The 144,179-nt window shown below is 38.9% G+C and overlaps 7 protein-coding genes across 11 annotated transcripts in view; 3 read left to right on the top strand and 4 right to left on the bottom strand.

Annotated features, from left to right (window-relative positions):
* The window catches only part of fam219ab (family with sequence similarity 219 member Ab), a 6,395-nt gene extending 5,415 nt beyond the window's left edge, over positions 1-980 (top strand). The window contains exon 6 of the mRNA XM_033972160.2: positions 1-980. This exon is cut by the window's left edge and continues 842 nt beyond it. The gene's annotated coding sequence lies outside the window, so the exon portion shown is untranslated.
* On the bottom strand, positions 974-4,453 carry klf9 (Kruppel-like factor 9). Its single transcript, XM_033972159.2, has 2 exons — positions 3,615-4,453; positions 974-2,706 (listed from the first exon to the last, which is right to left on the bottom strand). Exons 1-2 carry the CDS (start codon positions 3,955-3,957, stop codon positions 2,423-2,425), a joined length of 627 nt encoding a protein of 208 aa, XP_033828050.1. The 5' UTR covers positions 3,958-4,453; the 3' UTR covers positions 974-2,422.
* Positions 4,454-9,377: 4,924 nt separating this feature from the next.
* On the bottom strand, positions 9,378-88,627 carry trpm3 (transient receptor potential cation channel, subfamily M, member 3). Of its 4 annotated transcripts, XM_055224201.1 has the most exons (27): positions 88,424-88,627; positions 48,425-48,504; positions 47,069-47,270; positions 46,397-46,610; positions 45,298-45,422; positions 43,996-44,167; positions 38,472-38,646; positions 38,015-38,138; positions 32,203-32,275; positions 29,316-29,416; positions 28,803-28,937; positions 28,381-28,431; positions 26,300-26,335; positions 25,999-26,139; positions 25,287-25,316; positions 23,870-24,162; positions 22,538-22,766; positions 20,519-20,722; positions 18,535-18,675; positions 16,556-16,684; positions 15,852-16,103; positions 14,668-14,842; positions 13,546-13,680; positions 12,184-12,334; positions 11,905-12,098; positions 11,667-11,799; positions 9,378-11,587 (listed from the first exon to the last, which is right to left on the bottom strand). In XM_055224201.1, exons 1-27 carry the CDS (start codon positions 88,625-88,627, stop codon positions 9,961-9,963), a joined length of 5,526 nt encoding a protein of 1,841 aa, XP_055080176.1. In that variant the 3' UTR covers positions 9,378-9,960. The 4 variants fall into 4 exon arrangements, with proteins under 4 accessions (XP_055080176.1, XP_055080178.1, XP_055080177.1 ...); XM_055224203.1 differs by lacking the exons at positions 13,546-13,680; positions 88,424-88,627 and adding an exon at positions 78,016-78,105 and having other exon boundaries at positions 20,555-20,722; XM_055224202.1 differs by lacking the exons at positions 13,546-13,680; positions 26,300-26,335; positions 88,424-88,627 and adding an exon at positions 78,016-78,105 and having other exon boundaries at positions 20,555-20,722.
* A 12,195-nt stretch (positions 88,628-100,822) lies between these two features.
* Positions 100,823-119,748, bottom strand: cemip2 (cell migration inducing hyaluronidase 2). 2 transcript variants are annotated; one of them, XM_033973266.2, is made up of 24 exons: positions 119,645-119,748; positions 113,748-114,084; positions 112,779-112,919; positions 111,938-112,505; positions 110,022-110,191; positions 109,753-109,944; positions 109,129-109,298; positions 108,313-108,525; positions 107,352-107,557; positions 106,855-106,924; positions 106,354-106,482; positions 105,702-105,790; positions 105,041-105,172; positions 104,878-104,913; positions 104,644-104,799; positions 103,906-104,104; positions 103,328-103,543; positions 103,039-103,250; positions 102,632-102,814; positions 102,333-102,552; positions 102,161-102,262; positions 101,904-102,049; positions 101,730-101,836; positions 100,823-101,663 (listed from the first exon to the last, which is right to left on the bottom strand). In XM_033973266.2, the coding sequence occupies exons 2-24, from the start codon at positions 114,064-114,066 to the stop codon at positions 101,464-101,466; spliced, it is 4,176 nt and encodes a 1,391-aa protein (XP_033829157.1). In that variant the 5' UTR covers positions 114,067-114,084; positions 119,645-119,748; the 3' UTR covers positions 100,823-101,463. The 2 variants fall into 2 exon arrangements, with proteins under 2 accessions (XP_033829157.1, XP_033829156.1); XM_033973265.2 differs by lacking the exon at positions 119,645-119,748 and adding an exon at positions 115,765-115,952.
* abhd17b (abhydrolase domain containing 17B, depalmitoylase) lies at positions 117,904-130,982 on the bottom strand. Its single transcript, XM_033973268.2, has 4 exons — positions 130,542-130,982; positions 129,567-130,042; positions 119,645-119,824; positions 117,904-119,105 (listed from the first exon to the last, which is right to left on the bottom strand). The coding sequence occupies exons 2-4, from the start codon at positions 130,031-130,033 to the stop codon at positions 118,886-118,888; spliced, it is 867 nt and encodes a 288-aa protein (XP_033829159.1). The 5' UTR covers positions 130,034-130,042; positions 130,542-130,982; the 3' UTR covers positions 117,904-118,885.
* A 275-nt stretch (positions 130,983-131,257) lies between these two features.
* On the top strand, positions 131,258-132,846 carry c9h9orf85 (chromosome 9 C9orf85 homolog). The gene is made up of 4 exons (XM_033972967.2): positions 131,258-131,411; positions 131,525-131,631; positions 131,731-131,844; positions 132,609-132,846. Exons 1-4 carry the CDS (start codon positions 131,310-131,312, stop codon positions 132,844-132,846), a joined length of 561 nt encoding a protein of 186 aa, XP_033828858.2. The 5' UTR covers positions 131,258-131,309.
* A 3,557-nt stretch (positions 132,847-136,403) lies between these two features.
* gda (guanine deaminase) overlaps positions 136,404-144,179 on the top strand; it is a 13,441-nt gene continuing 5,665 nt past the window's right edge. Inside the window, exons 1-11 of the mRNA XM_033971934.2 lie at positions 136,404-136,568; positions 136,995-137,077; positions 137,336-137,507; positions 137,680-137,767; positions 138,515-138,620; positions 138,686-138,713; positions 138,791-138,898; positions 139,209-139,316; positions 139,386-139,483; positions 139,560-139,627; positions 139,763-139,909. Coding sequence (XP_033827825.1) covers positions 136,440-136,568; positions 136,995-137,077; positions 137,336-137,507; positions 137,680-137,767; positions 138,515-138,620; positions 138,686-138,713; positions 138,791-138,898; positions 139,209-139,316; positions 139,386-139,483; positions 139,560-139,627; positions 139,763-139,909 — 1,135 coding nt within the window. The 5' untranslated portion in view covers positions 136,404-136,439. The remainder of the gene's footprint in view (positions 136,569-136,994; positions 137,078-137,335; positions 137,508-137,679; positions 137,768-138,514; positions 138,621-138,685; positions 138,714-138,790; positions 138,899-139,208; positions 139,317-139,385; positions 139,484-139,559; positions 139,628-139,762; positions 139,910-144,179) is intronic.

The following is a 144,179-nucleotide window of genomic DNA, read 5'->3' on the forward strand; positions in this document are numbered from 1 at the left end:
ACTGCTGTTATGTGTGAATAGTAATGTAACTGAGGCTGAAGTGAAAACATAGCTCATCTACACTAACTTAACTTGACTTAGCTTGTCTTAATGTACTTTTATTATTTCAGTATTTATTTAACTCATTATGTCATGAATTGGGACTGGTTTGAGTGTATGTGTTGACCTTTGAGGAATTTCGGATACGCTGAAATGAACAGTATCTAATCTGCTGTTCCATATCAGGATGTAATGTAGCATTAGCTGGACCATTACACACTTTTTATGTTTTGCTTCTTTTCACCTGATGCCTCCAGTTGTTGTGAAGGTGAGGGGCGGGTATAGGTTTGTGTGGCTAAAGAAGAAATGGCATGACTAAGAGAAGAGAGAATACTTGAATAGCACTTTGTTAGTCGGAAGTCCATGTTTTGGTTTGATTTTGCACATTATTTTTCATATTTTTGCACAATTTCCGGCAAAACAATGACAGTACCTTATCTGATCTATACTGTGTCAAAAGGAAAAGTGAATTGTTGCACAAACTATGTCACCTATATGGTAAATTATAATAACAAGGCCAAAGTCTACTGTTGTGTTTGCAATGTTTCCCTTCCCCCCAGGTTTACCTCTTTAACAATGATTATCGTGGAAGTATGGTCTCACATAAAAAAACAAAACAAAACATGTATGCACATGCATGCACAAAGTGATGCAATTTCCACATGGAGATTCATTTTGTTTCAGCTATTAAACAAACATTAAACATTCTTTTTTAATCCCCCATGAATCTATGAATTAATTGCATTTGAAGTATGCCTTAAACTATTGAGATGTTGTTACTACAAATGTACCTGTTTAGAAATGAGACATTTTTGATTATTTTATTTTAATATTGTTATTGATTTCATTGTGTTGTAACCTCTTCCACTATTATAGTATTTAACAGTTATTGTTAAAAAGTGGAGTGTATTATGATAAACAAAAATAAATAAATGCATTGCAAAAAATAATCATTTTTATTTTTTGTTGCGATTTGTTTAATTTCATCTTTATTACACAATGTCCCACTGTCCACACGGTAAGACTGGATGCAAACCACTAATCTTATAGTTATAAAGCATTACTGTGTCAGACATTCAGTCAGTGAATAAATATTAATCTGAGTATAGTTACTCATTTAGTAAACAGAAGAGTAATAATACAATTTATATAACATATGAAAAAGAAAATACGCTTTATTATTGAGACATTTGCATCAAAAAACATCAATCTGATATCATATAATATATTGCAATAATATGGACTCTGCTGGCAGCCACTTGTAACAGTTCAGTAGAATAAGAACGTTCACCTGAAAGGCACCAGCAAAATATGTATCACAGTTTGACAATGTTCAAAAGTCAGATTAACTGTACAAATGTAGATGACTCTAAGAGACCACATTTGTGAATGTTAAATATTTGGTTAACACACAAGATTCCCATAACAAAAAGAGACACACTTTACAGTTAAAACAGAAAGAATGTTCCAAAGATAAAATGGTTACATACAGAAACTAACTATGGGGCAAAAAAAACAGCTACAACGATCAGGTGAATACATTCTCTGCTTTAATGTATTGGAAGTCAGCTTCATAAGTGGCACAATTGGTGTTTAAGACCAGTCTTAATGTGTAACAACTGTCTGCATAAGGTTTAATAAGGTAGATTTCCAGGTCCCATAGAAAGGCACAGAATGTTTTGCCCTGGTTTACACTCCTTGAGTAAATGTGTCTGAACTAAAACTGAGAATCATGAAATGTGTTCTTAACCCTGGGTTGTTACTCAAACTTCCACACTCAAACACACTGTAAAAATTAGCATAGATCATTGCATTACATATTATAATGCTATAATTTACCATTATTATGAAAAAGTCACCACATTTTCATTGCACAAATGGTCGTCAACATGCTTTACTTAATTATAAAGTTCCTAGCCAAATATATAAATAAAAATTAACAAAATTCATCTAGACTACATTTGCACATTTTAGTGCATTAAGTTTTCTGGTAATATGACATTTACATAACACTGTTGTACATAAACCTAGACAGGACTATGTCTGCACTGAGTGACACTCTGAAATTGAATCCAGCCCATCAGCTTATTCATCGTGTTCCTCAACTCTTAAGAAGTTAATGCTTTATCGAGTTATTTATCTATTAATACCATCCTGATGGCACATGTAATTCATGAACAAGAAGAAGTGTTTTAAATAAATACACAAACTGTGTAGAGGAAGCTGAGGAGGAAAGTTTGCTGCGCTCTGTTACATGCATACAAATTCCTAGTGGTCAGACTGGTCTGGAAGTGGGTCAAGTGCACACACCACAGTTGGTGTGTCTTGTGTAAACCTGTCTCTTCATGTGCCTGTAGTTTTAAATGTAAGTGTATGATGTGCTTCACTCAGAGCCAATGGGGCTGCGGTCTCCAGACTCAGACGAGGACACGGACACAGAGCAGCGGCGCCTCTTTGCCCCCCCAGAGCCCTGGAGCATGCTGGGATGGAAACCTGCATGTCTACGGGCGTGCTTGGTCAGGTGGTCACTCCTCATGAAGCACTTGTCACACAGGGGACAATGGAAGCGCTTCTCTCCTGTGTGGGTGCGATAGTGACGCGTCAGCTCATCTGAGCGGGAGAACTTCTTACCACAGCTGGGCCAAGTGCATTCAAATGGACGTTCACCTATAAACAAAAAGGCATTTTTCATTAAGTTTTTGAAACACACCTGCTTTGGCCATTAAAGCCACATTATAACTCTTTCACAGTTTCACTCTTTCACAATACATGGACATGGCAACATATGTGTCAGCTCTTTCATCATCACAAACATCTTTTTGTAAATGACTTATGAATTTATTCGAACTTTAAAACATAAACTATTAGACTGATGTGAAGAAGTGAAGAGGATGATAAGAGGCCTCCTTCCACCCCTCCACGTGCGCCTCTGGACCACATGTCTGCTCTTGTTTACAACCGTTGCGAGGGGGCGTGGAAGTAGTGACGTGTGAGGAAATAGTGGCGCTCGAAGGTTATGTCCGGACAGGAACGTGCGGGAACAATGTCGCAGTGACCCATGTGAATCATAAGCCAACATGTCATATCGACACACCGGGCCTGATACACAGAGTACAACAGCGCGTGACGAGGATCTTATCAGTCTAACGCGGCAATTGGCTGGAATCTGTAACATAATATCCCTCTACAAAACTGGAGCTGATCAGATGGGCGGTGGTGTCAGGCAAGCGCAATACTCCCAACGAAACGCAGCGTAGTGGAGTGGGCGTCAGGGCAAACAACCCCCGCCCTAGAGCTTCGCACGCTATAGGCCGGTCACACCCCCACCAGGCCAAATCTTTGGGCTACTGTTCCAATAATCTGCTATAGAGCATGTGTTTTTTCGCTTACCCCACCCACCCACCGCACCAAGCAGCGTGGCCTAGCGCAGACAACATTATGACACTGGCAATAAAGAGATGATCGGGATAAATGAATGTAACAATAGTACAGACTCACCTCAGAGCTCTGCACACACTGCTCTTATGTGTGTGTATGTGTGTGTGTGTGGGTGTGTGTGTGGTGCTGTGTCTTACCGGTGTGGACCCTTAAGTGGGCTTTGAGGTGGGACGATTTGCCATACATTTTGTCACACCCGGGAAAGGGACAGCTGTGCTTCTTCTCCAGAGTTTCTTGTCGGGGCTCTCTCCTCTTTGCCTGGGACAGTTTAGGTGCCTTTACCCGGCATTCTCTCCTCTCTGTTAGGTCGAGTGAAGAAACCTCACCGGGCGCGCCCATTACGCCAGGGTTACACTTTTTCAAGTCCAGTAAAATCATTGCTACCATCAACAAAGTCCGGTTCTCTTGGGTTTCGTTGAGCGCGTCCTCTGCGCAGCTCATTGGTCTGAAAGGAGCGCAGTCTGTGGACAACTCGGACATGATGCCGCAGGAGCAGAGACGGAAAAGCAGCAGTTATTGTCCAAAGTAATGACCAGGATACACAAGGACCAGAGGCTCCTCAGTAAGCATGCGGTTAACACTCCACACGTGTCGTCTTCAATGTGACTATTCCGCTAAGGCTGCGTTTCTCAAAGAGGTGTGGGCTGGGTAAATAAACACCGCTCCGCTCAAATAGCCTTTCGACCTAAGCCACCGCCTAATTTCTTGTCTTTTAAGCTTTTTTGTCGTTGTGAGTGAGTAAATATCGTAACCTTACTCCGCAGAGTGTCTTGTGTCTCCTGGGCTCTGGCTCACGCGTCAAATACTCCTAATTTATGTGAGCGCCACTTCTTCCAAATCCCAAGAAACAATTTCGCGGAATCCCACGTTGTCATCATAAAGCTGCCCTGTAATTGGCCAGGATAAAACGTGAACAACTTCTTTTCCCTTTTTTTCTCCCTTTGCCTGGGTGAAAGATAGAAGGCTCATCCAATGACAGAATACACTGGGAAAACTGGGGGCTGGTCTGGTGTGTGGCGCCTTCACAGGCTCAGGAGAGATGGGAAAACACATGTGTCTCAATGGCTTTCTCCTTCTGTTCAAATAAAGCCGACTGCTCACCAAGTGTAACTAAACTGAACTATTTCCACATTGGCCACTTCCTCCAGGTGCCTGACACTGTTTTGTGGATCAGCACGTGATGGATCGACCCTGTGGCCATCACGTCCTGTCACAAAACAGAGTGGACATATGCGTCACACATATGTGCGCCAGTTTCACAAGTGTCTGCGGCCTTATCCCAAATGAGGGCAGCCTCGACTGTCCTCAGGGTTATACTTGAACTGCACTTGACACCGCGCTGACTGCTTCAGTTAACACTCAGTTTTCCTGCTCAGTACAATCTCTGAGTGAATAGCCTAAAGCAGCTTAAAAACCGCTGACTAGGCACTTAAGTGCAGTAAAAGCGTGAGCCTGTAACATAATCTAAACACATAACAGTGTAATAATACACTGGTGGGAATGTTCCAACAAATCTACTTCTGTGGACGAAGTGCACTGCATGCACATTAAACTATTAATCATAGTTGGTGAGACTCAAAGAATGAAATACTATTGTACAGAGTGTCCTTAAATATAACACGACAGTGGGTGGTTCATTCATGGCTGAAGTTCCTAGAAAAGCACACTCTGACTCTGGGGGCGGAGCAGGGCAGTCCTCTCGGCAGAAAACAACTGTGCAGTTGTTTATTACAGTCCCAGTTCAAGACGGGGCGCACACATGAGGTAATGTAAGGACTGTGCGTGTGTAAATACTCCAGGTGAGCTCGGTCCAGTCCACATGTGTGTTTTAAAGCGCTCTACTGAATACTAAACCCTCCTCGCCTCAAATGCCCTCACGTGAACTCCCTGCTCTGCCTCATTGTCCCTCCTGGAAACCCTCTCAGTTCAGCAGCAGACCCCCACATTTCTTGGAAAAAAAATCCAGTGAAAACTAGGTTAGCCCCTCCTTCAGAACGGAAATGTTTCAGGGGAGCGTTTGTACCGTTATGTCCTCAACCATCGTTCTGTACAGTCACAGTTTAGTTCTCGCGATGCGTATGCGAGCTGTTTTTGAGCGCGTGAGAGCGCGATACGCAGGAGGTGATACTAAAGCAGACCGACTCTGAGGACTGAATGTTCCCCTTCATGAGCCGAGCCTGCTCTGATGATGCACCAGTGCAGTCCTACGGCCTTATATGAAACACCTCACTGCTGCTGTGGACACACACAGTGGACACACACTGGACACACAGCCGAGACAGAGTGGAGTCCTGCGTAAACAATACCAAGGACCCCCCAAAACAACAATTCAGAACCACGTGGCGTGTCTGTCATAAATAATACAGCCCTTGTGATCTTGATTTGTCATGGAAAACGTTTGAAAAATCAGTGGAAAACAATTGGGTACTGATTGTGTCCTAACTAAAAGTCCATTGGTGCGGTGTATTTAAAGCGTCAGTGTATCACTTGCACCTGCGCCCTGAGATCACAGCCACAGAGGCGGGTCAGCCTGGACTTTCCAACAGCTTCTGTGCTCTGCCCGCCTCATTACTCCTCACACCGAGTGCGTTTGAAGTTCTGGACGTGCTGCTGGGAGTTTTACGGCTTTGCGCTGCCACGATTATCAAGGCGCATATGCAGATGTTCCTGATGTTGCACTAATTTAAAATATGAAGGTTCAGGGAGGAGTTCTGCTTTGATGTCGGAGATACTCCCACAAATCATGCTATATTTGAAGATATACGTTTCTCACCGTGAAACTTTGTAACCTGGATTGGTCCAAATCACTTTCCACTTTGTTACTAAATATATATTTGATAAAATATTAACAATTAGCCATGATTAAATTAGACCAATGGGAGCTCTACAAAGAAGGATGGTTTATTTCACTGAATCAGTTGTATCCATATATCCATAGCTCTGTGAAGGAAATTGTAACTTCAGAGACAGATTTCTCAAAATGCATTTTTCTCACATCAAAAGATCATCCCTTAAAGTAGCTCCTTTGACACCACTTTTTCTGCACTACACTTAGTATAGTTCCAGAGAAGGGTTTAGTCATATTTAAATAGTAGCTTAAGTTTTATCTTAAAAGTGGACACATCCGTCTGTAGATATCCAGCATCTCTTCTGTGTTTATGTAATGGCCGAATCCATCATATCAAGGATATGATATGAACCAAACATTTTAAAACTGGCTTAATCAATTTTTAACATTTAATGATTCAACATAAAAAGTTTTTTTTTTTTTTTTTTTTACTTGGGCTGGAGGAGACAGAGAAAACTGTACTGTGGAACAGTCTAATGGAAAAGAGCAGGTTGGAGACCCTCACCCGAAAAGTTACATAGTGCAACGTTTTAAAAATATATATATTTTGTACATTTGCATTTTTATAGACCTGACAATACAAGAGTAAGTAAAGCAGGCATGAGTCATGGTTTACCAATCTATGGACTTGTTTATTTAACAATGCATGCCAGACATGATCCTATACACACTGAACAATACAGGTTTTGTATTTGCATCCAAATACTCACTACTCTGATTTCATATGATACGCACTCTAAATCAATCTCTCTCTCAGTCTTGTCTTCACATGTCACCTCTGTACACGCTGAGTGGAAGAACCACATGCATTTAAGTAACATTAACAAAAGTAAGATCTGTCAAAGGGGTTAGCTTCCCTTTTAGTTGTAAAAAGCACTTCATCAGCCATTATTGCAGAAAAGACGTGTGCGTGAAGTTTATGAGCCCCAGGTCAGTATAGGAGGGAGGGAAATCTGCTGATTTTCCATTGCAAAAGTGTACTCATGCAGCCAATCCTCATTGATAATGTTTGTCATGGTATTGAAAAATAAAGTAGTAAATGATTACTGTTATATGTAAAAAAAAAAAAAATACAAAAAAAATTGTAACAAAAAATCTGTATGTTTTGCCAGTCTATGGATAAATGGGGTTTTGTGATGTACATATCTGCACATTGACTGACAGATGGTGAGCATTGAATCATTTGAGTAAAACAAACTGCCAGTGTGATTAGTTAAATGATGTTGTTGGACAGAATCTCATAGGGCCATCTGTTTGTCCAATCAGTTTCTTCATATAGTTGTGTAGATATCACACAAAAAAAGGATCTTTTACTTTGTTTGGGCTGTTTTGGTTTTGGGGACAGGTTTTCTCTCTTTTGAATGGGCAAAGGTTCTCGGCATGTTACTGAGAACCTGGAAGCTGAAACCCATGAGTAAAGTTGTTTTGTGTAGAGTTTTGTCTTTTATTCACAAACAACTGAACTTGTAAATATGATATTGCCATAAAACCAAATATACACAGGAGATTTCCCGCAATCCCACAAACATGGTTGTTAGACTCTTAAAGCACAGTGATATAATAGGTAACCTGCTGTTCCCTTTTCTGTTCCCTCGTGCATCACTAGGTTATGTTGTCCCTGAGTATCAACTTGGGTCAACCTCTCCACAAACACTGTGCCCCTTTACATTTCATCAAAGGAAAGTCGCATTTAAATTGTCAACCTTATTTTTATATTCTTAAGCTTTTGGATTGTCAGAATAAACTTGGGACTATCATTAGTGAGTAAAAATGCAGATGGTCTACTGCAGTTTTACCATGAGGTTGATGCTAAACTCTCCAAACCATGTGCAAAAATGAAGGCAAAATTTGAATGTGTCAATTATTTTAGAATTTTTGGTAAATTTATATAATTATACAGGCATTATTTTACAATTCAGTAATTGCACTATGTTCAAAAAGAGAAATATGCATACGCTCATACAAAGTATGTAATATGAGTGAATGAGTGTAAAATACTTCACATAATTGGGCTCTATAATCAGGGAGAAAGGGAAAAAATTAGACATTTCAAAGAGCTTCATAACTACATACACCATCCATGCCCAGAAGGCACCCTTAGTTTGGTATACTGGCAACGTATTGCCGTGTCAACCATACATTAGAAAAATCTCAGATAAAACATACAATAAAAAGTACTTTAATAAAAAGTACTTTAGATATGATTAAAATGTACAATATATTCAACAATATTAAATGTAATAAATAATATAATACATCAGTATTTAGTGCATGTATATGATGATCATCTTTTATTAAATCTAAAAGAGTAATTAGAAAATACTTATTATTATTGACAAAAATATTACTGAGAAGATATACATATCCATTTCATAAATGGAACAGGCATTATTTATAATAAAAGAAACGTCGTAATCGATCTGAAAATAAAAGCAACATGAGTCAACCATCTGATCGATGTGTTAAACAAAGGTAATAGCAATAAAGGTAACAGTAATAGTTTTCAAGGTTTGTAAATATGTTTTGACACAACTGGCAAAGGGCATTGCTTCCACTGTTGTTTACCTACATTTTATATACCACTCTTCTATGTTTCCATATTTCTTGTTCTCTATTGATTTGTGCATCATGTGTTAAACATAAGTGGCTTCTATAATGAACTGCCTTTGTTAAGATTTAAAAATCTTTCTAGTGTCTGATTACTTCAAATCATAACCATGAATGCTCAAAGGATCTGTAGGACGGATGCTTGATGTGTAGGTGTTAAATAAATTACTGTAAAGACGTGGGAGACTGAACTACACGACTGGAAGCGAATGTTTTTGGTGTCTAGAGCAGAATAAGGTTCACATTGAGTTCACCAGTGATACTTGTGTTACGACTACGACGCCCTCTGGTGTTCAATTTCAACAATTGCACTTATTAAGGCCTGGCATCATATATGTCAATCCCAGCGCACTGCTATATATATATAGATATATACTGTAAGATGCATGGATAAGTGAATTAGTAGACAAAGTACATGCTTGCAACTAGACTTTTTCAGGTGCTTACAAACATGATAAAGCAGTGTAGCTTTCTCACTGGACCTCAATTACGCAACACCCTCAAATAAGTTGATCAAAACAGAATAAGCAAGACAAGTGTCGAAAACATACAATATGATTTTTTAAAAGGTGTATATATGTCCCGAGGTAAGTTGTTGTAAGTTTGTGATTAGAGATGTTTACCAAACCAGACAGTGCTGGGATCAATACTTTTGTCCTGTTCATCTTTACCATACAGAATATTGCAGCAAGCAAGACGTAACACATGTGTATGAAGCAATAAACAAAAAGGTGACTTAAAAGGGACCAATGCCTTCTTGAAGTAAAAGTTGTGAAAGGAAGACACAGTACAGGTAAACCTTCCATTGCCATGATACCACGGAGAGTGCTTTAGCTACAAGAGGAGGTACAGACTAGTCTAGATTCATAGCTCTTTGTTTTTGAGAACAGTAGGACCTTCCATTAACAGCTCTTGGTGCAGGGTTTAACTCTAGACCTCTTTCAGAACAGATGAGTAGTTTACAGGTAACTTCCCCCTGTGTTAACTTGTACTTACGGACTTGTCCTCCGCGGTCCCCTCACATCGTGTCATGTGTAGTTCTGTCTATCAAAGCTGCGGAAGGCTGAGGGATGGGCCAGCTTCCTCATTGAGAGGCTGTCAGTCTTAGCTGCTTCGGGCCTAGAGCCAGGCTTGCTCCTGAGGAAAGGGTTTCTGGGTCCTGCCAGACCCCGGCCCACAGGCACAGGCCCGACCACAGCCCCCCTGTCTGCCCCCAGAGCCGGGCCCCTCTCCATCCGTTCACTCACTGACAGGCTCTTCCTGTGCGGAGGAGCCAGTGTGAGCGAAGGATGGGAGTCATCTGAGGAGCAGCTATTGGCCCGCTCTAGCCTGGAGTAGGGGGTGCAGAGGGGGGCCCCACTCGGCCCACCAAAGCCCACACGAGCAGCGTCTGGGGCCGGGATCAGCTCATCAGGATCCTCAGGGTCTGACTCTGTGTGGCTGAGTTCGGCCTCTCTCTCTGGATGGGACGCAACAATCTCTGGTGGCTTATCAAAAGGGAAAGAGGTGGAGGCTCCAGGGGAGTTGGAGCGCTCAACTGGAGTGTATGGGGTTGACACACAACGTGTGTCAATACAGTCAGTGATGCTGGTGTACTCTGCAGCTTTGACCTGAATGCCCGGCCCCAGCCCACCATAGCAGCCTCGTGGTGTGAACATGAGGCTGTGGGACTTGACCAGAGGGGGTTCCTCCAGGAAAGATGTGCCGACAGTGGAGAGGTAGCGGCTGCTCTTAGAACGCTCCAGCAGCCCAGCTGAGGGCGGGGGTGACGGCTCTGTGTCCCAGGGAGGTAAGCTTGTGTCTGGTAAGAGGTGTGCAGAGCACAGGGACAGATCTGCTGCTGCACTGTCATCATACATTATCCCAGTCCCAGTGCAGCCAGTGCCGCCCTCCGAAGGCCTGTCGCCCAATCCGCTGGTCGTAGCGCTGCTGAAGTCCCGGCCTCCCGGCAGCACCATCTCCACTGTATCCGACTGCAGTGACAAGCCCCGGTAGAGTGGTGGGACAACACGGAGAGGGTCCAGAAAGACCTCTGCAGGTCCCACCTCCTCAGACGTGGACACGTAGATGTCTATGCACGAAGATGGACGGTGCTGCTGGGAGACTGCCAGCGTGGCCAGCGGGAGGGGCTTAGACTCCTTGGGGGCGGCGGCTGAAGACACCGACTGTGAGCTGTTGGCACGATGCAGACTGAGGGACCGCTCTTTGAAGAAGCTCTCGGCCCGCTCTGCTCCACTAGGGCGCTCCCCTCCACGGGATCCTCCCACATAAAAGGAGTGGCTTCTGACACGACTGGCGATGGTGGTGGGAGAGGGCGGGGACATGGAGCCCAATGCTGCTCCTTCTAACTCCTCTGGGAGGCGATATGCATTTCCCTCTGTACTGTTGAAGCTGCTTTGACGGAGAATGTATGAGGGGTCAGGGCACTCCCCCTGGCGTAGCATGTATGCAGAGTCAGTGCAGTCAGAGGAAGTCCGGGACCGAGCTTTGTTCACCTCTCCACGCTCGACACCTGTCACTCTCTCTAGAGCTACAGTGATACGTCCAATCAGCTCCTCCATCTGAGCAAGACGGATGTCCACAGTCTGCAGCGAGGCTTTCATGAAGTGTTCTCTTTCATTGACTTCCTCCAGACGCATGGCCATATTCTCCACTCTAACAAGGCAAAAGAACAGAATCAAACAAAGAATACCATTACAAAAAAAAAAAGAAATTAAAAGTTTAAAAAATGCACCTTTCGGAGGTGACTCTGATGCGTTCATCATTTGAGGAGTGAAAGTGGTCATCTTTCTCTCTGAAATACTCCTCGATGCACTGCTCTTCAAAATCATGTACTTTCTTCAACTCGTCCTCAGTGATGAAAAGCTCTGAAGGTAAATAAGAAAATGTCACACATTTTATGAATTTTACAAACTAACATGGATTGCCTAATCACTGTTGGTAGAATCTACAGAAATCAAAAGAAGACACACTCAGTCCATAGTCCCTCTCATCATCGTCGTGCTTGCGCCAGCGACAGCACAGGTGCTTGAGGACCATGGTGATGTGGCTGAAGATGATGAGGGGTGGAGGAAGCACTGGACGTTCATGGAAGGTCATGATGAGCTGGTATCTCTGGAACTTCCACACCTGATTAGAGATGGACTTCACCTCAAAGAATGTGTTACTACAACAACATCAATCAGATTAATGTATCTGTTAAATTACAAAGCAATAACTACAATACTACTCAGAGGAAAGAAGTTACATACTTGAACACTGCTATGAGAAGGTTGACCAGTAGTATGTTGGCTACCAAGAGATAGCAAGCCATAATAGCTGGGACAATCCAGGCACCTGTCTTACAAGGAGGCAGGGTCACCACCGCCCCGTCCCCAGTAGTAACATTCTGTCCACAGGGTGCTGTTTTTTACCACACACAAAAAAATCCAGAGGTTACAAGCAGGTACAAGGCAAAAACAATAATGTCCCTATAAAATAAATAATAAAATACTGCACAACAATGAGTGATATGCACAATAAAATAAATAATGACAATATGTCACTCAAAAATGTCAACAGACAAACAAAAGAAAAGGTAAGAAAAATATTTAATTCAGCAAACAAACAAGAAGCATTTGTTTTATGCTTCTTTAAAAAAATTGCTATTTTTAGCCACTTTCATGATGAGAAAGTATAGTTTACAACAAAAACACACTCATCCATAGTTGTTTCCAATATATTTAAACACATCTCTGTTGTTTTAAATATATTGAATCTGTACCAAAGCCAAGTTCAGCCGTGGTTGAGTCATGTGAAATGTCATTAGCATATGTTGTATGTTTTTTCCATCTGTGATGGTTCAGTTGCTGAAGCTTAGTGGAGATCATTTGATATTCATATTGGTTTGTTTGCAAACGCAAATGCAAATGCAATCTTTTCATGCACATTTTAAAAATTTTCACACAATGCAGCCCAAGGAAAGAGAACTGAAATAATTTTGCTGTTAACATTAGTTTTAATAAATAGAACTCTGACAACTGAACCACATGAAAAAACAGATTTCACCTGATGAATGTGGCAGTACAGTATGTTTTTGCATGTTCATGTCTAGATATTTTGTGCATACCATGAGTCTGACCAGTATCAAGGGAATGGTGATAGATTTATGATACATTGTCCACATGGCAGAGCCATTTCTCCAAATTAAGTTTGTCTTTGTTTGAGGTACAAAATGAGGAATCAACATCGCATACCACATATTGCATTTGAAAAATGCTGCTGCCATGTTAACAGTGCCATTTACCAAACAATGTCAAAACTGACGAGGGTAAAGTTGCTTATTGGTATGACCTTCAGTCAGGCTACTGATATTTTCAAACAAATATGTGAAATAGAATACACCTACTATCTTATATTTTGGGAAAGTTTGAACAGAAAATACAGCAGCTGACCCAAGATACCAAACGAGGGAGAGCAACTTTATCCTTAGATTTTTAGTAAGATGAAGCCGCATGCACACTTGGGTCTCAAGTAGCCTCTGTGTTAACAGTGGGCATGACAAGATCATGAGGGAGGAGAGATGGGGGTCGTGGATGCAGTTCATCTCAGCTCTAACATAGTTAATGATTTACTGGGGGTATGACTGCTCTGGGGAAAGTGGGATGGGCCACTACTACGCCAGCCTCCATGAGTTCGTATGTTATTTATGGCCAGACCAGACCAGAGTTTTTCATTGTGCCTTTGCTGAAACTTCCTACTATGCATATCTGAAACAAAGAATGAAAACATTATTTCAGATCTCTTCTCTTTGGGCCACTCCTTGCACCGTGAACACTAAGATAAAGTTTCTACTGCTGTACATAATAACAACAGACCCTTGATTTGAACAAATACATATAAAACAAAAAATAATGACTTAATATGCATACAACAGAACTGCATGTGGATCTGTTTACTTATGTTAAAATATTCAAACAGTATTCAGTTGTCATGAAGCATGTATCTCTGCTCCTGTTCTGCCTCCCTGTGTGCTCTCCCCCCTCCCTCACCTGCCTGAACCTGGAGCTGGGCGGAACTCTCGGCTCCTCCCGTGCGCACCTGTGTCCCATCAGGGTAATCATTACCACCAGCCATGGATAAGAGGAGCGGGGAGAAGCCACTTGGTGCCAGATTGTCTGTGTGTCAATGTGATGCTCCAGCTTAGTTTTTGCAATTTTGTTACCTGTCTGCCTGTTACTCATTGGATTTTTGCCACCTTCCAGATTCCTGCTCTCGCTCGTTCCTGCTCTTGCCTCTGCGCTCCAGCTCCGGTACAGTCCATCCCTCTGCCTTGCCTACTGTCCCGTCTTGGTCTCCGGCTTGCTTCCCGTCTCCTGCCCTGTCTCCCGCTCTCTGGATTACTCTGGTGGGTCTTCCCTGCTGGGTCTTCCCTGGCCCTGTCCCTGGTCCCGTCGTGCTCTGACCCTGGCTGTCTCCGTGCCCGCTCTGGACATCCCTGCTTGGCTTGCCCTGGTCTCGTGCTGATCCTGTCCTGGTTTCCCATCCCTGCTCTGCACTACTCCTGCCTGGTCTGCCTCCCGCTCCCTGCTCCCCGTGTGTGTTAAATGAACTATTAAAGACTGAATTTCACCATTTTGTAAATCTGCCCTGAGTCTGTACGTCTCTGGTCCTCCCAACCCCACCCGTTACGACATCAGTATAACAATGATTGTCTTTCAGTATAATTAGCTTTAAGAATTCTTGGTCAAACTTACGGTCGATCTCATCAGCAAACACTTCTCCGTAGATCATCCAGTAAGGCATAAAGAAGATGTTCCTAGCCAGCATCCACGATGCATCTTCATTTGGGTTGAGGATGGCTTGTCGCGCCACACCAAAGCTCATGAGCACCACCAGCATAATGATCACGAAGTACATCATGTCAATCATCTGAGAGAATAGCGCACGTGAGCAAGAAAATGAGGCAAGAAATCAAACAACTGGTCAAACTTTGCTAATTCTCTACTACTTTAAAAGGCAAGACCGCAGGTGTAAGTGCGCACTTTGCCAACACTGTAAATGAAAATTGGTTCTCAGTAATGTACCTGTTTGGTTCAAGTTTAAATAAATATTCACAAATAAAAATATTTTGAAAGTCCAGCGAGTCAGCCCTACCCACTTTTATTTGAACTTGCGGAAACAGGATTTGATCCCTGATGATACGTCTTAACTGGCCAGGTAATTTTGAGTGTCCACCATGCACAAAATATGCATAAAATATAAATGACCTACAAGTATTGGTGTTTTTTTTCGTGTCTGCTAGCACTAATTAACAGCTGATTTACATATCAAAGTAGGCTGATTGATTATACACAAACTATCTCAAACACAGGCAACAGACACTGAGTTCAGCTTTTGATCCATGATGTGCCCTTCATGTTTTGCAGATATGATGCACTTTAACGTCGATTTAACTGAGCAAAAATAACTTTGTAGGGCAGGTGAGTAAGGCTGAACAATATGGGAAAATCTCTTAATTGCATTTTTCTGACAAGCATTGCCATTACAGTTAAATTTGTAATATATGTTTTAATGATAGGATTCTGTTGAAAGTTGATATTTAAAACATGCCCAGAAGAATCTAACAAACTAATACAAGAATTACATTTCTGAACATGTTTGTGCAGATCAAAACTACAGGTTTAGCAGTAAGACATAGATACAGCAGATATAGCAATAAGATACTGTGTTGTTTATGGATAAAATGATGGTACTTTAAAAAATTGCAGCCTTTGCAATTTGCTAATTGCATTCATTCAAATTAAGATTTCATTTTGATTGTGATTAAGCCTCCAATATTTTAAAGGAGGAAAGAAAAAAAAACAATACAATATTAATACAAAAAAATCAAGCTCCCTCATGCTTAAAAAACATAACAAAAAACAAAACTGTTTCTCACCATTTTTCCAATCATCATGACGTAAGGACCCAGGTATTTGTTGACCCCAAAGATGTCGAGCAGGCGGATGTACCAGTAAATGATGTTGACACAGTAGATGACGCGGCCGTAGCTCATGAGTGGGGGCTCTTGGAGTCTTAGGACCATCCCCACAGAGAATATGAGGATGGCCATAAGGTCTGTGATATTCCAGTACTCCTGTAACCACACTTTCACTTTCTGTAACAACTTCCCAGGCTCGGACATTAGAATCTGTAATAAGATTGGGAATGACAGAAGGGAGATATCATATACAGTATACATGGTAAGAGTAACAATATTTTAAGTCTACCATTAGAGGGCAGTATGAGTTCACCTACAATGGTTTGTAGAGGATTTAGAGACGGCATTGTTGCAGCTGGAAATGTCCCTGACACTATGATTAATGGCTTTGATACACATATATTACAAAAATACCAGTTTCCCTGTTTATACTTTTGGAACAGATTTTTGTATTTCTTGCCTCAATCCTACAGCCAAATGTAATTTCTTTGGCTTCCATATATCGTATTAACGTACCCAATTTATTCAGCTGTTTCCCAACATACACATTATGGTCTATCTTTGATTTGCACAGGGCGCAGCCTAGTCGTGGTATTATATATATTAATATTGATTATTATATATATATATATATATATATATTGAACTTGTTTTTACTGTACCTCTCTCATTTTCTCAATGCCATTGGTGAAGATGTAAGCAATGACAATCCACTCTTGAGGTGACGGCCACAGATCCATTTTAACCAGGACAATATAGTTGAACAGCATCAGGTAGCCCACATACGCCAACTGCAGTGGACAAAGAGGAAAGTATGTTAACCTTTAGCTTACATAGTGTAGAGTAGCTGTTTACTGTGCCACCACATTGAATGATACAATTTCCTCAAACGAAAATTACATGTGATTAATTCTATAATGGCGAGCTATCTTTAGTTTCCTTCCAGGGAACTGCAAAAACATCTGTCCCCAAGTGTGTAGCAAAATTGTATTTGATCATTGGATCTGACATATTTTTATGATTTTTTTTGTCATAAACTGTAACATCTGAGATACACATCTTGATGGACCACAGTCCCTAGTTTTTACCTTGTCTACAGAGGTGTTTTTACCATATCATGCAATCAGTCAAATGATTTATATTAGACTCTAATATAAACAATTTTAGCAGACTTATATGTATGTTTCTACAATAGATTTACTAGATCATTTCTTTATTAATTCAAACTGACAAGCTAATAGCAGGACTTTATATTTAATCAAATCAAAGAGCTATCTTTGAGCAAGTATTTAAATCTGAAGCGTAGCTTCATTTTAACATACATGTCAGCAGTCCTCTGCACATTTCACCTCAGCACAAATCTAATTAATTATAACCATTATGAGATTAAATAAAGGAATAAGTAAGGCTGAACGATCTATGCATCAAATTAATGTCCAGGTGTATCAAGCGTGATATTAGGGAGAGTAAATCTCTGACATTTTACCTGCTCTGAATGGTTGTCATTTTTATATTGAGTATTGCCTATTGTGTTTTGATTTTATTTATGGTTATGCATAACCATAAAGGTTCAAAATTACATTTCATATTTGTCTTATTAGAAGAACACAGAAAATAGTATAACAGAAGACATCGTAATCTACCAAATATACCAAGTCATGATATGCACAATACAAAAGGGGCAGGATGCCACACACATATCTAATACTACATCAACAGTGCCACTGATCTATAACAGTGTGTGGCAAATAATGCTAATCTGCTAATGAGGTAAATCACATGTTTTGACCCAGAGAAAATCCCCAGTGTATTCAGGAAGCTCCATAATGAAATTCACCACTGAATATTTTCCTTCAACCTTCAGGGCTCAAAGAAGAAGGAGCAGGAGGGGAGCAGTAAATAGCCAGAGAAGTAGTGAAACAAACGCAGAGAAAATATTTTCTCAGCATAAACAAACTGAAAAATCCCTGCCGGTGATCAAACATGATGTTTCTCTAAGCAAGCAAAACGAGGCTGCCCGATACAAGGCAGGGGAACAAAAGATCAGTTTATATCAAATATTCCACAGGTTTAGAGTACACACAAGAGATGGATCTAGATTTGTACTAAAAGATGTAAAGGGCCATGTGATCTCTCAGTGTAAACACTCCAGATAGGAAAGGAGTGAATTTGCTCAAAGCTTCAGGTGATACTCCCAACCTGTCCAGGGACTGCAGATGGAAACTAGCATTTTGACTAAAACCTGGCATAGTCTCATTTTAAAAGGTTAATGTTTTTTGTACATTGTCTCTGATCAAATAAATAAATTCAAACCAGATGCTTGAACAACGTTTCAGAGAATAGGAAATAACTCTTTGTGACAATAAGAAAGACAATAGATATATGAGACATTACTGAGCAAAGCAGCATGTGGTATAAGTTCTGATAATACAACTACAGCTATCATTTATGTAATTCCTTTCTTTCTCTTTTATGTAATTTTTCAATGTACTGGTATATTAATTACTGGGCTCGCAAAGATTAGTTAAATACATTACTTTTGTTAAAATCAATCAAACTTTATTTCAGACTGCACGGGGGCAATTCATTTTTTGCCTGTAAACAGAATACAGTAGCTAATGTTTCAGGTGATGGCACTGACCGTATGAAACCAGAACTTGACTATGGGAGCGTTGTAGAACTCGTAGATCTTTCGTCCCATAGGGATGAGGCGATGACGGCTCTGCACCTCCTCTACGTCCTTCTTCCTGGCTGTTTCTGTGGACACTTTACCCAACATGGCCTGGGGCAGACCGGGCACCCCGCAGGAACAAAGCAGAAGCCAATGATAAGATGTGGAGAGACGTGAATAGGCCGCATCAACAGTGCAGCAGTGGGTGATTTGCAGAGGTAGAAATGCAGAGAGAGGGAGAGCAGGGAACAGGAGAAGTGAAAAGTGGTGATTATTAAATTGCAGGGTAAAGTATGGTTCTACTTTCATAATAAGAAGCAAGCACAGGCATCATTCCAAAATGTCAAAATGTGTGTGTAAGGTGAAGGTTGTAACACAGATGACGTGGACGCAGACGCTCATGGATTGTGTCTCAGACAACAGTTTAGAGGCAGAGCAGACAGACTGACAGAAGGCGGGGAAGGAAAGAGAGACACATATATTTGGATTCTATCTGGGACACGTGTTTATCCATGAGAGAGGGTTTGGAAAAGCCCATTGTATGATCATGGTTTTATGTCAAAGCCACCATACTTTAGAGGGAGATCCTTTCTGTTCTATTGTGTTTCCTAAAATATAAGAAATGTGGCTGTAGTATATACAATAATGCATAACATATGCCGTTCATTTTTACGCTGTGTAATCGGAAAGTCACTACGGAGACATCTGAGTTGGGGCTGTGTTGTAATTGGTAAATCGTATAGCCTATAACAAATGGCTGGGATTAAAAGACATGGACAGGACTGTGCAAACAAAACTGTTACTGCACTTCACATGCATTATCCAGTGGACACAGTCTAAACTGCAGTATTTGCAGTACCGTACTTTTATCCAAATCATCAACGTAAAGGCAGGTCAGCCTCCCTCTGTGGTGTAGCAGACTGTGTGTCTTATATGATTTTGGTGAGAGTTATTTCTGCGGGTGCATTTGTACAGTTGCAAGCCAGTATATGATAAGGCTCATTTCAAATGTGTCCTCAGGCTGCAGCCAACAGTGCACCTTAAGGACTACATGTGTAAAATGGCCCATTTTGTGAGTCTTTGCACTGGCTTGCTGGCTGTACTCAATGCGGATGAAAAGTATGTACACTGGTGCTGAAGGGCATTCAATCTCAATTCAATCAATAAAAGGGACAACCTTGGATCCTGTTTGTTTGTAGAAATTGCATTTAAACTATCACTCAGTTATAGTACACTATCTGGATCCAGGTGTCTTCTTCAAAATTGATTGGATTGAAATGGAACGTGTCCTAATCCTGCTATACTTGTATGCAGATGGACTAGTCCCAACTCACGGGGTGAGCTGGAGGAAGGTGCTCTGACTCTGCATGATTTAAGCTCTGTAGCAGGCGGACATGGTTATATAATGCACAAGCCTAAGCGTCCCATGCTCATGGCCTTCATGCTGAGTGGTACGCTGCAGCAAGCCATCACTGATTGGAGAGTGTATAGGGCAGCAGTCGGCTGGGCATTCAGTACTGTACCTCAATCAGTAGTGAGCTCAGAGACAGAGAGAGAGAGCGGGGAAAGAGGCTTTGAGGGAAGTCTGAGGGGTAGTTTGAAAGCAAAAGAAATGGAGGAGGAACAGGCAGGAATTGGGTACAGAACAAAAGGGACAAAAGCCAAAGAGGGAAGAGAGACGGACAAGGGAAACCCACAGGCGGCGACAGACTACGAGACGCTACAACTCCACACCAATGTCTCTGCTACGATGACAGGGAACAGGAAAGGCCTAATGTCTGGAGATGTCCAGATGGCCAAAGTGAACAAGTGTGTGTATTAACTATGTCAGTGTGTGTGTTCTACTGTCTCATTGTGGACACAAACAACATAAAACATTTGGCCCACAAAGTGTTAGTTAAATCTGCAAATGTGTTTGAAGTGACTTCTGCGATAGGAGGGTGGGTTCTCTCACCACGGAGTTGTACTGCGTCTCACAGTAAGATCTTACTGTGAACTCCATGTCCTCCTCCTCCTTCTCCTTTACAGGCTTCTCAGGCTCCTCCTCTTCTTTCTCCTGCAGATAGGCTTCCTGTTCCTGAGGCATGTATGACATCTCATCCTTGTTCTTGAACTCCAGGCTCAGGATGGATGGTGGCAGAAGCAGTCCCAGTATGACCTATTTTAAATACAGAAGAAAGCGTTGGTAGTGACACATAAAGTACTGAGATATTTTAACAAATTATAATTATTCAGTACACCAATCAGTAATATTAACACTGTGACAATTCATTCCCTTCTTAAACAGTAATATACCCTATCAGTGCATCTTTAACACAACACTTACAGTTAACTTCTTATCATGCATTGGTATCTAGGTATCAAAAGAAAGGGACAGAGCCTAACAGGTCAGGCTGAAGAGGATTGAAATCTGTATTATTTGGTCCAATATAAAGGTGTAGACTTCTGCATCTCATTCATTATATGCTCATCATAGTATCATTCCTAATTGGTCACAATTTTATAATGATGGTCATTACTGTTTGGCTTGTGCAGGCAGATTAACTCTAATTGTGGTCCTTGTGCGAACTCAGAAAGATAATTTCAGGAAAAGTCCATTATAAAAGCATTAGTTTGAATGGGGAGTAAGTGTAGTGAGCTGCCACAAAGGATGAGAGGAGCACACAGCTGCAGCAGATAAAGGGGACAAGTGTGAAGTAAACACTTCAAATACATAATAGTTAAACAGACCCAAACGTTACCTCGGTGAGCCACAAGGAAGACAAGAATGAAGAGCTGTGTTCCTAAGTGTCGCCTTATCTCAACAAGCAGCTGTTCTCCCTTTCTGACAACTAGGTTATAGAGGACATCCTTTATACTATGTATTAATTTATGACTAAATGAACCATGAAAAAGATGTGACTTGATGTGTAAGAATTAATACTATGCATAAAAAAGTATGCATAGAATAAGTAACATTTACTGAGAGAAAAGAATAGAGAAAAGTCAACTTAAGAAAAATGTTCAATGTAGCGTGACTGTTCTTGTGGGATGGACTGTGGTGGTGCAAGTTGGCAGCTGTAGTAACTTCTGTGAAAACATATTATTCTAACAATGTTATTTGGTGTACATCATCACCCCTCAGGGAACAGAATCTTGTTTGTTACACTTTTGGGTTCAGTCTCTTATTTCTGCTCCAGAGAATTTCACTTGCATTTCCTGCGTATGCCCTCTCACTCTCATCCTGCAGAGGCCAGACCTTCCCTAAAGCCCAGTCCACCTTCAGAGACTTGTGTATGTGTTAGTGTGTGATTGTAAATGACTGGCTTTTCGGACATCCTCTAAGCAATTCTCGTGAATGTGTTTGTTTGCACATTTACAATACTATTATCTTTAATCATTAAAAATAAGCAATATACAAGATGCTATATAAGGCTAAATCTCTACTTGTTAAGTCCTATTCTTTCTGTAGGGTTAACATAGGTCATAACTGAAGGCTAACAAGATGCCTCTGCATATGAAACTTTCACCATTCACCCAGTCTAAGAACTAGCACAGAGAGTGCTCTCACTATATTTAATCATAATAGTGAAGTATGACATTTCTGTAGTAAAACTGAAGAGAGATATATCTGAGATAATGCTTCCTAAGAGCAGCACATCGATCATACAGCCAGACCCCCTCTGTGTATTGAGTGTAACAGTGTCTACTGACTAAAGGTTAACCACAGTCCCTCCCACTCGACCGTCTGCGTATAATTGTCCAGGTACAACCAGTCAATTCTAGTATTTACTCAGCAAATATCCAGAGGTGCTTTCTGTCCTTAGAGAAGGGTTAGATGTTTCTTATTTCATTTTACACTCTAGTATCCAAGGACATCTTAAGGCACAAAGTGCTTTAAAACCATTCATTTCAGAAGCCATAAGTGCCACAAAATACTCCTTTTATGTGTTTGGTTAATGAGCCACTAAAAACACCCGACTAACGTCCTTACCTTCAAGCCTGAATTCTTGCGCATACGAAGGCGTCCCATCCACATGTCCGTGAGCAGCATCTGACTGCAGGTGTGAGCAATGAAGTCCCGGTGTTTGGCAGCCACTGCCAGCTGCAGACAGGTGGCATTGCTCCAGTTCTTCAGCTCATAAGTCAACAGCTTCATGGCCATCTGCTCGTCCTGCTTATAGGACTGGTCAAGAAGCTCTACTGCCAGCTGACCGAACTCTCTGTCAAAGGAGACGCAGGACATATGCAGGGACACACACAACACCACAATGTGCCATTATAAATACATGTATCAACATTATGATAATTATCCATGGATACACTTAAGGCATTACTGACCATCTGGTGAGGAGATAAGGACAGTATATGCACACATCAGAAACATGATACTACTGTAAACAAATCTTTGTACAGCTTGAATCACTATTAAAAACTGCCTGACAAGTACAATTAACTACGTCCACTGCTTTTACACCATATTAATGCAAATAAACAATAGTTATTGTTACAATCTGGTGCAACTACTGTGTTGAAAATGTTTCCAAGTCACAAGCTATTTATACAGCGTTGGTTGTATATGAATAATAAACTCCTTATTAACATTTCAGTTGCCAGCCCTCTCATCTCTAGGCAACAGCATTATTTCTATGGATGAAACGATGTAGTTCTAGGGTACAACATAACCAGTGTATTCACCTCACAGGACAATATTTATTGTGGAGAGATGGAAATGTTGAAATGGTACTTTAGTTGTTTAAAATTATTTGACAAGCCTTTGGTAATATTATTCCTGTCATATTACAAATAACTTAAAATGTTTTATTAACAGTAAGTTTTTTAGGTTGACTGCACTGGAACTGAGAAAAGGATCATGGTCAGTGTAGTTACCTCTACTTTTTTGCTGTGCAACAAAATTATGCATTTAAGCAAATAAACTTGTGACTCAAAATATTGTGACAGCACAAGATATTAGTGTGTGACTTTTTGATACAAAAGCACAACTTTTGTGGTAAGTTTACAAAAGGTTATTTGTGGAGAAAATGATGCTCTATATGATGCTCCATAACTTGGTCTGGAAAATTGCACATTGCTGTTAAAGCAACACCTTGTAATGTTTTTGGTGGCAACAAGTAGGTGAAAGCTCTCCTCCAATCCAAGCTTGAGTCAGGTTTGTGGAAAGGAAGCTCACTCACAGTAAGGATGCATGTTTTTCAAGGTTTTTAGTGCAAGCCAAATCTATGGTTTATCTTAGTATATCTTTTGGATTAAAAGTTATACGGTGAGGCATTATATTTCACTGGGTAGGATCAGCTGGATGTCTCACCTGGAGTTGTGGTTCAGTTCTTGGGAGATGTCATCCACCATGTCGTTCTCCGACGCCTCGTGTGCCATGGCTTTGCACAGCTTACATGCCACTAGAGCCTTGGCCATTGCCTCTTCACCATGCTGCCAAAAGAACAGCGCCATCTTCTGTCTCTTCATGAGCACTGCCCACACCATGAGCTCATGAAAAGGGAAAGGGAAGTGGTTGATTTCAGGGTCATCCAAATCAATGTCCACCTCTTCCTCGCGCTTTCGTGTTGTTTTCTGGCGGCCTCTACGAATGGGCATGTCATCCTGATAAACACACAGTGTATATGAGTAAAAATCTGTACACTTATATAAAAGTAAATGAGATATAATAACAATGCATTGGTCTTATAAAGTGTTTTTTCCAGATGCTCAAGTCTCTTTGCAGTTTTGTGCATTATCCATTCACTCCACACTCTGTGGTTGTAAACTACAATTGTAGATTCAACTGTCCTGAGGCAGACTGACAGAAGCAAAGCTGACAATCTGCACCATTGACTATTTGTGCCCACCGCTAATCAGTCCCACACCATATAGTAAGTGCCTTGCCCAAGGACACAACAATAGTTTGCACTGGAGTCACTGCCATCCCAATACTAACATCTGACATCAGTCCTGACATCAGAGATCGAGCATTGATAAGGTGGTATGATATAACAGCTGCTAAATCCTTTCAATTGCTTTATACAACATATATTTGGATAGATTAATTTATAACAATTATATATATATATATATATATATATATATATATATATATATATATATATATATATATATATATATATATATATATATATATATATATATATATATATATATATACACACACACACGGTACCAAGAAAAACACAGCACAGACTTGCTCACAAAGGGACTGATATTGTTGCATGTTTGATATAAATACCTTGGTGGACTGAGGAGCCACACTGTGATAAAAGCTTTATGATGTGGATGCTTCAAGGAGAGTACACAAAGCATCTATTATGTAGTCTCTTTAGGTCAGTCATTACCTATTCACTCAACTAGAACTGAGCTACTTTGGCATGTAGCCTAGCATCAGTGTCTGAAGCCATTAGACATTCATGAAGATATATGTTTTCCATCTGAAATAAATCTGTAGCAAATATCATTTAGGGCCACACAGGGAATGATGGTGCTGAATATATAAAAGCCTTCAAATATTGATTTATTTTTGGACAATAGCAAGAGTTTGAAAATATAAAGAATGTTAATACATATGTCATCTTAAGGAATTAACAATGTATGGATAATTCTTAACCACAGGTGTTTTTATTTCTACAAATTTTTTGAAGTACACAGTTTAGTTCTACTTTCAAGGATCTCAAAGCCCTTAGAGTTACTAAGCACGACAAAGAAAAACAACTTACCTCCATTCCTAGCAGCTTTAGGGCTTTGGGCTGAAAAGACAGAAGAATACAGATAACTTGTAGAGTAATGTAAATTGAATACTGTGATGTTGACAATCATATGGGAATATATAGCATTTTAGAGTTGTGTTTTAAGCATTTTGTGTGTGTATCCTATTGATGCATGTTTGTATGTGTGTAAGTATTAAGGAAAAGCACATTTGTGCAACTGGTACTGTACTGCGTATCTATATTAAAGCAGGCCATGTATGAATTATGCATTCATGAGCCATCATCTGAGCTGGTAAAAATAGCCCAGGCCTCCTGTGGGGATTTGGATTTCTGCATCTATTTCAAGGCTTTGTTCTTAGTTAACGTGTGTGTGTGTGTGTGTGTGTGTGTGTGTGTGTGTGTGTGTGTGTGTGTGTGTGTGTGTGTGTGTGCATACATGGTGCATACATGCACACAGCTGAAATGGCATATTCATATACACATCAGAGCTGACTTACACACACACATTATTCAGGTCTCTGTGTATGATCTGTTGCTGCCATGAGTTGGCTTTATCAAGGTATTTTCAGCTGACAATTCTAAAGCAGGGATATATTTACAGTGTGATGAAAAGGCTCGTAAACATACAATTTGTATGGAGCATAAACATGAGGCTATAAGGTGTAATAATCCCCAAAATGTCAGATAGAGATTATCTGATCATTATTATCCTTCCACTTACTCTCTTGGGGCCAAACAGGTTGTGATATAAAGTCCGGAACCTCTTTCTTGTGTAATTACAACGATAAGCCCCACCCATCAGATATTCAATGACCAATCCAATGTCGATGAGGCTGATGCGGTAGTCCGGAGGCAGGTTTCCCTAGAAAAAAAAGAAATAATAAGGAACAAGTTATTCGCAGCAGCCTTTGCCAGGAGATTAAAATCAGGAAAGCCAAAGAGGAAAGAACAGTCATACACACGTCACTAATCCATATCTAACTGTTCTTGGCTATGAAAGAAAACATGATTATCACATTCACCTTGAAGTAGATCCAACTGAACCCTGGATATTCCCGCTTGAAAAAAACACACAGTGAGTCAGTGAGTACACGACACAGTATAAGGAAGATAGTAAGGGAGATGGACCACACCAAGTTTGGACCAAGTTCACTCTTTTCCAGACTCAAATTAGTTCATAACTTTCAAATGCACAAATTACTGAACAATGAGCAGAAAGTCTCACAAAAAAGTCAGAAGTTTGTTTTTGAGTGAAGAAGCTGAAAAGAAAGAAGTTACATTTTTAATTGAAAGTTAAAACATACAGTAAGTAGCCTGGAAGAGAGGACCACCAGTATGGAGAGACCGACAGCCAGTGACCACTGCTGGAGGGGAGTATCATTAAACTAGTCTTTTCATGTGTGGCGGCTATTTTATACACTACAAAGCTTATCCGTGCAAGAATCATATTATCATCACTGTAACGTCTACGCATCCCTCAATTACTTCATGAAATATATATCTGTTTTTAGCACTTTGATCTGTTCGCAAACAGCTATAAGGTTCTATGACATTTTAAGAACTGATCAAACATACTAATAATTATAGCACTTATACAATTACTTACACATAACACATCCTACTGGTAAAGGAACAGTTTGAGGTACTGCATCTGTGAACAGTAACGCACAGTTTTAAAGCTAAGTAAGGGCTGAGCTTCTAGTCAAACCAAGCTGTGCATCATAAAAAACACAAACCTAAACATTTTTAATTGCCCTAAACGAAAAGTTCAAAGACAATGCTTTGTGGTCTGCACAGTCTTTATAAACTCCCTTTGGAGGCAAAAAGAAGCTAATACATGTGAACAACTTTAAGGGAAAAAACTTTATATTAGCTGACTCATTATTTTAGAAATAAAAAAACAAAACAAAAAAACTTTAGTGTCTCTACAATAACCAATTATAATAACCTAATATGACACTGTGAAGAGTGCAGTGTCTGGTGTATCACGTTAAAAAAACTAAATAAAGTTGCAACCAATTGTGGATAACAAAGCTGCATCTTACTTTTTCAGGAAGAAAAGCAATTGGGGTTTTAGCAGCTGTTTACAATCCAATCTGCGAGTCTCAGTGTTTGTACTCAGGATCTGATTAGACTTGAATGTTACTCTCACAACCCCTTACAGTGAACATCTTTGTGAGTTTGAATCACACCAACTACAACTCAAAGATCTAAGAGGAAATGTACGACGGCATGGACATGAATGACACACTAAAGATCCAAGCAGAATATCTAATTAGCAATCTACACAACACAATCAGCTATAGACTTACTATAGCAAGTACACAAAGCTCTGAGGATGGTGCTGCTAGGCCATGCATTACAAAGTGTTTCTAGTGTGCCAAAATTACTTTCATAACTATTACTTTTCTCTCACTTGTTGTGACTAACACCTTAAAAGAAGTCGCACAAAGAAATTTCCCAAATGGCTCAAAATGATGCCTTTTGTGAGGTCCACATCAACCTCACAAGAGATTCATTACAGTTCACTCAATATTGTACTCAGTGAAAAACAGTGTAATAAAAACAGTGTAGTTGTATGTGTGAATGTTTGTATGTTATTCATCGGCTAAAATCTGTATCATTCTATTCATGAGGACCTGCCTCTGTTCTGGAGACAAAAATCTGGTTCCCATGACGTACATCCCTCATCATTAGATCAACAACATGGCTTAAAATTAAGTTATGGATTAAAAAGGTGACAGTTAGGATTTAGGTTAAGCTTACACAAGTAGTAACTATGGTTCGGGTTAAGATGAGTCTCCAGGGAATAAATGCAAGTCAATGCAATGTCCCTGAAAAGGATGAAACCCCAATGTATGTGTGTATGTATATGAAAGAGACAGGGGTAATTTGCAGCAGAGAGCTACGGATGAGGGTCGTGCACAGCTTTACACAGCCACTGCAGCCTGCAACTCCAGCTGAAAAAGAAAAGCCAGCCTCTATTGCTAACACCAACACAATAAAATCAACAGCGACAAAGCAACATAAACTCTACTGGGTTATGTCACTGTACCACACATTGAAGTTACCATTCCCAAACCGACAACACTAATGCACATACCTTTTTGACATCCCTGACGAGGTGGTACAGCGTGTTGGATGGTCCGTGTCTCTGGTGACATAAAAAAACAATACAACACAAATGGTTAGTCGTTAGCATATATCATCACCACAAGATCTGTACATGTATTTGAGTAAGATTTATTTCATTTCTGTATTTCACGCCACAGAGCTATCCACTTTTGGTTGTGTGAAATTTTCATCATTTTTTCACCTCACAATTCCCTCAGGGCCATGGGTGGTGAGAAGCCATTCGCCATTCATCCCACAAAGGGAGGCAGTAACAGTAACAAGTGTGACACGAAAAACAACCTCATGCTGTGGCAAACTAGATAGCACTGTCAATTGGCACACTGTCTACTATTACATATCTTAATTGGATGCTGTTTAGTTTAAGGGAATAATCTGTTGTTACGTTATTACCGTGTTGTAAAGCTCTTCCAGTCTGGAAAGGGTTAGGAAACGATGCATACTGACTCCATTTTCAATTAAAAGTTTGACAAAGTCCACTCTGTCAAGAACTAAGGCATCCAGCATCGCCTGCTCCAGAGATCCAACCTGAATGAATACAATCAAAAATACTGTAAATAATGTAACTTCTGTATAGCACTGTACAGAAATCGTAAGTCAAACACAGTGAACACAGTCTGAACAAGTCTCTGCAGAGGTCTTAATAATTCATTTAGTCGAGAGGCTGTGGGAGTAGGATCTTTTGTCAGAAACCAATGCATTTTGATTTTCTTTATTTGTTAATATTACAAAGCTTCTACTTCTTTACAAGTGGATTAATGCGTAGCCTGTCAAAAACACACAGACTATAAGATAAAAGTTGTTTGGTATAATGGGCTGTAACCTTGTAATTATTCAAATAAAAAGCATAAAACAACGTGTTGATATTCATTTGGATTCAACAAGTATTGCAGATGTATTTCTTACAGGCCACTGCTGTCCATAGATGAAGATTTGACTGCGAGCGATGTCCACCCGGTTCCAAGCCAAGGCTAAACTCAACTGGTCAGGTGCAGAGGCATTGGCACCTGGAAAAGATTAAGCCATTAACTGCAATTTCCCAAAAAAGATAGTGCTTGTTTAATAATTGACAGAAAAATATGCTCTGCTGACAACAAGAACAAATCAGACACCCACTAAGAGGAGTGCAAGTAAGTGCAAAAAGTATGTAGGAGGGGAAGAGGTTTGTCACTGCCTTTGGAGGAATCTGGGCTAATGTGAAGTATAATAATCCTTAGTAGTAGACATTTTAATAAGCTTCCTAGTATTATTACTCTCTTGGGCCCTCAGCATTACAGGAGTTTAATGGTGTGAGTTCAGACAGCCATGTTAATGAGATCAAGAACTAACTAATAAGAGCAGTGGAGACACATACAGCATCATATTAAAATATGGTGAGCTTGCCTTATCCTATCTTGACTTTGGGGTGACTGTTTGCTTGCCTTTAGGGACCGAGGGGCAGGGACTTTATACAACAGTCTTCCTCATCCTATTCATTACCTCTAGCTTAAACAACCTGTTACTCCATGAGTTGTCAGAGTTGCCCAGTTTGTCTTGTAGTGACTTCGGGCTTCTTCTTTTTGGGAAATCGATTGCAAATTTTGACAGGTTGCATTTTTGGGAGGGTTTCTGTTTAACGATAACAGACCCATTGATGACTGAAATACAAGATGTTGACAGTTAATTCTGGTGTTGGTAGTTTGTATCCTTCCTGCTCTTACACAGCCTCCTCTTGGAGCTCTCCTCTGCTCTGTGTATTTTGACTTCACTGTGCAATGTTGAGCTGCAGGCAGTGGCTTAGTTCTTCAGCAAAGAAGTCTAATCCAGTGTTTTAAAAGGCTCTCAGGCAGGATGTGACTGATTTTATTCTACACTAAAAGCCTTAACATGTCTCATTGAGCCTGTCACAGAAGGCTTCATGCTGGTTACCATAGACTCATTTAAAAGAAAACTCGCTCTTTCCCTTTATTCGCCACAACAGCATTCAGCTTCTTCCTCCTCATCTCATTTATCTAAATGTCGTGTCATGCAAAATCAAAAAGGGCAACTAAAACAGTGTGAAAAAGACCCCATAAGTCACATGACCAATGTGTTAGAAACACTAGTGTACGGAATAAGCTACAGAAACAGGTTTTTACATTTACAACAATGTTGTACAATAGGGCAATGAAATCATGCAGGCAAACTAAGATGGCACTAGCTTTTATTTGTTTAAATATAATAAATAAAACCTTTGCCCCTTCTCATCAAAAATCTTTGACAGCAGAACTAATAACTCCCCTACACAAGTGACAGATGTGTGCAGTTTAGAGACAAAAATGTACCTTTCCCATAAGCTACTTTGATACAGTATGTCAAGATTGTCTCTCTCTATATATATATTGAGAGAGACACACACACCCCCATATATATATATATATATATATATATATATATATATATATATATATATATATATATATATATATATATATATATATATATATATATATACCGGTATATATATATATATATATATATATATATATATATATATATATATATATATATATATATATATATATGTATATACACTCACACACACACACTACAAAGATCTAGTTGTTGTTAAACAGTCCCAAAAGACCCATTTTATGTTCGTGAAAAATGGATACAGTCTAATCTGACTTTCCGTCCAAGAGCATAGGCATGTGTGGTTGACGGCATGTTTGAAAACTCCAGATGGCCTGGTTAACGCCGAATTCCCTGAAGAGCCAAATGCAGTCTTAATCAATATGAGCTACTGAATAACCAGTCGAAGGTATGGATCTGTGGGTCCTGTGTGCGTAGGCGCAGGGAGGGCTAGAGAAGAAAGGACCGGCCAAGAAGGAACAGTGAAGCGGAAAATAGGATGAAGAACAATCAGTGGTTGAGTTTAATTACGATGTCTGCACTTTTAAACCCATCTACTGTCGTTCAATACAGGGGACTACATAGCAATTTGTTATGTAATAAGGTTAATAGTGTTTTGCTTTAGAGTTAATCTTTAGGGTTAAGTTTCAAAATTGTATCTGAATGACAAACAGTACGACTTCAATAATGTCTTTCTGACTTGTATTGCTGTAATACAAGTAACTGGACCATTTTATATTTTTTGAAAATCGTTAGGTAAATAATAAAAAAGCAAAACAAAAATTGCTGTGAATAAAATAGTTTTGTAATACCTCTAGTCAATAATCAGTCTGTGAAAAGAGATTTAATGAGCAGCTGTGTTACTGATGCTAAACGGTTATGCTCCAGGTGCTGGTGAGAGCTTGATGCATACAAAAAGGCTCACCTGAATCCAAACCTGTCAAAAAGAACAATAAAAATCTAAACTTTTAAATTAATGATCAAATGTTTTAGTTTATCATTGTTTTCAACTGACTGGCATTTGCAACTTCTGTTTGTTTTAGCAGCTGTCCCAAAATACAGAATGAACTATGAACAAACTAATCTTTAAGAATAATTGCTTATATAGTTTTTGTTTTTCCGGTAGGTTGGGACTGTACTATTTTGTCACGTGGGAAATCTGACTGTTTTAGGGTTGATTAGATCTTTATGATGGCTCTAGATGTTTTCCTTAATGTTATTTGCAAAGCAGCAGTGTTGAACCAAAAATACATACAAGCACATGTCTATGTTTAAACCTCCTTTGTGCTGAAAACTGAAAGTGGGCCAGTAAAAGCTTCATATCAAACAGAAGCGTCTAAATAACAACATCCCTGGAGATACGGTGGTATCATATGGGAGACAGTTACATTATAACAGTACCCAAACTGACACACATACCCACCTTTGAGTAATGCAGTAAGGATGGCCAGGTCAATGTCCTGATGACCCTCTGACCCCATTCGGAAAACTGTTATCTGGCAAATGGTAAGACAAACAAAAAGACAGATTAAAGCAAAAACATTGAAAAATACATTATTTCCCTCAATATGTTTTATTTTAAATCTTAGAATTTGTATAAGACATATTTTTCTGGCCTATATAATTATTTACACAAATAGTAGATGAATGTTCAAAAAAGTACATACAAGTTGTAATATTGATGCAAAGTATTGCATCAAATCAATTGTGAAAATACTGGCAGCTGCTTATGACAAACACATTCAATTAGAACCATTACAAGTTGAAAAAACAACATTTTGTTTGTTATGAAATTTTATTAGATTTTGTATCATTTCAAAGCCAGTTAAAGATGTATGGCATATTGCACACAGACTGACATTTTGGATGTCATTTGTGTCTTGTGTAATGGCTCTAGGATCAAAGCGACAGCAGAGCAGAGGGAACTGTGAGTGATGGCACAGATTTGGTGGATAATATTTCTGATGTAAAGAAGCTGTTGCCATTGTAGAAGTAACATATGTACATGTGCACATGCCTGTATGGTCGTGCACGTGCGAAGGGCACCTTGTGAGAGCCGTGTACGGAGGATGCGTGTTCTGAATGCCCAATGAGCTCTTCTCTAATCTTTCCATCCACACATCCATCTCCTCCCACCCTCCTCTCCTCCCTGCAGCCCATCTTTCCCTCCGAATGGCTTCATTTCATGGAGCTCCAGGAATCTGTGGGATTTGCTGCGGCTGCATGCTCCCTTAGGGAATGTTGCAACATTGTGGGATAACCCTCCTCTTCCACACTTTCCTTACATCAGAATGTAAAAGTGCTATAGTTGACTCTGATGACGCCGTCTCTATTATAGTGCTCATTCATCTGTCGTAAAGCATATGTCGATGATACATTGGCTCCGCCCCCAGAGAGTAGCAAGACCAAGACATCATCTCACACCTTCGGCCTGTGTCATGCATTGCAAAATCAATCACTAATAGCAGAAGCATCGGGTGTGTGAAGTTACATTTGTGTGTAGCCATGTGTGTAATCAGGAGGTTTTCCCCCAGGTGAAATAGAGGTGTGATGGGATATGAAAATATCGATTGGAATTTCTTATGAGCATACAGACCAATAACTGTGTGGCGCAGTGGGTAATTTGTTGTGCATTTTGGACTTTAGTCATACTATGCCAGTAGCAAGATGATTCTTTGGTAGAATGCCTCGGTTTTCATTCTAATTGATGCTAACAACACATTTAGGGAGCCATCTGTTTAGCACACATGCAATACCATGAGCTAACCAAGTACATGTGCTTTCAAGCATGTGTTAATGACTGCTTTGCTTTTGAGTTTAAACCAAATTTGAGATTCACTGTCTTGTTTTACTAAACAAAACGTCCAAAAAAATACCAGATGACAACGTTACGATAATTGTAGAGTAGACAGTATCATACACATTGTAAGTAGCCCTCATTGGTTACAAAAAAAGTTTGGTTTATTTTTTAGTTGTTTTTTTGTCAAATACAAATGTGATGCAAATGTAAAAAAGAAGTTTCAATTCTGAAGTTAAAAGAGAGGTTTAAAGAGACCCACATACAGGTCTCAAAAAGATGAACTATATAACAAGAAAAGGTCTGCACATCTGTATTAGCTCCCAATCCTTTCTAACTGTTGTGTACATCAAGTTACGTGTCTGGACATTCATCAAGACATCCCAAAACTTCCCGGTGAATGATAAAGTTTTTGTTAGTGTATAGTGATAGCTCTAAACAGCCATGCCCTTACATTTAGAGATACTCTCCAGTACAGCTTATGCGCTCACATATAGATTGAAGTCTTGGCTGCACCAGGGCACAAGATGGATGGTGATGCAGTGGAGGAGAGGTAATGATTATAGCAGGTGTTGGCTTTTGTTTCCTCTCTCCCTTCAGGTCCGCTCACCTTTACCTCCAGCGCTCCTTTCACACCTTATCCTACAGCCGCAGTCCCGCCTCCAGACGATAATCTAGCAACAACCTCCCACTGCTACATACATCACCCCGCCTTGTCCTCCTCTTCCTCTCTTGTTCCTCCTCTCTTCCTAAGCCGTATCCCCAAGGTGACCCTTTGGAATTATGCAACTCCTTTAGAATGTGGCTCTACAGCAGCTTGGACGGAGCAACTAAATCACTATGACAATAAAGGGTTACTAATTTAATCCCAATGACCCTTTGGGGACTCATCAGAGAGAGCAAACACTGAGCTTGTGCCCATCGCTTTTGTCCAAGCATACAGGCAAGATGCTCATTGTGAGTGCAGACTAATAAACCTAGAAGGCCTATTATTCTATATCAGGACTCTATTATACCATCATGAAAACAAAGTATGATTCAGATGTATGATGTCACCAAACTGTGGCTGTTTAACGTTGGGTACCTGATTTCCAAACCATGATAGGAGGAAGTAGGTATTTAAATCTAACTTGTTCCAAGCTCTCACAAAACCTTTTGCTTTATTATTCACGTGCAGGATTTTTTGTCACTAGCACAGCTTTAGAATATTTTTTTTAATATGGAAACTTGAAGCAATGTGGATCACTCTTACACAGCCAATCAACTCTCATCCCCAAGCACCATATGGTGACACACATGGCTCTTTCTTACAAGTTTGCAATAGATAAAATGTTTTCTAATTACAGCTACGTGCTTAAACAGCATGTAGCTGTATGATTTTTGTCACAAATTCTGCTGTCATAAGACATGTCTTGAAGAAAAAGTTAAGCAATGCAATTTTAGGGAATGAAAAACAGCAGGAAGGATGTTTCTGTCCCTATGACAGGGAAAGCCAGATCATTTGCACATTTTCCAAAGAGGCTGAACTCCATGCTTAGAGGATTGGAAAAGTGGTCTTCACGCAGCAATGAGCCACACTGATTAGAAAACATTCATCTTCATTTAACAGGCTGGATCCATGCTGCGACATGTGCATGAACAACACATATCTTCTACAGGCAGTGGAGCATCTTCTGTGGTCTAAGCATAAAATATAATAATAAAATAATAATATATGCATATATACACACTTCTTTATACAGTCTGTGGGTCTGTTGAGTGCTGTAAATGGTATAGTAAAAGCACTATGATAATCATGTTGTTTGCATTAAATCAATATATCATAAGAAGTGGTGCTACACACATCACTGGTGCTAGGCTGCTAAGGTGAACATAGAAAATGAGACAAAGTTTGCACACTTACTCCCAAACTGCATTTAATAAAGTTTCAAAACATGTCATTAAATCTATATAACCATTCAATATTAAGAGGATTTTGTAGAATAATTGAAGTTATTGTGCCCCTTCTTTTTTCTATAACCTTGCTAAAACTTGTTTTTTGTCCAAATAATTGTCTTCATCGTTGGTACTTTTCTCCTGCCCTCCCTCTCTCTCTCATGGTCCATTTAAGTCACTTGTTCTCTTCCTCATCTTCCTCCTACTCCTTCTTAGTTTGTGCAGTCAGGAGGTGGGGAAACACAGTCGGCAGTACCTCCTCCATATTTAATCCGAATTAAACATATAAGGACCACTGCCAGCTAAATAATTCATTGCCAGAGGGGGGATACAAACACAAGGTAGTGAAGCAACATAGGGAAGGACATTAAGAGATACGCTTCACAAATAAACGTTAACATACCAAAAACTATTTTTCAAACAAACTGTGGTTATATTGTGCCTGATCATAAAAATAAACAGCTGAGAGTATGTCAAACACAGAAGAGGAAGCAACGAAATAACTGAAGCAAAAAATGTCTACATGAATAAACCAACATGCCGAAAATAAGGAAATAAAGTCACCACTTCCTCCACTTGGCCTCTCGGGCACAGTTAAACACAGCACTTCAACCAAGCCAGTCCATCTCCTCCTTACTATTATCTTATGATTTAAATGAAGATATACCTGTCCTATCAGAAGTGTGAGATAAAAGACCTGTTACATGGGACCACACAGGGCTCATTCCCTTCCCACATACACCATTCCTCTAACCAATAAGTGATAACAAGAAACATAGAAGAAACCTGCTGTCTCAATGCACCCACTATAATGTGGTCAACGGGTCTACAATCTGTTGACCCTATGTAGATACTACATGACATAGTTCATTCTGTTGTAAATGAAAATACAAAACCCATTTAGGCCATTGACTATGACTAATATTGACAACATTGAAATCTTAAGTGGACCTTGAAAATATTTAAATAACAGTTTCAAAAAATGACATGACATTGCACATCAAGTTTTAGCTTTCTTACCATAAATGTGCACTGACAAAATGAGGTAATTTATACACTGGCTGTTTTCCAACTTTTCCACTTAGAAATTGACATTTTTTTAGGTTCTGGATGGAAGCTCCTGTGGTGCTTATCAGGAAACTCAAGGAAAAGAAAGAGATGTCAAAACAATTGTGGGCTGTGCTTCAACAGCCACCATCATTTTTTGGAGCATCTCTGCAGGGTGTAAACAGCGTGCTTGTCCATATGGGTAAGACAACAAGAAAATAAAAATACGATATTAAGCAGCATATCTACACCAGATTGCTATTACATTCTAGATAGGCAATCTCAGTTTGAACTGTCCTCTAAAAGAATGTGTCATCCTTGTAAACATGGTGGCAGAGTGGCTAGTACTCTCCCCTTACAGCTGGAAGGTCACGAGTTTGAGTCCTGGGCTGGGCCTTTCTGTGTGGGGTTTGCATGTTTCGTCGGATGTCAAGATATGTTTCCTGTGGACATGGGCATAATAGTTATATCTTCTAGCTATGTTAGTCCTGGAGATAGGTTTCCAGGCTGTGACGCCCACTGCTCCTGACAGGCTGCCCAGTGGCATTGAAAGATGGGTCAATGCAGAGTACAAATTTTCTCATGGAGACAATAAAGTCTATCTTACTTTACCTTTCTTTGTATGAACTAGATATGATCTGTTTAAAGTACAACAAAGGGACTAGAGGCAAATCACCGTGTAATAAACAGTACTATAGATCTGGTTAGCAGAAGAGCTATGATGCAATAACTGCTGCAAGCTGTTTATTTGGCTAACATGGTGAGCATAATAGGGCCGTGTTACTCATCTCTAGAGTAGGGGGTTTCATGTGCACATAACACACTGGAATGGCACTTTCAATCACATGTCCGCAACTGTGTCGACAGCTTATACTACTGTAATCTGTGAAGCGTGATTAACTCATGCAGAGTATATGGCAAACACATTTATGTAAATGCACACATGGTGACACATACAGCATCCACTTCCTCCATAAGATGCTGGTTGTATATGACAGGCGGTGCTTAGAGGCCTGGGTCTAGTCCCTGAGGAACAAGTATATCACTGCTGTTTGGAAAGACATGAGTTCTCCCACTGGGTTACATACTCTAAAGGTGAAGGCCACCTGAATACATCTGCATAAAGTTAGCATCATATATCATTCATTAAATGGGATGGTAACTGGTTCAATATAAATGTCATGGTGACAAAACTCCGTTTGGTAAATCAGTTTGTCAAGACTTCATTTATATTCTGATCTTCACTGTGGTGGGAATAAAGATAAAAAACAATAGGTTTTTTAGCTTTTGGTGTACTCAGTTACAGTATTTAATATCAAATTCCTTACAGTAGAATAAAGTATTTTGTAATTTATCTACTCAATTTATTTAATCTATTTTTCAAGAGCAGCCTGGCTAAGAGACAACAAGTTTGTTACAAGCACAGTCACAAACAAACTCACAAGTGCAGACTCACCAGCTCTTTCTTCTTCATGCACTCCATGAGGATGATGAACAGGTGCTGTGCTTGTGTGCGGCTGTAGGTGAAAGTCTTCTGGATGGTCACCAATAACTGGTCTCTTAAAGATTCATTAATTATCCTGAAGTAGCAGAGATGTGAGAAGACAAAACAGAACCAGGGAGTGAGAAAAAACAAAGGTTAGAGAAAAAAGAAGGGTCAAAGTTTGACAAAGAGCACTAAATTTTGCACTAAATTATGCACCATGACAACATTTAAGTTGACTTTCTGTATTTTATATTTATTAAAGTCCAACAATTAACTGTACATTTTGGGTGAATAATAATACACAACTGTTTGACAATCAAACGTATGAATTCTAAAACAGTGAAAAAGAAGTGTATAAACCAACAGGATAGTAGTATATAATAGCCCTTCACTGTTGTTACTCCTTTGAATTATAGAGAACCCATACCCTCCCTCCTCTGAGTATTTGTGTCCGAAGGCCAAGATGTCTGAGGCTCGGCCACTGCCATCACAAACCACCACCGGGACTGGAGGTGTGTCCCTGAGGTACTCCAGCACTATTGAGATCACATTAGGCCCTCCTTCAACGATCAGAGCCACCACAGGCACGCCCTGACCAATACCTGCACACAGACACAGAGACAGTGCGAAGAAATCATCACACATAGCATAAAGCCATCTTAGAAAACAGACAACAAAGAGTCTCAAAAAAGCCACAATTGATGCATAAATAGAAGAACTGTGAGTAAATATGACAGCTGTTGTCACTTGTTAAGAAACTGCTGCTAATTATGGCAGCTTGTCTTTTTATAAAGCACCTGGACCAAAAATAACCAGCCTACTTTGTGTGACGTTTCTGTGGCGGTGCCGTGTGTGCTGTGCGGATAAACCTGACTCTGGCTGTGTGCCTGCTAATCACACACTCTTTAGGATAATTATGCATAATTAGCAGGTGGGTTTTCTGCAAATGCAAGGACTACATAGGAGAAGCTACTGTGGATTTGAACATCATTTTCCAAATCCTCAGTGGAGTTTCCCCTTTTACTCTCCTGGTTCACCCTCTCCTATTTGCTCTTTTTTCCTCAGTAAACCATTCTCACTGTAACACCAAGGCCATATGCTAGTCCAATCTATTGGCTAAATCTTTTACCCTTATATTACTTTTTCTTTCCTTAGCTTATATAGCCATGGCATTCTGTTTTATGAGCTGGTGTTTTGTGCCAGGTGTTGTGAGTCTAATTCGAAAGCTGTGTTAAAGTGCCCCATCGTACTGGTCTGCATTATTCACACTGGAGGAGAGAGCAGGGTCTATCTCTCTGGCAGTAGAGCACATACAACCGCACACTTACATACAATATACGCACACATTTGGAGGAGCATCCAGCAGCACCATTCCGCTTTGCCTCACACAGCCTCGTGCAGCCGTGGAACAGGGACAGTTACGTAAGGCGAATATTTTAGGGGCCTTGTCTACTTCAAAGAGGTAAAAACACTGTGCCACAACACATCACCCAACCCCAAATCAGGAGAGAGTGGCATGAAAGAAGCAGGTTAATGAAATGCATTTCTTAAAAAAAAAACAAAAAAAAAAATTCTGTATTTTTATCACCAGCACGCGCGTACGTCAGATGAAGCATTGATATTGATGACTTATAAGGTTCACAGTGAATATTCAGGATCTAAAGCAGAATATAGTCCAATGGAAGCCCACAGAGGAGCGGATGAGGGGGAAAAGCACAGCTGTGTCATGGCTGATTGGTTTAAGAGCTCTTTTTTGGAGCAAAATCGCATACGGAAGGGTGCACACACACGTAAACAAACTGAAATGATGGGAAATAAGATTAATCAAATCAAATATAAAGAAATGCAAAAGGATAATACATTTAATGCATTTGTAAAATTTGCTGCTATAGCACTAGTAATTCATGCTTTTCACTGTGCGGTGACAATAAAAAATTAACATCCAGAGATTTGCCTACTGATTTTGCAAGGTGCCTTTCAAGACAAGATGAACATTTATCCAGGTTTGAGAGTGCAGTGTTACCCAATCAAAAATAACACGCTCTGACTTTTTTTTTTATTAAACCTTTCACATATATTTTTTTAGCTAGCAAGTAATTCTAGCTATTTTACACAAGATAACCTTTCAATGTCAGTGATTAATCATTATTTTCATTTTTAATGAGTTTGTAATTTTCTTGATTGATCATTTGGTCTGTAAAATGTCAGCTGTCCCCCTCTGAGCTCAAGGTGACATCTGAGCATTCAGTAGCAACACACTGGACTCCCAAGATGACGATAAGAGCAAACAGGGCAGCTCAAGTCCCCTAAGCCAAAGCCTTTTCTCTATGGTTTTTCTGTATTAAATTTATCCATGCACAAAGCAACAAAAGCCTGGACTCAAAAGGTGTTTAATAAGGACCCAAGGCCATACATTGCAGTCTTTACTGTACCCTGTCTAATGAAGTAAACTGAAGGACTAGGAAAGGAGTGTAGTGGGAGCTGCTAGGAGTCACATGTGAGATATTTACATCTAATTAAAGGAATAGCATAGAATCCTTGACATAAAGTAAAGACTTTATATCAAAAGAGTAATGGCTGCACTCTTGTACAGTGTGGCGACAATGACTCATTTCTACTATGTTTTAATTCCTAACCATCCGTAATCACTCTTACACCATTCATGTATCTGACAAAAAACATTTGTATTATCTATAATATAACTGCACATTTTTAAAGTATTAAATGTTTTTATTTTAATACACCTAAAATCACTACAGCTTTGAAGATTGAACCTTTCTTATTTATATCTTATTACTTATTTACTGACATGCACATGTTTTCTTTCCACACCAAATAGCAATGTTGTCATTCAGGCAAACCCAAAACCTGGACTGACTCCGGGAGCAACTTTACCCCGTACTTTTACCAATGTCCCACCGGGCAAACACTCCACAAGTTCACGTTGATCATCCTGACATTGTTTTTTGAGACTATTGATGCATGAACAGGCATTCTCTCAGTCTCTTGTTCACATGCCAAGTATTTATTTGACTGCTGTCAGAATGCAAATTTTCACCTGTATACGGCTCCACACCTACACTCGGTTTGCTTATTCTGATTGATTTTTTTTTTGTCGATATTGGAGCCTACTACATTGCACAAAAGAATCTATTTCTGTGGCCTTGGTTTATTTTAGATTTTAGGTTTATTAAAAGAGAGTTATGTTCCAACTTCCACATCTTACTGTACAAGTGAATCTACAAGTACATTGTTTTATCCCCAAATTGAAAAGGTACTGTTAAGTCACTTCTTGACTATGACACTTGAAATTGAATATAACATCCTTTTCGACACCTTTTCTCCCATAAGCTTAACTATAATCTCTTGGCTATAGGCTCCTCCACAGTTCAGGTCACAATGTCACGGCTAATCTGCAATGGAAGACCTTACGGCTCCTGGATTCCATTACTGCGCAGTCCCTTCATCTTTTACATATGATGTGATTAATGAAGCTACCTCTATACAAAGGTCAGTGAAGGTCACGCAGAGCTCACATCTCTCAAGTGAAACGGATTGCGGCATATGGCATTCAGGGTAGTTCTTTTATTTGAATAGACTTATTGTAAGCCTGGGCTAATAAATAGTTTTTAATCTTTTACATGCCTCGTGTGTGCTTTCAACCAACTGCTGCATTTAAATGACTTGCCAAGATAATAGCTTCGGTAGTAAAAAGTGTCTCCTTTTTCCAACTCTATGACTGAGAGGTAGAAAAGTGGTTAATGTTCCAGCCAATGGGCCATGTTTGATATTTCGCCATCTAAAATCTTTCTGAGTAGAGTTTATTCTGTATTTTCTCATTCAACTGCACAGAGCAAGAAACAGCGAGGAATATATTAGACATGTGTTTGGACTTGCCAATTTTACATAAACCCCTTCACTGTGAACTTGCTACATTAAATTAAAAGACAACATAAAATTACAGGAGTTTTGACGTATAGTAATTACACTGCAGTGGGCAAATGACTTGTGAGCAACACACATTTCCAACCATCTGTAAAAATCAAATGCTCAAACTAAACTGATACATATGTGTTCTCTTTGACTTGCATGTAGATCTATTCTCTGGAGAAAACTGAATTTACAAGTGCATGTAAATTACCTGATAGCTGTCCTTCACTGTGTCTGTTTTGTTTAAAGTGTAGAGAAAAGCACTTTATCCAATACAACATAAATTGCAGTGGTTGAAAATTCCAAGGGAGTGCATCAAGTAGGGCACAATGGGAGAGGACACTCAAAAGTGTAATCCCAGTATGAGATCTGACAGGTGGCAACAGCCCGGCTAATGTGAAATGAAAAGGTGTTATGTGCGAAACGGCGGTAGAGCTGTGGCTACAAGAATCCCACATTACAACGCTAATGACCTTATGAATGCCAGGTCTCCGTGACCAAAAAGAATCCATTCCTTCACATAAAAGTGTCCTTTAAATGAGAAGGGAATTGCGTTAGCAGAGTTACACAGTGACGGCTGCTCCATAGAAAATCGCATGGTGGCACAGCAGGATTAGCGACAGGATTGTCCAGTCATCACAAAACCACCACGGGGGGAGATTACGCATATCTACCCAGCACACGTCTTTCATGTTTCTGGGCAAAGAGAGAGACTGTAGGATGAGAAAAAAACTAGACCAAATTCATAACCAAAACTTGGCCATAAATGAGCCAGAGTATTAACCTCTTAACTTTGGCAAATTTCAAATCTCACCCTGGACCAGCAATTTGACAGACTGGCAGAAAATCACTTCCTGAAATGATACTTCAAACAAATATGACACATTTAGATTTGCCCCAGACTAGAGGCCTCAGCACAAGGAACATTTCTGATAGATTATGCATTAATTGTCACTGGGTAATAATGCAACACATTAACCATGCATATAAAGGGTGCATATTGGATGTACTGACCATTTTGCACAAAAAGGTTAAATCTTAGCATGATTCCTGGGTAACTTGTCAGATGCTTGTGAGACGTCTGGGCGCCCCTTTGCCTTCCCAGCCCCTTCTGTATGAATCCAGGCATAGGATGACAAAGGGAAGTCCATTAGTCACATCACTGGTTAGAGGAAGAAAAAGAAAAAAAAAAAAAAAAAAATATATATATATATATATATATATATATATATATATAATATATACTGGAATACCATGTAAATCCACTCAAGTCACTTTACTGGGATTTATTCTGTTCATATGCTGCACTGCACTGTCACTCTTATTGTACATAATAGTTTTTGTTGGTATTTTATATTTTGCTCTTAGAGTCTATTTTTAGTTTATTTTTTAAGTTTATTTTTAAATTATTTAAGCTATTATCTATTATCTTGTTTTATTGCATGTTACCATTTTCCTGCTGTTCTTGAACTGTGCGGTGCAATACTGGAATTTCCCCACTGTGGGACTAATAAAGGCATATCTTATCTTATCTGGCATATCTTAATTACAAGTGGTTTGTTACATTTAGGTAAAAAGAAAACCTCCAATCTACATAAGTTTAATAGATTGGCATGAACACATGCAGTGAACCACACTGCATGTTTTATGCCAATACTTTTTTCCTGCCTATGCCATTTAAAATGCCAAAACAGTGATAGTAATGCAGGGTCACATAAAGACTTTATCTGAGCTACCGGAGACTTTGGAGAGAAAATGAATTGGAAGGATAGGACAGTTTCAAAGGTTTTCTGAGATGTGTTAGTGGCTGTGTTAAAAATATACTGAGAGCATGTGTTCATTACAAAGCCAAAAAGCGATAATTTTAGTTCCTTCGCAGTTTTAAAATAGAACATGAACTCAATTAACCCTCAGAAGTGTTAGGAATACAAGGGCTGAAGTTTCATCACCATCACTATCAGATAATACATCTGAAATATCTGGGCCAGTTAGTTTGCCATTGTACACACAATCTTACTCACGTGTGTTAATTTTCTGCAGGGAGATGTGTTTCTCCAGCTGGCGTCGAAGTTTCACCTCTGCGCCATATTTTCCTGTAGTGCCATTGTCTGCCAGGATGAAATGGGAATGAAGGCTGTTGAGGACAGTCAGTTTGCTCATTGGGTTGGACATTGTCTGGTATGGACGCACCACCTGCACAGAACATAAATATACATAAGGAACATAAGTATGCCAGGGCTGTGTGTAACATCTGATTCTGATTTTGTACAGTCATATTTTAAGCATCATGATTTACATGTATGTTAGTTATACAGGTGCATAATACATATTGTGGAAAGGAGAAATATATATTGCAGCATTTAGCATAGGGCAGTAAGTATGATTTAGATTTTAAATTTCATCTTCCTGGGGTCTTCCGCAGCTCAGTGAGTGAATTCTGGAGACTCATGTGTGGTCTCTGGCTCTCTGTTAGGTCAAAACTGGCATGCTGTAAGACAGGAGTACGTATTTTAAGGCACTGGCATTCAAGGTTCAGTTGGGATTGTAGTACCACGCCAATGCTCATAAAAAGAGAGAGTTCCATAACGTTACATGTGTATCAAATCAATAACCAAATTAGATTAAATTAGATTAAATTAACGAAAATTGCTGTAACCATAATCCTTTCATGAGGTACAGACTCTACTACAGTATATTAAGTTGGAAAATGTTTTTTTTTTTGAAAGGCATATTTGGCCTTGAGTCTTTATTGACAAGATAACACAGCATTTTTTTTAATCTGTTTTGCTATATTAGACAAACTCAAATGTACCACATGAAATATATTTGAAATCTTACGTGTTTAAAATAATTATACTGTACTAATTACAAGTTGGAAATAATGCCCGCTTCAATTTAGTCTACTGGGGCTGGGACTGGCAGCTGATCATTAGGCTCAATGCAAAAACCAATCATGCATTGAAAAGAGCTTGAGCACTTCATCATCTTGTTCCAGCTACCAAGTATTAATCGTCTCTGCTCAGCTAGTTCACTCGGACACAATGGGATGAAATTTTAACCGTAATCTCCCCTTGATTTTGAATGAGTCAGCATGTGGTACTCCGGCACACATGGTCCAGCTCTCTTTGAAGGACTGTTTATCTCTGATTGAACTGGCAAACTCAGCATCTCAGTTAATAAGCTGTCAACAGCAATTTACTTTCTACCGCAAACTGTGCAAAACATGGCACATAAAAACCCTGAAAACAAGCTGGGAAGTATATCCGCAGCCTGTTTGTACTGGAGGCCATATTGACGCTCATTTTGTACTATCTGACACTTACATCTTTGCCAACAAGATCCTCCTGATTTTCGACAATACCCCATGGTGCGATGCCAATGGTACAGATCTTGCCTCTTGACTTGGAGGCATGGTCTTTGAGTGCGTCTCCCACGTGGCGGATAACCCCTGTGCAGACAGCAGATCAGGTTTGCAGTCAAAATACAATTCTTAAAAACAAGTACTCTGCTTGGAATTATTGTTGACTCAAATAACACTAAATGGATTGTAGCCAGTCATGTTAACAAAGGCTGAAAATATACCTGAAGGCTATTAACTCTCATCTATCCTACTGGCAACCTTAACCATTTTTTTTCCACAGTTAACTATCTTTCCAATTCATTATTTAGCACTCGCTAGCACTCTGTGACTCTGGACTCATTCTGTCACAAAAACTTACTTTCTATTGCCTATTATGTGAACACAAGAGAGAGTTAAGTTGTTTTAAGGGAACTTGTCGTCTCTATTAACCATTAAACATTAATCAAAATTGTTTTTATACCTCACTTTTTTTCCTTTCTAAAATCATTAATGTGTATGATTTGTAGGCCCTCAAAAATGAGATGACCCAATTTAGCTTAGTCAGTTTAGTCATTTTATCATTAGGCTATAGAACAGTGTTAAACCATACATCATGTTTCAGTAAAGAACAAGTTCTGCTCACACATGATAAAAGGATGAATAATTCATACACTGCCAAACTGCCTTCCGTGTTTACTTCACCCTCTCTGATTCTGTGATGGCCAGAGCTCGACAACTAACTTTTTTGCTGATTTCAAAGGCTTTTTCATACGTTTTTCAACTCTCTTGTCTTTTAGAAATGCTCAATTTTTTACAACTCTCCCTCTTCATACCTCATCAGCTACACCTCTCTGAAGCCCAAGAGTATCATCCAAGTTCAGTTCAAATCCAATCAGATCCTTAAAATGCAGTTTTAGGTTAAATCTAGCTATAAATCCAACCATATGTCAGCCACCAAAGGATTTCTTCCAAGACATGCATGAGTTGCTCGTACCCAGCTGCTTTACAGAAAAGCCCTACAAAACTCATACATGGCATCCCACTTCACGACAAACGTGTTCTAATGGAGCATATGGAAATACCTGTGTTGACTCCTCCAGTAAAGATCCAGGCTCCTGTTGTCATGGCAGCCTTGATGAGCCCTTTGCCAAAAACCTGCTTGAGTTTGGGCTGTAGTTCAAAGTTCTGCAGGCCTCCGTGCACTGAGATGAGCAACTTTGGCAGATCCAGCTGCCACTCCTTGGTCATCAGATGAAGCAGCAGGTCAGGCTTTGTGTCGTATGACACCCGCACATACTGGGGGACACGATAGGGGAAATGTCATTGACAACATAACTTGTGTATTATAATAGTAAAAGTATGTGAGCTAAAAAGCCAATAAAATCATAACCGTGTAGCAGGAGAGACTCTTTGCATAAGGTAATCAGCAGATGTTAGCTATGATTGCAGAGCCACATGCATTATGAAGCATCTGTGTATCTGTCTAGTTCACCCACAGTCACCCAACATGACATGTGTCTGGCTGAATAATTAAACACTTGGAATTCAGCCTAATAATCCCAGTGCTGCAGCTCTCTGTGATTTCCTACTCAACTGATCAACTGATTCAATTGATTTATCAAACTAATTGGAACCAAACCATTTGCTGGTGTCATTCCTCCAGAATTTCAAAGTTATAACAAACTTTTCAACTATAACATTTCTATTACTATATCACTACTACAATACTACCTTCAATAATACTAAATAGTCACCATGGCTTTGTTGGAGTGTCCTCCTCCCTGGAACTCGATGGTGCCAAAGGCATCGGTGGGGCTGAGCTGGGTGTGCTTGCTGATTGACCACTTCTCTGACAGGCTGTCATTTTTGGCCAAGCGCTCTGCCTTGTCATTCTGACTGGAGGAAATGCCCGGAGGTAGGCCCACATGCTGACCAATCAGACGACCACAACAACACCTGGAAGACAGGGAGGCAACCTTTAGGTCCAAGTCGGATTGTGACATTCCTTAAGTGAGATAATGTGGACCAAGTGTAGGAACATAACCTCAGTTGTCAAACTGCTCAGGCCACACGGTACTGTCCTTCCCAACACAGCTGAGCTGAGCTCCCATAGCAGCACATCCTTTCATTTCATTATGTTTTTTCTACCTCCTGTCACTTGCATAGAGACCAAATATAATTGTGCCCTTGGGCAATCAATACAGATACACTAAGGTACACTGGGCTTTTGTTGCACCATGTATATGGCATGTGGTCCTACGCTCATGACTGTGGCAGCACGCCGTTATGTTTGTATTTTTATGTTAAAGGAAGGCACTTGGTCACATGACTCTGATATCCTCACAGTGAAAATAGAAGAGAGGGATCTATAGAGTCTCTTCAGATTTACTAATGCCAAATGAATTGTAAAAATAACTCAATAACACCCTATTTCTCTCCCTCTCATTGATGTGGAGTAGAAAACTTAATATTATGAGGATTGTAAATAAGGAGATAGAATAATCAATGCCTTTTGGATTCTTTAGCTGCATATGTTCTGCTCACTTGTATATTAAATGTTTTATTGCTGCATTAACTAAATTATACTTACTAAAAATAAACTTACCTGGCCTTCATTTACATTTACATTCTGGCAATTATGCTAATGAGGCTTACCCACACCAGCAGTGACCTGAATTGGACTTGACTTCTGAATGTGTCACCCTGAGGAGCAGCTTTAGCTCATGTACAGATTTTAATAACATCACAGCACCAGCCACTGCAGAGCAGCAAGAGACTGGAGGCTGAGGAGGCGAGACAGCAAGTGTAATTTCATTATCCAAAATGGGTCTTATACCGTCAAGTGACATGCATGAATAAGAATAGGCCTTTAAAATAGACAAACTATAACATTTAAGTGTTTGATATTCAGGGTCCTTTCTTTTACATGTGCTTGATGTGAATGTCAACCTGACACTGAAGATCAGATAAGCATTATTGTGACAATGGCCTGGGAAGTTCCTCATTTGTATTCATGTAATTGAACTGTGTTATGTATATTAGATCTGATTAGAAAGGTCAAGAACTCAGTAATTAATGTTTACCTCAAAATTTGTGAAAATGTGACTCACCTATGGGGGTCTTTGGCGCTTACGATGATGTGAACACATTCTCTCTTGCTGAATGCTCTTTCGATCCAAGATTTCTGTGCCTGCAAAACACAAGTGTAAATATTTGTTTTTAATTACACTCTACACAACGTGCATTGGTCCATTCAGTGTTTCAGATAAGGAGCTCAGATCCTGGATCTCAGGATACAAAGTTATTGAAGTATAGAACTCTAATATCTTGCTATGATTGCAGAGCCACATGCCTTATGGAGCATCTGTGTATCTGTCTAGTTCACCCACGGTCACCCAACATGACATGAATTCAGCCTAGTAATCCCAGTGTTGCAATTGTCTGTGATTTCCTACTCAACTGATCAACTGATAAATTGATTTATCAGACTAATTACAACTGTACCAAACAATTTTTATGACTTTCCAATAATAGCAACCATTAACGAAAACTATCCTTTTGCCAAGCTCGGGTATGAACTTTTGCTAAAATGCACATTATCTCAATGAAAAATAACTACGTAAATAAACATGTTATTCTCTATGAGCAGTAATGCCCTCCTTAGTTGGGTTAGCATCCCCAGCACTTAAATGACAATTTCCTGGCAGTAACTCAATGACGAAAGTGTTTTAAGTGATTTAGTGACAGTCACCCTCTTTTAGGATGACATGAGTAGCTGGATATGGCAGAAGGGATGTTCAACTCACCGAAGCAGTAAAGTTCATAATCCAAGTCTAGTCCACTCTAGCCTGCTGACTACGCATTATTTACCTAATATGTATAAAATCAACGTTATATTCTATATGTACATATATATATATATATATATATATATATATATATATATATATATATATATATATATATATATATATATATATATATATATATATATATATATATATATATATATATATATATATGTGTGTGTGCTTGAAAGTGACTGAGCTTAATAGGGCATGTGTCAGATGGTGGATCTCGGGTTTTGTCGCAGGTCTGAGTGACAGAGCGACTGACTGGAGCCAATTATCTCGCTATGGTTACATCCAGTGAGACAGTAAAGCGCCACAGTCAATCCCTGTTACATAAGCAGGGCTGCACTGAACACGGATAAACATCTGTCGATCCAAGTCCGTGCATAAAACCTTCTTACTGTACATACAACAGTGAGCCATGCATGACAAAGCTGACCTTCCCACTTACACACATCAGGGCTCTAGCTGCAGTACATTCAAATTACCACAGGAAAAGTTGAATGGCAATGCAAACCACTCTATGATATAATAATTGCCAACCAGAAGGAAAAGAAAGCAAGAAAGTACTGTAGCTTCCAAATGATCAGACATTTTACAATAAGACTGTTTCCAGGAAAATGCAGCTATCAAACTCACATGAATGAACACAGTATTGAGAATAGACTTAAGCCAGAGCAGAAAATGTAGTACCATTCACTTTCACAGTGCATTGTATACTACTGCTAAATGTACTGTTGGTCGATGTCTCTAAAAGCACAGCTTTTTAAACATGCTATCCAAATGGAAATGTCTTCTAAATTTGCTTAATACTTGTGGGTAGAAATTGTTGATAATGAAGTTGATGTATTTTAATGTCCTTGGACACTGAACAGCGTAAGTGCCCCTCCTCTGGTTTTAAGGTATCCTGTTAAATAAAATGCTTTCTGTTGTAGCTTAAAGAGGAATGACAGCAAAGTTTTCACTGTCACTGACAGCTGTGTCTGACGGTTAGTAAGCTCACTAGGAAGAAACATTTGAGATGTTAAAGAAATTAATCACTCAACAATGCGGTGACAGTCGACAATTAATAGTTTTATTGAGTGGGGATTGCATGTGTCCTCATTCATTTTGTCATTTTACTCAAAATATCCCTTTTAATTGTGACTTATTTGACCAGCTTTTTCATGACATTCTAAACTGATAGGCCGAATGCAGGATAAAATAACAAAAATACTTAAGACGTAATGGACTTAAATTGAGTATTGACATTTAACTTAATATCTCTCTGGCCCATGTCCATCTGTCTACACCAGAATGCCATTGCCTTGGTGGTCTGTGATTACTGTGTGCTTCAACAAGTTTTCTGACTACAGCTCTGATTGTGTTTGTTTAAACCCATGTTAACATTTGAATTAAAATTTAAAAAGCAGTTCATACGTGTTTACTTTTGACATTAACACTGCAGTCCTACGTAGTAGATTATTTGAGTGGGGCCTTGCGCTGAAAGAAAGCAGACTTGTGTAGCGCAGAATGAGAGTAAATGTCCTGTCAATCTTGTACCAGGACTTATGGAACACACTTCAAACCCACTACAAAGGAAACACAAAGCCGTGGAAACAAAAAGGACAGCATATTTGCCTGCTGTCCAATCTGGGAGAGCTGCCCCAGCTCTTCTCCCAGCCAGAGCTGCTTGTACAGGGCTTTCTCCACCAACACTGCTACAACAACACACGCCGCATCCGCCTGACTGCCCTGTCACACCACGGCACGGCAAAACCCAGCACCAGGAGCAGGCCAGGAGACCACTTACCCTGCCTCCACACTTCCCACGATGATTGACCATTACTCTGGGGCTAGGGGCTGCTTATAGAGAACACTATTATCACATGGCAGGCCACACCAGCGCCCCCAGCCCCATTCTCCTGGTGACACCAAAACACTGTATCCATCCGCTGGTTCATCCGGGCACAAACTAGTTCCTCCTGCATCAGTCAATCTGTAACAAGTCTTTAGATTTTTATGTTTTACAAAGCGAGGCAAATATAAATTAATTCAAAAAAATGTAATGATTTGCTTGTATTTTATCGCCCCAACACGACATTAACAATACATGCACAACAAATCCTGAGTTCATCTTGATCTGCTCTAAGTTCATATTTTATTTAAAGGTGCACTGAGTAACTTTTCTTGTGTAGGGGCTCGTCTCCATGGACACGTTATTGTTTTGCCTACAATTCTCAACACATAGAACTCTACGGAGACAGGCAGGGCACTCCACCAGCACAAGTAACAGGTCAGATCTGTGGAGAGGCAGGGTGCTTTCTGAAAAAAAATCATGTTTTTCAAGCAATAAAAATCAAATAACTTATAGAGCGATATGCTTAATGGCATAACATGGAAAGTTATGCAGTGCACCTTAAATATGTGCTAAATGTGAAAAGCCATGAAGAGCTATCTGCTGTCTGCCTTCCATTGTGTAATTAAGATTCATCACCAGGACGCTCTGTTCACTGATGCACACAAACAGGGACACACTGGACAGTAGAGACAGAAGAATGAGCAGCATCTGACAGCCTGTTAGGGGTCTTGACTCCATTACACCCACACCTCAAGCACTCTGTCTCACCCCCTCCTTCCAGCCTTTACAATTGTATCTCCTCTTTGTTATTGACACTGGCAGCGGGCTGAATCGAGACCCATATCCAATCAACAGTCTAATCTCCCAGGTCTGCGGCTCATCCCTTACCTTTTTCACATCTCCTCCAAAACACAAATGACTTGGCAACGGTGAGCTGTCAGTAGCTGTAGTTCAAAAACTGGTCACAAAAGTGAAAGACAGCAATCTATAAAGCATGTTTTAGTTTTTATAAACCACCTCACAATGAACTGAATTTCCATCATCAGTGTATAAAAATAATAAGCTGAAATGTAATGAAATCCTGTAAGAAATATTTGAGTCCACACACTCAAATAATAAGCACCATCATCATTACTGAAGTTCAAAAGCTTTAATCACATCCTGAAAAGTGGATGAAATGAAGCTTCTTTAACAATAAAATTTAAAAGAAACCCCCCCAACAAAATAAAATGCACTAGATCTTTTCAAATTATATACGTTAATGACCTACCTGTTTTATCAAGCATTGTTTCTCTTGCCTTCAATGCAAAAATGTATGCTAAAATCTAAAATGTCAAACAAAAGTTGTCCAAATGCTTAGTAGTTCTACAATATGAGTGGGAGCACATGCTACAGAAGACACAGACAGAGCCACCCTGATAACAAAACTAGACAGGCTTTCCGTGCTGATGTCTCCTCCCCTTTTTTGTGACCCACAATGAAGTTATCAGTCTATTAAAAAACAAGAGCAAATTGTAACTTTTGCACTTCACAAAACTTTTATTTGGAAAACAAATGAGAGTGTCCCGTCAAGCTGTCTGTTTGTCATCTGCTCTGGGCGTATTTCTGTCAGAGATCAAGACCAGGTAGGCTGCGTGAATGGCATAGCAGCCTATTAGGTGAAGCACGGTGACAGTCGTCTGGAGTGCACACCATTATTTTGGCCTAAATGACACACAAGGGCGTCACAGTGGCAAATACTGGAGAACACTGAATTGAATTTGAAACTCATAATATGTGCCACCTTCATTAAGAAAACCGACCAGGCTGAGAGACACAAGAAGCCAAACAAACTGGGAAAGGAATAATACTGATAAACTATTCTTTCTAAAATGTAATTTTCTTGCAAGTAAGCTAATTAACCCAGAACATACAGAATTGATAAAATCCTCCACCTCACCTGATCAGGCCTAGCCCACTGCTCCTGACAGGTTGCCCCAGTAGCATTGAAGGATTAGTCAATAAAGTATACTTTATACCTTGACTTAATTACCAGTCAACATGGAGCGAAATTTGTGAATTTGCAAATTTGTGAGTGTAATTTTGGGAAATAATTAAATGTTTTTCAAAGTCAACATTTACAATATAGCTGCTATTCTGGGTGAGGGGGTGAATAAAAACAAAGAAATGCAAATCTAATCCTACACGCCCAGGTTTATCCAGCTGAATCTTAAAGACATATAAATGCAATGTAGTCACATGCTACTTTCTTCTCTGCTCAGAGGTGAACACCTGAGCCCATGAGTCTGTAGGCACCATAGGCAGGTGTACGTCCTTTCACCTACACAGACAAATACGGATTATAATGACAACTACATAAAACAGAGACTACTCTTTAGCCCCACTACAGAGCCTAAAAAGTAGGCCTGTGCAAATAATAGGATTTAAAGAGAGATTGAGCGATTTAAAAAAAAAAATTTTTCATGACCGATGCCGATTCCGATTGTTTGGAATCTAGAGCAGCCGATGGCTGACCAGCTCTGCTGATATTTTGTGACCGATGTGTAGGACAAATTTTGATTATTTTCCACAAATTATGTCATTTTAATTTACGACAAACTCTCCTACAGTCCTGGTTATCTATTTGGATTTAAGAATTCAAATAAAGGTTTGTGTGTATATTTAGGCAGCAGATTGGCCAAAACAAAATATCGGCCTAATATCGATTTAAGGCTAAAAAGTGAAAACATCAGCCCAAGTGATCTATCACTAGATTTGAATCGAGATGGAGCTTCATTCATTTCATTTGACATTGATCACCTTGAGCCTTTTTAAAGGAGTGGTCTAAAGCCACTCCTGATTTGGAGTTTATAGATTGGGAAAACCCGTTTGACCTGATTTTGTGTTAAATGGCACAGATTAAATGTCTGTCTTGAATATCTTCAGGAAATTAATATTGAAAAGCATTTTTTACCAGTATTTATGTGGTCACAAATTGACCACATTTTGTCCAGCTTTATACATAGTTTTAACTAGTGTTTATCTACTGACTGTATGTTACACATGAGCCACAGTAAACATCCCAGACTGTAGCCATGGGCCCATTTCCATTTGTTGTATTTATTGTATTTTTAAGATATAAAAATAACCTCCGTCTTGGCCATGACAATACAAGCCCTTATGAGCAGTACATTTTAGTCCTGCTAATGAGTTCTGTTTCTGTGCTGTGCTTCTGGGACAAGGGTTAGGACTGGAATGACTGTAAACTGCTAAAACAAGTGTAAAATGTATTGTGTGTGTATGCCTATGGGACAGAGACTGGGGGGTTGTGTGCAGATGTGCATTAGTCAGTTTTTGTGCATGTCACTTCCCTTGAGCAAGATAATCCTATTGTGTCTCTAGGTCACTGAATGCATAAGTGGTGGGTAGGACTCAGTCAATACAACTGTAGTCACCTGTCTGCTTGAAGAGGTCAGCTGCAAAAACATAAATCTTTATAATTCTTCAGTCAGTGCCCTTGGCTGCAGCCCATTATCACAAATGGTGTCAATGGTCAGCTACCTATAGTTCCCCGTGCATCAATGCAAAGAGCAATTACATAAACAACAAGGCTACAAGCAGAACAACATATGCAGCATTCAGTCCATAATCATTTTAAAATGCACATCTAGCGGACTAGTATACAAAAAGTAATGTTTCCATTGGTGACACAAGCCTGGCCTTGACTTGCGTGTTTAGAGTTATGCCACCTGGAGGGCCTCGAGATTATGAGCTATTTCTATGATGGATCTGAATGTGTCATGTCTGCTCTGATCAGAGAGGATCAAAAAGCATTTATCATGTCATGAAGCCCATATCACTGCTCCTTGTGTGTGACCCTTTGTCTGATGCTGCTCCTCACAGAACCTTCACTCAAATGATGGAGGATGAGATTTATGATAGAGATAGGGCTATATGGCTGGTTGCCCAGGCGCTTCCAGCAGGACTTATATCAAATTTATGTATTTCACAACACTGTTACTGTTTCCTATAAACTGGAATATGCTATCAACTCCACTGAACTTTCTTCTATTGCAAACTGAATTGAACTTGAAAATTCAATGAATGCTGTTAAAAAGAAGATGACAATACTTTTAATTAAAATTTTTTATTTTTTTTTATGTTATAGGTGACAGGTCATATCTGTCTATAAGAAAGATACATTAGTATGAAACAAATGAAGACTGACTTGTGTCTGACTATTACATTCAATTTGTCCAGAATGTATTTGAGCTTGACAAGCCAGCCAGGTACACCTGATAGCATACAGACCATACAACGTGCAGCTCATTCGCTGTTGCCTATGCTCTGGTGTTTATATCCTATGTGCATGTGTTACTGTGCTGAACGACTCGCGGTAATGAGAGAATACTAGCTTGTTTTAGCCGCCGTCGTTTTCAATCCATCTCCTGGGGCTAGAATAAGCAGCTTCCTTTCCCACAGGCCTGCCCTAAGCCGAGCTGAGCGCCTGGCCATGCGGGCGCTAATCAACAGTGGCATGGCCATTCTGTCAGTGGCGGGGGGCCATGAGGGTGTGGACCGGAGCAGGGGTGTATAAAAGGCTGGTGACAACAGCGAGAGTAAGCACAGGTGAGGGAATGCTGTGGACACATAGTTTATGAACTAGACAGCGCTATCACTACTGCACACAAACCTTTACTACGAGATAGACCGACCAATTGCATTCACACACAGGGTGAATACAGGGCCCCGACTGAAAAGATAAGGCGTGTATTCAGTTTGTGTCGATAGCAGGGAAGTGGAAAAACTCAGATGAGGACAAAAGAAGGAGCCACTGAGCTGCACTGGGTGACGGAGCAGTGGTCACAGTATTTTAAACTGTCACTTGACACCTGCCAAACAGCCCCACAGCAGTTTAAAAGCATGTAAGGACAGGGGAAAGTGGTGCATTGTGTTATATAATAACATAGGACTCACACCTATAATTTCTGAGTAAAAAGAGTGAGTGAAGCATAAATAGGGCTCAAACCACAGCTGCTATATAACTACAAAGTTGAAAGCTTTGTAAACATAATGCAAGTTGAAATAATTAGAGTAAGTCTGGAGAAAGTGCATGGAAAAAAGAAAAGGGGGTATCACACCTGACTTAAGGTTTACTCTTGTTCTGTATGGCGAGCTGGTCACAGGTGTGTAAAACAGCCTTAAACATGTGGTCAAGATGCCTGATAAGAAACCGTGACAGTACTGTCCGATTCTTGCAAAATACAACTTATTAAATTTTGAAAATCTAATGGTATATGCTAATATTTGTTTGCTTTTCAAAAATTTTCATGGTGGTGCTCCTCGTCTGAAGGGTTTTGTCTCACTGAGCTCTGAAAAAGCATCTTGAGTGACACGCTCATCTTCCAGAGAAGAGTGCAGTGTCCCCAAATGTAAGACTACACTTACCAAATCGGCTTTTTCCTCCATTTGCTGTGAGTCATTGGAGTAATTTGCCAGCAGAGATTCTAACCTGCACAGGTTTTCAAATGTTTGCAGGTCTGACAAAGATGTAACTGATCTCTAAACAAGTTTGTGGACATTGAATGATCAGTAGAATGTACAGTGTGTGTGTTTGTGCCTTGATGAAATGTGGAGTGGACAAGGGGAGCGGGTAAGAGTGCATGTGCTTATGTTATTTTTAGAATACTATTTGAACAAGGTAATATCTGTTTAATTTATTTGTGGTAAATTTATCTATATACAGTGAATCTGTATTTTCAGTATTTCCACAAACCTGCTGAGGGACTACAGGTGTAAATTAGCCTTCATGCTATAATCTGGCACTAGCATCTTTCCTATGATTTTTGTCTTGGTTAATGTATTGTTGCACACTGTCCCTGTACAAATAAAAAGCATACCATACTATGTCACAAGGAAGGGGTCATGACCAAAAAATGTAGGATTACTGGAACATGAAATGAATGAAAACTGCAGCTATCGTTTGATGAAGAAATAATCTAATTTGATTACACGACAGCAAAATATCAGACGTATTAGAACTGAATTGGAATTATATTTGTAAAAAGTCAACAGATGAATGCACACTTGAGCCTCACAGAAGGTGTATGGGACAAAGTGTTGGCTCAGTGTATAATGTTTGGAGCACATTTACAGAAAGGTGGTTGTTGCAGTATCCATTTCCCAGACCAGTGGCTTCACTGTAAAGGCTGCCTACAGAATCCTCATAAAGTGGTGCATTCAAGGCAACAACAGGAGCTGCGGGCCCCTGATCCCCTGCATGCGCTTGTGTTTGCTAAAGCTATAATGAATTTGGATTTGGGCTGTAGCAGGTTGGGCCAAGTGCTGTGAAATTGCTGCTTGTGCAACCGCTACACTAAAGGCTACAGGAGCTTAAGTTAAGAAGACAGACAAAACAAAGAGGAGGTGGGCAAAAGTGGCTGAAGTATTCAAAATCTCTATTGTACTTCAGAAGCAATGTACTCAAGTGGAAGTAAAAGCATTTGTCATATGTACTTAATTATAACAAATACTACTGCTTTCATTACATATTTGTACAATTTTATATAGAAATGGCCTTGAGTGAAAGTTTGTATGGATTTGTATGGATAGCTACTGTCCAGCACAAGAGGAGGGGGGTGCGCACTTTGGGAGAGTCATGTGTGTCATGGAGGCTTACAATGACTGACACTGACCCTGAGTTTCATAGCTCACTTTGTCCTTCTCAAGCCTCCTCTCACTCTCTTATAGCTCTGGTGCAGCTGTCAGGCCAAGAGCACATGACCAATGCTCCCTTTTTGAATATCATGAGCAGCAGCACAGCGGTCACACTGAGACTATGATGTGGTGCCATTAATGCCGCTCACAGTCTCAGTGTGAGAGAGACTCATCTGAAGAGGCTCGTCACAAAATGTTAAATGGCTCTTAAGGACCCGACAAAGCAGAGGAGGGGCCACGTTTAAACAGTTGAGTCATTACAATTGTATATTCACACTTTTAAAGCCATCATAAAAGTGACTAGGCAAGAAAAATTTATTTGTATAGCACAATTCGTACACAAAGTAATTAAAGTGCTTTACAGAATAAGAAAGTCATTAAAATCACAACACAACAAATCAGAACATAAATAATCATCATAAAATTAACATTAAAAGAGAAGATAAAATAGATTTTTTTGAGTGTCAGAGTACATTATTATTAAGTGTTTCAGTGCTTTGGAAATGAGAATGTTCTGTGTGAAGCTACATAAGCAGACATGACACAGTGCTCTAAAAATAGTGCCGTCTCCGTCATTTAATTATTCTTATTCACAGCTGTCCAATTTTGTGACAATCAACATCCGATGACATCACTCGGCAGCCAATCAATAACTAGTTTGGACGTCTCCTGAAATGCGCATGAATTGTACATTTGTGAGTAACAGGGAGTGTCCCAAGAGACAACTACAGGAAAAAAGAGGACAGAGGAAGTGCTCCACAAGGAAAAACACATTACACCAGAACATAATGAAAACAACAACAGCCATAAAAGACTTTTAAGACAGCGCTCAGTTGGTTTGGAGGAAATGCAAAGATACAAACATTAAAATCATTAGGCTTTACTACAGAGGGCATAGAGATAAAACAGTAGAGGAAATTGGAAATCAATACAGTCATGGTGTAATAACAAAATGGCAAACAGTAAAGCTTTGCTAAATTCAATTTATTCAAAGCATATTGTGAGCCATGAAAGAGAGGGTGGGTAATGTAGCATAATGTATTCTAAAATGATAATTGCTCACGTCGTTGAGTGTTAACATACTGAATAGCAAATTAAAGTCTTTCTTCAAAGTGGAGTATGATTTTTTTTTTTTACATAAAATGAAATTAATTTCCATGTCATTACAGCCTCTTCATTAGTCAGCTGACCACATCACCATGAACCTCATCCCATATACATTCTATTATTGTCCCTCACTTCATTTGGCACCATTCTTCCTCTTTTTACTCTCCCTGTGCATTCCTATGTGTCAGCACTCCTGACACACATCCCAGCCGAGCCAGAGCCGGGTGCTGTTACCATGGTGACGGGAATCCAGGAGGAACCCCCCTTTCCATGCTGTCTTTCCCCCCTGCCGTAGCCCCTTTAGGGTTAGCTGCAAACTGGAGTGGTGATCTCTGGAGCATGGCGTGTGTGTCAGTGTGTACAACAGCAAGCAAACACAAACACACAAACTCTCAGAAGAATCCAGCGACAATGGCCAAAAATCAGGCGTATGCAGGAAATCTGTGAGGAGACTCTATGAGAGGACAGAAGCAACCAGTCTCCTCTCTGTCCATCACCCATGATTGTGTGTGTCAGGTGAGAGTTGACAAGCCTCACAGGGATGCCAGCCCATCACACCGTGTCCCACCATTTAGAGAATGACAAGTAGTGACGACAACAGAGTGTCTACTACAATGAAAGGTTAAACAGATCACCCCAGAGCCACCCATATCCTATCATTATATCCAATATCCTCTTATGAAAAGCAGTTACTTAATTGCATGTTGCTATTTCTGCTTTTTGTTGTTGTTGTTTTGTTGAGTTTTTGATAGGAAGAAAAAAAAAAAAAATCCCAAAAAATGTATTTGTCAATTTTTTAAATAACAATTGACATTGCATGCACCACCACCTATACCTCTATTGTTTAGGCTTCTAGGGTATGACAACAATTATGACAGATTAAAGGAACAATTTTGTAAGTAACAAATTCCTCCCATCTTACATGTTAATTCATAGTAACACACAAAAATGTAAAACGGGATAGATAGAGCTTGGGATTGAACATCAAAAACTTTATGTTATTAGCAATATCTTTTTGTCAAAAAACATATTAAAAGTAAACAAAATAAGCTTGGAACAACCTTCTGGGTAACTAGTAAATATATTTATCACACTGTAGTGTCAGTAGTTTTTTTTAGTTTTTTTTTTTATCACTGGTCCCATACATCGCCCACAAAAGGAAAGTATAAAACATGCATATTATTATTGTTACTGACTCCTCCTTCATGCCACAGTCTAACAAATTATTTCTTGGTGACATTTTTGAGCAATGCCCTTTCCCGGAAAGTGTCCTGCTGTATCCATTTGTTATGAGGCTGTCGATGGAGCTGTCGGATCAGTAATGGCGCTGTCTGTCACCTGTGTGCAAGGATCAGCCTCAACGTGGACGATGACTGTAGAGACATTATCATATGCCTATCACCGTGTAGTTCTATCTATACTCACAACAACACATGCAAATATGCCTGACAACACAGATCTGAGGAGAGATGATCTTTAAAACACCATTCACACACTGGGTAGGCTGTGCTGTGCATTAGTCATGCAGAGCTGCTTCTAGATAAAATTGAAAAAATAAATATGCACAGCATGCATGACCCACAGAACCAGGGATAGGCTGGTCGTCATATTTGCTGGGAAGATTTATTAAATACATTTGGAACAGGTGGACTATAAAACTGAGTATTCCCTCGCCTGACCCATGGCTCCCACATGAATTGCTTTGTGTGCTCCGGGCTATAGCAGTGATACATATAAGTGGTCAAAGACATTAAGGCTCTCCTACTTTTCACAACCACTTATGAAAATATTTGGCCTTCAGAATACAACCAGATCTAAACCAGGTCTAAAATAGGTAGGGCTAAATTAGAGCTAAATTAGAGCTAAACCCAATCTAAAATAGAATCACACTACACTCAGACTACAGCTCTAAACAAGGACTAACCTGAAAGAGGACAAAAATGTGGATTAAAATTACTTTAAATTCAGCAAATATTTAAACTGCAGATGAATCTGCATGCTATCTGAAGGACTTTGTGCACCCCTAGTGGTACATGTACCACAGTTTGAAAAATACTGCACTAAGGCAAGAAGCTCTTCATTAAACCTGCCATAATCTCATCTCCTACATTTACAAACAAAAGGTCAGTATCACAACAATCATATACAGTGAAAACACTGTATATTATAATAATATATTGAATTAATAATATTCAAATTGAAACTAATATTTTTTTACTGAGTCTGCTCAGTAGGTCGGTGCTTCTTGGCCAGGTCTCCCTCCAAAAAGACATTTTATCTTAAGAGACTTTCTGGTAAAATAAAGATTAAATAAAATAAACGTGGCCTATATGTAAAATAACACTCCAGCAAGAGTACATGTCATGGACCCAAATAAAACATATTGTCACGAGTTTTCTCAAAATTCACACTGTATCTCTTCAAGTCTCAGCCCATGCCCAGGAGCACATCTCCCAGACAGGAAGTTGGCACTAGACAGCAGAAAGTAGAAAAATAAAAGATATTTTTGTTATGCTATAACTTCCAAAAAAGTTTCACCATCCAAAAGGACTGCTTTAAAAACAAGAATTTGGATTGCCTCTAGATCTTTTTTATTCTGCTTCTGAGAGGCAGAGTAATAAACCAGAGAGGGTTTCAAGTCGACCAAAGACATAAAAAGGTACAGTGTCTTGGGTATTGGTATTTATAATAACAATAACAACAAGCACATGTTGAACTGGTGTCTCTACAAAATGGTTTCAAATTTCAAATCCATTGTCACTCAAGACACTCAAAGTGAACTCATTGACATTAACCATCTCAAAACGTATAACCTCTGTAGAAAGCAAACAGAGGCAAAGCCTTGATTTGAATATCATTAATACTAGCTGAAAGTTTGGGAGAACCACAGCAGTGACTGGGTATAAGCGAGGTACATAAAATGCTTTGCAAATACTAAGAGCTACTTATCATCAGGAAATATTAAATCCATTCAAGTGTGACTTCAGAGATTGGAGAAAGCACAGAGCAGTGTTGGCCAAATCCTGTCGGTAACGTTCAGGCCTATGATTTGAGCATAGGCCATAGGCCTATTTGTCTGCTAATGATGCCTTCAAAGGCAGCTTTGGGAAAAGACCCATCACAGGGTGAACAAATGTGTTCCCTTTGACTTCACTCCAGCCATCGATATTATTAATAGCGTCTTCCTGTGTGTCACTGTTGTGGGCTAAACTCTAATTGCGGGTACAAGGGCAATGGCTTGTTTAACTACACACACGACAGAATGACCTGACTCCATCCACATGGACATTACTAGCTGAAAGCATCTTTCATTAGACTTTGTTAACCCTCACACATTGTTTGTCTTTTGTATATTGGCTGTGACTCTTATGGTGCCAACAAGAGATTGGTACAACTAACTGTGTAAAAGGAGAGAAAACCTGGAAGCACATGTCTTTAGTAAATGTGTTTTCTCCACTTTACTCAGACAAACAAACATATTACCCGCAGCAGCACCCTGTCTTATTAATTACAAATACAATAATAACCAGTTTGCAGCTGTGTGTTCTTGCTCTCTGGGGATTTGAGCCATGCCCTGTAATTGGACAAAGAGGAAGTGGATGGTACAGTAAATGGCCTGTGTATGAATCATTATTTCAGCAAGAAAAAAAAGCATATATAGATGCTTTTTAATTAGAAGCTAAAGAGAGACGCCCACTAAAAGGAAAAGTAAAGAACTCACATATTACTTATTAGTATATGATAATGAAAAATGTTTTTTCACACAGAAAGCTGTAAACTGCCACAATTCTTTACGTGGGTCTTTCAGTGGAGCAGTAGAAAGCAGGTGCTTGTCACGCTTTGATTCCACATGAAATGATTTACATTTACATTTGAGGTCAGCTGATCCATATTTACCAAAGTGTGCACAGATGCAATGGGAGTTGTCACTAAACTGAGCCCCACAGCAGTGAGAGTGCACATGCACTCGCTCCATGTTTAAGGCCCAATCTGAACCTTTTTTTTTTTAATGAATAGGCAATATTATTCTAGCTTTCCACAAGCTAGCTAGCTTTCCACTTTTGTCTGGAATTGAACCTTTGGATTAAGGTTTAAAAATGCCTTATGTAACTTTGCAGGTAAAGGATCCAACGTATGCATGTCTCCAAGGTTACAGGTTACAGGTTAGATCTGTGGAGAGGCAAACCCACTCACAGTACGAATGCATGTATTTCGAGGTATTTTGCAATAAAAAGCTTGTAATGAAATAAATACTTTAGATAGGTTTAATATCATACTGTGAAACATTCCAGGTAAAACATTTTCATAACATTTTCCTGAAGACCAACAAGTGACATGGTGAGTGCCATTTACTCTGCATTACATAGTGCACTTTTCAAAAAATGTATAAGATAAATTAACTGATGACTAAATACTTTAACACTGGCCAATTTAAATGAAGCACATTCAAAGGTGTGTACTTATCTCTAATGTTCACAGAGAGTTGAGGTCTAATTATCATGAGGCCTGTCAGAGAGGTGAGTTCCTGCAGACTGCAGCTCGGGAGCAGAGAGTAATGTGTGTTTGGCACCGGCAAGACATGAAGGTTAATCTAACAGATGGACAGACAACAGGCCTGGTAAATGGCTGACTATACTAAAAATACAACAGCATGAATCCAGCACAAAAGCAGAAGCAGAGAAAACAATTTTTCATTTTGCATAAGACACATACTGACAAATTTACGCATGAATTATGATTCCTCTCCAGCTATGACTCCTCTAGAGGTTTTTCACTTCACTCCAATGATTCTTATATCTTAATCTCTAATTTCCACAGAGAGGTGTACGCTCACCTCTTGCATAAACAGGTATTCCTCCCATTACCTTGTGTTTTCTCTGTCCATTATACCACAATACTCTGGATCTAATTTCAGATTTCATTTCAGAAAAATGATTTGCAATGCTTTCATGTTGATTTTTCAAGCCCAGGTGGACTTGAAATGACACATAGTGCGCCGCCTTGTACCTTTCAGCTGAGGAAATGGCTTTGCAAACTCATCACAGGCCTCATCAGTTAGGGTCACACTTAGACATACCTTTATCTCACTATTTACCACTGGTGTGTAAAAGTGAACTGTGCCTGGCCTCTCAGTGTCATTTTAGGACTTCATTGGCACTGAAATAGCCTGTATGATAATGATAAGTGTAGTGATAATATGTGATCTGGAGCCTGTTTACGCTATGTCCTTTAATCCTGCCTGCAGCTGTAGTTCACTGCAGCTGAGTCACAACAGCACACATTTATGTACGTGTGCCAATAATCTAACCACTCTGCTTCTATTAAAACACATATGCATATTTTTACAAGGACTCAGTCTGCTGGTGCACTTATGTAGTCAAACACACAGAGAAAACTTATGTGTTTGACTAGTTCTAGAGAAACGGTGGAATCAAGCATTTTGTGTTATGCAGAATACACAGACATGACTCCTTACATCACAACTGCATGTTAGGAGTTGGGCAATATGGCCAAAATGTGTGATCACGATATAAAAGAGAAATTTAGCAATACAAATATAATTGATGATAATTGACCTAAGTCTGCTTAATGGTCTCTTGTATATTTGTACTTACTTGGCAATTTCAGTTATAGCTATAAGCTCTGTTTCCACTTCTCATGTCTTATCTTTTTCATTATCAGAGTTTTCAGCCACTGCAGATTCTCCACAGTGTTTAATTCACTCCAGGCTTTAGCGGTAACAATTAGCCACGATCTCTGTCTGCCTTCCCTCGCAACTGAGTGGAAAATCATCTGCACAATTATATCACAATATTCCAAATTTCATATTATCCCCAATATTTATCATGACATGACCCAGCCCTACTCCAGGTATGTTTTTACAGAAGACAAGAGACAGTTAATATGGGACAAGTAGAATTTGTGTAATATAGGATCTTCACTGTGTGACCCATTTTAAGCCATTGCAGCTGACCTCTGCGCTGGAAGCGTAGGGTTAGAGGTAGTTTGCAGGCAGATGGGTAAGAGCCAAGTGCATTGTGGGTACATATTTTTTTGCTGTGCATATGGAATGCCCTGATAAGGCAGAGAGAGCTGGGAAAGGCACAGAGCCAGTGAAACCTCAGAATTTGTCGCCTGAACAGTCCACCTCTTTCAGACCCTTGCTCATTATTAGGATTCACTTTTCCTTTTGAACAGATCTTTTAGGTTGAACTGCAGTGCTCAGGTAATTTAGAGGTTCTTATAGAACAGACCTGTATTTTTGTGTAATACCTTAACATGTTTCGACTGCACTCTGCTGCCTTACAAGTGTCATGAGGTGTTGCAACATCACGTGACACCTATTGAACCTAATCGGACTGCAGTGCTCACGATCTCTAAACACACACTCTTTCCTGTTTGGCCATAGCCATCTTTGCTTTCAGTACCTCATTACTGCCATAAGTTTTCAGCTGCTCCTGTTCCACTGAAAACTTTCCCTCTGCGTGGAGCGCCGAGCACCTCTCCACAACCTGCCTCTGTGTTGTCCCACTCTCTTAAGGTTCCCCTCTGTCTCTTGCTACTGCCAGCTCACAGACATGCTCCTATAAAACTAACAAGAGGGAGGACTGGGGACCTGGGACAAGTGGTACTCAATAAAGTAACAGGGTGATAGTTTTTCTTAAAGCACTTCTAAATGTCTAATATGCCAGTCTGGTACATGCAAACAATACAATAAAAAGCAATACAATAAAAACATGTCCCTCTTGTTACCAGGCATTAGCATCTATGTAAATACTACATCCTCTAAAATCTGATAGAAGGTCATGAGAAGATGAGCTCAAGAGGAGTGAGCAGCAAAATCCTCATCACGCACATCATCTACAGCATTTTTAAAGATTCAAATTATCTTATTTTTAAATGAGAAGTGTGTGATATAATCAGGAACTGGATATTATTTTTTTGTTTCATTGTGAATCTGATATTTTAAAATTTTTTAGAAATTCGGAGACCCACCTAGAAGAACACTTCCAGTTAATAAGAACTAAATTGGGAAATGAAAAAAATCTTTATGATGTTGATAAATAAGTAATGCTCATTAGTGGGCAGATGATTTGATGCAATGTCAACAGAGTGGAAATGCAAAAAGAAAAATATATCATTCACATCTCCATGTTGGCAAGGATGGTAATCATGCGATAGGACACGGAAACACAGACTGTTTTCATGTTTGTCTTTGGATATGGGCCGCATATTGGCTGGTTGATCTGGTCTAATAATAGATTCACACTAGTCATATTCTTGAAGCTTTAACACATGGGTGGCAGTACAGTGAAATGAAGCATTAACATAAATCTGACCACATGTTCTCATTTTTGTGTTGGTGATGACACATCACATGGTGAGGGCTAAGCGTAATTAAACCAGGGACTTACTCTATCCGATGCTCTGCTGTGCTGCAACCATCTGACTGCCTCTTTAATTGCTTTTCGTCCACCTATTCCCACCACACTCTGCAGCTCTGTTTGATCAATTTCAAGAAATCCAAGGGGACTGTGTCTTCATACTAACATGCAAATTTGGTTTTGATAACATGATTGTGTTTTTTTTTTTTTTGTCAGAATCCTGGGTCCAGTTGTGTCTTGATGTGTGAGTGTATATACTGTAAGTGAAGACTTTGCTTAAAGCTACATTAATTCAATCATTCATATAAACATGCTAGCCTGCTTGCACGTTTATGAGTGGGTGACTGGACCTAAAATGACTGTGTGGTTTTGTGCACCTGTGGTACAGAGCTGTGGAGGCTCTGGTTTCCTCAAATAGCCTGTCTCATTTGCAGCCTCTCTGTGGTCTCGCCTGTCTTTGTCAGCCTGCAGTGGCAGCCGCTACAGCAGCAAAAGCTCAACACCTGACCCTCTGCACAGTCCTAGTACAGAGAGCAGAGACACATCGACATGAAACACAGAATCTTTGCATACCAACAACTAACATTATCCTTTCTCCAAGGACACAGGTCTGCATCTTTGTGTCAGTCCAAAGCCCAGATAAACGGGATGGCTTCTAGAGAGAAATGTAAATTATTGCATGCTATCATGCTATTGCAGATATTTGCTGTGGTGACCATGGAATGGAAAAGGATTGAAAGTTATAAACATTATAATGAAAAATACTGTACTACTCTGAAAGCAATGCATACGTCTGTTTAAAATTCAACAAAAGCTATAGCTGGGCACCACAGTGCCATCCTGCTCTCACTTGTCCTCTGTATAACCCACTATCCAATGGAACATGACCTTTTCTTGTGATCAACAAATAGTGCAATCATAGCTTTTTTCTGTCCAAGTCCATCTGCAACAACAGAAGCGCCATTACTGACCCTGCCTCTGACCTGAATAACATAAGAACTCTTAACATGTGTTGAAAAGAAGCGCACCATATGCTACAAACAGGCTTGTTTTTAACATGACAAAAAAGTAATGGACAAGTTTTGGTTTCAGTTACAGTATAGTTTGAGGGCATTTATTATGACATGGGTATGTGAAGGCATAAAATAAATAAAAAATAATAAAAAATGATTGAGGTAAAAAAAAAAAATGCCTTAAAACAGTTAAAAACAACAAAATGCCTTGCTAACATGAATCTCAAAATATGATTACAGTTATTTTAACAGTCAGCTAGTTATTCTGATAATGCACTAATAGCATAGCCACTAAAAAGCTCAGTTTGAATGCTCGTGCTATTAGTAATTTCCCCTACAGTATTTTTAACAGCGCAGCAACAAGATGAATTCACTCTCTACGTTTTCCCATCAGAACTAGCCAACATTTAGTCAGGCCCAGTCCAGTAAGTATGAAAGCAGTTTAAAAGTTAGTGAAAGTTGAAAATGAGGTGCTGAGTCTGCAGGAACCATTCATGCTCTCTGCAGTAATGATCTGCTGCTCGCTGCACTCTGGCTCAGGAACAGATGAAGTGTAGTTTACTCCTCACCCTCCGACTGACAGGGATAAAGCTCCATTACATAAGGTGGCAAGACTCCGCACCACAGCACCTGCCAACAATCCCACAGAGAAATGGACACACATTCATCACTATGGGGCTGCCCTGCATCCTATTTTTACTCCTCATTCATTCAGGCTATTCTCTTAGCTGCTTCAGGTACTCTTTGTGTGTGCACTTCTTTAAATGGTTTTCCCCGATCTATTTTTTTTTTTTTTTTTCGCCACTAGGAAATTGTCATCTTTCCCATTTGGAATGAGGCACATGCACAGAACAAGTGTCTCAGTTGTCTTTAGAGAGTGTATAATCCTCTTGATGTTCTGCTACAATCTGTTGTTCCACACTCAAGTGGGAGGAACAAAGCCTGTGATCAGTTTAAATGTATAGAAAAGTATCTTAGAATAGAATGCAAGATAAATGACTTAAGAACAATATACGTTATATTAATGTACAAAGTGTATTTCTTGGTGCAGTGGTCCCTAACTATATCGCAGTTCACCTTTTGCGGTCTTGTTGTTTTGGTGCAATTTGGCATCCTTTTTTTTTAAGTGTATGAACACGCATTGTGTTCTGCATCCTGATTGGCTAAGGGGTGTGCCGCTTCTCCTGTACAGTACAGAATGTGTTCAGCCTAATTTACATAAATGTTGCATCGCAGTGTGACTCTAAAGTGCTGTATGTTTGCAAGTTTTCTCCCCGACAAAACTCACAATGTTGATGAAACGTTCTGCACTGAGAAAAGGCAACTGCGCCCGCACCCAAAAGGTCGAGGAAGATGCTAACCATCGCAGAAAAAGTTGGACTTTTGGACATACTGAGGAAAGGCAGAAGTTACGCGGCTGTAGGACGCCATTACAGAATAAATTAATCTTCGGTTTGTCGCATAAAGAAGGAGGAAAATAACATAAAGACAACAGCAGCAATAAGTTTTAACAAGGACGCAAAAAGGGTTGTAATTGCCCGCAACAAGACCATCGTAAGGATGGAGTCTGCTTTAGGTTTGTGGATCAGTGGCTGCAGAAAAAAGAATTATGAGACATTACAGCGGCGTGGCACCAGGACAAAGAGGCGCGGTCAGAGGAACTGTGAAACACGTGTGAGTCACTATTAATCATTTCTTATGTGTCCAACATAACACAGGTTAATCATTAAAATTAAATTTGTTACAGTATTTCTAAAAGCTGTCATTTTTATTTACAGTACAGTACAGTATTTGGGTTTGTTCTATAATACTGTGCTTATTTTATTTTTTTTATTTACAAAGGTTTCACCTTTGAGAGTGTTTAAACAAGAGAGAAATGTGAGAAAATGTCAATGCCTGTGTGAGAAAAGTGTATAAAGGGTTTTACAGCCTTAAAAATATATAAGAATTGTAAAAAGTAAAGCTTTCTACTTTTGCCTATTGTGGTTATTTTTGGAACGTAACCCCTCAATAAATGAGAGGACACTGTATATGTATCAAAAGCCAGTCAGATCCCACTAAAAGACACTGCTCCTATCATTTGTATCTGTTTATCTTTGTACCATAATCCATTACTTTCTAAGTAATCATAAATGACATTAAGATCATACCATACAATCACAACATGTCCTGTATATAAAAAATCCTGACATAAGCTGCTTCAAAATATCGATTCGTTCAATGTCAACGTCCGGCAATAATTGCCAGCTCGCCTCTCTTTTTTCCTTGGACCTATTTAAACAAAAAATAGGAAACAAAAGGACAAAAAAACAAACAGGGTTTTTTTCAACATGAATTATGAGGACAAAATAGTAGTAATCAACCCTCCTCACCCTTTAAAGGGACCTGGAGGTGTGTTGGTGTCGTTTCATTCACACATGGAAGAGGAAGTGCTCCATGCACATTCACTAGAACCATTTGGATAATTTTAGCGCTGGAATTGCTCTCTTCTGAACAAAAGGTAAAAGGTAGCTGTTAAATTGAAAACTACTGCTTCATGACATCACAAGGTGGAACAGAGCATTTTGAGCTTGGAAGATGTAGACAGAGTAATAATAAAGGTTTACTCAAATATATGAATGAAACAAAACAACTCTAGATATGTTTTTGAAGAGGTAACAACATTCTAACATGGCTTAAAGCTTACAAGAGTCAATTTAGAGTAATATAGGATCTTTAGGCGATGAGATTATTCATTTCACCCATCGGTTGTCAAAAGGTTATTGGCTGAGGCTGCACTATTTCACTGCGGCTTTAAAATGGCATAGTGAAGCTGTCCACTGCAGATGAAAAGCAGTGGAGGGATATCCCGCATTAGAGATATAGCATTGCAAGTTCTCCCTGGGGCTAGAACTAGACTCTAAATACTGTGAGATTTCAGTCATGATTTTAATTCAAATATAGATTTTATGTAACACACTTTTGGATGCAAGAGTAAAAATCTGACTTTTGATGACAGAACCATGTTAGACATTTAAACTGGGTTCATGTGGAAATGATTTATAAGAGGAGAGTGCCGAGATAATTTTAGATTTACTTTAGGAAAAAAAAATCCACTTTTGGAGGCAAAGTGGAGCAGTGCTATAAACGCCACATAAAATGGCAGCCATTCCTTCAGGGCTAGAACTGTAATGACAGTTTTAAAAGTGTGAAGCATGAGGAAGAACGAGGACTGGATGCACTGGGCATGATCTACACGTATTGAGTAAAAGATCACACCAATTTGTGCTAACAGAGAAGGGGTGGACACAATGATCAACTGAGAGAGCGTAAAGGCACTGTACATGATATTTACTGTCTTTGAAAAAACAAGCATGCTCTTTTTAAACAGTTTGCAGCGGTCGAAACATATTCCTTCTTTTCTTAATGAATCCTAATTATTCACCATGATGAGTTTATGAGCGTTTTTCACAACTTCTCAGAATAAAGTTTTGTTGCGGCTGTTCCACACTCAACAACACTGCAAACAACAACACGTTAACAGTGTACCCTCATTACTTCCTGGTCTGTAACCATTAAAAACGCTTTATATCTAGATGCAGACAGCATGCATCGGTCTTATTTTGAGCTGCTTTTACAATCAACACACTGGGGGAAAACAACAAACAAATATTTTACTTTATTACATGAAAAAATTGGGTACAGCCCCTTTAAGAATGACTGGAAGATTGACGAAGGACAAAAATAGCCCTCTGTGACCATGCTGTTCACTTTCATTTTCCATGTCCCAAGATCCAATTTACAGTCTGCACACACATATTCACACGCTGGCTCTGACGTCCCAGACACTGAAAACTTCTACCGCTCAGTGCACAAAGCCAAGCTCATTTACCTTAGCATGATTAATAAACCTTCTCATATATTTCACACTTTCTTTAGCAGCTGCCAACACATTGCAAACTATCCATTATCATGCATTAAACACAACACTTGAGCACACTGTACAACAATACTCTTAGCCCATCTTTCTTCACGCACAGTGCTTACACTTTCTTGCCCTCCACTAATGTAGAAAGTTCAAGCGGTAATGCTACAGTGAATTCTTTACCACACCCAGAAAAGGGATTTATTTTAGGTTAAAGATTTGTGGGACCTTTTTGGTTAATGAAATGAATACCTTGCTATTTTCAGGCATGTTACGGAAATCAATATATTTTTAAAACACCCTACTGTGATACAAAACAGCAGCTGCCATTGATGAATAAAGCTTTTATTTCCAGCCCTTTGTCTCCCGATTTGACATTTATGAGTTTCTGGGCTATTATTTTCAAAAAAAAGGGTTGAACTCACAGAAGGAACCAGCTCAACAAACATTCCAACATTCTACCCTGTGCTGTACCGCCATATTGAATGAGTTATTTTCTATTATGTGCTACTTTTGTGTTCAAGCTGTGTCATGGGATGAGTGGTGAGAGGATGAAAACTATAATAAAGAGCTAAATGAATCTGCCAACACTCTGTCTATGTGGCCTATAGAACACAGTACAATCCTGTATTTCTCCACAGCTTAGGATCTGAGCTTTTATACTACAACTGATCTTCAAAGAACCTTCACACTCGTCATCACCCTATGTGCGCACAAATGCATTTCAGTGGCGAGAAGAGCCCCACTGGGTTTCTCTATCCATTTTCCCTATTGTTCTGGAGGAAGTCATGTCTATTAAAAGATCATTCCAAGTTCAAGCAGCAATAAAAACACCTCATTGCACAAAATGCACTGTCCCCGCGGCCCACCTGATGTGGTGAAAAGTGTGCGTCATGTGGCGTGCAACACAGTCCAGTTTGTTTTTTGGTGCATGTGTAGTACCTGCTAGCACTGGGAGCACAGAGCATACTGAAGGTGACATTTGTGGGGAATAATGCGGCCCCAACCTGATTTAAGATGTCACCTCTCCGAGCTAATGACCGTGTTGAGCCAACTAACACTGATACTGACACAATACAACATGGCGGCCAGAATATAGTGAGGAGCGCAGAGGGGCAAAAATGAAAGAATTGAAGACAGCACCATGATGAAGTGATTATAAATATTCAGTATCTTGATGTGTTGTGTTGGAGTGCAAAATTTCTATGTTAATAAGACATTTTTTTCTTTGCATTTTTCCATTCCCAAGTCACCTCAGCAAATCCTTTTCAACCTACATGCCGATTTATATCCACACAATAACACACAATGGAATATCTTGTGACTGGTTGTGGTTGAATTTTTGCAGTACATTTCTGAGATTCAAAATATCACAGCCAAGCAAATATCCCTCATGTACTTTTAAATGGTTTGACTTCTCCGCAGCGACATATTGATTTTTATCTAGTGTGTGATAAAGGCAAGTGATAAAGGCTTAAATTAGAACCTATACGAGGAGTCAGAGTCAGTCATTACCTTATCGACACAACATGTGAGAGAACACACAACCAATCACCAATCACTGGTCCTACATAATCACTACGCAATCAACAAACAATGGGCTGTCCTTGGACGTGGCATCATACATGGGAGGAGAAATACCACAGAGGTGCTAACAAGATATCATGACAGTTTTGCCCAGGAATAAGAGCTGTGCCATTAATTGAATTTTGATCGAAATCAGGATTCAATGATCTCTAATCATCAATGATCAGTGTGGCTCTTTTTACTATCAGTAAAAGCATGTGGTGTGGAGTAGAGTTGAGACTTCAGGAGAAAGAAATTTGACTTTTTCGTTTAAAATAGCAATTATTTAAAGTAATAAAATTGCAATCGATCAATGAGGAAAAAAAAGACTGATGTCGTATCACCCAGTGTGAAAATCTATAAACTTGGACAAAAAAAATCTGAAAAGGTTTGTGGTAATGAAAGTGCATTTTACAAAGAAGTAGACAGCATCATGTTCTGCTATTTCAAACAGATCACAGCCTTTGAAGTCGGCACACTTTTTTAAACAAATGTGTTCTTGTAGATGTCACCTGAAGCAGTTCTCTCAAAATAAAGCTGACAAGGCAGATCCGATGAATACAACAACGCTCTTTCAAACAGAGCAACATTTAATCATTTTCAAATCTAATAACCTGTCACAAGTCTTGTAATTAAAATGGGAACCAACTATTTTTTTTCTATTCATCACATCAGATATTAAAACTTAGACGTACTATCAGAAAACGATAGGGCAAAGCATACAGCAGTCGTGTCTTCGGGCACTTTAACTTGTCTTCGGTGCCAGCAGTTTGGTGCTTCCTAGATTAATGACTTTGAGTGGCCAAAAGAGGTAGAAAATAGCTTCATCAATATGCACTTAGAAAACCCATATAAACAAATATTACAGTGATAAAGAACAGAATAAATGTAAAGATAAATATACATTAACAGTTCCAGCTAACATTTACAACAGAACAATCTGCAGTCACATTTTCTTGGAAAATAAATGCAAAACATGACATAAATATTGTCCTGACTGTATGATGGATTTCTCTGCATCCAAGGCATGCCAGGAAAAATAACAAATTTACACCAAGTAAAGTGTCAAACTGGGTCAGTGGGGGTGCATGCTAGCAGACTGCAGTCATCCAGAAGCCTTTATAGCATTTTGTGTATGAGTTTAGAGAAATTTTATCAGTAAACAGCCAGTACTCAATAAGGCGCTTGTGCAAAAAGCAGCTATCAAGGCCAAATAAAACATGAAAAACAGTGAACCAACAGATGTGATTTTTTTACTTTTACAACAACTTATTGCTCTAATTGATTACAAAAACTACATCTGTATTTCTTTGAGTGGAATGGTTACTTACGGATTGATCTGTTCCACTTGTAAAGTATGTTTCCAATAGTCTAAGCAAATCATAGTTTTAAACATGTATAATCATGATTACTATTTCTTCATAATCAGCCTTGATGTTAACTATCTTGGAATGACACAAGATTTTTTTTTTTTTTGCTGTAAACGTATCATGATTGCAAACTATAATCTTCTCTTGGAGCTGGCTGTGCTGTCACTGTCCATGGTGCTGATTTGTGCATTTCTCCACATGCTCATGATGATTGGGGGCCAAACAGGAGCAACTGCCTCATTGATTACACATGCGTCTTTAACCATATACCAGGCTTCTATTTGAGCCTCCTGAGGTCACTCTCTGTCTCATTGTCTCATTCAAATAGTTGCACAGATCATTCTCCACGCCTCATTGAGATTCCATGGAAACCTTGACAACTCATTTATTGATTGGATGAAATTATAGATTTGTTGTTGACCTATTGACTAAGTGTAAATAGTTTTATCATGACAGGTGGTTATAAGAATATTTTTATTTTTTATTAAGACTTTGTGTGCGCCAATCATCATGCCAAAAGACTATAGAAAATATAACATCAGTTTTTCCTTGATGAATCACTATCTGCCTTAGTAGCTTCCTCCAGGGTCATTGTAGTCAGCTGTGAGCTTTGAACACTGACCATTGACCTGCACAGAGCCAGAGGGGTTTTGGATGTTCACGATGGGGCAACCAGGCAATTTTTTATGAGGAGAGTAAGTCATATATCCAACCAACATGTCAGAATATGTCACAGGGATATAACTACAACGTTCAGAGGGACACACACAACCGGAAAACTCCTGAGCCTGTAGTATTCTATTTCCTTCAGTTGTTTTCTGCTTAACCTTCAATGATCAAAAAACACTTAAACAGAACAAAATTGGACCTTCCCTAAACAGTTTTAGAATGAGCCTGAGCTTAATTCGGAGCTAGAATAAAACCACATAAAGAAAGTACTATTATTTAGTGTTGAAAATAACAATCTTTTGTCAAAACATTAGCTTTTTTTTTTATCAATGTGGTCAGTATTCAAAATCAGTATTGAGCATTGTCTATTCCCTTATTCCTGTATCACAAATGGAGTAAGAGCTGGAGCCTGTACTAGCAACTAAGGGCCTTTGCTACACTCCAGTCACAGGTGGTTACAACAATAGATGCCAACAACCATCAATGTCACTTTTCTTTAAGATTAGATTTGAACACAAAGGATCCACAGAGAAGCCACTGAAATATTCCAGGTTTTACAACACATGTAGCCAAATCCTTTTCCATCACAATGCTGTATGGACAATTGCCAAATTAGAAATTGCAAAGCTTTTGTGTGCCTAAATAAAGGAACGAGGAGTTAATTGGCAGCTTATGTTCTTGTTTTGCCTCATTAGTAAGATAATGGTTTAATTGAAATCTCATAAATGTAGTATTTGCTGCTTAATTGAGACATAAAGCAGTGTGCACAGTGACACCCCTGGAGTCTGAGGTCTCTCTTCATACTTTTCCTGCAGTTACAATGAACAGAACATCTATGCTTTCTCATTATAGGATCCATCTGTTAGCTCATCAAGAGACACCACTCAATCACTTTTAGGCACAAACGCATTTACAGACATTGTACATTTTACTTGTGGCTCATTGTTGTCTCTTTAAAAGTTTTTCTGAAGAGCAATCAGCTGTTGATACAAAAATGGGTGGCTCCACCTATAGGACAATGAAAGTACTTTGCTTTGAGCTGAATCTGTATATTGTCAGACATAACCAACAAACTCTAATATAGTTTTTGTTATAGTTTAAAAAGTGCTGCTGTGATTCTCTAAAGTGTGGAGAGAAAGTGTTGCAACACTGTGTCTTTTATGTAACAAATGTATTTTTAGCTTCAGAGTGATATATTTATTTTTAAGTCGTTACATCCGGCCCCCATGCATTTTGCATAAGATGGAGTGTTTGTGATTATGGCTGGCTGCATTAGAATCAAAAAGGAAAAAGATGAATGTAGGGGGAAATGCTATAGAGACAAGGAAAATTAATAACTTCCTAAACACAATTAGAGCAACAGACGTGTGAAATAAGATAAAATTCAAAAAGGAGATGACAGCTGTATGACGTAAGAATCACTCACATTTTGTCAGCCTAATCTGTTCAAAATCTTAAGAATAAGGAGAATAAGATTTTCAGATATTGACAGTTTCTAATTCATAAATACTGTTATTCTATTCAATGAAACCAACTAAGATGAGAACAACAAGCCACAGCACTGAGGTGAGCCTCATGGAGCACAGGATACACAGTAGAAAGAAAGACATTTTATCTGCTCTGTCTTAAAAACACTTTTAACGGGAACATAACACTTGAGTCTCTTAAGTGAATTGGCACTTAAACAATGGCAAGGTATTGGAGAGGTCGATGGAATCTGTTGTAATAGGATTGATTACTGTTGAACACTGTGTCAACACAAAATTCAGTTTTCACTTTGGTGTTATAATTAAGAGGTTTGTTGCATAGAAGCTATAGAAATGAGCAATATTTCATAAGGTTTTCACAAAATCTATTGAAGCACATGTTTAATGAACACTATAATACTTATCACCTTTAAACCCTTTCAAACATACACAACACTATCATGTCATAATAATGCACACAAGTAACCAATAAGGTGTACACATAGTTGCTGCAGTATGAATTGTGCCCCTATAGTACTGTACTCTGGATGCCCTTGGTCATAAAAAGCATATAGACAGCTTCAGTAATGTACACAATAGGCCTATTGGCATATTATGTAGTCCGTCCAATCCATCTCTCCAACAACCACAACTCATTCCAGGTTCTTCCTAGGCCAGTCATTGTAGGTGAAGCCAGAAGACACAATAACAGTAAGCACTGGTTGGAGCTGGGATTGAACCACCAACCATCCGGTTATGAAGCCACCACTGTACCACCTGAATCACTGTTGCTGTTCTATTAGCCCACAGTGGAAGTAACATCACTGCACCACTCCAAGTCTTATGCAACACACCATTTAACTTCTCAGTTAGATGGCTCAGTGTCCAACACACTGAAAGATACCCTTCAAGCAACAGCAACTGAAAGCTTGCTGTTAATAATGTAACAATAAATAAGTCCAAGGTTTTAATGAGATCTCAGAGTGTGGCAGGAGATGCCGCTGATAATTTCCAAGTACCACAGTGGAGCATATGTTCCAGACTCATACACTAAACAACAGCCGAGGCGAAAAAGCGCCTTGTTCAATCACTTGGTACAATGGCGTTAATTTAAACAGGCTTTACAAATGCAAATGGTCGATATGATTGTGAGGAGCAGCTCCACCACTCGACACTTTGATAAAGCCACATCAAAGTAGAGTAAAGAAGAGGCATTCACGACCTCCGACAATAGCCTATTTTACACAGTGCCAGCAACTGGATTATGAAAGCAAATGAATGAATAAAATCACTGGTTTACCCAGTCTGTGTTTCAAGCACCTCAGCATACAAGACAAGGGGAACATTTCATGTGCTCATCATCTTTGAATCATATTATATCCCTAATTATAGAAAACAGAGCTAAATATCTAAGAGCAGTGAGCAATGTCTTGCCTTTTCTGTAACTTGATGTTACACATTCTCCTATTCTTCTAAAATTGTATTTGCCCTGTGTGTCACATTTCATTTCATCTCCTGCGCTACCATCTCTTCTTATGGAATGCTGCTCTTTATTGTTTACTTAATACCTGTTTTTTCTTGTGAATTTAATTAACTTGTCCTACCATTTTATGTTTATTTTAATGTTATCTGTGTACTATGTTATGACGATAAAGAAATACAATCCAAACAAGAACTAGATTTGAGGCAGATGCACTTTTGGAGCGGTTCTTTCCATCATTCCATAGACCCTCCATTGTCCCTGTGAAAGTACTAAGAAGATGAGGGGGTGTCTGACACATTTCACAGAGCCAGAGCATGCTTTTGGTTAATTCTCTTTGGAGAGTTGCTTTACCTTGAGCAGGCGCACAGATGGCAAGAAGGCTGCGTGGCACAGTTTTCTGATGGTCCAGTTGAGTGGCCGTGGCGCATCCAACTGGTTCATGTTGCCCGCTCTTCACGGTGCAGCCACTGATCTCCAGCAGCTTTTAGTGGCTCCAGGATCAGTGTTGCCCCACAAGGGGGGCAAAAAAGGGAGAGTGTCTCCAACTGGCGACAAACGTACAGGTCCCAGGGCATGACCCTCGACAGACGACTATAGACCAGAACCACCACCTCCACTGCCCCCCCTCCAGCTCTCACCTGGGCAGCCGTTGCCCCTTCGTCTACCACTCACTCAGATCCAAAAAGTCGGAGGCAATCCAAGCCCGGAGCACCAGAGCATCTCCACATCCATTTGCAGGAGCGCACTCCGCTTTAGTGAGGAAAAGAAGCCTACAGAGGTTCCCAAACAACAAAGCAACACACTGAAGAAGATGCACTTTGACAGAAAGGCGAAGGAAAAGGAGAAACAGAGAGAGAGGAGAAGAGGAAAAGAGGAGAGACAGAGAAGAGAGCTGCCGTAGAGAGCAGTGCAGTGCAGTATAGCGCAGAGCAGCGCTGCGCAGAGTGGAGCGCATAAACGGAGCAGTCTGTCAGGCAGCGGCTCATTTGAGAACACTGGAGTCCCTGAGATGCGAGGAGGAGGAGAGAAAGAGGCAGAGGCATTAACTAAGATACACCCATGGTACAATGGATGAAGCTGATACAATTACAGCCAAGAGAAGTAAAAACAGAAATAAGCGCAAGATGGACTGTATGAGGTGAAGAGGGGGTGTTCTGTGAGTTGGTCCAAATGGACAGTTTCAAATGGACAGTTTCTTGAGGGGAACTCCAGGAAACTGTGACAAAACAAAGTAATTCATAGTAACACTATGTTTTAGCGCTCACTCTTTCATGAAGACCACATGAAACACATTAAAGCTGCATGAATAAATGCAAATCACAAAAATTTAATTTTTAGGTCTTGAGATGTATTAAAATGTGCATATCCTGAAGTTTAGATCTGCAAACACTATGAATTGCATGTAGTTATTGTATTAGGTTATATTATATTTCAGTCTTCTCGCAAACATGAATGGATCTGGACAATGTGGACATGTTCAAAATGTGCACTGAGTTTAAAATGTACATTGTAAATTTAATCATAAATCACTTGTATTACTTGTCAGTAAAAAATTAAAACATTTAAACTAAAATGACCCCATGTTTTTCTGTGCACAGTATATGGTTGTGCTATTGAAACTATTGGCCATCATTGTGAAAGTATCTGCCTCAGAGACACGCAGCTGAATACAGTTACAAATGCATAAAAAGATTAGATAAGAACAAGGCCATCTTGTCTTTAACGCCACAATACCTTTTACCGTACACATTGGTTTAGAACTGTAAAATAAAGTATAAAAATACAGGAAGAATCTCTTGTGCTTAAAAAATAAACATAAGGTTATAATTGTACTAACAGATACATTTTTATCTGTAAAACAGATACATTTTATCTATAAAAGACATTAAAACAAAGAAGAAGCAGTGTGGCCACTGACATTCAAGTATCTGATTGACTCACTTTCACTGCACCTGACAGTCACTTCATCAAAATCCCTCAAATGCATTGACTTGTTTCTGTTCCATTCTTGGCTTATAATGCACTACCTTCATTTGGACTCTAGGTGGCAACATTCAAATGTGCAATAACAAGTGCAGCCTGCCTTGCACACATCATATCTGGGTTATTCTCATTAATATGAGTCCCTACTCAATGCCAGTACAATTTCTCTAAACAAGACTGACCCAGTTTAATCTATTTAGTTTTATAGGTAATAATTATGGATAATATATTGTTTTAACTTATACGCATTGTGTCCACCAGAGGGCACCAGGTTCCCACACCTGCAACCAACGCTGTTTATTTTCTTCTCACCCAACTTGGCCGCTCTAATTATCACAACAATAAAAGCATTGGCAAAGAACAATACGTGACAAGATGGGATTTAATTCTCTCACTGATTCATTCCTCACAGTTGGGGTTTTGTTAGCAAACCAAAAGAACCTACTTGCAACAAATGACAATGACCCTGTTATGATAAATATCTTAAAGGCTAAATCAGCATTTCATCAAATACAACAATCATTAGCCAGCAAACACTGGATATCTATGTGCAATGTCATGTAAGATTTGCTTGCAAAAGTTTACAGATTTAACAATGAATTATTACAGATGTCATCAAATATAATTATACGAGAATAATAATACTAATTAAAAACAATAAAAGCAAATAATTATATAAAAACAGAATTCATTAATGTGTTTATCAAACAGCACAGCACAACAGAAAAATAGTAACCCATTCAGCATAATTATAAGAAAGTATATGTAGCTGCGTACCATGCCCTTTTGGCCTATTTGCCAACTACTTGACTGTGTAATATAGTCATTTATTGTGTAAAGAGGGGGCGTCAAAGCTTTGATCTATCTTGGCTATGTTCCTTTGGTCTAAACTAAGTGAACACCCAGAGGCACCAACAAATGTGACAGCTCAATATCTGGCTCCATATACACAGACTAACTCTAATACACAATCACGCTCAATGCTACCCCCTACAACCTTTGCCCTGAGGAAGCAGGAAAACCTCTGCTGAGCCGGGAACACTCCTCCATCTGGGAGAGGAAAAGAGCCCACAGTAGAGAGTCTCACACAGGCCAGCCAAAGTATTCAGATGAAGCCACACAGTGCTGTTGTGCTGCAAATGGATGGCTAAAAATCTGATCAATATATATAATGACAGGCATAATGCCTGGTTAAGTCTACCATGCATTTAAAATATATTGTACCACTTGCAGGTTGTCAGGACAGAGGAAATAAACACACACTAAACACATAAACTACTCCAATATATCACATATATTTTTATTTGGTGATGTAATCCTCATTCAAGATACTGTACCGCAATACCACAAACCACCATATATTATATACATTTGAAACCAGAAGTTTACATACACCATATATATATATATATATACACGCTTTTTTCTCAATATCTGACATGAAATCAAGCTAAAGTTTTCCTGTTTTAGGTCAATTAGGATTACCAAAATTATTTCTCTTTGCTAAATGCCAGAATAATGAGAGAAGAATTTTTAATACAATATTTCATGACTTTCAGACTTTTTCTGACTTTTCAAGAAATTTACATACATTTCAATAGTTTTTTGGTACTATTGACTTTAAACTGTATGACTTGGGTCACACATTTTGGAAAGTCTTCCACAAACTTCTTATAATAGTTGACAGGAATTTTGGCCCAATCCTCCTGACGGAACTGGTGTAACTTAACCAAGTTGGTCTGAGATCAGGGTTTTGTGATAGCCACTCCAAAGCATTGGCTTTGTTATCGTTAGGCCACTTTGTAACCAGTTTGGCAGTATGCTTCGGGTCAGTGTCCATTTGGACCCATTTATGCCCAAGCTTTGATGTCTTGAGATGTTGCTTCAGTTATTTCCACATAATATTCTTTCCTCATGATTCCATCTATTTTGTGAAGTGCAGCAGTCGCTCCTGCAGCAAAACAACCCCACATGCCACATAATGCTGCCACCTCCGTGTTTCACAGTTGGGATGGTGTTCTTGGGCTTGCAAGCTTCCTCCTTTTTCCTCCAAACATAACAATTTTGTTTCATCAGACCACAGGACTTTGTCCCTGTGTGTATTTGCAAAATCTGGCTTTTTATGTTTCTTTTGGAGTAATGTCTTCTTTCTCGCAGAGTGACCTTTCAGCCCATGTCAGTACATTACTCGTTTCACTGTGGATGATGACACACTCTTACCAGCTTCAGCAGCATTTTCACAGGGTCTTTTGCTTTTGTTCTTGGGTTGATCTGCACATTTTGGACCAAAGCATGCTCTCTGGTACACAGAACCTCGCTCCTTCCTGAGTGGTATGACGGCTGGTGTTTATAGTTGAGTATGATTGTTTGAACAGATGAATGTGATACCTTCAGGCATCTGGAAATTGGCTAATTTGCCTGAAGCAGTGTGTTTCAGGTGTGTCTTCAAATCCATCCACAGAACTCAAATGTTGTCAATAAACCAGAAGCTTCCAAAGACATGACATCATCATTTGGGTTTTCCCAAATTGTCTAATATAAAATTGTCCAAATTCTCGTTATTCTAGCATTTAGCAAATAGAAAAAAAACAGGAAATAAATATGAAATAATAAAAATATTAAAGATAAATAAAAAACAGGAAATAAATATTACATAATAAAACAGGAAAAGTTTAGCCTGATTTCATATCAGGCACTGAGAAAAAAAAGTTATAAATATATATATATATATTATATATAGTTTCCATTGACCTATACTATTTGTATGGTAGCATGGAGGCACGGCGGCTGAGTAGCTAGCACAAACACCCCTCAGTAAGAAGGCTCCAGGCTTGACTCCTGGGCCGCCCAGGTGTGCAGAGTACATGTTTCACCCTGTGTCATAGTGGGTATCCTCTAGGTTTCTCCCTTTAACCAAAAACATGCAAAATAGGTAAAACATTCCAGCTAAGCTGACCAAGCCTAGCTCAAAATCTGGTCATGGGTCTCTGGGCATCCCCTGCTCTTGACAGGTTGCCTCAGTAGCATTGAAAGATGGGTGAAAAGGACATGTTTTCCCTACTAGGACAACTGAGTACCTTATACAACTTTGGAAAGGAAAAAATGCTCTGTATATATTGATAATGGACTAGAAACCATTATGTAAATGCCAAAAGGATCCTTCAGGAAGACAGTAAATCTATATTATATTGGAATGTACTGAGAGAAAAAATGTCACATAGGTCTATTATTAAATGTCCCTGCCTAATAGACAACTGTGTGTTATGCAGTGAGAACACAGGGTCATTATTAATATATTTAGAAATGAAATAGGCCAGCCAAGAGTCCAAATAGACAAAAGAGAAATATGCTGCTCCTTTCTCTAGATTCGCTTGCTCATAATGTCAAAAAGGTTAATTTCGTTCTTCCAATATTATTTCCAAATAAATGTGCTTTTTACCTTTACACTGGTCTGTGCTTTGCTTGCTCATGTTTTACTTTGGCTTTTTTTTTTATAATTATACTTCCAGCAACCACATTTGAGTTACAGTATTTTGGTAGACGGGTTCATCAGTTTCTTTACCTGAAGTCCAGCCATCTCTGCCAGCTCAGTGTTCTCCACACACTTCAACACATAAATCCATAAATGGCAGATTAGCATTTGCCGATATAATCTTAAGAGTCAACAGAGCAGCGCATACATGGCCTCGCATCAGAAGTCACAGCAATAACAGCTGATTTTACTTTCTAATAGTAGTGTATACAGTAATAGTGTAATTTAACAAACAAAATAACATAAAAAGACCAGCAATGAGTCTACAGGTCTTGAACAAACCTCAAGATCTGTCCTGTAGTGATCCTCAAAACAGTAAAGTTGATGATGAAGCTCATCATTCCTATGACAAAGATATGAAATAGAAAACAATATTTTTCTGATGTGCAGGGCACACTGATGTTGCTATGGTGACGGGGGTACAATGTATCATGGTCCCGAGTCTCTGTAATAATTTGGACACCACAGCCTACTGGCCCCAGGCTCCAGGTAATGGCTTTTATTGCCACACCGTTACTCCTGTAAATACATACAATGGTACCATTGACCTCAAAGCCCAGAGTACATGGCATCAGACAGAAGCACTTCAAAGCTGTAGTTCAAAGAAGACAACAGAGGTTTGTGATCAGACCAGGTCTATTCAAGACAAATACATTAACATGTATAAAAGTATCCCTTCTACCGAGGACTGGTGGTATAATACACATGAGTGACATATTGAAAATATTTTCATCATCAACTTTTTCATTTTCAAGTAATGGAACCGGAATCATTGGAGTGTCAGAATCTAAAACCAGACGTGAAGTGTCTAATGGAAGTGTTTGTACTGAGGCATGACTGAGCATCACCAAAACCTCTCTGTCTGTTTCCTCACTTCTGCCACTCTGACTGAGAATAAATTAGTTGAAGGAAATCAGGGAAAGGCAGCTTAAAGGCGGCTTTCAAAAGCTTTGATCAGAACCCATGCCAGTAATCTGACAAATCCATAAAAGGAGAAACTCTAATTATTGCCTTACGAAGGGGTGGTGTTTGTACAATTATTTCATTCAATGAGACACTATTACTGTGCATAAGATAATTAAGTAAATTATTATTATACAACTGACATTTGTGTACAACTTGTAACTACTGTAAAAGGCATGTATGTAATGCAAATACCAACCTGCCAACCACTAGTGTCAAGAAACTTCAATGCGACTGATGGTGTCAGTGTTCCTAGGCTAGTACAATTTGACAAAAAATAGAGAATGATATTGCATACATATATACACACATGTGTTATAGTGTTAGGTGGTGATGTGATCTATTTTGTTGCATTGTTCATCAAAAACACGCCACTGATGCCCATGAAGTGAGCGAGTCAAAGTGCTCAAATGGACAGCGCAGCTTTTAAGGTCATAATTGGTTTCAGGTTGACCACATTTCCGCAGACATAATTACAGTGAATTCTCTGTCAGGTCCTGTAGCATTAATCCACTTTGAGTGTGAGATTCACTGCCTTATCAACCACCAAAATAACCCAAATCACCTTGTTTCCTTGCTTTTTCCAATTCTCTGTCTCTTTTCTGTTCACGTCTAGTGCTTTTTGTAGCTGTCTGTTCAGTCAGACACGTCATTGCTGTGAATAGTATCTGAGAGCAGCATCTACAGCTGCACGATATAGGAGAAGACACATCAAATGCAGCCCTTTAATTTGTAACGCCAAAAGGGATCTCTAACTCGTCCCTCTCACTTTCCATCTGTGTCACACATACTTCACACTCACAGATTTACTTTTTATCTCCGTTGTCTTTGTTCCCCCTGCACATTCACCCACCGCTTAACACCTCCTACCACTATTGCTGCTTAAACTAACTTCGCTTTAGACTTCACACTGTTTCCAAGTTACTGTTGCTACCAGTGTCAGTCATCGCCTCTACACATAAACTCTATCAATACCAGCTAATAACCAGCTTATTTGTACAATGTGGCCACACTGTCTAAACTTCGCAGACTCTTTTATAATCAGCCATAGTGCTCAATGTTCCGTCTGAAGAATAACATTTTACTGTCGAACAGACAAGATAGATGTCAGATGGCACATAGCATGTTTCCAAAAGAAACAAATATATTTTGTTGTGAGACACTGTAGTCTATGTAGTGTAATGCAATACTGTACTTGCATCAAACAAGTCCATTATGCTTTCTTTTTCCTCTTAAATGTACACTAGGTGACTTTTCTGGTGAAGGGTATGCAATCTGCTTGTCTCTGATGCTATGGCCTTGCCTTGAATGTTCCACAATATGACACCAAACATCTCTTTCTTACATTTACTCAGTTACATGTTTTTGAGGTTTTTTGCTCAAAAATACCTTGAACATCAATTCTTTCTTTGAGTGGGGTCACCTCTCCACAGAATTGACCTATAACATGGTCACATGGTGGTGGCTTTGTCTCCATAGAAATGCTATACTGTGGAACATTCTGGGCAAAGAAATAACACATTCATGGAGACAAGTAGATAATGGACAATTCAAGTTACAAAGTGCACCTTTAAAACAAAAATGTCCACTAAGCTCAGACCTCATGCAGCTTGTGTCTGAACCCACAGTGAACAAAACAAATCCCAATGAAACATGAAAACAACAAAACCTTCTCTTAACATTTGAGTCCCAGTGTCACCCTGTCAGTGGTCCCTCAAACCTGACAGTCATGCAGTCACGAACACTGACATCAGCCTAGTAAATGTGCAAGTGTGCAGAGTTGAAGAGCAAAATGAACACAGTCTGAAAATAAACTCTGATGTATGAGAATAAAAAGAATACTTTTAACCATAACAAAGAATTACATTGACTTGTCTTTCACTATGCTAACTCTAACCACTGAAGCACCACACAGTTTGATAAGGGGGAAAAAATAAGCATTCAAAGAGTTGTTTTTTTCACATTAAATGAACTATGGACTGTTTCTATGGAAACCAAAAACTTCTTCTTTGTTATCTTTTTATAATACTTTAATTTCAATGAAATACAATGAAGAGATATAAATGTAGCCAGCTGTTCCACACAACTGCTATTTGTGCATGTTTAGAGTTTATTTGTTGGTTTTCAGACCATCTGCTTCTGTTTGTTAACATACTACGAGTTGGTCGTTAGGGGTACTCTACCTGTTTGAAGAGTTGTCATGTAAACCATCTTTGCAAACATGAAAAAGTTATTACAAGTATTCCATGGACAAACAAATTATGATTTATGGCTTAAATTAGGGATGTGGCAGCTAATCTGATTCATTATAATTAATTAACAACTAATTTACTAACCAATATTCATTATACTGAGTGTACGCAGACTAAAAACATGCCAGGTTTATTACCAGAACAGCAAAAACATACAAAATATGACAACATAACATGAAGTACAGTCAAAACCACTGAAGCAACTCCAAAAAGAAGAATTTAAATGTGGACATTTTAAGCCACAGTTGGTCTAGGTGAATGTGTCTTTCGGGGAGAGTGGAGGTCCCATGGTGATCTGATATGGCTCACTATAGAAAAAACCAGCAGTGTAATGCCAGCCCACATCACAATAGCCCCATAGAGGCCAAGCATTTCACAAAAGACTTTCACATGTTAAGTGGTCTCCTATGAAATGGTTAAGAAAAGACATCAGTTATAAACTTCTGCACAACACAGTTATTTAGCTCTTGCTTTTTCCAACTTTAAAGGAAGCACATTGGTCTGCATATATTAAGGCTATGGAATTTCAGACATCAATTTGCTAAATAACAGATCTCAAAACTACCTATTACATTGAAAAAATAAAAACACCTTTGCCTCAGCTCAGAGTAGGGTCACATATCGGTATCAAAACACAATTGAAAAAGATCTGCTTCAGTCACTTGATTTGTTTTCCAATCTTTCACTGTTTTCTACCTCTAATCTAAGTCACACAAATAAGACCAACCAACACAAAGCCACATGATCACTCCATACAACTAAAGGTACAAAATATCTGATGCTGAGAGCAGTGTTGTGATCCCTTCCCTGTTGTTGATATCCAAGCGACACAAATCCCAGAGGATGGAGCAGAGCGGGTCATTGGGACTACAGGTGCACACCAAAAACATAAAATGGCGCTTCAGAAAGATAAGAGGGGAGTTCACAAACACATTACCTACACATCAAACTGCACTTCTTTAAGTACAGCACCACTGGATTTAGGTAAAAATGGAAGGTATGACATGAGACTCTCCATGAGTGCAAATGGGTCTCCCACACTTTCCAGCCAACGTCACAGCGTATATCACTGCCTCAGATCACCCTACAGATTACTGGCTGTGTGCAACAGTCCATAAATTCTCAGCTAGAGGCCAGATTCACTGATACATAAACATCAGTGCCATATTTTAGGAGGAGAGAGGGGAAACGAGGCACTCATGAATCCATAAAAGACTAAATTGTAGTGTAAAAAAAATCAGTATGACAGTATACTGCATTTGTCAGTATCCAAAACTGACAAATGCAATAAACCCCAGGTTGTCTTTTAACTTTATAATTTGTAGGACGTCATCATCCTGGTATGGCTGCACGATATTATAACATATGTGATATTTGATAACTATATTCAGTATTATGATAACAATATTGAGATATTGGAATATTTATTGACACAAACTCAAATTAGTCAAATAAAAACAAAAAGATACAACTTCAGTCATACTGTGTCAGAAAAACATAACAGAGACCAAAGTAAAGCCAAAGCAAGGCTAAATAGGACTTACCAATAAAAAAAGTAAAAGTAAAACAAAAAAACAATACATTTCTGTCTGATATAATACCTTTAGTGTTGCTTAATGCAATATGGCAATATCAATATATTGTATATTGTGCAGCCATCATGACGTTTAAGTGTTTAAAAGTGACTTGATACAACATCATTACAATGACCAATGCAATGCTCTTTTGCTGAGAGAAATTATGCAAATAATCATTCATATCACAGTTAATTAAGTAACTATTATTTAAAGTTAACATTGTACTTCTATGAAATACTAAATGTTGTTAAGTATGCAACAGGTGCTCCTGTGCTCCTACAGCTGCTTGCCACAGAGGCCTTTTGACTAATTAAAGCCAAATTCCTAACAGCTGCTGTGCTCTATCCCAGGTGAGACTCTCTTGAGACACAAACTATTGTGGCATGTCTTGTCTATGTCTAAGCCATAAAAAGGATTCTTTTAGGTGACGTGTGTGTCTTAAAACATCTTACCGGTGGCTGCTGAGAGTTGAGCCCTCCCCTCTTGGTGGACCCCCCTCTGGAGCTCAGCCTTTTCCATGACTCTGAGAAGCGCCCCCTGGTGGTGGAGCGGCCGGGGCCAGATGTCCCGGGCACCGCAGAAGCATCATCTCGGGTGGAGAATGGCCTGTCTCTGCGCAGCTCCCTCCTCTCAGTCCACTTCTTCTTTGAAGCCATTGGTGTGGATTTAAGAGAGGCTGCTTTAAATGTGAACAGAAGCCACAGGTGGCATCTTCACTCCTCAACGGGTTTACTTTCTTTTTGTGTGGCTCTCTTTTTTCTTGGTTGTCTTTTTTCTTCACAAATTATTCATCACGTTTCCGATTGCTCCTTGAACTTTTCCTCTCTTCTTTCTTCAGTATATGATACAAATTAGAAGGATCACAAATGTTGCTTTGGCTGGACTTGTGTCTTCGTTCCCTGGAGGTGTCCTTGGAGGGGTGAGAGCTGGAGGAGAGGTGCTGTAGCAGAAGGTGCTGTCTGCACCCTGTTGCATGTGCTGTTACTGTGGCTTGGCTGTTGATGCTGTTTCCCTCTTCACAATGAGAGCGAGCAAGTGAGTGTGAGGGAGGCAAACAAGGCACGCGCAGATGGGGAGGGTGGAGGGAACCACATTACAATCTGGGTGAAAAGGGCTGTGTGGCACAAAAGAAATGATAACAAAATGAACTTACATTTATGATGTGAGACAGGTGAAGTAAGGATAAAAGAAAAGGCACTCCGACATGTAAAATGATGAAACGGGCATAACTCCAGAGAGCAGGTTTCCTGTGGAGGAAAGCATAGAGCTGCTTAGAGCAGACTGAGAGCCACAATGACAGACATGGTTTAAGTCACTCTCTCACTGAGAATACCCACAGCCACTAAACCTCAGTTGGTTTTATACAGCTCCTCAGTGAGCCACTGATTTTCTCTGCTTTGATGGACATGGTTCACAGTTCATGAGTTAAGCCATCTGAGCTGCTGTCTCTGTGGTCAGTCTGGACACTGAAAGGGGCTTTCATTCATTTCCAGGTTTTTCTACCCACTAGGCCTGGTAATCTAGTATCTTTAGTTTTACTTTCACATTTTTTTCTGTCTAGTATGTAGTGTAAAGTGGTAAAATAATTTGTTTATAATGAAATTCTTATAGCTAGCTATTCATAAAGTTTGTAATACTACATTAATACTAGTAGTAGATATAAGTAAAAAAAAAAAAAAAAATGAGAGTAGGGTTGAAAAGCCCAATAAGTCATTTTACTGAGTCAACACCAGGGACATCGTTGCTTTTGGCCACAACAAAAGCTCGTTTGGGGATTAGCTCTCATGTACTATGGGCTGTGTCATTATAATATTAGCCCATGATTCACTCAGACTGTCATGGGGAAAGACCAGAGCACGCAGCAAGAACTGTGCAGTGATAATAGAGTGAGTGAGCTTAGAGACTGGGAATAAAACATCTTAGATCCCCCAAGGATCAGACAGACAGAGAGCGACTAAACAACCCACAGAAGCGGCGCTGGAGACCGAGACAAGGCTCAAAAGAGACAAGCACAGCCCAAGTACAGCCTTAAAAATGTAGGCTACGCTAGGAACGTTAAGCTAGTGTTATCTTTGCTAAAAACAAACTATTATAAAGTTATAACCTACATATGTAGTATGTATAGTAAGTTATACACATTTGTTACAGATTTTCCAAAAAATATAGGCCTGGTATAGTTTTGGGAGAGGAGGTACAACTGTTAAATGTTCATTATTTAACAACGTGGTTAGCCAACTTATGTGTAGCATGAAGCCAAGGAGCCTAACATGCCCAAACATTAAAAACCCTGCCGTTTCCAACTTACCTAAATCAGATGAAAGTGTTATTTTTTTGGTCCTGGAGCTCTGGGGCAGTTGGACAGTGCATGTTGGGTATGTGTCATGGTCCTGTAGTTCTGGGCAGTTGCACAGTGCATGATGGGTATGTGTCATGGTCCTGTAGTTCTGGGGCAGTTGCACAGTGCATGATGGGTATGTGTCATGGTCCTGTAGTTCTGGGGCAGTTGCACAGTGCATGATGGGTATATGTCATGGTCCTGCAGCTCTGGGGCAGTTGCACAGTGCATGATGGGTATGTGTCATGGTCCTGCAGCTCTGGGGCAGTTGGACAGTGCGTGTTGGGTATGTGTCATCAGTGGTGGGCACGATGGGGAGGTTTCATTGATGAGTCACGAACCACAATGGCCTGACGTTAGTGATTATCAAGTTTGGGGTCAGTTTACAGTGGGCTTCATAATCTATGGTGGGTCCCCAGGCCAAGCCAAAAGGTCCAGACAACACTGCTAGCCTAAAATGATGAAGTGATGGAATTTAGCAAAATTATCAATTATATAACATAGCCTGTTAGGATAACCATTGTATTTGCATTTTCCATAAAGACAGAGGTTTGTCAGGAAGAAGAATGCAGTAGCTAGTCTATCTGTCACTACTGTTGTAAGTGAAGATGTGACTCACTATGTATTTTAATCATATTGTTTTTGGTGTTGTTGTTTGTGCATGTGTTCTGTCAGTAACACATTTTTTTGCAGGTAAAACACAATCTACTCACAAACCGGCCTTAAACAGGAACTGCAACTTCAGCTGAAGGTAAGACCAGCAGCAGTTCAACTTTGCAAATCCACTCCAGCCCAGTAGTAGTTTGAACAACTTGACAACATGTGTTCTATGGTTAAGGGGCTATAGGTCTTGCAGTTGCTGACATCTGTCTCCCTCCTCTCCTCCACTGGTACCCCCTTCCAGCAACATCAAACACCCACCCACACAGGGTTGTGTAGTTGCTATGGTTACTGACCCGAAAACTTAGACATTGCATCATCCCTGTTTCATTATAATCTTCCCTTGTACCACGATGTGTGCTCATTTCACACCATTTACATCCACTTGCACATTCCCCCACACACACACTCAGAGATGCCCACACAACTAATATACATTGGTTCTGCACTATCACTGGTCATAAGGCGGTCACGACGGTACAACAATTATTATAGCAGTCAATTAAAGAGATTTCCTTTAGTGTCTTTACCCCATTAAGGATTTTAACTAGCTACCTGATAAGGAGAATATTCCCTTTGGGTTATGAAGAGGGTCAAGCACTAAGATGTTGTAGCAGAAGAAAAAAACATGCAATTAGGGTCTTGAAAAATACTGGATGTCTTCTTAGGTTATAGCAAACAGTCAAGCAAAGCCAGTTAATTATGATAGTAATAATAATGCCTTGGATTTACACGGTAAGGCCGATACTGACCCTCCGACCTTGGTGGAAAGAGAATGATTATGAAGCCACATTCAAACAGGCAAAGTGTGCAAAAAGTCATGCTCTAGCCCAGCAGAGCCCTTGTTACCCAGTTTAATCATATACATTTTAAATTACTCACACTTTTAAAGGTGGATCTGGGTAGAGTAACCGAAGATTGTACTGAAGTAAGAATAAATTAATATTACTCAAATAAAAGTAAGTAGTTTTATAACAAATGACTCAGCTAAGAGTAAAAAAGTATTTAGGGAAACTACAAACCTAAAAGTAATTGTCAGGGTAAAGGTTTCGACATAAATTCTGATTTATAATTTGAAGCTAATGTAATTGGAAGGACAAATAATGTACAAAGTCTGGTATTTTCAAAGGTCACACCACAAAAATGAGAAAAACTAAATTATATCTGAAGGAGCAGAGCAAGAAATTGTCACTGATAATGTCAATGTAAAGCTTTTGTCTCTTGTAGACTCACTCAGTAACATTTTTTCTCAGGTAAGGGACTGTTACACTTCAAATATTTTTATAAAGTAGGAGTATTGTGTCTAAAAACAACTCCAAATTTATTACAAACTGATTTCAAAATATGCCAGTGACAATTTTACAATAATAATACAGCAAAAAGCTCATTGTCCTACCTTAATTTCTGTGCACAAAGGGGCAAGGACTCTTCTTGCATGGGCTTTTCGTGTCATCCTCCTGAAGGGGTCAAACAAAAAGAACAGAAAGTTTAATACATTTTTCATCTATTGATAAACCTTTTATTAATTGAATTTTGGTAATTTTGCAGTGATGGCCAACACGTTGTTTTTTGGTTTTAGAGTAAAGAAAGGAAAAGACAAAAAGAAATAAAGGAATTAAACAATAAATAAATAGAATTATAGAAAGAGCTGTTGTAGCAGAGCTGTGCAATAGTGAGTTTTTATAGTTTAGTTGACATGAGTGACAGTGCAGTATCTCAGTTTTCGGGCAGGAGGTGAGCTGGTGCCCATTTGCAGCTATTACCGTTTGTCACCCATTCATTCCCCCATAGTATTTGATTTGGTCTGTGTCTGCCTCTCCACCTGTCAGGGTGCCACCTTCATCAAATGAGCAGAACAGTGTGGAAATTGGTATCATCATGAGGTTTGAGTTGAATTAATCATTGTATTTATTAGTTCTGAGAGAACATGACGGTCCATCAAATTTCTATCTAACTTTGTGTATGTGTGGAATAAAACAATTTTCATTTAAGAAGAATAAATATGTTTTTGTAGCAGCATCACCTTTATAATTATCATCTGTTTCCCTTATGTCAAACACTAATTATTACTTCCTCTCTGAGCGACAGAAAGGTTGGGGATGCATTTTTAAGCAGGCTGACGCTATCAATAATTCAATTTCAGATTCCACCAACAATATGTGTCATTCCTTTTGCCAGAATCAAGTTATGTCATATGTCAGCCTGAAACACATTTAGACGTAATGTACAAAATTTAAACATAAATTTAAAACATAAAAAGTGCTTGTTTAAAAAAAAAAACATATTGTATGACATTGTGTTGTCGTAGAATTTGATGAAAAAATACCTCACAAGAAGAACAGGTGCCAAAAACCAAGCCGCCTTCTGTTGAGTCTAGTGAAACGTGTCATAGAAACTGTCCTCTCTTCTGCTATAACTCCCACACAAACACTCTGTTTGTCAACAATCAGCACAACGGTGATGTGTTCAATATGTTCACACATTAGTCTGTTGTAGATTAACTGTAAGTGTATGTGCTTTCATCAATCCAAAGACAGCTGCCTCTATTAAAAGACCGCATTATTAGAGTCTTAACACGGTCTGCATGCCCATAGAGGCAATCTGGGAAATGTAAAAAATTATATTAAAAAGCCATCCAATTCTTTTTTCTTATTAGAAAATTGGTAAAATGCCAGACCAAATGTGACTTGTGTTTTAACTAAAGCTAGAACTAAACTTGTGAGAAGTAGGGAAAAGCCCTTTAAGGCTTTCTTCAGCGGCCATGTCTGCTGAACAAAAACAGGCTTTTGTGGATGATTAATACATAAGGAGCATATGTTTCTTTGGGCATCCCCTATTAGCAGATGGGCTGTGAGAAAAAAAAAGAAAATAAAAAGCAAAAGGATGTCTGCTATGTTTTATTAAAACCTTCCGCAGCTGACCACTTCAGAGCTTGATGAATCTGGACTACAGTATGCACGTGAAATAAATCTACAAATATGAATACAAAATGGCCGATATCTTACCCCTGTTCAAGTTGGTCCTTTGGTATTGTCCTCTCCCCACCTTGACCTCTTCTTCTGCTGGACTTCTTCTCTAATTACTTTTTTTTCTGACACTAGAAAACCGAGGTCATATAGCACCCAGAGGAGGACAGAGGAAAGAGGCAGATGATCTGTGACAGGGGATGGCTGTCTCCAGGAGTCAGCAGCCACAGGTGGGCAAGACGTCCCTCTGTATGTGGAGGCGTGTTGGACGATAGGGCATGACGCAGCCGGTGTAGGTCTTCATGTCACAGTCACCAGTAGATATGACAATGCATCTGTTTGTCCAGAGATACAGGTTTAGAAGGAAAAATTGTCCCCTAGATTTGACACCCCAAAAACAGATCAATCCAGCCACATGGGTTTCAAGCTTGGATGCTGGGGGACAGAGGGGTTGCGCCAGGTTGGCAAAGGAAGTTATTGTTGCTTCAGAACAGTTAAAAGTAAAATAGATCAATAAGCAAATCACTGCACACTTGGAGGCAGACAATTTACCCTGACGACCCCAGAAGTAGGAAGTCCTCTGTATTTATTTTGATGTCTTCAATTTCTTGTTTGCCATCTTGGTTGAACATATCCAAGTTCAATTAGTAGTGGTAGCAGTTGTCCATTAAACTCCAGCCTGCTGATTTTCTGCCAAGCAAAACGTCACAAGCAAATGCACCTGAGCCCCTGATAGTCATGCAGTAAGGTTGTAGGGTAGGAGAGATGTGTGTGTGTGACCCCCTAGTGATGCTCTGCCTTTGAGAATCGTCCCAGGCCACAGGTTGCTAGGTGAGCGCGCAATGACGACCCGCCTGAAATGCCCCCAGCACCACCCCATCTCGCACATGTCCACACGCAGTTTTAAAAGGGAGCTTGCAGTTAATGATAGCAAATAAAGAAAAGTAAACAGCGGGTGGCTAACGAGTGCTAATTTGGTTCGCCGCTCCATTATGAATTAATGAAGAGATCACTTGGATGCCACAGCAACAGTGCAGAGGAGCTGACTTGTAAGAGGCCCCTAAGAGCTAGTAATCATTTTAGGGCTTTCTGTTGTCTAGAAACATGGCTATGACATAATAGCTCTCCACTATATATCTCGACTTATCTTCCTATATCGACTTTGTTATGTACAATCTCATTTGATCTCTGCTCTCTACCTCTTAACTGTTTTGTCATAGTCTGTCAGCCATGATGTGATGCCCAGATTGTGAAATGACTGGCCTAATTGCTGTCTGTCACATCAGGTTCAGACTGGCTCAGGTTTGACTCTCACTGATTTGCTCTCTGCCCGCTTCATCATCAGCATCTGCTACAGTTACAGGAAGGACTGGCAGCCAAGCCGAGTTGTACATTTTAAAGAAAAACCCTCTGAGATGGCTTAATTTTCCAAAATAATAAATAGCATGTTGTTATTGTTATAATCTGGATGAAGAGCCCTCTTTTACAGCATTTATTTTTCTTCAGAGTTACAAATAAACCAATGCATTCAGAAACTGTAAACAATAGCTGTTTCCAGTTTCTGTTTCCAGCTTCAGGTAGATATCAGGCGGTGTCCACCTGCAGTCTGACCAGAACAGCAGCTTGGATGAGCAGCAAAACATCTTCACTCCTACAACTTTTTGTCCAGTTGATAGATTTAACTTCAGCTTTTGCAATGGATCAGACCTGGATGACTGAGGGATTACACAGACTCTGTATAGTAAATTTAAAAATGTTCATGTGAAATGTATTATAATTTTAAACAACAACCCTGCTGAGTTGGGAGTTATTTTTAGCCTGTTCTGTCTCAGAACAATGCTCTTATGGAGCCCATGATTATTAGATTTTGTTGCAAAAACCTGGGATGTGAAACACTGATTGCTGCACTTGTGTGAGTAAAATGAAGGGTTGTGGTATGGCATGGGCATTGTGCAGAAGGGTTTGCCATTACAAAGGATTTGTAATCAGTTTGAAAGGGCGAGTTCTGAGGATACTCCAGACAAGCTTGTGATTAGACTGGTTCCGTACACTGAAGGACTTATTCATATTTTTTGCATTGGGAATCATACAACCACATATCAGATCAGAACTAAACTTGTTAAAACACTTGTTAAAAATGCCACACAAATAGAAAAGATATAGTATAGAATCACCTTGGCTTATGTGGGAGATGGAGTTCACATTGTTGCCACGTCAGCTGGTTCTGTGACGGCCGATGGAAGCATTCGCACTGCTGTTCTGCTGCACTGTTCTGATGACTTTAAATGTACTCTCAGGTCCAACCATCCACAATATCATGTATGAGAATAAGCTTAGAGCAAATCAGTGCTATCATCATCATGACTGTAATCATGAATATTACCCCATAATGGCCATCCAACAACATTTAGTCTCATAGGTGGTTGTAACACAGCTGCAGTTCAGTGTAATGGCAAAAGCACAAACCCATTGGATTCTGTTTTAGTTTGTTTAGCCAGAAAGTCTGACAACTACCATCCTTCCTTCCTTCTTTCCCACAAATTACTGAATTACAGATCAGGTGAAATTGCATTTGTGTGGCTTGAAAAATATCATGCTGTGATCATCCAATAAACATGTGAGCCAGTGAGTCCTTGTATTAAAGCAGAGCATAAGCACCTTTGACAAAACCTGCTAATCCACTTTTTATTACATTTCTTTGGAGTCATTAGCTCAGCCAGTGCTGTGTGGAAAGTACAAGACAAATTTCTCATTATAGCGCAGAGTACAGCAGGGTTGTAACTGTCCTCTCATACCTCCTCATCGACAGGTAGAAGGTTAATTCAGTGTCTAATAGACCGGGGAGGCGGGAATCATTTGATGTCAAAGAGTAATTGACTTTGTGTGGGTCCAAAGAGAGAGAGAATCAGACTCTCTATGGAGCATGACACATCCACAAACCACCAGGAACCATTATAGGCATCAGTCAAGTGATTCTGTGGTGACCTTAATGTGGCACCACCCCCGATGCACTCCATCTTCTGTGTACCATGTAATAGCCATGCTTGTATACGTGTTGTTAGCATTCAGTTGGAAGAGGAATAATCGCCATTTGCTTGAGTGCTTTGTGTTTAACTATAACATAAATTGATGATTACAGAGTCAAGAAAGAGCTGAGTCGAAAGACAAAGCTCTCGATTTACTGGTCAATCTACGTTCCTACACTCACCTATGGTCAGCTTAGGGTAATGACCAAAAGGACAAACTCGCGGATACAAGTGAAGTGGTTCAAATAATTTTCCTCTGCAGGGTGGCTGGGCATTCCCTTAAAGATAGCGCGAGGAGCTCAGTCACAAGAGTAGAGGAGCTCAGAGTAGAGCTGCTGCTCCTCCATGTTATGAGGAACCAGCTGAGGTGACTTCGTCATCTATTCTAGATGCCTCCTGAATGTCTTCCTGGGGAAGTGTTCTGGGCAAGGAGACCTTGGAAAAGACCAGGACACACAGGAGGGACTATGTCTCTCAGGGAATGCCTTGGGATCCCACCGAAGGAGCTGGATGAAGTGAGTCTGGGGTGAGGGAAGTCTTGAGGTGAGATAAGTCTGAGGTGAGGGAAGTCTGGGAGTCCCTGCTTAGACTGCTGTCCCCGTGGCCTGCCCTTGATAAGCAGAAGAAAATGGATGGATGGGATGGATAATTGTAAATTTAACTGTAGCAAGGAACAGATTCAATTGTGCTTTTATTGTTGAAAAATGGCTACGTGTGTTTTTTATATATGTGTGTCCTGGCATCTGGATTTTTTAACTCCCAAGTAAATACAGAGCAGGGAGCAGAGATACGGAATAGGTGAAAACAGACATTTTCTTACTCTAGCAATCTTAGCACTTTTCTTAGCCTCAAATATGGAACAAGGCATGATTACTCATTATGATGAAATGTAACATATAACTGGGTTAAAAAAAAAAAAGTCATATAATGCAAATTTGTTTTTACAAAATATTCTCCTCCATCTTTTGGTCACAATTACTAAATGTAGCCTACTAAATTGTAATAGAATTTCCATTCAGTGTTTGACCTTCGAGGACTTGATGCCTTCTGGTAGTATACATTTGCATGTTTATTTGACTTACATTGGATCCCCTTATATTTACTGGAACAATCCAGTAAATCCATGTCATTGAGATCACTTTTTTGTGACTTCATGTCCCATGATAATGAAAAAGTAACAGTAACACAAACATAATATTATTTGCATGATTACATTATTCGGCGAGTTATTTACTTAGAGTGTATAACGTTCGTCATGATTCTGTGCACATGATTATCATTCCATGCAGTTGTTTTGTTAGAGGTAAGATTACCCATGATGCTATACTGGTTTTCTTCATGATACTCAGCATCCAATGAAATACAGGTCAAATAAATGAACTGGAATTATGTATATATGTGTATATTTTAAAGCCAAATATGATACTTATACATTTATTACTAATCTATACAGTACATTTGCAACCACATAAAGAACTTCTGTGACCTTTTCTTATTTAATTCAGATTGGATGGCCACTGAAGGTGGAAATTATCTATTTTTCTATAATCTGGCACAAACATATTATCTTTTTGTGCTTTATGTGCATTGTTCTTGTTAAAAAAAATAAACAAATTAAACTCAGCAGTCCATGGACCTTTGCCGATGACATCACTGGCTGAAGGGGCACAGTAGCAGAAGGATGTCATTTAAAATCTCAACTTGACTTCTACCTGCGTTTTGTTGTGCCCCACTTTGCTGTGCAGTTATCCAGTGACATTAAGTAGACAGGGGATTTACGTTACTCCTCAGGGCAAAGAGGACACTGGGAGAAGGGTTGTCATGGAAACGGACCCCTACAAGGCTGTCGGGATTGTTTAATTATTCAGGACCACCATCACGGAGCATCAGCAGGGATTCAACCGGCACCGATAAAAGAGGGTATGAATGATGAGATTAAAAAATTATGCAGAGGTGGAGAATTATGATAAACTTAGAGCAAGTGGTGAGTGATAAAACTATGATGCAGTAAGATTCTTACTGAGCTTCCCCAGTAACAGATAGATCTGCTGTTGAGTAAAAAAATATATTCAGTTTAACTTACTGGTCTGTTGCATTTACTGGTTGAACATAAACATATGCAAATGTAAACGTAAGTTTGAGGCATATCATTTTTCCACCATATTGTAAGGCACTATTTACTATTAAATTTTGTGGTTGTGCAGCTCATAAAATGAATAGGAAAAAGCCTACTATATTCAACACTATAGCATTGCCTCTTCTTAACAACTGGCTAATGGAGATAATGTATTGAAGGGCTACCGCCTACTCTCCTGGACACATCTAGTATCATATTTTTAGCCCTGGCATTTATCTAATTGTATTTGCACAGTTCAAAAACTTACCTATGACATAATTAAATGACAGCTGTAAAAAGCACACTTCAACCTTGTGACGTTGTATCAAACAAAATAAACTGGAAGACTAAATATTCAGTTGTACTAGTCCACGAATTGTCAGGATTGATGAGACTTAAACACACACACACACACACAATAGAACATAATTTGTTTTCCTGACAGCAGATGCTGCCATGTGAACGGGTTTTGTGTTCTCACAAGCTGCAGAATCACTGGCAAGAGGTGCTTCATAAATCTGTCACATGCAATATCCAGGACTGTGCAAAGTGTGTAGGAACACACTGTCTTCATGGGCAGGGAGGGCTCTTCATGGGCAAGTAAATCCTCTGTGAGGCGTGAGGGTTGTCGCCTGCGAGGACCCTCCATTGTCTGACAAGGAGTGACAGTTTTTACAACCTCCTTCATGCCAGAGCTCCTCTCATTCAAGACCTCTCTAAAATGACCTGACTCTCCAGGATGTCAATCCTAAATGTGTATGCAGGAGTTTATATGATTTATGAAGACAGATAGCCGACAGCCCCTTTGTATATGATACAAAGGTTAAAGCTTTATCAATATACATTTATATATATAATGTTCTTTAAAGTAGTGACCAAGTCCTTTTGGTCACTTGCCAAGTGGGAATGTAAAATGCACAGGGCATGTGTGTTGTACATCATCTGTATGAAAAACTACATAGTTTAAACTTTGAATTTGAGGCTGTTTAAGGTCTTTAAAAGTCTTAAGTACATGTTTGCAAAGCAAAAGTCACGCATTATAAGTCAGCATAATAAGACATAAAGGAGATGTGGAAAACCTCAAAGGCACTTGACTGCCCCCAAGTGGTGACAGCATATTTGTAAATGTTTTTTTCAAATTACTTTTTCACAAAGTACATTTATTTTATTGGCAAATGAAACTTTCGCAACACAACTATACAAATCATTGACAACTTTCTTGTAATGTCTGTGTATGTGGGTAAAACAATTTACAAAGCACATTTGGTTTGTACATTTAGAAATGCCATAAAATCTACATAGATCTTATGGACTTGATCTTCTTTGCTGCGTTTAACAGTAGAGTGGTTATAAGGCAAAAAGATTACTGTCCTCCAGAGGAACTGCTGACTGACATTCAGACACCTCCAGTTACACACATATGGAAGGTATCACTGCTCAGTGGGGGAGCCCTGCTCACATCCGGACACGCTTGCAAGTAAAGGCACCAAAAGCACTTACGATGATTTACATTTTGGTTCCTGCTTAATTCGTTTACATTATATCACAATGTTTTGGCACATAAATAAAAATACTGAGGCAGCTGAAAATTAAACATTCACTCATAAAAAAAAGTTATATATATATATATATACATATACATATATCTACACATATATAGACGCATATATATACATATATATGTATATATATATACATATATATATACACACACATATATACACACACACACATACATATACATATATATATTGTATACACATATATACATACACCAATGCTGCCTCTGTGGCCAGCACTGTAAATAAAGGAACATATGGAATAATCCAGTAAATCCATGTAGGAATCCATAAAGGTGCTATAACACGTAGATTGCAGCTGCACGATGATCAGGTTTCCAGTTCCAATATTTTGGTGTTACAGTCATCGACTACAACTACATATGTATGAATTGTTAAAGGAGAGGCTGTGTAAAATGACACTTGCAGTGGTACTTCTCCTTTGTTAGGCTAAAATCTCTTTGATAATAAATAACATTTGTGAACAGAAGAGTTTAGCACTTTTTTTTAAATGTATGCTTCCCTTTTCAGTAAAACTGGTATCAGTTTTTGTTATACTTAATAAATAATGATGTGGTCATTTCAGTTTGTAAAGGGGAAGTTGTGTCTTTAACAGAAAGTGCATTGAGTCATCTGCGCTGAGCATCATTAAAGATTTAAAGATACAAAACTCAATTACAACATAAAAAAGAATCCTAGTTACAAATACCTTCCTCTTGAAATGGTATACAGTTTGTTTTATAATAAATTAAAGGTTCAGAAGTTCACATTCATCAGCTGGTTGTGTGTTGGTGTAGTTTGTGCAACAATATCTCTGTGGTTCATATTGGTCACTGTGTTTCTGTGGCTGCTTTGAGTAGTTCTAGGTCTTTGCGTGTTGGGGCACTAGGCTGTGGACATCCATACGACGCCCAAGCCAGAGGCAGGTAGCGCTCCTGAACACCCAAGAAATCAGTCCCCCGGCTGGCCTGAAGTCTCACCCATGGAGGTGCTGTAGAACCTCCTTGAAAAGCCCAGAGGGCCACACTCTCTGTGAAGGAATGAAAGAGAATAAGCATGTATAGAACATCTATATTCCATAACATGAATACCACACCTTTATCATGTAGATGAGCAGCTTTGGCCAAACCAAGGGAGACTAGATACTGTGCTAACTTGGCCACACCATCTAATTGCCCTCTTGTAGCCATAAGTACTATTGACCTGGAGGGAGAACAGGGCATTAGCTCTGTTAACACTTGTACACAGATATGAACAAATTTCTCTTTACCTCTTTGGTATTCCTGTTTTTAGATGCTGTTCCATTTTGGAGTCCATTTTTCCAAACAAGGTGTTCTTGATCACTTTACCAGAACAGGCATCCACAGATACCACAAAATAGCCAGACTGAGAGAAGGCCATGGTTACCTTGTTCACCTGGTAGGGAAAATGAATAAATGTTGATGCAGATTTAATCTAAAAATGCTGTAATATTCCAGGCAGACCAAATGCGGCTGGATTTTGTATTATTCGACTAAGTCTGCTTACTGTGATGAAAGAGCTGTTGTCTCCCATTTGCTGCTCTGTGCTACTGAGAGACTTGACTTGGGTATGGAGATAAGCTGTCCATGGTTCACTGGAAAATACAGTCTAAGATACAAAAATGTGAAAATGTCAATGAGCGATCTACAACACAAGTTACTCCACTGAACACACATACCTGTTTAGCTCCACAGTTCTGGCATGGCTCAGTGCTCAGAGGTGGCATGGGCACTGTAGCGGAGGGTGACTTTTCATACTTGGGGTAGGCTTTGGTTGTACAGTTACATGTCTGTTTGGAGGTTGTGGTGGCCAGAACCTTCACTCTCTCACAACCTTTTACAGAACAATAGCTGTGACCGTCTCTGCTGTGCCGTGCCCGAAGATAAAGCCACAACAAGCTGAATAGTGTGGAGGAATCAGTAATAAGAGATTAAAAGAAACCAATTTTTTACTGAAGTGCAACCTTAATTTACTGACCCTGTGTTTTGATCAAAGAAATATTTTCTTTCTCTTGGCCTCTTTTGCAGCTCCTCAAGGGATGAAACTGTGCCATAGTCTGTGAGGTCATCAAATGTGTTGCTTTGTCTGTCGTTGATGTCAGCCATGATCTGAAAGGCTGTGTCAGGTTGGTAACACAAACCCACAAGAACCCAGTCATCTCTAAAAGACAGAGGAAGAAGAATCCATGCTTTCATTTAATGTCATAATATTGTAAAGGACATATAGAGATCAAGTACAGTCATCATGATACAAACATTAAAGGGAATATTTGCCATGTTTCTTGCAAACAGGCAACAATGTTCATAGAAACACATTTGGCAGAACAATATACCAGTAATACAGTAAATACATTTTGAAAACACATTAATATTGTTAAAACTCACTTGTTGAAGTTAATCAGAGAAAGGACCACCTCTCTGGGAGCAGGTCCACTCCAGTGTAGCGTGTAGCTCTTGCTCATCATCAGGATAGGCTGGTATTGCTGTGATAGTGCCCCCTGGCGGTTAATCCCTCTCAGTACCAGGGGTGATTTTGGATATTCATCTCGGTTGATGGACAGGGTAAGACTGGGGGCTCCCTGAGTTTGTATATACACCTGAGAAACATAGGCATAGGTACCAATAAATTTATAAAAACAAACCAAACATGTTGCAGGTCAGATTGAAACTGTACCTGAGCATATTGACCACTGCAAACCACTGCATTCCACCGCAGTATACTGATGCAGGTTGGATGCTGAATTAGGTAATTGTCTGCTCTTCCTACATATGTGTCTCTGTAACCTGTGACTGAACCATCCACATCGTGAAAGATGGAGTTCTTGTCTCCATCCAGGTCATTTTCCTCAAACCACTGACCAGGATGCCCAAAGAATGCTCGCAGACGCACCTGTAAATTGTAAGGTACAACACTATTACAAAAAAATAAAACAAGCACCAGAAGGATTATTTAATACATTAGAGAAAGCTGCAAAACTTGGGTAGTATAGTACATAATGCAGTCACTAGAGGGCCTCAGTGCTTTGCAAACACAGTTGCATTGGCTTGGGGTTTGGAATGACTCCAGTTTCTGTCAATCACACAGCAACAGAGGGCCACCTCAGTAACTCTGAACAAAAAACTATCAACACATGACTGTGGTGAAAGCCAGACATTAAATACTATTAGTATTTAGGCTTGATTGGAGTTGCAATTCAATCAAAAAGGATAAAGAAAAAAATCCAGAAGATACAATTATGCATATGTGCTTACAGTGTGGTGAAATTCCAGCTGGGACAAGTTGTTGCGGGGCGTTAGTTGCCAAGTATTCTTCAGGTTAAATCCCACTGCACTTGTGTAGCGCTCCACTACACTGGTGTTGCGCTCAGCTCTGGGCACAAACCCCCGAAAAGTACTCTGTGTGAGCCGTACAGGGCCATCATAGATCTGGAATCCTCGTATTGGAAACGTCCTAAAAAGAAAATATTTGCAACATTATGAGATAATGCATCTAAATTTGGTGTCCTGGATGTTGCAATTAAATGACAAACCACAATGCCCAGAGTCAGCTGTGCTAAAAGAAATCTTACAAATAACATGAACTTTAACATGTTAACTGTCTGTGTAATATTTATTTGGTTGAAAATTTCAATTTATGCAGAGGGCAGATGTTGATGTAATCGCAATGACGTGTGTAAAGAAATTTTTTAAAATGCAACTAAACCATAAAATCAAGTTTTTGCTTAATTGAAAAGAGCATTACTATTAAAACGCAGGTAATAAAATGTTATTCCAATAAACATGTACGTAGGATTCAGTATAGTGAAAATGTGCAGCATTCACTCATATACTGCAGTATAAAAACGTCCATGGCTAAATCAGTAGGGATGTGTTTGTATTCAGGGATCAAATGTCTGTGTTTACCTTGAATGTGTAAGCTACACACTAGACACTGATCCAGTAACATAAACATATGTTTAAATAGTTTGACTTGCTATTGCCTGCTCTCACCTGTTTCTGGGCAGCGTCCTATTCTTTCCATCCACTCCTCCTTGGCCCCAGTATTTATTTTGTCCCCCAATGGTTCCCCTGTTTGGACTTTCACCTACAAATAGGGACTGTGTCACCTCCTGACTGGACCCTTCATCCTTAGGGTAACTTCCATCACTGTAAAATGATTAAAATCACATCATTAGCTCATCATGCTGGTGCATCAAGATTATAAAGGGCTTTATTGTCTTTTACCTAGCAAAGGACAGTCCCACTCCGTTGTCTGCAAAACTGTAGATAGGAAATAAATATATTAATCTATCCAATTTATCATTATTATTCATATTTATTGTATAAGAATTGTATAAGTTTGTATAAGTAAAAATTGTATAAGACTGTGTGTGGTTACATGTCTTACCCAGAGTTCTGAATGACTATGTCACCGCCTCTGATCCAGGCGCCCAAGTCATTGTTCTTGAAGGAGATCAATGTGTCAATTACAGCTGACACTCGAGGTCGACTTGGATCAGCATTTTCATGAGGACGAAATCTATAAAAAGTTAAGATTTAAATGCATCTCCAATGAGTCACAAAAGTCCCCTTTTTTCTCACACTCCTCATACTAACTGCACATTCACATACACTGAGTGGTCAGCAGTCTCAGTGGACATGTAAGATTTTTTCCGTCTAGCGCAGAGCAATGTTTGGGTAAGGTACCGAAGCCTGGAAACTCTATCTGTGAAGCCTTGTTTTCTCTGTCAACACAAACCCAAAGGAGGTTCCCTTTAAATGTAGTCACAAGGCCCACTATCTTAGATTGGTCAATGGATTGATCGTTCTGGAGGAATACTTAACTATTGCTTGATTTATTTACAGTTATTGGCAGTGGCTTACACAAATACATTAGTAAACCACAGATACCTAAACATTTACAGAGTGTAACATAAAACGGTGCAAATGCTTAATCATTTTGAAGGAAATTCAAACAGATACAACATGCAGCATAGTCAGGTGTGGAATTTAGCAACAAAAATGCTCTATAATGTTATAGCCATTACAGCAATGTACATAATACAAACCTAGCATTGTTGTCCAGGCACAGATATTCTCTGGGGTCAGCAGCACTATAATTGGAGGTCTTCACTCCTTTATCAATGAAGAGGCCTGCCTACAAGGAAGTAGCATCCAAATATTCTTAATATTACAGATGGAGATCCAAGACAGAACAGGCATGCTCCTGTTGCACCACATGAATGTTGACCATGAGTTTATTTTGGGTTAAGAGTTACTAACAAAATAAACTTAGTTCAAAAACATAGCTACAGAATTGCTGTTGAAAATGAGGAAGTGGGACACATCTGTGAATAATCTATAAGGCTAACCAACACAAATTAACCATATTCAATGTACTACAGAAATAGTACATACACTTGCTGTATGTACTGAACACTGTGCTCGGAGTTGGCCAGTGGTATAAACTGGTCATAGCCTTCACTCAGAGCAGCTAAGACTTGACAAAGAACTTACAGTTTACCTGTCTGACGTCTGTCATTACACAACAAGGTGCTATTGTGCAACGCAGATGTGTGAGTGCCAAAATACTACTTCTCTCTTCTTGTATTTTGGGGTACAAGTGGGGAAAAGGTGCTAAAGTACAGGCTACCTTTTGTCAATTTATATAACAGCTAATTTACAAATGTATCGTTTGTTCGGAATAGGTGGGGAGCATACCTTAAAATTAGAGTGTACCCGATTGTTGTAGAAAACACCAAGAGGAGTGAGCTCTGCTTTGGTTTCTGGTACTAGTCCATGAGAGTCACCAGTGGAAGTGCTATGGAAAACAAACCATATGCCAGCATCCTATAACAACAAAGATTTAGCATTACCCAATGACAAAACACGCACATAATCACAGAAAATGAAGCTAAGGTGGAATATTTATAGTGGCTTAGCAGCTCATAAAAGTCTAATTCTGTGGTTATTACCTACAGACAACCCAAATACCTCAGACATGACCCCACTTGATAATAAGCACAGCTAGTACCCTGCTTGTGCCCTCCCTCTGCCAGGGCTAAAACACATAAATGCCACTCCTATGTTAAATCCATTTTAATGATGTATGCACTTGTTATGAGTAGTGCAGAACATGTAGCTTATTTTAAATCACATGGGCCTTATTTGTCATTTTGTCGTATCCAAACAAGGTGTTATGTGTAAAGCTACTTTTATTACCTGTGAACCAGCAGCTGCATTACTGATAAGGTTGTTGTTTGGGTTGGCAATCCAGAATGTTGAAACCGCCCTGTAAACGACCCCAGGACACAAAGTGAAAAATGAGCACAGAAAGCACATTATATACGCATTTGAGATGAGAAACAAATGACAATGTAGAACAAAGATGAAAGCTTTTGAAAATTTAAACCCACTGAGACTGTCCAACAAAAACACCAAAGGAAGCTGCACTAATAAAAAACAATTCAGCAGATGGCAGACTAAGAAACTTGTTCCAATCAAATCAAATGCGCTCACTACAAGATCAGTTTTTGTGAGAATGAGATAAATATCATCCCCTGGCTACAATCAAGTAACTTGTGCATGCTCATTAATATGGACTGTTTCAGCCAAGTAAAAAAAATAATTTGTATATGTTGTCATGCTAACAATAGTTTACAATGGGCAGATATACTTTGTCATAAAATATTAAAAAATAGTACTTTATAGCCACTTACTTGCATTCTGTACTGGGAGAGGGAGTATAGCCCTTATAGACTTTGTCCCGGATGCTTGTGCAGAGCGTCTCATTGCGGTCAGTGGGCAGCAGAGTCCCTGGCCGTGTGAGCATGCCAAGGTTATGGTAGAAAGTGTTTCGTTGTTCAATACCATCCTCCAGAAAGAAGCAGTGGCCCAGGGTGTCATAACCCACTGTGTTTTTCACCTAAACAAAAGTTGCAAAAACAAAATTAGTTAGTTAGTTAGTTTTTAAAATCACTCATGTTCAAAATATTCATCATATCCCACAGCCCCAGTGAGAACAGTATCAGGAGCACAAAAACAGAGGGGCAAGCAGAAGCGGAATTGCTGAAGCCAATAATTTTAAACAATGTTATCTGACAGTTGACAGATCACACTTCAACAATGGATTAAGGGCGGATGTTTGGAAAACTAAGATCAAGTACTTGACCGGTCACTGCTTTATGTCAACAGGGAGTTATTGGCTGTGGTCACACTTGCTCATAGAGTGTTGGGCAGAATACTTTCAAAATGTATTCAGTTACAGAATACTTACATTAAAATGTATTTTCATACATGCACTCGCCAAAGGAGCTGTGTTGTCTTTTTTTCTCACTAAAATCATGCCATTTGAAGTCTTGATCAATCAATGAAATAACTTTATTCATCCCCTAGGGACAATTTAAATAAAATACTGCCATATATTCCTTTGATTTTAGGAACTGTATTCTGAATACCACAACATGAATAAGTAACCAAATCAGAACAACTGTGAGCACATCATAAGGAAAAATGCTAAACAACCACCGCCACAAGAAATCATAGCTGAATATTTAACCTGGGGCCATTATGATTAATTTGTATGATGATAATAATTTTTAAACATGACCTTGTCGCTTGAGCACCATTCATGTACATTAAAACACACATTACATAAACAAAAAATAAAATACTACGAACCAGCAAACCATTGGTGGCATGAATAGAAAGGCAGCGTGAAAAAGAGTGGTGTATTGAGAGTCCATCTACATATGTGGGCTCCCAGTAGCCTCCTTTCCGGTCCACGTCTCCACACATGTGGAAATGCAATGGGTAACGGCCCCTCTCCCGCTGCTGGCCCATGTTCTTAAGCTCCACATGGGAAAGATGAACTGAGGAAAAGTTACCAAGGATCTGTCAGGGGGAGAGGAGCAAATAACAAACATTCAATGACTAAAACAAAAATGATCTTATGAATATGTATAAGCGCAGAGTCAGAGTTTCCAGTGTATACTGTATATGGGGTCACTATGAATTCTCCAAATCCTTTGTGGATTATGAACTACAGTTTACTTGGCAGTGAACAAGAATGAGTCAACAGCACAGAGCTTATTCATTTCAAACATGAAATGATCAAACCAATAGATCTTTAGACACGCAGATGCAGACTAACCAATAAAAAGAACCAGAAGATGAATGCAAAAATGAAGATAGTGTTTCTTAGTGTACTAAACTCAATAGGAGGTCTTTTGTGAATATGGCATAATCCATGCAGTCTGGTTCTTGTTAAAATATTGGCCACCCCTTTCACTCACCCACTGCCCTAATTTCCCTCTATTGTATCAGCAGTGGCATGTTAAATAAATATGCAATCTAATATGTTGAAACAGTCCATGATATCATAGATCTCAATATCACACTTATGGTTATATCCTAACTTATTAGTTACATTACAGAGTATGAAAAATGACTTGGGGTTGAAATTTGTGAATAAAATGGAATGAACACAGAACAAACCTTGATATGGCCTCCAAATGTATCATGGTTAAAGAATTGGCACAGATTGTCTCCATAACAAACGTTTTCCATTTCTCCATAGATGATAATATTTCTGGAGAGTAGAGCGACCTCAGCACGCATATCAATGCCATCTAAAATTTCTCCCACATGGTTATACTGTGGTTTTCCTAAAAGACATACACATAATAATATTGACTCAATGAATAAAAACACACCCCAGTTGAACTAACTTTTATAACAATGACGACTAAAGGAAACTAAGATAGAATCGTTGATACTTGGAAACTATTGACCACACTGACCAGAGCTATATTTAATAATAATATATTTAATTTAATTTTCAAATCCTGAACAGTTCCCTTTAAGAGGCACACTAGTAGTTGTGTTTTTTTAGGGTAATAAAAGCACAATGCAACTTTCTCTAAAGAGAGGGAGTTGACATCGGTTGACAAGCATTCTCTCAGGACAGGAAGCAATATGGATGGAAACATTTATAACCGTTACATTTATAAATAGACTTTTTCCTCTAAATACCAAAATAATCTGCAACTCTATGTACAACTATTTCAAAGCAAAAACAATAGTAATAGCACTGAATGGGAAGAATGACCTCTCTCACACCTTGTATCCTAACTTGTCTGCTGTTGCAGTGAGGGCAGGGCAGCAGGGTGAACTCCTCTGCTTGGTACATGGAGTAGTCAGTACTGGCCACAACCACTTGATCACCAGGTTTCCAACTTTTCTGTACTTCATCCTGAAGATTCAACACAACCTGGTCAAGAGCATCTATCTGGAAGCCTGAGATAGCAACCCCTGAACAAAACAGAAGGTATTGTTACAGGTAATGAAAATAATTCATTAACTGACTTTAATGTTATATTGCTCTTTACCATTTTTCCATTCACTGTAGGCACTGACAGAAAAGCCCACTCCATTGACAGTTGTGAAGTTGCGTGTTGCCCAAGCTTGGCCAGCAGTTTCATGGTTTTCATGTTCCTTTACATCCTCTGAACAAGAAGCATTACCACCACCAACCACTGACACCAGGGCCCATGCCTGCCTGCAAATACAGTGAACATGTTGGAGTCAAATATGTTAATGCTAGAAATCATTTTTATGCTATGATATAAACATTCATACTATGTAGCAATAGTACAGGCATGTGTGGAATCTGTAGTCCAAAATAATATAAATTCTTTACAACTCTCTTGGTCTTTTTTCCTTTAAAAGACACTAATCTTATTTAAAGTTAATGACATTATTTAGGTGGGGTCCTGGTGGTATCAAAAGGGACTGGGTGTGGGTGTGACAGTGATTAAGATGACATTCACATTAAATGTCAGAAGTCTTTAAATGCCTCACACTGTAAGCCTTATGAACACAGGAAACAACTTAGATAAAACTATAGATAGGCAACATTGTGTGCTTGAAGGTCATTTGTTTCTTGGTTTTAAAAAATTGCTTTGAAAACATGTCCTAACATTCCTGACCTTTACTGATGCTATTTTACAACTTGGCAAAGCAAGAAAACAATACCTGCAAAACATATAACTTTAAGTAACATATAACTATAAGTAACATTTAGATAATCTGAAAACAAACAGTAAAAGTATACTTTGCAAACTAGTAATGTTTACTTTATTTTGGGGCAATGATGTGATGGTTAAAGTAATTTCTCAGTTTTATGTAGATTATTCCATTTAAGTTTAGTTGGAAAAGCTATTGTAGTCATAGAGCGTCAAGGAATAGGGTGCGTCAGGAAGGGTCGATGACACTGATGACAGAACTACAGGAAATGTTTGTTTGCTGCCAGTGCCATTAGGGAGTTATTGGGCACAAAGGTACAAAATAAAAATGTGTAAGGTGAAAATTACATCCTATGTCATACTTTATCATTGCTTTAAAGAACTGCTTGAATTCTTGTGATTCAATGTGTTGCTGATAGATCCGCAGTAAGCCAGGTCTAATATGCCTTGTTAAATAAAAATAAACCAATGAGTGAGCAGTGAGTCTTATCATTTGACTCTGACAAAGGTTACTAGGCTTGGTCTGATGCATTCAGAAAGACTAGACTACACAAGAGGCAACTGCGCTGTACAGACTTGAAACCAGCCCCCAGTGGTGAAATGTGATACTGGAGAATGTAGTCTACCACTTGGCTTTTTAAAACAGTACATAACTAAGCTAGAAATAACATACACAGGTTTCCATTAAAAAAAAAATACTTGTGCAACTCAGCAGATATACCAGGAGGCATACAATACATAGTTCTAGTATATAGGTATATAGTTCCAATGGGTTTTTGAGACTAAATCAAACTTTGTATTGCTGGGCTAAATCATAATGTGTGTTTCTCGTGTGTTAACCCCTTAACCCCTTTACCCGGTGCATGCTTCCTGTCCTGGCAGACTGCATTTCTGCAATAACAGCATAAAAACAGGAAGACAGATATATAGTCCTTAGGGAGGCATTTTAAATAAAAAATAATAATTTCTGCACTTACACGAGGAGGAGGCAAGTACATCCTCTGAACAAAGATCCATCCCATAATAAACCATCTTAATTGGCCCCAAAGGACCTAAAATTAACAAACACTCAAGGCCCCACACCTCTGAGAACCATAACAAACTCAGAACTTTACAGGGCTTTGACACAGTACACGGAGTCCAGATGTCATTTGTGAAATAATAAATGATGCATGGCAACATAATATAGTATTACAGTACATGAAGCAAACTACTGCATGTAGAAATACTGCAGTGCGGCTGATACAAGATCCCTGCATTAACGCGAAGGGATTATTTACCTGTACTTGAGTTCATAGACATAGCTGCTCCCCAGCCTCTCTTCAATGGCCTTCTTGGTCTCATCCAGAAGACTCTTAACAGCTGAATCTCCTACAGCCAGTGCCACAATTCGTCCTTCAGGCAGATCCCTGAGCAGCTGCGTGAGCCGGTGACTGTCATTACGGGAATCATGAGTGTCGTAGCGCTCAAACAACAGGACAGCAGAGGTGTCCTGGTCCACCACACGCAGATTAATGCCTCGGCTAAAGTTTTGTTGTAAAGCATAACCTCCAGTGGATAAACCAGAAACTGGGATGGTGCGAGTTAGCAGAGACCAGGAGATTCTTTCAGTGCCATGCAGTTCCAGCACTGCACCACTCATGACCCCAATGAACTTGCGGCCAAAGATAGGTACATCGACGAGAGCTTGGCTGTCTGAGCGACCCATCAGTGCGATAGATGCATGAGAACGATATCGACATTTGGGACCGCCAATGTGCAGAGCTCCACCATCTTCTATGAGGATGTACCCAGTTCTGAGGGTTATGTTTTTGGCTCCATCAGGGCTGTCTGCAAAAACTACTCTGCCTGCAATAGACATGTAAATTAATTACTTACTTATTACTAAAAGTAAAAGCAATGGCAACAAAAAGATAGGCAGGACTGTTGAACCACTGTGTAATTACAATTTCCAATGTTACTGAAAAAGAGCCACTTCAAACACAGCTTTAATGATGATGACATTCTCCGTTTAGCCAATTGTCCTTTTGGAGTGATGTCAGCGCAACTCTCAGTCCAATGGACATCACAAAAAAGTTAAACAGTGTAACACTGATTGGTAGAAAGCTGTAATTTTCCTACCTCCTGATTGGATTGTTAGGGATAGAAACGTAGCAGAGGTTTCTAGTCTAAATAAATGTCCCTTTCTGACGACAATGGACTTGTCTGGTCGATGGCCTGGATTCCAGCTGCTCAGAGAAGGATTATGATCTGGACAATTTTCTGTTAAGAAAAGCACACAATTAGCATATAAACAAGTAATGTGTAAAAGTAGAATGTAAAAGTAAGAGGTCAGCACTGAGGTACACACAAGATCAGTATTTTTGACTAAATGTAAAATGCACAAATTTTACTAAAAGTAAGTAGTTTACATGTGTTCTTTAATCATATAGAACACCAAAGAAAGGTTCCAGATAGTAGTTTGAATTCTAATTTCTTTAATTTTGTACCACATGGTCACAAGGCACAAAGTCAAAAGAGGAAGTATGAAGAAGCACTTGTGTCCTGTAGAATCACGTCATGTAGTGAGAAATAAGTAACTGGGAGTAACCCTTCTTTTGTTCTAGCTTTAATTCATGAATACATGAATTGTATATGCGAATAGTGTATAGATGTGGTGTTTGATATTGAGACTGGATGAATGATTGCATGTACGCCATTTATGACGTCAACCTGTCTAGGGACTGAAAGTGGAAATCAGCAATTTTGCTATAGCCTGGCACAAACACATTACCTCTTTGTGTAGGTCAGTTTTTTATGTGTGTTGTTCCCAATAGATAAATAAATAAACTAAACTAAATTCAAGCTCAGGACCCAGAATGCAGATTAAGCTTTTGGATTTTATAACATCGCTTTAACCTACATATACCACTGAAGTAGAAAATCTTGAATCTTGGCTTATATTTTGCACAATGCCTGGGCTTTTTACATTTCTATGCTCATCAGGCATTTTTCATAATTTCTCATTGTTGAAATTGATTGATACACTGACACACTTGTCTTCAACTATAACACTGTATTGTAGTTGTGGTAATTAATTTCAATACTCACCATCCAGCACATCATGCTTTGAGAGGCTGAAGATGAGAATAAGTGACAGGAGGAAAGTGCACATGGAGGCCCCAAAACAAATGAGTGTGTTCTTTCTTCTTTGTAAATTCTGACGTCTGTCCTCTGTCCGGCTGTACGGGGCAGGTCTCTGTGGGGGTGGACCATGAGGTTTTATCGGGGGAGGTGGGGGGGCCTTGGCTGGAGGTGGTGATCGGACCGGTACCACCCGTCCGGGCACGTAACCAGGTGATCTCTGGTGGTTGCCAGGGGGCGGGGCCGCAAAAACTGGGTATCTGCCTTGGCCATCACTCGTAGGCATTGTCTATATGTCTGCCACCTATAAAAGACAGAGTAAGTAAATGAAAAAGCAAAAGAAAGTTTAAGAAGAAGACCCTAAAAGGAGCCTGTTAAAGAGAGTGAAACAGTGGGAGGCAAAAAACGGCTGACTCTGGGGAAACACAAAAACACTCTTGAAGTATCTCATGTTTGTACCTCCAGCTAACAATCCTGGGACTTGTTAAACACTATTAATCTACTCACCCCCGAAAAGAACCACTTATCCTCGGGCTCTTTTCAATAGGATACAGTGACACTGACGGCTGCCTGCTCTTCATAGTAACTGTGCTGCAAGTACTCAGTCACTTGGTACTCTATCTATGTAAACAAAGCTAAAACAGGTGGCATCCATTACAGTAGGGATGTAATACAAGAGTGCCAAGGTTCGATATTTTCACCATAGAGGAATGTAAAACAGACAACTCCAGCAGTGGACACACACAGAGGTCATGTTAGGGAACACCTGCACATGGGGCTGAAGGAAATGACACAGCAGAAAAAGGGCTTAGAAAGCACTTTTAAATCAGAACAGCATGTGCCACATTGCTGCCTGGTGTTTTCATAGTCAAATAGATAGAAAAATGGTGCCACTTAAGAAAAATACAGAATTGTAGTTTAAGTTTTGTCTTCATGTTTTTTTGTGTTTGTTAGCACATACAATCACATTCTTGGTCTCAAACAATGCCACTATCTCACAAATGACCATTGTCTTGTCAAGGCAATAGGTCACATTACTTCAGACTAGAGCACAAAGCATTTGACGCAATAATGACTGTGTAACCAATGTCAGCCATGAGGTCCACATTGTAATTGTTTAGTTAATGTAATGTAAGATATATTCTCAACCAAAGATTTATTTTGACATATTTGACCTGTTTTCAATTCCTGTCTTAATTCCACCACTGGCTTGGTTTTAACCACATTCTTGGCCATAAAAGGGGCTACTACTCCTCTGCTACTGGCTGTCATGTGAAGGCTGAAAGTGCAGTGGACCTACACACCTAAGGGGCTATTCAACATCTGGAAATGACCATAATCACTGGACTGCTCTGGACCCCATAGGCAAACATGTCAACTTTCCTAAATATTGAGCTACTGAATATCAAACAGATGTTGGGAAACCAAAAAGCCTGACTTTCTTCAACTATAAAACAATCCCTTTAAATGATCTTGGCACAGATCATTGCGTGTGTGTGTGGGTGTGGGTGTGTGTGTGGCAATGCAATACAGTGGAAACACTATTCACAGAAGCAGCATTTCCTTTTTAAACTGAAACATGCTTATTTACACCTACAGATACAGGGAAATCAAATTAATCATCACATTCACAGTGCAAGTTCAGCTGTATAACTAAATCATTCTGATGCAAGTCAGTACTGATAATGGTAACACTATATTGTATTAAGTGAGAAATAATAATAAGAGAGCAAGCAACTTTCTAATGTAAAAAAAAACAACAATCAATGTCAAAAAAGCACAATCATGCATGTGTTCCATTCAGATACAAGAATAGCATCTGCAACTTGACTCCTGCAACTTGCAAATCTTTCAAAACAAGCATTGATGTAGCTTCCCTTGAAGTAATTGTGAAATCCAAACTTTACTTGTGGCAGACATTTGAGTTAGCGCAATAGCAAACGCATCACACTCACACAACGCGCACAACAGCCCAGGGACCTACCGCTGGTTACACTGCACTGCTCCTCTTCCTAGTATTTCCATCCACTTTCCGCCGATCCCCGCTGGCCCCCGCGGTTATGGTGAAACAAACAAATTGTTCCCCTTTGCTCTAAACCTCTCAGGATCTTTTAGTGTTCAGTTTTCGTTCTTCACATGATGTTTTTGCCTCTGCGCTGTCGTTCAATCGGTCGATCAGCCCCACATCTCACGGCGAGGGGGAACAAGGGGCGGGGCTTCGGGGAAACCAGGGAAACAGGCGTTCAATGTCACCCGGAAAAAGTCGGTTCAAATATATAAAGTCGACACTAAAACGTTGTAATTCTCTCTTCTTTGAGGTACGAGTGCTGTAAATGATCTATACTAGTTTGTATTTTTGTGTGTTATTTTAGTTTATTTTATTGATTGCCTTTTTATATGTATATAAGTACTCATAATAAGTGAATGTAATTGTGTTTGGATACTGTAATGGTGGAGGTGAACTGAATGCACCACTAGTAGCATGGACAGAAAGGAGTGGCTAAACCCAAGCTTTGACTACATTGCCCCCTGCTGGTAAGGAAGGAAACTATGCAAACTTGGTACTTGGTTGACGCCAGGTACCAGGCCGTGGCTTTACTCTCCCGTTCGGCACAAACCGGTTCTGTTGCTGCTCTTTGAGGAGCTGTTAGCGGGTGATCCTTCTTTCTGTTTTCATCACGGGCCATCAAGTTCTGTGGTTATTCCCATGCAGCCCAAAACCTCGGAAAATTCCTCCAGCGCATACTACTATGTCAAGGCGCTGTTAACTTTAACTAAACACTTCCTGTGGCCCTTTCAAAATAAAAACATATGCATCGACGAACTGCAGAATGAGCCTTATTGTGAATAGGTTTTAAAATTACAATGCACTAACTGCCTAAAACACAAAAAGCTGTCCTGTCTAGAGCGTCAGTGAGTTCGAATGATTTTTTTTTGTCGTCCGTTAATCTTTGAATTGAATATTTTACTTGAAGTTAAAGATGTTACATAACATGTAAAATTATAGAACAGGCGAGTTGTTTGGTGCATAGGTTTAAGCATATATAGACCAAGATGACATCTCACCAAACTATTGTAATAAGCCGAATGTTATTTGGCAAAAAATAGTATTTCAATTCCAGCAGAGTACAAGTATTTGTGGGATTTTTTTATTTTATTATTATTTTATTTTTTTTCAATTTCTTTTGTAAAAATCTGTTGGGTAATATTTATTTTGTGTGAGGCACCACGCTGAAAAAGAGGGCTGGCAGCTTGGTAATGGGCCACTGTATAACAAACACTCCCAGTAGATTTCAGAGCTCCACTCCGCCCCTGCACTGCATATTATGAAAAAAATCATCATTTCAATAAACAACAATCACTAGGACGCTAATAATCAACTTAAGTTTGAAGAGAAATAACAGAAAAGAAACAACAATACTGAGCCACCACACATGTAGACCTACAGATGTTTTGACATTTTATTTTCCTTTAATCATTTTAAAAGTACCAACAGGTTAGTAAATATTGTTATGACATAGATGTTTAATATAATTTAAATAGTCATACATAAAATTCAATCAAAGATGACACACATGAAAAGCCTAAATAGTGGCTTGCCCTGATCTACAAGTAGTCAATTGAAAAATAATAATAAAAGTTGTACAGCAAACAGGCATATTAGAAAAAAACAAATATAGACAGAATTGATTTGTAAGCTGTAAGAAATCAGACCTGAAGGTGTATTATAGCACCAATCGACTACAGTGATTTGTATTAACATTATTTAACCTGTAAACAACTCCAGGTTCAAGTATGAGAAGGTCTCCAAGATGCCTACTGTAGACATGAATATCTTCATACATCATATACTTGAAGGAAATCAAAATCAGCCAGCCCATTGTCAACATGCAAAAGCACAAATTAGCTAGTCAGTGGCATATGACTTGCCAATTTGCCAACAATAAATGCAGCTGGCTAATACCTTGATTAACAAAAAGGGACAGCTCCAGCTTTGACATCAGTCAGAAATAACACACACATAACATTGAGATAACACATAACACATGTCTTTGATTGAGGCGTTGCCGTGGCACTTATTTGTGGACTAATTATCTTTGCGCGCACACACAGCATATGTGAGAACAATGAACATTTCAGCTCAAAATAGTTACTAAATTATAATGATCTTCAGTCCCAAATGGCAATTACAGTAGTTGTATGAGTATGTAGTTTCTGTCACAGTAGTATATATCCATGTTTACATGTAATGCACAGGTCTGATTATCTTATCAGGCTCAGGGCTTTTTCTGTTAATTTATCAAGGCAATACTTTCAAAGTGAGGTAACCCATTTATTCGCAAATCTCTCTCCAGCAACAGTTTTTCTTGACTTTTATTATTTATTTTACTGTAGATACTAATCTTAAAACACACATTTTAATGGTCAAATCTCCTCATACTGGGCAATATTAAATAATAGCTCAGCCTATGAGCTGAACATCACTTGCATTGTATTTGTTGAAACAAGATATTTCACATAAATCACTTGCATGTAAGGATTGCAAACATTTGGCATCACTGGCATAGTAAATAATATTTTTGTTTTAACAGCGGCATGTGCAAATAAGAGTCATAAAAGCTTTCATGTATAATAATTGGGAAAATAAAGTACAGTGTGCATGACCAAAACTGACAGAAACCGTTTAGTTCACATTTGTAAAAACACCAAGGCCCAATTTACAACTTCAGACTTTGTTTCAAGACCTTGAACCAGATCTTTTAAAAAGGCAGAAATGTTCTCACTCACTCCTTTCGACAACTACTACAAGATTTTAGTTGCTAGCTTTATCATCCTTCACCAATTTTCTCACGCAGACACAGTATTAATGTGCATTAAAATATGAAACTACATTTATGTGAGTTTCACAGCTTACAACTGCCAGAGATGGAATGGACAATATACTGAGGTGAATCGGAGCTTAAAAAGAGGTCCTTGATATGAATGCTTACTACCAAAAACTCAAAAGTACTTTGACAAACAGTCAAATAATATTAATTGTGTTAAAGTCCTTCAAGTTCTTCAAAAAGCCAGTGCTTTTCCTTTCTCTACTCTGTTCAGGAAATTTACAAGTTGACAAGTTCATGTGAAACAAACTGTTTCAGTCTCTCCAGATACTGTCCATAGAGCTCCACGTCATTGTGCCCGGCCCCCTCCACCCACAGGGGCTCTACAGGACGCTGACAGCGCTCATACAGGGCCAGCCCATGGGAGAAGTCTATGACCTCATCTTCTGTGCCATGAATCACCAGGACCGGGGATGTGACCTTTGAAATCTTATCAATACTTTGAGCGAGAGACAGGAGAAGAGAGAGAGAAGTAGTCAGTCAAATGCATTGTCAAGTGATGCTTTACATGATACAGATTGTGGATAACAGAGGAAAGGCTATTCTGACCACCGGAGGGAGCTAGTGAGTTGCTTTAAAAAAAAAAAAAACATGAGGGACCAGCTATGGAGTGGAGGTTTGGCTGAAAAGCAGTGCTCCACTCCGTCACATCCAGTGTCAAAAACAAAATCATTTGTTTAAAAATGTGGGCAAGTTAATAATTTACAAGAGCCAAGTTGGTTAAGGTTATGGTTTGGGTTAAGGGGCGATAATTAAGTATTAAACCAAACCAAATTTGGAGCTCCACCCATCATTGTAATCCCCATCGGATGCTGCCAGACCCTACTTTTCCACAGGACAAAATAGTAAATGTAGCTTATATTTTAGAGATCATAACAATTACATATCTGTGGGTGAGTATAGGGTAGTATGATGATCAGTATGTAACAATTTTAGACTGGCTTTCACACATACCATTTACATGTTGTGTTCACTCACTTGGGAAAGGCGTCAAAGCAATACGTCTTCTTAGTGTCAGGGAAGGCCACCCTCATTCCCGAGGTCAGTGGCGAGTGGAGGATGACCGCAGCACTTTCATAGCGGGAGGCGAGGTCAACTGACGGCACTGTGCCAATGCTCTGGCCATACACAATCACATTCTCAGGCCGAATGCCATACCTGTAACACAGATGCAAAAGATAACTTTACATTTTGACACAAGTACACCATATAACTAGATTCCATCCTACCCCATAGAAAAGGTAAAAAGAAAATGTAATCGCCATTTACACAGTATAATAGTAGTAATAATAGATGATTTATTGTCCTCCAAAGGGAATTGGTTTGATGTGAGTAAAAACATTTGGCAATACAGACAGCACTATTTCCACATCAAAACAACAGATAGGCTTGGACAGAAACCACAAGTAAAACCTCAGACTCATCATAATAAGATTTCATAAATAGTTGGAATTAATTAATTATTAGTTATTAGACTATTCCTGCTCAGACGTTACTTGCAGTTTTAGTCTGGAGAGTTTGCACACTCTTATAAGCTTGATAAAATTCACTATCAGCCAATCTTTTCTAAGACAACTCCACAGTCTCACACCAAATAAGCCCTGGAGTGTAATGCCACTATTCAAAGCAACATGAAAAATAGTGGTCTGGAGACCCGTGACAATAGAGGGAAATAAAAGTAGAACTATGTGATAGCAAGACAAGTTTGAAGTTAAATTAAAGAAACTTTGCTGAAGAAAAAAAGGGAAGAGATGACATTCCGTAGCTGATTATGGAGAATGTGACCCAGTCTGGAGAGCCATCAGCTGACCGCCAGAAACTAAGTCAAATAACACTCCATGGCTGTGTGTAGCACTGTGCAGCAAAAGAGCAGAGCCACAACCTGTCTTTTACACATATTTAAGCCCTGCTATTAAAGGATCTGTGACTAAAGCCCAAAATAAACATGATTACAGACCACCACAGTTGCACAGTAACTGCAGTAACTACACTAGGCAGGTACAACTACATTTACTGATTCAGCTTCGCTAAAGAGGTCTAATTTCTAGTCAGCTGACATTTACAAAGTATAAATAAGGGTGACAACAATACTGGTGAAGCACGAGGAAGCACTTATGTATTGTCCTGTTCCATTATAGTAGGCTATAGAGGAAGTAGATACCAGTTTTAAACACTTACTTTTATCAGTAAAACCTTATTACTATCTTTTTATCTCACCAGTCTGGTCTTTCTACTTCCTGTCATGCCATTAAACCCTAACCAATCGCTAGACAGGTATGCAACAGCATAGTACAGCATTTCACAACAGCTTCTAGAAAGAGGCAAGCCAACAATAACATTTAAGAGCTGAAGCTTACATCATTGTTACAAATAAGATTTTGTACATATTAAATTCTATATTGTATCACGTAGGATTTGGTTTTGTCCAATACATCTGGACGAAATATTTCATATTGGTAAAGTGTATTTTTTTGTTAATAAGAAAATCAAATAACAGCAAAGTCGGCATCCATGAACACACAACCTTTTGGCTCACAGCTAGGTCACTCTAATCAAATCACATCTTGCTTTGGGTTCACTATAAGCACCTTTAGCATTGTACTCTTTTGGGAGATAAAGATGAAGACACCATCACAGTCACCCAACGAAAGGCTCTGACCAACCCCCCACCCCAACAGCAATCACTAGGCTACAATTTCCTCCACTGCTTTTCAGCCTGAATAGGCCCACCAAGCCATGGCCCAGTGATGCTCCATGGTTACAACCCTCCCCCAAACGTTCATCAATTTAGCCTCCTGACACAAATTCAATGTATTATGCATCACATCCTCCTTCCCTCCCTTGTTCCGGCTCCCAATGCCGCTCTTCAGTGCCCACCTCTAGACCAAAATATTTCCAGTTCCAAGATATTATAGGGTATCCTGGACATATTTCTCAGGCATTTTAAACAGATGATTGTACCATCTGCAGTACAGTAGAGGCTCCCAACCACTAAAATGCCCTGTTGTATTTTAACCCCATCTTTCAAATGGCATCCTTATTTGGCTCAATATGTTTAACCAGGAAGTAATCTCTCTCATGTTTGTTCTGATTACAATAATTGTGTGTAAATGAGAGAAGCTTGGTTCAAAAGCTTATAGGAAATCAGTTGCCAGGCTACAATTCAATACATAAGGCATCCATTTTTGACTGTTGGCCAGACTTATGGTTAGGCTTGGTTAAGGGTGGTGTGAGATTAATGTTTCATGTAACATGATATTATTATACTTGATATATTATACTTTGACCTGTATGTTTTTGTGGGTGCCAGTGTGGCACGATGATGTCATAATGTACTTGGAACATACATGGACGTGGAAGTGCTATGTGCATTTTTGTACCAAGACGTGCAAGACGTGTGTTTCTTAAGAAAGACCAGATCAGCATGCTGACTTTGTCTTCATTGAACCCAGATAACATGTACATGTCTGTATATTCTAAGCTAATCATTAAGAGAATGTGACGTGTGCTACTAGTATATAGAGCCCACTCTGGAGATGTAAAATGAGGAGATGAAGAGATCATGATGTTGAATCAGTTTGAATGATGCCTGTGCCGAAATAAAGAACCTGGTTTATGGATCTACTTGAGCCTACTGGACTTTTGTTTGCGGTGTGCCTCCGGGAAAAGCTGACAGTTTGGTGACCCCCGACGTGATAATCCTGGAGGCACAGGCAAATCATCTCCTCCACAGAACGCCTGAGAAAGACATCGCAAAAATGAGCTCTCCAGAAAGACGGTACGACAGAGGCCTTTTTTCATAGAATTTCTGTCAATTGGTTTAATGCTAAATTAATGTGATGTTTTTTTTTGGGACGTTGTGTGAAATTAATTAAGTTATAACTTTAATACTATGTAAAATTTGTAATTATTTCCGTGTTTATGGCTTAGCACGAAGAGAGAAAAAAAGCACTAGAATTAATAATAAGTAGCAAGTTTACACTTAGATTAGGTAAAGTGTAATTAGAAACAAATTTAATCATTTCCGTGTTTATGGCTTAGCACGAAGAGAGAAAAAAAGCACTGGAATTAATAATAAGTAGCAAGTTTAGACTTTGATCAGGTAAAGTGTGATTAGAAAAAAGTTAATCATTTCCGTGTTTATGGCTTAGCACGAAGAGAGAAAAAAAGCAAGTTTTATAAAAAATACACTTAGTGGTTAAACTTTACACTAAAAAGAAAACAAAACTTTTAATCAAGTTTACATAAAAATGTGGTACCCAAAAAACTATATGTAACGCTAGCAGCAATTTTTATCAACATGATAAGATCTCAAGGAAACGAACCTGTCCAAATGAATTACACCCAGAATGGACATGAATTATCTTGCCACTGTAAAATTAAAACAGTGTCCGTCAAATTTAGCAAATATCACTAAAATATTAAAAGATCTAAAAGAAGAAAGGAATTGTTATTTACACTTTGGCTGCATTTATTGCTATCTTTTAAACTTTAGGATCCATATTGGTCATGGCTATATTGTTGTGTTTGCGTTTGGCAGGGAACGCTAAGGTCATGACCTTAAATCCTCCTGTTTCAGCCTCTACCTCGAGTTGGGATGTTGAAACACAAAATAGAGAAGACAGTTGAAATGATTAAATTAGGATAAAATTGGATGGCATTTATTAGTGACTGTATCTTGTTGTGGCCAGATGGGGTATAGTTCTTATAAAGTGTTATTCATATAAATAAATTGACTAAATAAATAAGAATTTAGAAAACAGTTGATATCATTAGATGTTATTAGAAGATATAGATAAATGCTTAATAAATGTGAAATAAAACTGTTATCAAGAAAATATTAAGCTTGTTAAATTTATAAAATAAATAATAATGCATAAATAAAATTAAGAAAATATTAAGATTGTTAAAAAAATAATAATAATAATAAAAAATTTAATAAATAAAATAAATAATCTCAATTAAGAACTATAATAAGGCAATGCTGGCTCCTAGATAGATTTCGCACGCTATCTAAGTAAACCGTTTATTAAATAGTGACTTATTCTATAAAAATCATAGACTCTACGTCTTGAATACAATCAAAGCAATATCCAAATTGTTATACAGCAGCTGAGAAGGTAATTTAACAAAATACTAAAATATCACAATGTCCCAATTAAATCACATTAAACCAATTAATAGAGTTCTGGAAAATGAGGCACTTCACGAAGAAACAGATTCCAAAGAAGGCTCGAGAAAACCAGTCCATCATTCAAGACATAATCAAGAAGTGATTACTACTACAAGGAGAAGGGGTAATCTTAAAGGAAGAACTTCTGAGAGAACCTGCTGTGGGAATATATCCAACTCTTGAAGAAATGACTAACAGTAAAACATCAAAGAAAAGCAAAGGTCATGAAGCTGGAATAAAGACAACACAGATGCTGATGTTGACATCCTGGTACTGTGTTCCACTCCCAAAGACAGTGATAGGATGACTCTTCAGGTGGCCTACAACATGGAGGCCCCAAAGCTATGCTGTTTGAGTTCAAGTCCCCCGCTGTCCTGTCCTCTCTGTAAAGCTTCACTGATAACAACCTACTGATAAGCAATGTGCTGGAGTGGAGAGACACTATTGTGGCCAGAATCAATGAGGCCTACAACACTGACATTAACTACGACGTCCAGCTCAGCCAGCTCTTAATCTTTTTCCGCAACTTCATTGTTGAGTTCCAGAAAATGTCCAAGCTTTCCTGGATGCTGCCATCAAAGTGCTCAGGGAGACCCAGTTCCGTCTTCCTGGCTCTGAGGAGATGACCACCCTGCCTGTTGTTCTGAAGGATATGACCACCAGCATTGCTACTGTTCTTCGCACCACCATCCAAGTTGTCTATGACAACATGGAGTACTACTACAATGCTTTTGTGAACACCTTTAACACTATGGAGCTGCGCATGCCAATCGGAGATGTGATGACCTTTGGTCAAATCATCGACAATGTCGAAATAACTGGCAAAGGCATCTCTGACCAAATGTGGACTTCGTGAACAACATGGAGAGCCTGGATACTACGCTGGTCAAGATCAGCGAGACCCTGAAAGCGGTTGTAAACAAAACTCAAGAGTTTGTCGTTTCCATCAACTCTGACTATCTGGATGGTCTTTTGGCCAATGTGAACACAGCATACAGATGAGTTGTGACTGCTGTGAAGGACATTGCAGACCGAGTGTCCACCCTGGATATGGAACAGCTGAACCCTGTCTTTGAGTCTGTTGTAGATATGTTTATTTACGTCATCGACCAGTTCAATGTGACTGTACACAGCACTGTGCAACAAGTGTCTGAGGAGGCTCAGAGATATGTGAAAGCCAGCACTGGCTGCCTGGAGATTGAGCTGCCCCTCCCTTGCTTCAGTGAGGAGCCTAAACAAACATTACTACCAACACACAAAGAAGGAGACTGAAGAACAGAAAAAGTGGGGACTAACTACTGTGAAGTTGCAATTGCAAAAATACCAAACTGAACTTAAAGAAGAAAGCAGTCAAACACCTAACTGCTGATGTTTTTCCACAATTTGGAATTCCACAAGGCATAAGTCAAGGAGTTGTGAACGAATAAATGCCACTGTCAAGAGAACACTTGTGAAGGATGAAGAAAGTCGACCAAATCCGGACATCACTGGACACGGTGACTCTGAGGAGCAACCCCGACCACCTGCTACCACTAGGGCTCCAGAGAAGGAGGAGAAAAGGGGGAGAAGAAGACGAAGGAAAAGAGAAGAAGACGAAGGAAAAGGAGAGTATAGGCCATATTTTTTGAAAAATGTTTTGAAAATTTTCCATGTGTATTCTTGATTATGCTAATTATGCTAATTTCTGTTGTTCTAGTGTTGTACGTTCCCCTTATTCATTGAAGTGTTGAGAATGGCCTCGGACAGCCAACAATCAAAATGGCAAGCCTCGATTAAACCAAGCTGACAACCAATAATACAGGTAAGAGACAATGGGCACTGAAAAGAGTAAAGAGAAGGACACCAAAACTTGTAAAATATTGTTATAAGGGACAAACTTGCAACATACTCTTCAATCTACAGTATGTGAAGTGCTAGACTGTGTGCGAGATGTACCCGCTATAGATCATGCAATAAATGTACAAGTTGTCTGTAAGGACACATGTCTGACAAAAATAATGTTTACGATGATAAAGTTATAGAGATCGCCAGAGTTATAACCAGCACCAATGGACAATATAATAAAGAGAAAGATAATTTTGAAACTGACTTACAACAGAGAATTACTTTAAAAAAAAATAGGAAAATTATGCTTCTTATCAAACGAACCTAAAACATTGTAGAGGGCGCAAATCAATTACTCAACGATGCAATCCTTTAATATTATCTATCAAAAATCCTACATTTTATGACTCTGGAATATTCCATGGGATTCCAGTGTTCCAGATTTGATACTGTACCTGCAATAGAAAAATAAAGTTAAATTTTGAAGGCTACATCTAAACAACAATTTTGAACCTAATAAACCTGTTCCAGAAAATGATTTAACCAGAGAAATAAAATTGAAACAAATTGAAACAAACAAAACTGAAATATGTAATGAATGAAAATACTTGGCTAAAATGGGTACAGTATACTGCTCAAATATACTACATCAATACCATATTCTAATGAAAAAGACCTGACCTGTATACTTAACCTCTTCACTAAAAATAATTTGATAAAACTGAATGCTATCACTTACATAATAAATTACCAGTAGTAGCTTTAAAAGATGTACCATCTTGGACTATGGGAATGGCTACTTGTGTCCTTAAAGATGCAGTTATACATATAGACACAAGAAGTAATGATAAAAATGAAATGGAAAGTTTTACTAACGATTTCTGTTATTAGACTTTATCTTCTGATAATTATGGAGAATTTGCTTTTAACTGAACACACTACTGCTTGTGCAGATATTTGGTGGTGTTATGTGCAAATTTACGTTTGTATGCCATTCTATCAAAAACATGGTCAGGTGTTTGTGCATCAATTATGTTAATTATTCTATTCACTATAAGGTGTAGCAAATTCACTAAATTTAAAACAAATTAAATTGTCATACAGAGTTAACTCAAGAAATAATCATACATTTAAGAGGTCGTGGTCTTATCAATCTAAACCCAAACCCAAAGGATTGCCTTAGATATGTTACTTGCCAAAGAATAATAAATATGTATCAAGTTTGAAGCAGAATGCTGTACTTATATACTAAATAATACCTCTCCTGATGGGAGTATTACTAAGGATCTGAACCACCTTAAGTCTTTGTCCATGGAATTTGCTAAAAATCCTGGCGCATCTGAAAACACTTGGTCAAATTGGCTCTACAAAATGTTTGTTATCTTAGTCATAATTGGATGTTGTGTCATGCCATGTCTTAGATTGCTGGTAGAGGTCGAAGACATGTGCAGGGCCACTGTCCTAATGAAGAAGTTCCCTCGTCACAAATTTCGTTATTCTCCGTGAGGTCTCAATTCTCATGTCCTGAACCAATTGACTAAGTTTGATAAAACTATGTAGATTGATCATTTGTTTTAAAAGATATAAAATCCAAATTCTGAATCCTAGTAAGTGCTCCTTGTTTCTTATTTGCTGTCCGAGAGTCATGTGTTAATTTATGTGTTATGTTAGCCTAAGGGCTGGGATGTGTTATAATGCAGTGACTAAAGCTAATGCTAATATTTTACTCATTAGGGGAACTTTAAGTTGAATGCATTATTATGTGAAAGTAGTGTTTTGTTTTTAATTTTGGTGTGATCACATGTTTTTAATGTGATCAAAAGGGGGGATTGTGAGATTAATGTTTCATGTAACATGATATTATTATACTTGATATATTATACTTTGACCTGTATGTTTTTGTGGGTGCCAGTGTGGCACGATGATGTCATAATGTACTTGGAACATACATGGACGTGGAAGTGCTATGTGCATTTTTGTACCAAGACGTGCAAGACGTGTGTTTCTTAAGAAAGACCAGATCAGCATGCTGACTTTGTCTTCATTGAACCCAGATAACATGTACATGTCTGTATATTCTAAGCTAATCATTAAGAGAATGTGACGTGTGCTACTAGTATATAGAGCCCACTCTGGAGATGTAAAATGAGGAGATGAAGAGATCATGATGTTGAATCAGTTTGAATGATGCCTGTGCCGAAATAAAGAACCTGGTTTATGGATCTACTTGAGCCTACTGGACTTTTGTTTGCGGTGTGCCTCCGGGAAAAGCTGACAGTGGTGACCACAGCAGAATAAAGAGCTTAGATCACATGTTCCAAGGCAGGCCAATAAATATTACTGTTTACACTACAGAGTGTTAGATCTACCATGACAGCCAGCGGTATGCCCCAGCTTTTATAATGGTGTTGGTTAAGCCTGCTGACTCATTACAAGTGAATCACCTCCATACAGCACTCCCTCTATGCAGGTAAAGGGAGTGCCTCATCCGGATCAGCTCAGTTGTAGATGACTGATGCTAAACAAGAAAAAATAAAAAGTAAAGCTGTCACATGTTATGCAACACTACTTATTAATTGTCAATAAATTATCACTGCTGTTTGACTCTGACAAGTAACAACGTCATAGATTATTAGGTTTCAGTCAGTAGCAATACTGAAAGTAAATGCATTTAAGATTCACCTAGCAACGCAAACAACTCCATGTTCATGACCAACACCGCTACAGTTAGTGTCATTATGTGTGTCAATATCACAGAACTGCAAAGAAACAACAGCAGCTCTGTTTCCTGAATCTAAATATGATATGTAATAGGCAACTCTTTGTCAAGATGTAGAATTTGTTGAAAGGCCGTAAATCATGAGATCTTATGATACTAGAAGACACAGAGTATCAACGCGAGTGGCTTTTCTTGAATATCAAGTCATTTCCCAGTAGCTTGAAGTGTTTCGTGTGATCCTGAAGAGTGCTCTTTATTAATAGGTCTTATGACAATGCCTGAAACGATGAAGCAAACCGGCCATTCATCGCTCTTGAACATCACTTGAGTCAATGACAATGAGCTTTATACTCAGCTTTTGTATGAAGTTTAGTGTCAGAGAGTTTGCAGAAGATGCATGTAAAACACTGGCCAAATATTAATTCAGCACGTACATTTTCTTATGTAACTAAATGGTAGAATTGGCCAATTAGAGTGGTCCCATCACAGCTGGAAAAGGTTTTTGCACTTAAGTCTCAATAATAACTCCTCTTGAGCACTTTTCATTTAACAAAGTATATCAAGAATAGTGGACATTTCTGAATAGTGGACTTTCCTGAATTTGATCAAGAGTTTCCTGTTTAACTTGACAACTTCTTTATTTTAACCCTCTTTTATATTAACATAGGTTGAGTTAGCCAAATGTGATGGTGAGCAGAATGTTTATAGCCGTTGGCTTTGAAACATGTAAGACGCACAAATGTACTGAAATATGTCAAAATGAGATAAATGAATAAAATATGTAATATGTGAATTTTATGCTCTTCTGAAAAAGCCTTATGTTAGCAACACAAATTGGTTTCACGTTGTAGAAAATATCCAATGCCCGTCATTTTTGTTGTTTTGCCTCTTGTTAATGAACTGACAGTAAACCCTAAAACTGATGCTCTATGGAAATATGGTTTAATCTCTCACAAGCAGCACTAAAGTGTCAGAAAATGATGTGAACTGGGAGCAGCATTTAATGTGATTACGCAGCGTACGGCTTAATTTGTAGGTCACACAGCAGCATTCTTCCCAAATAAACCAAAAAGAGAAAAAAAACTGTGTAAAAGGGCTAGAATTACACAGTTTGATAATTGTATTTATTTCTATTTTGTACTTCTAGAAATTAGAAAATCTCGACAAAGAACAATTACACTCACCGTGACCGTAGTGCCTGCCAGGCAGCATCTACATCAGCATATAGGTTTTTCTCAGAGGGTTTCCCAGAACTGGCTCCGTAACCCGAGTAGTCATAAGAGAAGACATTGCAGTTGATGCGAGACCCCAAACCGATGTAGAAGCTGCTCATTTGGCCCAAGTCCACAGCATTACCATGAGAAAACAGTAATGTGTAACGTGCAGAGGGTGAGCACCGCACAAACATACAGGCAATTCGATTCCCCCTTGAGGTTCGGGTCATGAAGCACTCAATGGCATCCTTTTCCCGGGCTGAGTACTGCCAGTCTGCACGCTCAGAAAGGTGCAGTGTCCACCGGCTGCCACTGTCATCACACATCAGGCTGTAAGTGGGCTCAGGGGGCAGGAAGGCCAGCTTTGAGGCGATCTTGCTGGGACACGGTGGACAGCAAAAGAGGCAACATAGCTCGCTGATAGATAAGTGGTTCATCCTAAAGAACTGAGAAAGAAACAAATAATCATCTTTAAAAATGTAAGCACACTTTAAATTTCAAATGAGTGTATTTGGTATAAAAATGAAAAGGTGGCCTATAATCAAATAAAATCCAACACTGTTCCAATTTAAACTGCCCAAATAATCCCATTTGTAAGATTGTTTCAATGATTTGCCTTTTTCTGCCAAGAAATTGTACACAGGTGCAAAATAACATACAACATATATACCATATCATAGATTGGTTTTTAAATGTGAATTTTATGGCTACAGCCCAGATGTAATGAATACCATAATGAAGGCAAAATAGTGGATTACGTACTTTGTTTTCAAATGATTAGAATAAAGACTGAACCACAGAATGCTGATAGTAGACTATATGGGCTGTAGTTTCTGGGAGGGCAAGCATACATTTTGCTGACCAATGATAAGATAAAAGGTGTAGGTAAAGCAAACAACATTTTGATATGACAGTTACTTTAAACTGAATCTAATGGGTCGTTACCAGGATGTCCGTGGAACCTCCCGTTGAACCTGCCTTCCTTCTGATTTTCTCCGTGACAGTGTGGATGTCGCTGTAATGTGCAGTCGAGCTATCTTCGAACAACTAAACTTATCTTCTCCACCACGCAAGGAGGTTGACAAGGTTATCCTCGACCAGATTATCCAGTGTTCCCTGTTGAATTTGTCCGTAAGAGTGACTTTATCCCCTCAGTCCAGGCACTGCGGCGATGTCGTTTAATATCCTCTTCCCCTGAACACACGGTCATGAATAATAAGTAAAATCGATTCCTCTAACGTCTTAGGTAAATTAAATTAAACGCAAAATAGGCTAATTATATCAAAAAGTCTCCCTTCACGTTAATGGCTTTGCCAGGACGCACTATCGTTTTGGCACAAAACATCACCGCTTTCGCTGAACACACAGGCAGCTCGTTATCTTGGCTAAGGCGGGACGAAATGTGGTGATTGACAGTATGGTGGACCAATAGGAATCTAGTTTTTGAGGCGCGTTCTTTTTGACTCCGCCCCTCGGTGGACGTTCTGCAAAAATATTTAAATAGGATTTTTATGTTAAAGTATGTTTTGTCTACCAATTTAGTGGTTTATGCAAAGTAAACATTTTGTCTTGTAGATAATAAATGTAAAATGTTCACCAATGACGTTCATGTTGACGTTTCAAAATCAGGTGAAGTACTTCCGGGTTGCCGTAAACACGCATGATACCGATACATGTGCCAATGATTGTAAGATTGTAAGTGTAATATACGCTATGAGTTCTCAAAAAGGTAATATTTCTCGTTCGCGTAGTCAAAAACATCAAAATGCAACTGCCTTCAAAAATGACAAGTATGGAGCTACCGTCCAAGTGAAGGTATTCAAGTCACTCTTTTGAGAGACATGCTAGCAGGACCACAGTCACTGTAAGCTTGTATCATCCAAGGTTTTTAAATGTTTTTTTCTCTCTTTTTTAACTATTATTTACAGAAGGCGAAGTCAAAGGTTCACGACGGCCTTTGTCAGCACTGTAAAGATGTTCTTGAATGGAAGGTCAAATATAACAAATACAAGCCTCTAACACAGCCGCGCAAATGGTAAAGTGATATTAAAACTTGGTTTATTTCATTCATTTATTTGTTAATTGACTGCTGCATGAAAAAGCTCGAGCTTACGTTTTATGTGTGTCTATACAGTGTCAAGTGTTCTCAGAAAAATGTAAAGGACGCATATCACGTGACCTGCAAACCCTGCTCTCTTCAGCTAGAGATCTGCTGTAAATGTGGCAAGAAGGAAGAAATTGTTATTCCGTAAGTATAGTAGTTTAGATTTTAATTTAGTTTCCCAAAATTTCCTAGGGGGTCCCCAGGGGTTCTTCTCAAGGAGGTTCAAACCAGACTGCTGGAATAATTTTTAAAGAGATGTCATATTGTTAATTGCTTTTATGAAGTGTCATAATGATATATAATGTGTTATAATGATTCCACTTTCTATAACATTTTTACTAACCATAATACAATTATATTTTTCCTTTATTTTGCCATAAATAAAGCTGGTATAATGGTCTAGGACAGTGGTTCTTAACCTTTATCAGTTTTGACCTCCATAATAACAACTTTTGGCATTCACAACCTCTGAAGGGCCCCGCAAAGTTATGAAGTAGCATTTTGTGTAATAATTGATTTTATTTTCAGGACCTAGGCTTAGATAAATTAATATGGTAGGCCAGCAAACGTATTTGAAGGATGTCAAACTTTATGTGAAACTACTGTATACATTTAAAATGCTTTCCCATATCATCAGGGGACCCTGAATTCATTTTGTGATCCCATTGAGTTCCTGACCTCATTGAGTTCCCAACCCCAGGTTCATAACCACCGGTCTAGCCATCTAGCCTTGTTTACAGCTGAATTTTAAAAAATTACTTGAGTAGAGTAGCTTTCATTTTCATTATATTGTCAAGATTGCCATCTTGTGGACGTGTATTATACCAATGTTTTATGTGGGTGCTGTGCTCTTTTAAGTAAGTAGTTGACTACGGTTGTTTGTTTGTTTTGTTTTTTTTTATACACAGAGTGAATTCCGATCTGGACAGTAAAGAAGAGGAGGAAGAAGGTGATTGTAAAAAGAAAAACAGAGGACGACAGAAGAAGGATGAACTGAACAGTGAGGAAGAGGATGATGACTTTGATTTTGGAGATGATGACTGCAGTGAGAAAGACTTTGATAATGACTCAGATTTAAAGAAAATGAATGAAAAAACTGGCCTTCCCAATGTCTCTAAACTCCATATAAAAGATGGAAGTGACTGATAAAATTCTTTGTTAAAGGTTCATTCTGTCTTCAGTTTTAAACATTTTTGTCAGACAGGAGTGTTTCTTTACAGGTCTTTACATGGTTTGGCTATTTGCTGTAGGTTTTATCAGATGTGTCAGTGATGACCATCATCACAGACGCTCAAGACAAGACGGAGGAAAAGACACAACACACTCGTCAATTGTCAGTATCCACAATGGGCAATGGGAGGAGACAAAAAAATAGACACAAAACAGAGAAAATATAAAAATAAAGAAAAACACAAAATACCAAAAAACTGCAATAGTCACACTGCCATACATGAGGGGAGTTACAGAACACACAGAGAGCCATGAAGGAATACAACATCAATACACTGGTCAAACCACACACGAAGCTTGGTTATTAGTGAAACCAAAGGACAGAATACAACCAGAACACAAATGCAACACAATATATGAGATACCATGTCTATCACGCAACAAAACACATGTAGGGGAAACAGAAAGACCCTTTGGAACATGGAAGAAAGAACATCAAAAAGAGTGTGAAAAAGAAAATAAGAGATATCTGACCATTGCAAAAAACAAAATCACATCATTTACTGGAACAATGACAGTCATCCATACTAAAAGCAACAAATACCACTGCTGAATCAAGATCTACCAATGAAGTCCAAGGCGTCCACCTTATCACATACAGGATGCAGTCCTGGAGAAGGCGTCAGACTGCAGGGAGCGTAAGCTTTCCCTATTGTCTGAAAAAAAACAAAGTAGCCTGCATCACTACACCATCATGTGACGTTTGAGGAAGACTACAGAAAGTGAAAACATGTAAAGCAGGTAAACAAAGCTGTTTGACAAAAGGAATCGCTAATTCTAAGTATGACCAATACATTTATTAGGTTTTGGTTTGCATAATCTTTTCATTTTTGTCTGTAGTGGGATACTATAGTTTTTGTACTAATTATTGTTTGATATATGGACCATAGGAGTTGTGAAATGGATAGTTGGATAGTGATCTCGCCTCAATCAGCTTGTCTCAAGCCTTTCTGTGCAGAGTTTTCATGTTTTTACCCCTGTCTAGGTGGGTTTCCTTCAGGTTTTTCTCCATCAAAGACATATATAAGAAAGTAAAATTACAGCTGACTAATTCTGACCAATCCTTGCTAAACATCCAGGAATGTATCCTCAGTGCTCCTGACAGGTTATCCCAGCTGCATTGAACCAATGGTTCTAATGCAGAGTATAGTAAAGTATACCTTATTGCAGTTTTGTTTTACAATATTTGATATGTTGCTTAATTCATCTGTCGTCTAGTTGGAGCCATAGTCAACTCAATTTGCTTGGTAATTTATGGAAACTCAATTTTTACATTGCAAAAAAGTTACTTTTATGACACTGAATAGATTATATGTATATATATTATATATATGTATTTATTAGTATGTTTGTAAACAATATCACTTAATTTTGTCTTAACATTAAGGCTTTTTGGACACAAAACGATAGACATCCTTATTCTTGGATATAAATTGAGCTCAACAGTGACTGCCTGTTCTGGTTCCAGAAGTAAAATTTCCTTAAATTTTCCCCATAGACTTTTTGAAAACGTCATATATTTCAATAGTTCAAAGGCAATGCAGATGCTAACCAGCTACACGATAACTAATATTTATATTGCAGCTGTTTTAAAAGGCAAGATTCTGTGAAATGTATTAATAACTTGGTGGGTTATATAGTTTCAGAAACAGAATTTAAATAAAACTATTGGTCTTGCGGTCATTGGTTACCACACAGCTGATCAGCCCTGAGCAAACTTTCAAACTTTTAATATTAATTTATTTCGGAAAGTCTATGGAGGGAAAAAAACGGGCTTGGCAGTCACTGTTGAGCTCCATAGTATCTCACTAATTAATTGACTGAACTTTGTCTATAATGGAAATGGTTATCACATTTTCTCCATGTTATTTTTAGACTGGCTGATTGTGTGTTTTTGACTTATTGCCAGTTGTCAATCATATGAGTGCCTAGTTCCTGACTGACTTCATGTGTTGTGACTAGTACATTCACATGATTTTCTTTTGTATAGTGAGTCATGCTTGATGTGTGTTCACTGTCTTGAACTCATGATGCATGATGGCTAATGCAGTCACTAGTTCAACTTGATATGTTAGTTTACTAGAACTACTATAGCTACTACAACTACTGAGGCACCTTTATGAATTATTATGTAACCATCTCTTATCTAATAACCACTACTATTACAGTCTACTACTATTAACTACAAGTTCAAACATGTGCCTTAAACCAACAGTTATCTGGTTTTGTTTATGCCAAGAAATTATGACTTTAAAAACATGTAACATTAGTTACTACCTAAAGTATATATAGTTATGCATTTTACTTGTATTCAAACAAACAAAAATTAAATCAAGAGCTATTGTTACATAGTTGAACTACATACTCCACATTCTCCCCACACTTTCTTCAGTCATGTCTTATTATACCTTGGATTTGTCCAAGATCCTAATTGCCCTGAGTAATAACAGTCTATAGGTGCACTATGTAACTATTCCAGTGGAGGGATTATTTTTTTCTATGCAGACTGCTTTGCCTGCAAGGATAGCAGGGTATTAAACTTGTCAATATTGCATTAATTTAATTACAAGTGTTTCAGTTGCTCAATATATGTTAAAAATACATATTCTTCTTACTGTGTGTTTGCCTCACTCTACAGATCTGACCTTTAACTTTATTTAGGAGTGTGATTATATCCATGGAAATAGATTTTTTAAATTCCATTTTCTGAAACATTTCAGGCAAATGAATAACATGGATACAAGTAGTTGATTGACTCTACAACAAATAAAAAACTTTAATATACACATTAAACAACCACATGTTTTCTCTTTGCATTGGAGGTGAATCATATGAAGGTTGAGAGTGTTTGTTTAAAAGATGTACAATAAGTAAAAATAGAAGGTTATATTTACTGTTGCCTGAAAAGTTTAAAGCCAAAGATATGCAGTTTCCAACATGTATACTATTAATCCTGGTTGTGGTTGATTAAGTGTGGTACAGTCCTATGACCACACCATCCTGGTGTCTCTGCGCAGGACACCACTAATGCTTCCAGTGTGTGTGTGTGAATGAAAGTGTGTTTAATGTATGTAATTTTTTAGTAGTAGCTTAAATCTGTCTACTTATTGTCAATACATTCCACTCAATAAAAAGTTGAAGCGTGTGATTCTGTGACTAAAGTGTAGATGAAACACATAATAATGTTTTCACTGCATTCCTTGTTTAAGCGGAATCAGATGGTGTTGCTCTGCACTATGTTCCCATATGCGTCACTGAAAATCACTTTTATTTAACTGTAGGCTGTAAAAATGCTGCTTTCTTCCTCTTCTGCTGTAAACCCCTCTGCTCCTGTTTAAAGGGCCACAGCCGCCCTGATTTGCAGTGATGTGATTGGCTGCGCACTGTCCTCCAGTCAGGTGGAGGTTTGTTCTTAAAACATCCTGACCACAGTCTGTGCGTACACAGCCCTGGAGCAGTCCCACTGTGTACACACCGACACCACTGACAACACTTCACACGGAGAGGAGATGGACAATATCACTTTAAACAAACCGAGCATTGAGCGCGTTTTCAGGGGCACGTTTGTGCACTCGACCCCGACCTGCGCGCTCCACATCTTAGAAGATGCGCTCTTAGGAGTGGACACCGAGGGGAAGGTTTGTTCTTTATTGATTTTTGTTTGCTCAAGTTTAGGTCCCATGTCCTGTGCTTTGAGCTTTAAGGAGCTTTAAGGCGAAGGGCGAGCCGCACCAAAACTGAGATGTAAAGAGGCTTTAAATTATCTTTTTCTGTTTGTTTTGCATTTAGGGCCCAAGTGCTGTCATTGGTCTCCCCTCTATAACCTAAATACAGATAAAGAAAGAATAGAAAGTCATTTCTTTATAGGGCTTCCGAATTACACAATACACTCGTTTGTAATTTATTTATAAATGTGTGGACGAGATAAAGTCATGATTCATAGGTCCACACCTGATGATGAATGATTGGTGGCATTTTTAATCATTTGTCATTTCTCATGAATTAAAGAAATAGCATTACACAACATACATAACACAGTGTTAAAAGCCTTGTTTGTTTGTCAGATTGCTTTCATAGAAAAAGGCGAGGACCTGGACAGACTGGCTGCAGACTTCAACACGTCTAATGTCATCCAACTCTCCCAACAGTACGATCATTTTTGTCACTGTCCGTTTCTGTTAACGTGTGTGATTAGGCAGGATGGACTTTTTATGGAATACAGTAGTACAGCACTAGAGCAATAATAGGCTGCATTTTACATTTAATGAGCCTTTACAGGCCTGTAGAGGCAGAATAAATGCAGTTTTAAATTATTTATTGACCTTCAAACAGAAGATATTTTGTGGCATGTTATTTATCTTCTTAATATTTCATTTCAGTTAAACCTTGTTCCTTTTCCCTGTAGTGAATTCTTTATGCCAGGACTGGTGGACACTCATATCCATGCATCACAGTATAGCTATGCGGGTACAGCTCTGGACCTGCCACTGCTGCAGTGGCTGAACACATACACGTTTCCAGTGGAATCACAGTTCAAAGACTTAGACTTTGCTCGCAAGGTCTATAAACAAGTAGTGGTACGTTTAACTGAGTTTCTACAGGTTACTTAACATGTCGTGTGAAAAAGCTCTTTCACAATGCATGCAATTTTAGAAAACTGACAATGAGCAATTATCATCTTAACAAAACGGATGAGTGGATTGTCTGAATGCTATTTTAAGCTTGTAATATGATGCTCCTTTTTAACAGAAAAGAACCCTGAGAAATGGAACAACTACTGCATGTTACTTTGCCACAATACATACCGATGCCTCGCTCCTGCTGGGGGAGATTGCTAGTAAGGAAACTAACTCTAAATATTTCTCAATATTTCAGTGTATATTACAGTACAATGCCCCATATATAACTTATAATTAAGCTCTGCAATAGTGTTGAAAAGAGATGGGCAATAAATATTTTGCCACTTCTTGTTATATATCTCTTAGTCAGAGGTGTGTTGTTGTAGTTCAGTTGTTTCTTTTACTGTAGTAGGCTTTGTGTATAATGATCAATGACCCCAACAGCCCTGGCACAGGCCTTGATAGTCACTATCACTCAAGTTAACCTTTGCTCTTTTGTGCTGATGTTCTGATCATTACAGTATTTTATGTTTAAGTTAGTTATTTCTGGAGCAGTTCAGGACTGGTGTCATGAGTTGGAGGAACATGCTCCACTTTTCACTTCTCAGATAGCTGTCAGATCTTCCAAAAATATTTGCTCTATCCTTTACTCTCAGAAATTAAGAGAAGGCTCCATGTGTCCCCCCAAGCGATTATCAAACAGAACCCTCATGCAACATTTCACTCATTTGAATAAAGGATGGAATCTGTTTGCTTGTACAGTGGAGCACCGTGTTCCAGAGCTAACATATGGCCTGTAGCCTCAATTCTGTAACCAGGCTTTTCACAGCTAATAAAGGCTCCAAGTGTTTATGTAATCATTTACATAATCACTGCAAAATAAAACTATATTAAACATATATATTATACATAGTGTATGAAGAATATGTATGTAATATTTAATAGTTATCTTGTGTACATTATAGATGCATTTGGTCAAAGATCATTGGTGGGTAAAGTGTGTATGGACAGAAACAATTCTGTCAAACAATACAAGGAAACACTTCAGGAGTCTCAGGAGGAAACCTCGCGGTACGTCAATGTTTCCATTCAGTTAATTTACAAAAATCTAAATACTTACTGTCTGTATTCTAAAGGTTTATTGCTGAACTCTTGAACAAAAAGGTAAAATCCATTTGACATAATGAAAAGCCCAAAGGTTTGATATACCTAACGTTGAATTGAATGTTGGCGTTTTTCAGTACCCTCTAGTGAAACCAGTTGTTACCCCACGGTTCGCTCCATCTTGTACAGGAGCATTACTTGGACAGCTGGGAGCTATTGCCAAGAATAATAACCTGCACATCCAGGTACTTTTTCTATAGCAACCAACCCTGGCTGCATCTACTGGGACCTGTTGTCAGAGACAGGTGTCTCTGAATGCTCCATCGTAAACAAAGGGTTTGCAAGACTTTATTTGAAGTGAAGCAAACACATAACATGAGAAAAGTTGGGGAGTTCTCATGTCTCAATAGTTCACCTATTAGTACAAATACATTTGTGATTTTAAAGTAGAGTAGATATGCCATGTTATGCTATTAAAGTAAATACCAATATTTATCTCCTTGTCTTTGATTATTATTGTGTATATTAGCTGCGAATTTGATGTATTTATTTCAGAGCCACATTAGTGAAAACCCAGAAGAAGTGATGCTGGTAAAGGAATTGTTTCCTGAAACTGAATCCTACAGTGATGTTTACTACAAATATAACTTGCTTACTGACAAGGTTAGCTTTCGATGATGTAATGACATTATTATGTTATGTTTTTATTGTTTACCTTTGTACACTTTACAGACAATAATGGCCCATGGCTGTTACCTAAGTGACAAGGAGCTGACCTTATTTAGAGAAACAGGAGCATCTCTGTCTCACTGTCCAAACTCCAACATCTCGTGAGTTATTTATTTCAGTGCTAATTATCATAATAAATAATGTTTCTGTAATAGTTGTGTTTATTTTGTTGAAAAGTTTGTGTAGTGGTATATTGAATGTACGGAACGTTCTGAAGCACAATGTCAAGCTGGGGCTCGGAACAGGTTAGAAGATTTGATTTTATTGTACTTTATGCAAGGCACTTAGGAGTCTGCAGGGAGCAACATTTATTCTTTAATAATAGAAATAATTGCAGCAGGAATGTCCATAAATGTAGTCACTCCATTGTCCTCATTTAGATGTGGCAGGTGGATATTCTGCCTCTTTACTGGATGCTATGAGGAGAGCACAGGACTCATCCAAAGTCTTGGCCATGCAAGACCCAGACCTGGAGCCCCTAACATTTGAGGAGGCCTTCAGATTGGCAACTCTTGGTGGCAGCCAAGGTAGGTTTAAAATGCATCAAATATAGTACTTAATAAAATACTGTAAATTCAGTTCAGTCAGTAAGTTCCACCACACAAGCTGTTACTGGACACTATGCCCCATCAGACGACACTTGTATAGTAAAACTATGCTTACTGAGGGGGTGGGAGAAACAACAAGTGAACCTTGTGTAAACAGGATGAATTTCTGATAACTTTGATGAGGGCCTGATGTCCTGGTTTGATGTTTATTGGTCCATCAGTGATGGTTTTCCTGGCAACATTATAAGACATTAGTTCATTTCATTCAGGCATTTTATGCATATAATCTGCAAGGTTAACTAAAGGTCAAAAATTGTGGCTTTAAAATGGTCTACTATGAATGATTTGAAATGGAGATAGATCTGTAGAATCTGTCATGATAAATTCTCTTAATTCATTTAGTATTTGCTGTTTTGTAACTCAGTATCTTAAGTTTTAATCTTTGCAGTATATAATTTGGCCAACAAAATAAATTCAATTGTCTGAATAGATGCACTCTGAAATTTATTCTGGGGACTATTTTGTTTTGTTTTTTTTTTTCTTTCCTAACATTTAGGTGTTTGGAAATGCTCCTGTTTTCCCATTTCTTAATTGCTGAACAATTTGTTTTACCTTCACATAGAGTAAATTCTGTGTAGGTCATGTGAGCTGCTTGAGATGAATACTGGAAGTAAGCTTTGCTGAGCGCGTTCATTTCATTGGGTGTCATTTTTCTGCACAGATTAAACAATAGTGACATATTTTAAGGCATATTGTGTGAGCCCATGTGCAGTTAGGTTTTGTTGAATCAAATATGCCACATAATCCCCTCCTGACACATGATTTGACAGGTGAGTTGAATCATGTGTCTATACTATATTTGAGGCAAACAGAACTATCATCAGGGCTGAGAGAAATATCTTAATTTAGATTTTCCAAGTTAAATAAATAAAATAATAAGTTTAATGTTTGCAGGAAAGACAAAAATAAATCATATCCGAATAGGCCTTAATGATGGGGTATTCCAAGGACCCTTATACTCCATAGGACAGACTATAAAGGTCACTTAAAAATAATTACTATACGGGCGTGGTGAGAATAAAGTCATAACATTTAACACATTTAACCAAAAATAAGGTTGACATTTAATGATTTAGGGCTTGATGCTGAATCAAAATGCATACTGCAAAAGACTGACATTTGGATGAGTGAAAAGCTTACATAAATGCCCATATACTGACATTTTACACGTCCCATAAGTTTGTAAATTATTAGACAAATCTGCACCACAGTTAAGCTCCCACCTCTCCACTCGTACACATCACTTACAAACTGTTGAATGAAGTAGGGTTGGGGCTGGGGCTCATTGGGCAGGACACAGGCTGTGCTGTGAGCTGCATACAGGTGAAGGAGTCTGAGAGCATACCCATACTCCACTCTGCTTCACTTCTCTACTATTCTAAGCGTGGGAACTTTGCACACAATCAGCGTTCAAAGGTGTGCTCATTGTACATAATTTCAAGCTCAGGCTCATTATGGGCTTGTGGAGCCGTTGATCCGTGGAGCCGTGGAGCCATGAGCACTGGAGAGCCCTGGTTTTATGCATCTATTATAATGTAGCCTAATCTCTATTGCCTCTTTGCTGTCCTGTTTCTGTCTCCAGGTGGTCTCCAGGTTTAGTCCAACACATAGAGCTGAGACTGGTTTTGGTTTTGGAATTCTTTATGCGGAATCGACACATAAACTTTCCTCGCTGTTCCCCAGTGTAGGGTTTGGAGCACTGCACAAACAGCTCCACAAGCCCATAAACAAGTATAAACAAGTGTAAAACAAGTGTAGGAAGCTAAAAGTCAATTTGGATGATTTGGGTGAAATTCGCACAAAGACTCCAACACCTGTCAGTGTCCTGCCCAGGAACACTCAGCTACGTACAGAGGCACATGGAGGTAATTTCTGGGGAAATAATTCAACAGTTGTTAATGTTTAAAACACCACCAATATAATGTTCTACATCTATCATACGTAGGTGTGTGGAAACTGGCCCGATGCGGTCAAAGCAGGAGGCACACTTGTATAAAAAAGTGTCTTTTATCAGCCAGAAATGTATTTAAAAATAACCTCAGTTGAATACAAAATAATTAAAGAAAACAGCATAAAAAGTTCACACAAATAAACAGAAAATTAGCAACTTAAATCTGCAAAACAACCTTGTGCACACAACTACACTGAGGTCCTCTCTGAAAGAGTAAATCACGTTGCTTATATTCCCCCACAGGAGGCACCATTTACTCCACAGGTATTAACTTTAGCAGAATTTCAGAACAAACTGTGCACTGTTGAGGGCCTAAGTCACTTTAACCAAAAGTAATAAAAAATAAAACTATAAACATGTTCTAAAGTAACTTGTGTATGCTGGAGGCGTTTAACTGAAAAGGTGGATTATAACTAAACAAAAACTTAAAACAAACCTGGGATAGTTGTGTCTAACAGTTTAGTTGGATATTGAAAATTATGGGAATTTAAATTAACAAATGTGTGAAATTAAATGACATTAATGTGAATTTAATGGGACAAAGACCCACTTTGTCACAGTAGGTTTTTATGTTTTTAACTCAAGTGCTGGCAAATTGCTCTTGCCCCTAAATCTGGATAAAATTACATCTTCACTTTGACTATGACTTTATTCTTGTAAAATGGCCTCTTATTCTCATAAAACTACAACTTTAATGTCAAAATGTTATGAGTTGTAGGGCCTGCATAATTTTTTAAGTGATGCTTGTACCATTGTACTTTTTTAGACATTCAAAAATGATATTTTGTTTGTGAAGGACTTGAATAATTGCAGTCTTTGCAATTTGATATTGCGACCATTTAAATTACAATTTTGATTCGATTGAATTAATCTTGCAGAGCAAACCTTCATTCTATAGTTCACTTTATTGAGATCTGTATGCTGTTTATCTGGGATATGCACATCTTTTATTCAAAGTAAATTAAGTCTTATAAAGGCTTAATATAGTGTGTAATTTTGAGCATGTTTCTACAGTAAATACAATATGAACTAGGTTATAGAAGAAAAATGTACCGTCTATAAACAATTCTAAAACTAGTATTGAAACCAGATAATTTGATCATTGAAGTATAGATATGAACAAATCACTTTAGTTGCTCAAAAAATTTACCTTAAAACTCCTATTTCATTACATTAAAATTAAATCACATTCTATCTTAAAAAAAAAAAAAAAATATTACAACACTAAGGATGAGCAGCATCATAATATTACACTATTCACTGTTGTGTGTGTGGATCCAGAACACAAAAGACCAAAACTTTAATCTCCCAGGAGGTCATGGACCATCCTCTGACCGAGGGAGGAGCATTTTTACAGGAAATAAAGGACCAGGTACAGTTGTGTTTAAAGGGCCTGTAGTGAGATTTGTAAGTTCATTTTGCAAGAGCTCTGCCCTTCAGTAAGCTTACTTCACTCTTATCACGGGACATCAGACAAAAGTCTTCATTTTGACCTTACTTTTAATTATCAAAAATATGCAGTGTAATATGAAAATGATTATATTTTTTTGTTAGCAAAATAAAGACTGGTACAATAGATAGGAGCTTCTCCTCTGTCTTGAGTGCCAGTTGCAAAAGTATTTGTCACTTATTGGACAGAAGAGCAATGATGTGAATATTTTTGTGGCTGCAGTTATTCAGTTTAATTTGGAACAAAATGTTTTGTGACTTGACTTTGTGAGAATCGAATTTTAGGATCATCAGCTGTTTCCCAATCATATACATCATTGACGTTTATGATCCAGGTACCAACGTCAGCCCATTTATAAGAGTCTGGTTTGGCCAAAGACAAGAACTGCTTTACATGTTTTGAAAGGTTTGTTGGTCATTTATTTTACTACAGCTCAATTTTTTACATTTTTATTCCAATAAAGATGGTCCTAAACTAGCTTTTGTTTTTCATGAGGGAAACTTTTTCTCATATTGCAAATTGGGCCCATTGAACCTATAATACATGGTACAATGTAGGAATTCAGTTTTTTTGTTTGTCTGGCAGCCATTGTTTCTGTTTGTCATTAGTTCATTTTTACAATCAGTGGTCACTGATCTTAGTTCAGCTGTTACCAAATCCAGTGAGCACCAATAATGAGGTGTTTGTGGATAGTATAGAACAGAAGCCGGCGTCTGTAACCTTTGAGCATGTCATTTATGCTCAGGGTGATGCTTATTTGTGACATTTGCAACTGGACAGTTTTGAGA

The sequence above is a fragment of the Periophthalmus magnuspinnatus genome, chromosome 9 (genome assembly GCF_009829125.3).
Source record: "Periophthalmus magnuspinnatus isolate fPerMag1 chromosome 9, fPerMag1.2.pri, whole genome shotgun sequence".
NCBI classification, from domain to species: domain Eukaryota; kingdom Metazoa; phylum Chordata; class Actinopteri; order Gobiiformes; family Gobiidae; genus Periophthalmus; species Periophthalmus magnuspinnatus.

What these genes read in the sequence shown, in the direction of transcription:
- klf9 (XM_033972159.2), bottom strand. Translation starts at nt 3,957, where the DNA reads ATGTCCGAGTTGTCCACAGACTGCGCTCCTTTCAGACCAATGAGCTGC. An exon ending in CCACTTAAGGGTCCACACCG is followed by an intron (nt 2,707 to 3,614) that starts GTAAGACACAGC and finishes TTTTGTTTATAG; the next exon opens with GTGAACGTCCATTTGAATGC.
- cemip2 (XM_033973266.2), bottom strand. Translation starts at nt 114,066, where the DNA reads ATGCCTACGAGTGATGGCCAAGGCAGATACCCAGTTTTTGCGGCCCCG. An exon ending in CAGACAAGTTAGGATACAAG is followed by an intron (nt 109,299 to 109,752) that starts GTGTGAGAGAGG and finishes TATGTCTTTTAG; the next exon opens with GAAAACCACAGTATAACCAT. An exon ending in TGCTCATCTACATGATAAAG is followed by an intron (nt 101,664 to 101,729) that starts GTGTGGTATTCA and finishes ATTCCTTCACAG; the next exon opens with AGAGTGTGGCCCTCTGGGCT.
- trpm3 (XM_055224201.1), bottom strand. Translation starts at nt 88,627, where the DNA reads ATGGCTTCAAAGAAGAAGTGGACTGAGAGGAGGGAGCTGCGCAGAGAC. An exon ending in CCTTACTGCATTACTCAAAG is followed by an intron (nt 29,417 to 32,202) that starts GTGGGTATGTGT and finishes AATCTTTTCCAG; the next exon opens with GTGCCAATGCCTCTGCACCT. An exon ending in GAACTGAACCACAACTCCAG is followed by an intron (nt 22,767 to 23,869) that starts GTGAGACATCCA and finishes CTCCTTTGACAG; the next exon opens with AGAGTTCGGTCAGCTGGCAG.
- abhd17b (XM_033973268.2), bottom strand. Translation starts at nt 130,033, where the DNA reads ATGAACCACTTATCTATCAGCGAGCTATGTTGCCTCTTTTGCTGTCCA. An exon ending in TGGCAGGCACTACGGTCACG is followed by an intron (nt 119,825 to 129,566) that starts GTGAGTGTAATT and finishes TCTGTGTTACAG; the next exon opens with GTATGGCATTCGGCCTGAGA. An exon ending in TGCTTTGACGCCTTTCCCAA is followed by an intron (nt 119,106 to 119,644) that starts GTGAGTGAACAC and finishes TCTCGCTCAAAG; the next exon opens with TATTGATAAGATTTCAAAGG.
- c9h9orf85 (XM_033972967.2), top strand. Translation starts at nt 131,310, where the DNA reads ATGAGTTCTCAAAAAGGTAATATTTCTCGTTCGCGTAGTCAAAAACAT. An exon ending in GAGCTACCGTCCAAGTGAAG is followed by an intron (nt 131,412 to 131,524) that starts GTATTCAAGTCA and finishes TATTATTTACAG; the next exon opens with AAGGCGAAGTCAAAGGTTCA. An exon ending in AAGGAAGAAATTGTTATTCC is followed by an intron (nt 131,845 to 132,608) that starts GTAAGTATAGTA and finishes TTTTATACACAG; the next exon opens with AGTGAATTCCGATCTGGACA.